At 46.0% G+C, this 144179-nt stretch overlaps 1 protein-coding gene and 1 long non-coding RNA gene across 3 annotated transcripts; one reads left to right on the forward strand and one right to left on the reverse strand.

The window, feature by feature from the left end:
• Positions 1-39497: 39497 nt before the first annotated feature.
• LBHD2 (LBH domain containing 2) lies at positions 39498-98933 on the reverse strand. 2 transcript variants are annotated; one of them, XM_081194891.1, is made up of 4 exons: positions 98656-98933; positions 51291-51378; positions 46652-46841; positions 39498-43353 (listed from the first exon to the last, which is right to left on the reverse strand). In XM_081194891.1, exons 2-4 carry the CDS (start codon positions 51375-51377, stop codon positions 43283-43285), a joined length of 348 nt encoding a protein of 115 aa, XP_081051017.1. In that variant the 5' UTR covers position 51378; positions 98656-98933; the 3' UTR covers positions 39498-43282. The 2 variants fall into 2 exon arrangements, with proteins under 2 accessions (XP_081051017.1, XP_081051016.1); XM_081194890.1 differs by lacking the exon at positions 98656-98933 and adding an exon at positions 52073-52185.
• LOC308587435 lies at positions 52280-53060 on the forward strand. Its single transcript, XR_014008378.1, has 2 exons — positions 52280-52475; positions 52593-53060. It is a non-coding gene; the product is annotated as an uncharacterized lncRNA (long non-coding RNA).
• Positions 98934-144179: the final 45246 nt, after the last annotated feature.

Below are 144179 nucleotides of genomic sequence, written 5' to 3' on the forward strand. Positions count from 1 at the left end.
TGGTCAGGGATGATGGGAGTTGTAGTCCAACAACATCAACATTTGAGAAACACTGTGCTAGACAGAGCCAGACAGAGGATGATGACAGGTGGGGGTCCTGCCCCACTAACCTCCCTAGGTGCCCAGCCAGATGGGTGTGGTATACAACAACAACAACAACAACAACAACAACAACAACAACAACAACAACAACAACAACAACATAAATCCTGGCAAAAACGAGTCACCGACTAACCAGCAAAATTCTGTGCTCTAATACCAAGTGCCAATAATAATAACAATAATAACAATAATTATTATTTATTATTTATACCCTGCCCATCTGGCTGGGTTTCCCCAGCCACTCTGGGTGGCTTCCAACAAAATATTAAAATACAACGGTCTGTTAAACATTAAAAGCTTCCCTAAACAGGGCTGCCATCAGATGTCTTCTAAAAATCTGGTAGTTCTTTTTCTCTTTGACATCTGGTGGGAGGGTGTTCCACAGGGCGGGTGTCACTACCGAGAAGGCCCTCTGCCTGGTTCCCTGTAACTTTGCTTCTTGCAGCGAGGGAACCGCCAGAAGGCCATTGGCGCTGGACCTCAGTGTCTGGGCAGAACGATGGAGGTGGAGATGCTCCTTCAGGTATACTGGACCGAGGCAGTTTAGGGCTTTTAAGGTCAGCACCAACACTTTGAATTGTGCTCAGAAACCTACTGGGATCCAATGTAGATCTTTCAAGACCGGTGTTATGTGGTCTCGGTGGCCACTCCCAGTCACCAGTCTAGCTGCCGCATTCTGGATTAATTGTAGTTTCCGGGTCACCTTCAAAGGTAGCCAAGGCTTTGTCTGCTTCCATTTCAGAAAACCACACCAATTAATAAAGATAACCAAGACCCAACAATCACCCCAAGGCAAAGCCAGCAAACCTGTTCCCAATCCCACCTTGCATCGTAACCAAAACCTCTCTTGCCCTTGGGAACCGCAGAACAGAACATGCTGTTCCATTTACATGCAGCTGCTAGAGACACCTTATAAATAAACAACAATGTTGACACCATCTACTGTCCAGCACGGAGGCACAAGCCACTTTGGTGGTATTCGGGCTTCACCGAGTGCCAAGAACTTCAGGATTGCTGCCAGAAAAGGGGCCATGCCAGCAGTTAATTGAATAGGCCTTCTATTTTGCAGTCTGCTAACAGCTACCTGTGCACACATAGGCAGGATTCAGGTTTTAAGCAGCGGGAAGTGTTATAGTGATTTGCCAAAATTCCCCAGGGACAAAACTCCACCACCTTATAGGTTATTTATAAGGAGTGAACAGTCCCTAGCTTCATCATGGAATAAACATTTTTGCTCTGCTGTGGTGGTATGTGGTAAGAGGTTGGAGCTCATCGTTCTGGGATGAAGGAGCTAAACAGAGAGCCGTTACCATGTAGAGCAGGGTCGTGAATGGGGCACCTGCAGAGGCCCTCTCTGACACCCACACGGCCCCCTTCTCCTGCTGAAATTAAATCGTGCCAATAGGATAGGTTATGCGCTTCATTTCTCTCTGTGTCTCTCTCTTTGTGTGTGTGTGTGTGTGTGAGACAGAGAGCGAGAGAGAGAGCTTCTCTCATTTGCAAATCATAGATTATATTTATCTCTACTCTTCATCCTTGACAAACTCTCAGAACTCTTGAATTAAGGAACTATGTGCCTGCATGTTGGGCGCTGAATAAAGGCAATGCTTGGAACTCCTTCGCTGTTTTTGCTTAATGAATACATGACAAAGGAATATTGTTTCCATTTCAGGTTTGTCTCGATATGCATTGCCCAGGTTTGCAGAGATGAAGGCAATCAGTAGTGATTTGCCCCTGCTAGAATATTAGCATTGGTCATAGAAGAGTTGGAAGGGACCCTGAGGGTCTTCTCGTCCAACCCCCTGCAATGCAGAAATATACAGCTATGGGGATCGAACCTGCAACCTTGGTGTTATCAACACCACACTCTAACCAATGGAGCTATCCACAGGCAGTGGCGTAGCGTGGGTTGTCAGCACCCGGGGCAAGGCAAGTAATTTGCGCCCCCTAACCCATGGATTTGCGCCCCCTAACCCTACCCCCCAGATGTTGCACCCGGTGCAGCCGGCCCCCCCTGCACCCCCCACGCTACGCCACTGGCGAGCGCCTCCTAAGCATGTGCAGAGCGCCTCCCTCCGCCCCCGCCACGCGGAGCTCAGCCTGCGCATGGGCAGGCCCTTTGCGTCACGCGCGCTTGGCAATCCCCAGCACCTCTCCTCTCCTCTCTCTCTCCCTGGAGAAATGAAGCAGTGACCCGACAAGGAGTAGCAAAGGATGGGCGTGTTTCGTCCCTGATCCGGATGAGATCAAGGCGCCGGCAACGGGAAGGAGGCGGGGGAGAAGCAGGAGCAGGCCAGCTGGGGCTGCTCCAGACCCCCCCATCTCTCCCATCGCCGCTGGAGGGTTCATGGAGGCACTGAGCCCGGGAGGCGGGTAGCCAGCCAGGGCGCACGTACCCAACCTCGCCGCGCCCAGGCGCGCTGCTCTCTCCAGCTTCCTCCCGGCCGGGCCAGCGGCTCCACCTCTTCCTTTGCCTCTTTGAGCCGCTTAATTCCCAGCAAGCGATTAGCAGGCTCGGATCGGATCCTGCGGCAGGCGGCGCCTCCACCTCCTCCTCCTCCCGGCTTTGCTGCTGCTGCTGCGCGGCTCTTTTCCCTCCACCGACGGCTCGCTGCGCCTTGGAGAGGTTCCCGCTTCCTTGAGGGGGGCTGGCCAAATGGAGACGACGACCCCCCACCGCAAACAAGCCTCGATTGCTTGTCCCTTCCCTCTGGACTCGCGTCCCCCCCAGTTGTTGCGCCCGGTGCGGCCGGCACCCCTGGCACCTCCCACGCTACGCCACTGTCCACAGGTGCACATAGGACCAAGTAAAGGTTGGCAATCCCTGGTGTAGTGGATAGTATGCTGGTCTTCAGGGTAAGGTTTAAAATGACTGTTTTGAAGCTCCAAACTTCCTCTCGTCCTGCTGCTTTCTACCAAGGGAAACCAGCAAAAAATGTCTTAGACACTCAACTTTCCCCAGCCAATGTGGCCAATGGCCAGGAATGATGGGAGCTGCAGCTCAGCAACATTTGGAGGGCTCCTGGTTTGAGGAAGGGCTACTGAATGCCGGAGTAAAGGTGAAATGCCAGCACCTGGCTAGCTTTCTAAAAGGGAGCAGGTGGCACTGTGGACTAAACCACCGAGCCTCTTGGGCTTGCCAATTGGAAGGTTGGCGGTTCAAATCCGCATGATGGGCTGAGCTCCCCGTTGCTCTGTCCCAGCTTCTGCCAACCTTGCAGTTTGAAAGCACAACAATGTGAGCAGATAAATAGGTACCGCTCTGGCGGGAAGGTAAACGGCATTTCCTTTTTTTTAAAAAAAAAGGTAAAGGGACCCTTGACCATTAGGTCCAGTCGCGGACTCTGGGGTTGCGGTCGCTTTATTGGCCGAGGGAGCCGGCGTACAGCTTCCGGGTCATGTGGCTAGCATGACTAAGCCGCTTCTGGGAAACCAGAGCAGCACACGGAAACACCATTTACCTTCCCTCCGGAGTGGTACCTATTTATCTACTTGCACTTTGACATAGAATCATAGAATCATAGAATCATAGAATCATAGAGTTGGAAGAGACCACAAGGGCCATCAAGTCCAACCCCCTGCCAAGCAAGAAACACCACCAGAGCACTCCTGAGCACATGCTTTAGAACTGCTAGGTTGGCAGGAGCAGGGACCAAGCAACAGGAGCTCACCCTGTCGCAGGGATTCGAACTGCTGACCTTCTGATCGGGAAGCCCTAGACTCTGTGGTTTAACCCACAGCACCACCCGTGTCCCGTAAATGGCATTTCCATGCACTCTGGTTTCCGTCACGGTGTTCCGTTGCGCCAGAAGCAGTTTAGTCATGCTGGCCGCATAACCTGGAAAGCTGTCTGTGGACAAACACCGACTCCCTTGGCCTGAAAGCGAGATGAGCTCTGCAACCACATAGTCAAATCTGGCTGGACCTAACCATCCAGGGGTCCTTTACCTTTTACCTTGGCTTCCTAAAAATGGAGCTTTTTGTCCCCTGTAGCTAATGAATAAAGAGGGAGGCGCATTTCAGGTGGCGCTGCTTTTTCCTATCGCCTTTCATAAGGTCTTGAGGGAATGTTGCCTACTCTTGTGTGTGTTCTTGTACACACACACACACAGTAGCCTGTGTGAGTTGGCATGGTAACTCCCTCTTGCTAAGTTACTAGCATGTACAGTTCAGGTCCTGATCAGCAATTACAATGTCAAAAGCCTCCAGGAATGTGTGTGGAAAGTGCTGCTCGTTAAGTGGCTTAATCTCTTTAGAGGAGGGGGTAGGAATGGGTCTCATATTCCAGGAGCACCAAACAGCCCTCCATTGAAGGAATCGCCTTTGTGAAGGACTCAGCAGGTAGGTGTGTGTTTGTGTGTGAAGTTATTAAGCCCCCATCAGGCCGCACATTCATCGCTGAGAGGCGCAGGGAAAATATATCGTGAACTGCATGGCTGCGTGGGTTGCGGAGAGGCGAGCATTGCATGTGTTTTCTGTGAACATTCACCACTGGATTCAGGCTCCTTGGGGCTTAGCCACTCTTCCTCTTGCCCAGAAGAACTGCAGGAGTCAGTGGTCCTCAACTGTGGGTCAGCAGCTTGCTTCTGCATGCAAACCAATGGATGGAAGAGTTTGACCTAACCACTCCATCCTACTAGGCTGTTCCTCCAATTCATACATAAGTATGGGAAAGGGTGGTGGGTGCTGCAGAGATGTACACAATCGAGTTTGTGTAGGCTTTGTCTCCTTGGAGAAAATGCTATAGAATTTTTTTTTTTTGTAAAAATAAAAAAAGCCCCGTTTATTTCCTTTCTCTCCCCCACCGGTTTTTGTTTTTGTTTTATTTTTTTGTACGAACCCCGTCTCGTAATGCAAGCTTAATTTCCCCCCGTGATTCATCTGATTAATGGTGCCTCCTCCTGCCAGTTCTGAATGGTGAGTATTTAATCCTATTTAACTCCCGGGACTTGGTGTGTCATTAGAAGACTAAAAGGCATGATGCGCCAACCAGATGGTGATTCAAAGCGATCATGTGGGAGGCAAACAAAGGCACGCTTGCCTTTCTCTTTGCTTAATGATTATTCCATTTCAAAGCACCGGGGCCTCGTCCGCGCAAAGAACACGGGGCAAGGCCACCCTCCCACTGCACCGCCGTGCAGAAGCGGCGCTGGATCAAGGACGGCATGGCGTGACTTAGGTGCGGCAAATGCAATTATCTGCTTTGCTGGCAAAGATGCTGGCCGCATCGCCAAAGGACGGAACAGCACAGAGGAGGAAATGAGGCAACAACGGCGTCCCTGTTACAATGTCCATCCGAGCACAGAAGTGGAGGAGGAAATCGAAAGATGAAACTCTTGCTTCTGGGCCTTTTGAATAAGAGTGTCCCAGAGCAGAAGGCTTCTGGGTTAAGAGCACTCCTAAACTCAGCCCTCCAACTGTTTTGGGACTACAAATCCCATCATGCCTGGTCCTGTTAGCTGGGGATGGTGGGAGTTGTAGTCACAAAACAGCTGGAGGGCCGAGTTTGGGGGCGCCTGGTGTAGGGATTCTCAGTGGCGTAGCAGCTCCTGCCAGTTCCCGGGGCAGACCAAAGTTGCTCAGCTCTTTGTAGGAAATAGAAGTTATTCAGCTTTTTTAAGGGGAGCAACAAAAGTTATTGAGCTTTTCTGGAATAAATCACCAAAACTTCAGTAGCGGGCAGTGGCTCCACCCCTCTGCAAGCTGGCCAAGCTAAGGCCATTAAAGAACAATACAGGGCTGATGAGGGCTATTGGCAATGCAAGAGAACAGCTCTCTCTCTCCCCCCCTCCAACTGCCCTGAGGTGTGAATAGAGAGGGGAGTGGTCTGGAAGGTTGCCAGCTAACTGGGTGTGAGGTGACACGAAAAGAGAGTCTTGAGCAAGGGTGACTGGGAAGAGGAAGGAAAGAATACCGGAATCCATCTTGGGCAGGTTGGCTGAAGGCTAACCGCACTGCTGTAGGGGACAAGCTCCTCTTGAAATGACCATGCTGAAAGATCTGGATTCCCTCCATGCAGACTGAAGGTGTAAATAGGTGAAGGAACCGTATTTCTTAAAGCTACGACAGTCTCTGCTGTCTGTCCATTCTCCAAAGGACCACAGACCCTGAGTGAGTGCCTGGGACCCCATGGGCTTTTGCCACTGCTCAGCTGAGAGAGGGAAAGGCACCCAACTTTTGTAACAAGACATAGGGTCATGTGGCCATGACTTCTCCCACCTCGTTTTCCCATGGCATGTTTGCCTGTCCTGAAGCATCCCACCTGTGGGAGGTATTCTTTTGCCCCCACAAGCCGTGAGAAGAGTAAGTGGAGGTAGACTAAGGCTCTGCACACATCCAGTGCGCTCCCACTGCTGGTTTTTGAAGCGGCACGCGCATGACTTCCGGCACAACCCATATGGATTCTGTCATTTCTTGAGAAATACTGCTTGATGTGTTTTTCCTCAAACCAGCTTCAACCTGACGAGAGAACAGAAGCCACACACTCGCTCTGAAGTTAAGCCAGGTGTGCACATTTGAGACAGTCGCTGCGCATGTGCAGATGACTGCTTCACTTCTGGGGTGCAGGGTGCTGCAGGGGCAGGGCAACCAAACAGGCAATGTGAGCTGGGGGGAGACACCCCCGTCTCCTCTCTGCAGCGTACATCAAGGCGGAAATATGACTTGAAACGCAGTGGCAGAAACCAAACAACCTCGCTGCATCTTAAGCCACTAATGTGTACATAGTCTAATGTGTACATCCATTGTAACTCTAGACCAGGCATCAGCAAACTCGGCCCTCCAATTCCCATCATCCCTGACCACTGGTCCTGCTAGCTAGGGATCATGGGAGTTGTAGTCCCAAAACATCTGGAAGGCCGAGTTTGCCTATGCCTGCTCTAGACAGTGGCAATGGTGCCCGTTGGGCCTTGTGGGGCAGAATGCAGGCGCCCAAGCCAACACACCGGTTCTCACTGCACTTTCAACAGGATAATTTGGTGGTGAAATTCCACAGCCAGTTTTGCTCAGTGACTGTTGTGATAGTAGGACCTTCTGTGAAGGTTTTCTTGCCTCTCATGTGCAGCAGAGGGGTTCCTTCCCCACCTGAGATATTGAGGGAAATGGAGAAATTACCAGACAGTTTGTTGTTTAGTCGTTTAGTCGTGTCCGACTCTTCGTGACCCCATGGACCAGAGCACGCCAGGCACTCCTGTCTTCCACTGCCTCTCGCAGTTTGGTCAAACTCATGTTGGTAGCTCCGAGAACACTATCCAACCATCTCGTCCTCTGCCGTCCCCTTCTCCTTGTGCCCTCCATCTTTCCCAACATCAGGGTCTTTTCTAGGGAGTCTTCTCTTCTCATGAAGTGGCCAAAGTATTGGAGCCTCAGCTTCACGATCTGTCCTTCCAGTGAGCACTCAGGGCTGATTTCCTTAAGAATGGATAGATTTGATCTTCTTGCAGTCCATGGGACTCTCAAGAGTCTCCTCCAGCACCGTAATTCAAAAGCATCAATTCTTCGGCGATCAGCCTTCTTTATGGTCCAGCTTTCACTTCCATGCATCACTACTGGGAAAACACAGTTAGCATTTGTTAAACCAAACCGTCCACACGGTCCACCTCTTCACCAACCGTCCTCTTCGGGCACAATCACCATGTCCTGCCTGCTCTTTTCGTGATCTCTGGTTGCCAAGGGAATATCGTGTTTCTGAGTCGAAATCTGAAGTTGTCTAGCGGCTTCAGAAATTCTCTGCTTGGAGCGATATCGCAATTTTTCAAATGAACGCCCTGCTGGTGATCTTTCCGGTGCCACATGTCTTGGATGGCATTAATTTGGCCAAAGGACAGAAAAATGAAAGCGCTTCTATTTGCACTCTGGGCGCCCGATACTTATCTATCACAATTTGACAGCCAGGCTTCTATTTAAGGATCGGTGCTGAAGAGAACAGCATCTCTGGGGAGACTTTCTAAATGGGTCATGCATGATCAAATATATATATATGAGTTGTCACTGCAGTTTGACAAAACCTGGACCTCGAGCAAGATTTTAGGTGTCCAGCCAGGTGGAATTTCAGGGGATCAATCCATGGCTCTTTCTCATTCTGGGAGGATTCCTGCCACATAGATGTCTCACGAGGGGCTTCACAGAGGCCTGTGAACATTCATCACCAGCATGTGCTAGTGCAGGATTTACCAATATGGCACCCTTCAGGTCTTCTGCTGGCACCTACAAAGCCTCTGAACACCCTCCACACTGCCCCCTTGGCAGGGGCGCCATCTCACCCTCAGGATTGTGGGTGCCAGTTTAATTCAGAAGGAGGAAGCTCCACAGAGGTCCATGGATTGCAGCCTGACTATATCTCACGTCGGGTGGATCATGTCCATGTTAGAATGTGATTTGATCATTAATAACAAAAGATTGGCAGTGGAAAAAGAACTGAGTGAGCTGGTTTGACCATGAATCCAATAATAATAATACAGTGGTACCCCGGGTTACGAACTTAATTCGTTCCGGAGCTCCGTTCTTAACCCGAAACCGTTCTTAATCTGAGGTACCACTTTAGCTAATGGGGCCTCCTGCTGCCACCGTGCCGCCGCGGCGCGATTTCCATTCTCATCCTGGGGCAAAGTTCTTAACCTGAGGTACTACTTCTGGGTTAGCGGAGTTTGTAACCCTAAGTGTTTGTAACCTGAAGCGTTTGTAAGCCGAGGTACCACTGAAGTAGTAGTAGTAGTAGTAGTAGTAGTAGTAGTAGTAGTAGTAGTAATAATAATAATAATAATAATAATAATAATAATAATAATAATAATAGTAATAATATATTTTATGCCCTGCCCATCTGGTTGGGTTTCCCTAGCCACTCTGGGCAGCTTACAAGATATCTAAAAACATAATAAAACATCAAACATTAAAAACTTCCCAATACAAGGCTGCCTTCAGATGTCTTCTAAAAGTCAGAAAGTTGCGTATTTCCTTGACATCTGATGGGAGGGCGTTCCACAGGGCGGCCGCCACTACCAAGAAGGCCCTCTGTCTGGTTCCCTGTAACTTCACTTCTCGCAATGAGGGAACTAGCAAAAGACCGTTGGAGGAGGACCTCAGTGTCCGGGCTGGGCGATGGGGGTGGAGACGCTCCTTCAGGTATACTGAGCTGAGGCTACTATGATGAATCTAGCTACTATGAAGAAACTGCTCAATTTCTCTCTTCTAGCTCACTCTTTTCTCCCTTACAATAACCTTTATTTGGTGCTTCTTTCCCCCCAACAGATGGCTGTTAATATATTTATATGCTACCCATCCCACCGGGTTGCCTCAGCCACTCAGGGAGGCTTCGAACAAATCATAAAACCACAGTAAAACACCAAACATTTCCCTATACAGGGCTGCCTTCAGGAATGTCACCAATGTTCAGGTATGATGGGAGTTATAGTATAGTCCCATATGGAGGGCTACTGGCTCCCCATTCCGCTTCATCCAAGAGTGTGCCATGTTCTCTCACCACCCCCTCATAACTCTCCCACAGAAAACCTAGCGCCTGAAAGTGAATGGTACCCTTTATATTTTCTTATGGCGCAATTCCAGTTGCCTTCCAGGAGAATTCAGTTCTTTTGAAGCTCACACAATATGTACCGCTCTGCCATTAGTGTTCCAGGAACATCTATCCGAGGTCAAGCACAGGGTGCAACATGAAGTCCTCCCCAAGGGGTATGTGTAGGATCAAACTGAAAAATCCCACTTTAGAAAACAAAACAGAAAGAGAATACAACGAAACTTGGTTCTTTTGAAATTGACATTTTAGTCATAAAGCCTGGGCAAGCATTCAGGGTTTTAGAATGGGGGCGAGAGTGTGCAGGGGGCGACTTACGCATCAGCTCTGATGTGGTTCAAGAAGAAATGAAAAGGGATAAAAAGAGTTTTCACACACACATCCAAAGCTTTTGTGCTGCTAGTGAGATGTTTCTAGAAGGAACTTGTGAATGGAGGGCATGCAAGCTGCAGATGTAACAGCAGCTTGCATTCTTCAGCATATTACGTCTTTGTATCTTTATTGGTATAATTTATTGTTAATTATGAGGTGTGTTAGAGGTATCGGTTTGTTGGTTGCTCGAGATCAATCAGGCAATATGCCTCCAAAGCGTGTTCTAAGGCTTTCTTATTACAGTGGTGCCCCGCAAGACGAATGCCTCACAAGACGGAAAACCCACTAGACGAAAGGGTTTTCCGTTTTGGAGGTGCTTCGCAAAACGAATTTCCTATGGGCTTGTTTTGCAAGACGAAAATGTCTTGCGAGTTCCTGCGGGGTTCCCCCCCCTTTTCCCAAGCCGCTAAGCCGCTTAACAGCTGATCCGCTAAGCCGCTTATCAGCTGATCCGCTAAACCCGCTAAGCCGCCAATAGTGCTAATCCGCTAATGGGCTTGCTTCGCAAGACGGAAAAAACCGCAAGACGAAGAGACTCGCGGAACGGATTCTTTTCGTCTTGCGAGGCACCACTGTAGTGATAAAATCTTTAGAATGCAGAGTGCCTGTATTCCATGTCTTGCTCATTCACTGGCAGAATCTGAGAGTGGGCGGTTCTTAAACCTTCCCCAGCAGAGTAGTTTCTTGACGCCCAATCTGCACCTCCCCTCTCTGCGCGGAAGTTTTCTGCGCAAGGAAGGCGTGGGTAACGGGGGACTTCCCTCATCCCTGCTTTGCTCCGGCAAGGTGTCCTGGCACCGCCTTGCCTCCTCTGCCCCCTGCCTCTCCTCTCCACTAGAAGCGTGGCTACCTTCCTCCGCTGAGGAAGTGCTGCTTCCCACGATCTTTGGGGGCTCTCTGTAATCCACCTGGCCTTTCCCCTCTCGCCCCTGAGCCGATGGCAGTTCCCTGACAAGGTGGTTTAATGTTATTGTATACTGATGCTTTCAATTATTTTTTGTGACTATTCAAATGTTGCCATTTTTTCATAATTAGATCACTCTCTTGATGTTGTAATGGTTTAACTGCGAGAAGGAAAACATAAAAATAAATTCTGATCACTGTTGGTGGAAGCGACACATCTACCATCCCCCCCACCCGAGTGTAGGAGTGGATTTTGACACTAGGAGAGGATATATTGTTTAGCTATTATCTTTCCTTGCTCACTTTAGTGAGATCAGCAGAGGACCATCCTTTGCAGCTCAAACTTTGAAGCTAAGTCGAGGTTGATTTAACCTTCTAGAAATAATAATCCAGGATGCTTTAAGGCAGACTGGATTTTCCTTGTATTAGCCCTTTCCGTCCCCCTTAAAAACAATTGCACACAAATGGTTTTGTGAAAAAATAAAAGTAGTATTTACTTACATAAACTAGGTCTTGAAGAAGCAATCACAGCAGCAAAATGAAGGCAGGTTTAAAACTATTATCTAAGTTACAAAAGTACAAAATGTAAATTCGAAAATGGTGCCTGAGCTGCAGAGCTCAGACCTGCACGTGTGGTCAGCTTGGAAGCATAACGAAGAAAAAGAAAGATGTCCAGGCAGTCAGGAAGTATGTAGGGCAGGCATAGACAAACTCAGCCCTCCAGCTGTTTTGGGACTACAACTCTCATGATCCCTAGCTAACAGGACCAGTGGTCAGGAATGATGGGACTTGTAGTCCCAAAACATCTGGAGGGCCGAGTTTGCCTATGCCTGATGTAATGTTACAGCCTCCTGCCAAGACAGGCAAGGGAAATGATCTTACAGAGTTCTCTCTAGCAAATTTTGCAGGAAAGCTCTGTGAGCCTCAGCATCTCCATGCGCCTATCTGACAAAACGTGATTTGTTAGTTTGACTGCAATAAATTGTCCCACACAATTTTTTAAAAATATTTTTTATTGATTTTCAGCATATCATTTTCAACAGTAATTAAACATATTTTAACATCTTATACTATTTTTTGAGTTCCATCAATCTCATCTGTAAATTTTCCAACCTAATCACTACACACTTCCCACTTCTTAAATATTAATGTTTTAATATTTTAATGTTGTATTTTAATCTTGTTTTTAAGTTGTATTCATTCAACTTGTTTTTATTATTGCTTGTTAGCCTCCCTGAGCCTGGCCTTGGCTGGGGAGGGCAGGGTATAAATAAAAATTATTATTATTATTCAATTATTTTAAACTCATAACTAATATCACTATTCTTTCTCTAATTTGCAATGCTTTATACATTTCTCCTTACACAGCTTCTTGTAGTCCTACTAGCGTAATTTGTTGATTACAGTTGCTCTTCAAATAATTCATATACTTCTTCCAATCTTCTGTAAATCTCTGGTCCCGCAGGTTTTGAATCCTTCCTGTCATTTTATCTAATTCTGCATAGTCCATTAATTTTGTTTGCCATTCTTCTTTCGTCGGAATCTCTTCTTGCTTCCATTTCTGGGCTAGCAATACTCTTGCCGCTGTTGTTAATGTCCCACACAATTTTCAACAGGTATTGAAGCAAACTTTCAAGATGGAAAAGTTAAGCTTGCATGGCAAGAGAGGGGGGTAAGATATCCTTAGCCAGTATGGCTAATGTTCAGGAATAATGGGAGTTGTAGTCCAACAGTACTTGAAAGGGCTGCATGCTCACTGCTCAACAAGGGACGCATTCACACCATAAAGTGCTATGATACCATTGTAAACAGACAAGGCAACCCCAAAGAAATCTGGGAGTGGTAGTTGAGAGTTATTAGAAGTTCCTCATCCCCCTCCCAGAGCTACAATTCCCAGAGTTCCCTGGAAAGAGGGATTGATTGTTAAACCACTCTGGGAATTGTAGCACTGGGAAGGGACTAGGAGTTTCTTAACAACTCTCAGCACCCTCAACAAACTACAGCTCCCAGAATTCTTTGGGGGAAGCCATGACTGTTTAAAGTGGTATAATATTACTTTCAAAGTGTTAATGCTGACCTTTAAAGCTCTGAATGGCCTCAGTACTGTATACGTGAAGGAGCGTCTCCACCCCCATCATCCAGCCCGGACACTGAGGTCCAGCACGAATGGCCCTCTGGCGGTTCCCTTGCTGCGAGAAGTGAGGTTACAGGGAACCAGGCAGTGGGCCTTCTAGGTAGTGGCACCCGCCCTGTGGAACACCCTCCCAGCAGATGTCAAGGCAATAAACAACTATTTTACTTTAAAAAGACAACTGAAGGCAGCCCTGTTTAGGGAAGTTTTTAATGTCTGACACTGTATTGTTTTTAGTATTCGGTTGGAAGCTGCCCAGAGTGGCTGGGGAAACCCAGCCAGGTGGGCAGGTTATAAATAAATAAATAAATAAATAAATAAATAAATAAATGGTGTGGATGTGACCAAAGACAGGATGAAAGAAATCTGCTTTAAACATTTCTCCTTGTCAAGCAGATAGAAATGTATTTTTCTGGTGAACTTCTGAATTATGAGCCAGAATCTCCTCTACAGTAGAAATAGTTCTTATTTTCTGGGGCCGTGTTGCCTACCTACCACAGAGCAAATGCTTGGTGTTTGCCGAGTGGCAGCCAGGAAAAGGTCTGTCCTTTTTCTGAGCATGCAGAATGTAAATGTAAATAATGTCCTTTGGCAAGGAATATCTATGCAGTTTCCATTCAACATCTGTGGAGGACAGTGGTGGCGACTACTGGAAAGCATGACTGAGTGAAACGAAAGGCCACAGGCACGGACAAAGGCTTACAAGGATCAGGCCCCGAGTAATTGGATGCATTAAAAAATAATGGTGTGCTCTGCTGAGCTGGCTTAATAGGGAGCTGATGAGGGTGACATTTAGCAAAGAGACAAAAATTGATATAAAGCCTTGGATCACACAGAATATGTCTCTGTTGGAGTCCTCACCTGCTCCCCGTTTCATTCCCTAAAGGCAGCTATGCATGTGGCTTCTGTGGCTTCTATACTGACAGGTTCATTTTAAGAATCATAGAATTGTAGAGTTGGAAGGGACTTTCGAGGGTCATTTAGTCCAACGAGGGATGGCCCAAGATATGGCACCTGAGGCGGACCCCAAAATGGTGACAAGGAAGAAGGGTGAGGAAAGATCTACCTCAGGAACAAGGTGGGAAGAACAGTTTGACATCAAGATCTGCTGCCCTGGTGGATCCTGCTCAGGAACAAGGTGGGAAGAACAGTTTGACATCAAGATCTGCTGCCCTGGTGGATCCTGCCACCTGAGGCAGTCTCCTCACCTTGCCTCATGGTTGGGCCGGCCCTGAGTCCAACGCCCGGCAATACAGGCAAGATGCAGTGTTGAATTCATGGAAGATACAGCACCATAGCCTGCCAACCAGGTACCGGCCAGATATTTTGGCCTGCAGTTTCAATCAGAGCCAGCCATCCTGTTCATGGTGCGAGCCAGTCATGCCCTTTCCCAAGCTGCACCATTTCATTCCCTTCCCCCTGTCAATAGCCAGGCATTGTTCTCTGTCCACTGAGCATGCACAGTCTTCATTGGTTGGTCTTTGGCCGTGTCAGATTTGGGGCAGTGTGAACAGTTCCCCACACAGGGTATCGAGCCGAGGGGGTGCAAAATTGAGAAGATCCATGATTGGGGCGCCAAACCTTGGCCTTGCCCAGGGCACAATACAGTGGTACCTCGGGTTACATATGCTTCAGGTTACAGACTCCGTTAACCAAGAAATAGTACCTCCAGTTAAGAACTTTGCTTCAGGACGAGAACAGAAATTGTGCTCCGGTGGTGCGGCGGCAGCTGGAGGCACTATTAGCTAAAGTGGTGCTTCAGGTTAAGAACAGTTTCAGGTTAAGAACAGACCTCCAGAACAAATTAAGTACTTAACCTGAGGTACCACTGTATTATGTGAAAGATTACAAAACTCTGTCCCTGTTATTTGGTCCCGTCCTAGGTTTCCTTCTGCTAACCTTGCTTCTCCCTCAAATGTGGCGATGCCTTTCTTTCTGGTTCATGGATGGTGCTAATTTGATGAATAAACGATCTTGCTATTCCTATACAGCAGAGAAGGGGAGCCTGGTCAAGTTGATGTGACTGAAGCAAAGATTCTGTTCTGAATCTGTGTATAGCACAGAGATGCATGTTATATGCTGTGCACACAACTAGATCTTTATAACACATTCCTTCCCTCAAAGAATTCTGGGTACTTACCCATTAGAGAGCTGCTGTTCCCAGAAAGGCTTAAAAAACTACGGTGCCAAGAATTCTTTGAGGGGCGGGAATATGCTTATTGAAAAGCTTATTGAAAGTTGCTTGGAGTTGCTGCATGGCAAAAAAGGCGACCAATAAATTTAAATAATATCCCCTATTGTAACTGAAGCCATGGCTGCTGCTGCTGCTGCTGCTGTTGGTAGCCTTGAGGGCATTCATAGTGCGTATATATTTGCAATTGAAATTACTGAACTGTACTTTTGCCCTTTTGTGCTGCAGGGTTACGTTCCTGATTACATAATCCATACATGTCAGGCAAACCCTTTCCCTGTTATCAGTGCTTCCATGTAGGCCTCCAGATGTCGTTCAGCTACAACTTCCCTGACCGCTGGGCCATACCGCTTGGAGCTGATCGGGTTACATATGCTTCAGGTTACATACGCTTCAGGTTACAGACTCCGCTAACCCAGAAATAGTACCTCGGGTTAAGAACTTTACTTCAGGATGAGAACAGAAATCGTGCTCCGGCGGTGGAGCGACAGCAGGAGGCCCCAGTAGCTAAACTGGTGCTTCAGATTAAGAACAGTTTCAGGTTAAGAACAGACCTCCCGAACGAATTAAGTACTTAACCCGAGGTACCACTGTATATAGGATAGCCAAATAGAAGCTTCATGTTCAGATGCAGTGTACCTTTATTTATTTACTTCGTACAATTTATATACCTCTTGATTGTGAAAACCAACCAACCAACCTACCTACCTCAAAGTGGTTTACCACAAGAATAAAACAGTAAAAACAATAGCTACTGAAAATATTCAAATTATAATTAAAATCGGCAATGAGCTAAAAAAAACATGAAAGCACATGTAAAAATTATGCATAGCTGAAAAGCAGACACTATGAGCAAGTAGCAGAGAAAGTCACTAGCTTCACTTGCGAACTCCCAGAAACTTCTGAGTTTCAATTTAGGAATTGGAATAGCATAGATGAGGCCTTGGACTTCTCCAGCGAGGCTGTTGTAACGTTCTTGACATTTCCACATTGAAATTGCTCTGTCCCAGACTCTCCCCAGTCACCTTTCGGCAAGGCAACTTCTGTCTCCCCTCCAGACATTTCCAGCACTGTAATATCCTGTTGTCACGTAGCATTGGGTAGGTGTTCAAGCCCTTTAAGTGTGGGTTTCACAGACAATTTCTCAGGGTTAACAGCAGACAGTGTGTTTATTTGAGAGAAAATGAAAACAAATTCACCGTAAACCAGAGCAGTGCATGGAACTCACAACCTCCAGATTCATCTCTGCCCAAGTAATCCCCTCGACTTGCATGCCTCTCTCACTCCCAATTATCAGCAGGCAAAATCCCACCAGAATGTCAAGGCTGCCTTCAGCTTCAACTCCCACGTTCATTTACTAAAACACACACACTCTGCTGCCTTGCGAGATATCTTCAAGGGTGGAAAAGGCTCAAGAGTAAACCTTACACAAATCCAGAGTTCCTCAGATGGTTGGATGGCGCCTTGTAACCTTCCAGCAACTTCTGCAACCAAGCTGGTGGCAACAACAACAACAACAACAACAACAATAATTTATTTATATCCCACCCTCCCTGGCCAAAGCCGGGCTCATAGCGGCTAACAACAAGTAAAAATAACACAGTGTACATAAAATCACACAGTCAATTAATTAAAATACGTTCTAAAATCAATTCAGAATCAAATTAATGGCAACCATTGGGCTAGAGTGAGGCATCTGATGAAGACCTGCATTTTTAAAATGAGCTTAAAAAATATATTTGTAAATGTTTCGTATCTCATGCCAGGCAGAAACCAGCTGGGTGCTTTGGCAGATGTTTATCTTCCTAAACAGGGCCCCACTGATCTATAAGCAGGAGACAAGCGCCTCAGGGTTGTAAAAGGAAATTACAGGTTCAGAGCAAAAGGTCACACTGACCATACAAATTACAGAATACAATCAAGCTGCAAAAACCCAAATTAAGAGTTGGTAAATAGTAAGTTTTATTGTTTAACAGAAGACTCAAGCCATATTTTCATAAGGTTAAAAGGGCAAGAGCTAATAGAAACAGCAGCTGGCTAAGGAAAGAGGCTTCTCTCTGAAGCTGCTTTGAAGCTTCAGAGAACTTAGAGAACTTAGCTTTTATTAAATTCCTTTTTACTTTGAAAAGGCCTTTCCTTTTCTTCTAAAAATCTATATATGTTATGTATGAAATATATTGGCTTAAATGTAATTATGCAAAGGATTTAGAAAGTAAGAAATGTTAGATTCTTATGTTAGATTCTTATTTCATTGATGGTGTGTGAGAAGGTGAACCCAAGATCTCTGTTTAAGATAAAATTAGAACAATTAGCCATCTGTTTTGGAGTGAATAGGGCAATAGGGCAATAGGGCAAAGATGATCTGATAATTAAGGTGCCTTGTTGAGGCAAATGTAAGATATATGGCTACTTGTTTGCCATTTATAGATAGAAGGAAATATAGCTCTTTGTCTCCCATAAAAGGTAATAGGAAATGGGTGTATCTTTTATGATTGGTTCTAGCGAACAGCCAATAGGAATTTCAACCAGGCTGATTGGACAGAGGCAGCCAAAGGAGGAGCAAGGGGGCTGGGCTGAGGGAATATAAGTGCTGGCCATCAGGGCTGGAAGGGCAGAGCTTTGGTATCCATATACCACTGTGTCTCTCATTTATTTGTCTGACAAATAAATTATTAATTTCTCTATTGCTGCGTTGAATATTTCATTCCAGCTAAATGTTAACCACAAGCAGGGTGCTACAAGAGTTCTGTGAGGATTGCCAGAGGAGGGGGTCAGGCTGTGCCCTGGCCAAAGGCCTGGTGGAACAGCTCTGTCTTGCAGGCCCTGCAGAAAGATGTCAAGTCCCACAGGGCCCTAGTCTCTTGTGACAGAGCGTTCCACCAGATTGGGGCTTTCCTTTGGACCACATCAGCCAGGCCAAGAGGGGAGTCTTGTCATCTGGGCAGCCCAGGACCTCTGCTTGCAGTCCAGGGAGGTCACTTTGGTGCTGCAAATGCAGCAGAAACAAGGGTGGGAAAGGGAAAAGTTCAGTATCCCATCCTGCATGCAGTTGTACTTATGGAAACCAGGCCCCTGTCCATTCTGCTAACCAAGGGGTGGGACGCTGCTGTAGTCTGGGGAAGAACTCTAGCTCATAGAGGCTTGGCCATTTGCTTAGCCTTCAGAAGGTTCAACCCCTTCCTGTTGAGAATTCCGTTCCACCTTAAAGAACAGACGTGTGGAATTGTTGCATGCCACATGTCTGTTTACATTCCAGCACAGCTTGCTGGGAATTTCAGTTTGTGTATAGCTTTTGCTTTAGCTGTTCTCTCTGAGACGACATGAGAGAGAGACAACATGTTTCTTTGTTCTGATTTATGTGTAATAAATCTGTAGCTGTAGCATGATTTATGCCTCACGCCTACTTCTGTGTGCGAACCACACTCTGCTAATTGCATGCCCTGGCTTTTGAAGTTCGGATCGCTGATTTACGTTGGAGCACGGGCCGATGGAAGGAGACGTCCGAGCTGAGCTTGCCAGTTGGCCTCCTGGCCCCTCTGCATGTTGACACTTCCTACCTTCAGGAAGAGATGGGAACATTCCTAGCCTAGAAATTCTGGAGAGCTGTTGCCAGTCTGTGTGGACAGTACTGAGATAGATGGAGCAAGGGTCAGACTCAGGGAAAGGCCACTTCCTGTGCTCCTAATGACATTCTTAGCACCCCACGCAGTTGGGAAATTTGTTGCAGCAGGGAATGAGGACAGCATCGTGAGGTCGCTGGGTCCCCCTGAAAACCCTCGCCTCTCTCCAGAGTCTTGCACCTCCTTAGCGCCCATCATGACTTATGAAAACGTTTACCATGGTGTTTTTATCTTCACATTTGCCCTTTACAAATAATTGATATTAATCCAGTACGCGCCTTTGCTGCTAGACTGCTGGCTCTGCCCAGGGATTTCTTTTCAAATTTAGCACCTGCGAGCGCCTCGGCAAGATGGGAAGAAAGTGGTGCTCTGGGGCGACCTGCCATCACCGCACCACGGAGGCGGGAGATGTTTCTGTTCCTTTGATGGGACCAGAACTTCCTGCACTAATTGCTCGGCGTTTATTTCAGATGCTTTGCTCTATTGTGCCCGTCTCCTATTTATACCCACCCTCTTCAATCCCTTCGTGAAGCACAATGAAAGGAGAGGTCGAGAGGACGCATTACATGAAAAGCTGTTTTCAATTGGCTTCCGCATCTCAGATGGATGAGGATAAAGGACTGCATTAAACGGGTGGGATAAATTCTGCAACTGTTATGGTGTAAGAACGTAAGAAGAAACACAGCTGGATCAAGTCAAGGCCCATCTGGTCCAGCATTCTGTTCTCACAGTGGTCAACTCCATCCATCCAACCATCCATCCATCCATCCATCCATCCACCCATCCATCCATCCATCCTTTTGTTGGTATGCTGCCTTTCCATAGTTCAAACCATGCTCAAGGCAGCTTGTTGTTGTTTAGTCGTTTAGTCGTGTCCGACTCTTCGTGACCCCATGGACCAGAGCACGCCAGGTACTCCTGTCTTCCACTGCCTCCCGCAGTTTGGTCAAACTCATGTTAATGTTGAATTATTTTAATAAATTATATATAAAAAAGATTTTTTAAAAAAAACAAAACAAAACTCCGCAAGCTGCGCATATTCCATCAGCTTACGTTGCCATTCTTCTTTAGTTGGGACCTCACTTGTTTTTCATTTGTAATTATGTTGTTGTTTTTTCTATGTTGTAAGCTGCCTCAGATATGCAGATGACACAACATTGATGGCAGAAAGTGAGGAGGAATTAAAGAACCTTTTAATGAGGGTGAAAGAGGAGAGCACAAAATATGGTTTGAAGCTCAACATCAAAAAAACGAAGATCATGGCCACTGGGCCCATCACCTCCTGGCAAATAGAAGGGGAAGAAATGGAGGCAGTGAGAGATTTTACTTTCTTGGGCTCCATGATCACTGCAGATGGTGACAGGAGTCACGAAATTAAAAGACGCCTGCTCCTTGGGAGAAAGGCGATGACAAACCTAGACAGCATCTTAAAAAGCAGAGACATCACCTTGCCAACAAAGGTCTGTATAGTTAAAGCTATGGTTTTTTTCCAGTAGCTGATCGCCGAAGAATTGATGCTTTTGAATTATGGTGCTAGAGGACACTCTTGAGAGTCCCATGGACTGCAAGAAGATCAAACCTATCCATTCTTAAGGAAATCGGCCTTGAGTGCTCACTGGAAGGACAGATCCTGAAGCTGAGACTCCAATACTTTGGCCACCTCATGAGAAGAGAAGACTCCCTGGAAAAGACCCTGATGTTGGGAAAGATGGAGGGTACAAGGAGAAGGGGACGACAGAGGATGAGATGGTTGGACAGTGTTCTCAAAGCTACCAGCATGAGTTTGACCAAACTGCGGGAGGCAGTGGAAGACAGGAGGGCCTGGCGTGCTCTGGTCCATAGGGCCACGGAGAGTCGGACACGACTAAACGACTAAACAACAACCACAGTGCCCTGAACCCCACGTTTTGAGCCACCCCACAAAGTGAGTAACTGACACAGCAAACCGGGGTCACAAGGTAATGCTCCCCACCCAACTTCGTACATTATTATGGTGCTAAAGTGTGATGAAGAGAAAACGTGAATCACTGATATCTCCTGTTGTATCACCGCCATGGTTTGTAACAGCTGGAGCTGTAACGGAAGAGGCAGGAAACCAGTGGCCATCCAGATGTTGTCAAACTTAACTCTCCCCAACCTCAGCCAGCATAGCCAGTGATTCTGGAATGATGTGAGTTGGAATCCAATAACACCCAGAGGGTCACAGACTCTCTGCCCCTGAGCTACAGATACTTGCAGGTAGCTGCTGTGCCACTTGAAATAATCTTGCTAGCCTGCTTGGAAATAAGACACCATATATGAGATATGGAATCCTTTTGACTTACTGAATACGCTCGCTGTGTGTTTTTCTTAGAAATCTCTGAGGGTTCGTATAAACCCAAGCCCCTTCTCAGAACTGCGAGGCAGAGATAAAATTGAAGGAAGTAGGATGGCAATGATATCTCTTGATTAAATGCTTGTTTGCACGACACACCCTCAGCATTTGATCCTGGTATTCATGAGAGGTTGTTGCCATGGTGACACAAACCTGTCAATCTCGATTCATCTCCTTAACATCTTCTGTTTAAATATCACCTGTTTCAACTGCAGTTTGCACAAGTGTCCCCCAAAGGCTCAGCTCATCAGCTTCCACAATCTCTATCTGAAATTATCTTGCTACTCAGAAAAGATTTGTAATAATAAAAAAAAGAGCTTAGATAGAAATATGCAACAGAGAGGCTGGATTCTAACTTGAAAAGGCTTTCACATATCTTTCAACAGTCATTTTAATCCTGCATTATCCTTTACAGTAATTTCAGTTTGCAGTGAATATATGACAACAACATAACAATAAAATTATCACTAAAAAAAAATTACAGTCAGAAAGTTAAAACCACAGCAGAAGACATGTTTGTAGCTATTCTCACAAATATATGTATTTTTGTACACACTTAGTCCAAGCAGAAACTGCATCACAAAATTTGGAGAAGTGTGAATTTCAAAGGATGGCTGTGTTCCAATTATTGTATTATTTTGAAAAACATGGATTAGGTAGATTCAGCTTCAAATGTTAACTGAATCAATTTCTATCCCATTCCTAACTGGGGGGCCTTATGATGCCCACCAGAGCATTAGAACAAACAACCAAGAACATTAATTGAAGAAAGCAGAAAGCTGGTGTTTTCTCATTTCAGTGAGCTAAACTACCTGGTAGGACATCGCAGGACACCTGAACTTCAGATCTCACAGCAAGAGAGGAAACTTGAGAGGTCAGAGATGGCTCATAAAGGTAAAGGGACCCCTGACCATTAGGTCCAGTCGTGACTGACTCTGGGGTTGCGGCGCTCATCTCGCTTTATTGGCCGAGGGAGCCAGCATACAGCTTCCAGGTCATTTGACCAGCATGACTAAGGCACTTCTGGCGAACCAGAGCAGCGCACGGAAACGCCATTTACCTTCCCGTCGGAGCGGTACCTATTTATCTACTTGCACCTTGACGTGCTTTTGAACTGCTAGGTTGGCAGGAGCAGGGACTGAACAACGGGAGCTCGCCCCATCGCGGGGATTTGAACCGCCGACCTTCTGATCGGCAAGTCCTAGGCTCTGTGGTTCAACCCACAGCACAATGATGAAAAAGCTTAGGATCTCTCTCTGGGAGCAGAGAGAGGAAAGTTTACTGAACTGCATAAATGAAAAAGCTGGGTATGTTTAGCCTGGGAAAGAGGAGACTGGGAGGAGATATGATTGCCACCTTCAAATATCTTAAGGGCTGCCACATGGAAGAGGGAGCAAGCTTGTTTTTTTCCTGCTCTGGAGGGTAGGAGTCGAACCAATGGTTTCAAGTTACAAGAAAGGAGAGTCCAACTAAACATACAGAAAAACTTTCTGACAGTAAGAGCTGTTCAGCAGTGGAACAGACTCCCACGAGAGGTGGTGGACTCTCCTTCCTTGGAGGTTTTTAAGCAGAGGTTGGATGGCCATCTGTCATGGATGCTTTAGCTGAGATTCCTGCATCACAGGGGGTTGGACTAGATGACCCTCAGGTCCCTTCCAACCCTACAGTTCTATGATTCTGTGACATAGGACTGAACTGCATTGCTTGTTTGCAGTGCGTTACTTTGTTGTTTTGTTCATATACAGTGGTACCTCAGGTTAAGTACTTAATTCGTTTCGGAGGTCCGTACTTATCCTGAAATTGTTCTTAACCTGAAGCACCACTTTAGCTAATGGGGCCTCCTGCTGCTGCTGCGCTGCCAGAGCCCGATTTCTGTTCTCATCCTCAGTGGCGTAGCGTGGGTTGTCAGCACCCGGGGCAAGCCAAGTAATTTGCGCCCCCTAACCCGTGGATCTGTGCCCCCTAACCCGTGGATTTGTGCCCCCTAACCCCCAGATGTTGCGCCCGGTGCGGCCGGCCCCCCCTACACCCCCCACGCTACGCCACTGCTCATCCTGAAGCAAAGTTCTTAACCTGAAGCACTATTTCTGAGTTAGCGGAGTCTGTAAGCTGAAGCGTACGTAACCTGAGGTACCACTGTAATGCTTATATGTGTGTGTTTTAAGATTATTCTGCACTAAAGCTTTGAAACTCATTATTGGGGTGGAAAGCTCATTTATTCCTACACAAGATCAGGTTCAGGGATTCTGCTGAACAAGTCTAGCAATGTTAACGACTCATAGGCCACCAGAAGGCACTGCTGCGGCTGCTGCGTTCCCTGCATAGCAGGGTCTCTCTGCTAATGATTTCCGCTTGGCCTGATTGAAAGGTCAGTGGCACCTCAGGCCACCTATCCTATAAGCTATCAATGGCTTCCCCCTTTTCCCTTCCGCTTATGTTTCACTCTCCTTTTCTGCAAACACCCCATTAGACACAAACAGCTATTTCTGTGCCATCAACACATCTCAGATGACTTTGCTCAGTGCAGTGTATAATTATCCAAACTGTGAAAAAGTAGGAAAAACTGATAATGGAACTCCTATGAATATGGCCGTGACAAAATGTGAGAAGGTATAAACGTCGCTTGAAAAAGCAGATTTTTTTTTTTTTAAGGTTTTGGCTGGAGAGGTGAGGGAAGAAAACAGGTTCACAAGAGAGCTACTTCTCACCTGAGCACTGGCTGACCTCGAAGAGCAGCTTTTATTGATTTGTTCACCCTTCTGGACACAAACTGATGGTGTGTTTCATGAAATACATTTGGAAAGTGAACATTCTGTGCTGGTTTCACCATGCTAGAACTGTCCTTATTTACCTGGGTTGCTCCAGATTGCCAGGATACAAACCTGCTTTTGCTGGTCTGAGGTTGTCTTGTGAACATTCTTAGCATGAGTTGCGAGAATGATCATCCTTCAGGGTTTACCTCCCTTCCCAGGATCTCTAGAGTGCATATATCAAAGGGGGATGTGGGTGCCTCTTGTGGGCAAACACAACATCTTGCTGCTGCGCCTGAAAGGGGACTGGCCTTTTCCAAATGTTGAAGTCACTTGCAAGGGCTGTGTTGTGTGTCAGGCTGTTAGGCAAGGCTTACCTTTCCCCCTTCTCTGTAGATACCAGCACAGAGCGAAAGTAGTCTTTTTCCAGCATCAGAAAGGTTTATTAAACACAGCACAAAATCCAGCATCCGTTCTTACTATGCAGGTGCTCCCAGTTGAGTTCCTCCCACTTCCCTCTAGCTACTTCCATCTTCCTGTCTCCTAGTCACGTGATCTCTCCACCAATAAGCCTTCTGAGAGGCCACCTAATCCAATCGTCTAGCTCTAGGACTGATAGGCTGTGCACTTTCTAGTGAGGGAGAGTTAACCAGCTCTCTCCCCTCCTGTTCTTCTTCCCCTTGTTGTTCTCCTTCCAGTTCGGCCCAACTATCAGTCTCCGAACTGTGTCCCTCCACAAACCATTGCTCTAGGTCAATACTATCCTCCTGCTCGTGTGGAGCTTCAGGATCCCAGCCTTGCTCCCACCATTCCTCCTCAGAGCCAGTGTGGTGTAGTGGTTGAGAGCGGTAGACTCGTAATCTGGGGAACCGGGTTTGTGTCTCCGCTCCTCCACATGCAGCTGCTGGGTGACCTTGGGCCAGTCACACTTCTCTAAAGTCTCTCAGCCCCACTCACCTCACAGAGTGTTTGTTGTGGGAGAGGAAGGGAAAGGAGAACATTAGCCGCTTTGAGACTCCTTCGGGTAGTGATAAAGTAGGATATCAAATCCAAACTCTTCTCTTCTTCTACCCCTCAGCCTGACCCCTGACAGTGTGTGTGTGTGCGTGTGTGCTTCATGTCTTGCAAAAGCATAGAGAGTGCTCAACAGTCCCGAAACTCACCTGGTGCAGAGCAAGGAAAGATCGCAGAGGTAGCCAGCACTCCCTGACCCCCGGCAGAGAAAATTCCCCCCAGGGATGGATTGCAGAATCTCTTCTACGAAGCTGCTCCTCTTTGCTTCATTTTCACCAGGAAGAAGGCCCAAGGCCTCCCAAGCGCTTTTTAGGTCAAATATTTAAAAATCTGTGGAAGGCACGCTATTGCAGAGCAAAATTACAATACACCGTAGAGATGCCAGCATTGTATAGTTGTGTGTACCGTGCTGGATTAAACCCAGTGGAGTATCCCAGGCAGGCGAAATCTCAGGGCTACTCTTGTGCAAGAGCTGTAGTGCAGGGGCCTGTTCACTCCATTGATATTCCTCCATGAACCGGATTGCACATGCGCAGACGTGATTTCTGGCACCATGGAAGCAAGTCCCCACACTGCACTGTGCCGGTTTAGTGCAGCATGCGGGGACTCGCCGAACGGGCAGCTCAGTTCAGGGGCGGCTCATGGGCCAGTTTTTTTTTTTTTTATAATCATATTTATTAAAATTTCCAGTAAAAACAGAATAGAAAAAATAGAGAAGATAAAGAAAAGAAAGAAAAAGAAAGACCAATTTTAAACCCTTATTTTCATAACCTTCTTTCTGGGACTCCCTCCTTCCCCTCCCGACTGTATTCCCCTTTCCCTAAGTTGATTCCACAAGTTCTCATTCCCAATTTAAACCTAATATGTTGTACCTATTAGCCAATTTAAATTACAATCTTAACAACACTCCTCATCTTTAACAAAATAGAACAAAGATTTTCCCCCCAAGATCAGCCCCGTTTCCTTCCATGAATTCCCCCTTTTTTTCCAAAACATGTTAAATAAAAATACCAAAGTTATATAGAAAGATAAAAGATAGAAGATAGAAGAAGATTCCAAAAGTTGGTTACATAGCCTTTGGATTCTAGAATTCCCCCTCCCTTCCCCGGTTTGGATTCCCCATGTCCATCAGTCTGTATGTTGTCGGCCTGGAGGTCTCAAGTCCACAGCCAAATTTTCCTCAATCCATCTTGCCGGTATTCTTTGAATTTGCTTGTTTTGATAATGTTTAATTTCAAAAATCCAGTCTAATAGAGGCCTTTAATTTCCCTTGGTCATTGTTGTTCCTCCCATTGTTCTTTCCGTGGCGTAGTTGGTCCTTTGCTCTTTTGTTTCTTACTTTCTCATGTTTCTGTCTTGTTCAGCTGCAAAACCATTCTTATTCTGAAATCTAGTATCTCTACAGAGGTTTGTTATTCAGGAACAAAAACTTACGTCCAGTTCCTACCTTACTTCAATAGAAAGATTCTATTGTGTTGTCACCTCTGTAGACAAAACAATATTTCAGTTTTGCTACTTTCCAGGAGCTAAGACCAGTACACATCCCAGAGTAGTTTTCCACATACGCCACTTGTAATGTCTCAAAGCCCCTCTAGGGGGGTTGCAGTAACTTTATGTCCTCTAATCCAAAAGTCAAGTTGTTGTTTCTTCCCCCCCCCCAACATCTTGTATCCATATTTATATCCAATTGTATCAAAATTAACCAGCAAAATGCTTGTAACAAAGTCCTCTTTGTATTCTCAAGATTTGACAGCTACTTTGACAGCTGTCAAACTCTCCATCTCTCTCCGCCAGGTTCTCCGAATCGCCCCGGTTCCCAGGGGGGGGGGTTGCCTTTTCCCTCTCACCCTCGACTTTTCTCCTCCAGCACAATTCTTGTAGTATCCCATCGTGGTATTGATATTTTTTGTCAGCAATAAACTTCTGAATCGATCTTGGTTTCTCAGTCCTTGTTTTAGCATGTTTACAATCAGGGAGGGGACTGACTTCCTTTTTAGATCCCCCCCCGCTCGTGCCGAATCCGAAAAAAATTCCTTTTTTTCTCCTTTTGTACCCGGTTACCCAATTACTCACGGGTTGTTGTTAAATGTCCAAATTTCCAATGGAAGAAGCCAGCGCTCTCCGACGAATGGCATGCGGCTGCGCTCGGCAGGGGAAGCAATAGACTCACAGTACCACGCCGCTCCCCGGCACCTGATCCGTAGCCTTTAAAAAGGCTCCTTCACGAGTCGGGAGGGCGCTGACGGTACCAGCCGAGTCCCCATGTCCACGGGCTCCGTGCCCGTGGTTTTTGAGGGTCCCCGCGTCAGGGGTGGCTCATGGGCCAGTTAAACAACCCCTGTGGGCCGCTTGTGGCCCATGGGCCTTAGGTTTCCGACCCCTGCTCTAGTGGAATAACATTGAACTAAGAAAGCTTAATTGCAGTTTTCTTTCAAGATGAAATCAATATTATTTTGATCCATTGTCATGGGGCCCATAAAAGGTGTGGGGCGCATAGGCCAGTGCCTACTCTGCCTTTTTGGTAATTTGGCACTATGTGTTTATGTGGAGGGTGGGGGGAAATGTTCAGGACAGTGATCTTTAGTATGACAGTTGGGATATTGTGAAGTCCGTCCTTATTTTTATCTGTGAGATGTTGGAGGGTGAGTATTAAGCCCTACCCAGGCCCAACTGCATGGAGGGACATGCTGGCTGGCCTACAGGGCCGGCCCTACCATTTAGCAAAGTGAATCAGGTGTTTCAGGCAGCGTGGGGAACGTAGCACAAGAACAAGATGGCGGGAGGACAGAGTTGTGTGTGCCACTGAAGATGTGACCTCCATCCCATAAGCTAGGCAGCTGGCCTTAGCGGTGGTGGAGGACTGTGTCCTGTTGCCTACATAGCCATGTGAAAGGAAGTATGTGGAATGGCCGGCAGGATGCCATCTTGTCCATCGCTTCAGGCAGCAAAATGTCTTGGGCTGGCTCATGCAGAATACATGCTCTGCCACTGAGTTAAGGGCCGCCCCTGCTGTTTAGGGGCAAGTTAAGCAATGAGGTTATGTGGCAAGCAATGGATGTCTTCTAGTAAACCTTAAAACGCTTCTCTGCCTACGACGGCAGCTTAGCTGGCAGAAAAACAACAATAAGTGATTATGTGTTTTTTGTTTCTTTGTTTTTAAATCAATATATGGGCTGCCTTTCAAGGTAATTGTTGTTTCTGTAAGTGTGGCTTAAAATCTAAAACCACAATGGACAACAAAAGAAACGCATAGCCATTATTGATCTTTCTGCTGCATTCAACTCTGTGAATCGAAATAGATGGCGGGAGAAATTTCAAATCGCCAATACCGACTGCAGACATTTACTATTGATCTGAGAAAAGAGGGTCAGAGTAAGTTTACTTGGTGGGATGACTGGTGCTTTTAAAATGTTGCAAGGAGTGAAGCAAAGTTGCATTCTGGCTCCCACTTTTTCTTTTTCTTTTATATTAATGTTTTTGGTGCCATATTTAGCCAACGAAAACTCCCCACCCCTCCAAGAATTAGGAACAGAAATATATGCAGATGATTTAGTGCCTTTCTCTCTTTCCCAATCGGGACTTCAAAACCTCTTGGAGGTGTATCAGCACATGTTGTAAACAGGAAAGCCTATCTATAAATTACTCTTAAGACCAAGATTATGATTTCTGGCAAACACAGTCCTAGGTATAAACAGTGTTTAGATCAGCAAGCATGCTCAATGGGCATAGAATGCTGGCTGACTGTTGGGGGAGAGTTGTAGTTGTTTAGTTGTTTAGTCGTGTCCGACTCTTCGTGACCCCATGGACCAGAGCACGCCAGGCACTCCTGTCTTCCACTGCCTCCCGCAGTTTGGTCAAACTCATGCTGGTAGCTTCGAGAACACTGTCCAACCATCTCGTCCTCTGTCGTCCCCTTCTCCTTGTGCCCTCCATCTTTCCCAACATCAGGGTCTTTTCCAGGGAGTCTTCTCTTCTCATGAGGTGGCCAAAGTATTGGAGTCTCAGCTTCACGATCTGTCCTTCCAGTGAGCACTCAGGGCTGATTTCCTTCAGAATGGAGAGGTTTGATCTTCTTGCAGTCCATGGGACTCTCCAGAGTCTCCTCCAGCACCATAATTCAAAAGCATCAATTCTTCGGCGATCAGCCTTCTTTATGGTCCATCTCTCACTTCCATACATCACTACTGGGAAAACCATGGCTTTAGCTATACGGACCTTTGTTGGCAAGGTGAGTAGGAACGGAAAATGGCAGGAAGGAATGGAGTTTCATATCGAAGGGCATGTCTGGCTGAATCCCTGAACAGAAGCACTGGCACACTACAACAGCTTAGTGTAACTGATGTGATTACAATTTCCCACTCAGCTTCTTGTGGACACTTTGTGTTTTTCAAGTCTATACCTTAAAAACCTCTTAACTGCACATCATTTTAAAAGTGGGGGAGGCGAAAGGAACATTGAATTTGCCCCAATTCTACTGGCGCTGACTGGAACAGAATATATTTGAAATACTGTATTTCTTTGCTATTCCCTCCCCCCCCACCCCTTTAAATGAATTTCATGTGAGCTCAGCAGTTATTTAAAAAAAATTCTACTAGCACCACCTCGTTTGAACATTTTGCCCTGAAAGTTTGCACAGTGATGGTGTGCTTTGGAAAGTATCATATATTCATATTAATCTGCCAGCTACCATTTATTCTTCAAACCTGCACTATTTTGCAGGAATTGCAGGCAATAAATTTCCCATGGTGAGCGTGTTCCTACACAGCCTCTAATGGCACTCCCTAATTTGCAAAGTGACAGTGCTCCATGTCATATTATCTAGTCATTACAAGGCTTACTCTGTAGTCTATTAATTTTAAACCCTCGTTCAGAATGTCAGGCACAGAAACCGCTGCTTCTTAATTTTGGGTTGGAAAAAAAAGGCACAGGAAAGGCATCTCAGTGAAGCAAAATACATTGACTTCTTGGATTCCTTACTGATAGGGGTGGCAACGAAATCTGATGCAGTTCATAGTTTATTTTTAACATATTTTATTAAATTTCTGCAAATTTCACATAGAATTCCAACACAGTGGTACCCTTGGTACTCAAACACCTTGGTTCTCAAACACAAAATCCCGGAAGTAAGTGTTCCGATTTTCGAACATTTTTCGGAAGCCGAACATCCAATGCTGCTGTCAGTTATTGTTTCCGGGGCACCTGCACCAATCAGAAGCTGCGCCTTGGTTTTCGAACATTTCGGAAGTCGAATGGACATCCGGAACGGATTAAGTTTGGCACTTTTGTTTTTGCTATTTATTTTGCGTTTTTGTTTTTGAAGCTTTTTTGGTTAATTTGTTTTTGTGACTGTGTGGAACCCAGTTTGGCTACTGATTGATTGATTGATTGAGTGAGTGAGTGAGTGAGTGAGTGACTGCGGAAATGGATAAAAGCCCCCCATCCAAACAATGCCGTGCAGGTAAGGGGAAAAAAATTAATACTGTCTGATTTATTTTATAGTACAGTGTATTGATTATTGCTTTCATTTTATGGATCAATGGTCTCGTTAGATAGTAAAATTAATGTTAAATTGCTGTTTTAGGTGTTATTTTTAAAAGGCAGGAACGGATTAATCCGTTTTGCATTACTTTCCACGGGAAAGCGTGCCTTGGTTTTGGAACACTTTGGTTTTGGAATAGACTTCGGAACGGATTAAGTTTGAGAACCAAGGTACCACTGTACATTTTTAAAAAATCTTTTGTTCTATCGATTTCCTGTTCCATTTTCTGTGGGTTTTTTGTTTTGCTTTTAAAGTCTCATGCTGCACCCTATCTTTGCCCTTTTCTATTGTAACCATAATACAATGATATAAAATTATTTCTATTGAGGGATACAAAGAAATTATTATTATTATTATTATTATTATTATTATTAATTGTTGTTGTTATTATTATTAACATTCCTGTTTGTCGTTTTCTTAGGTTTGTAATTGCTCTCTCGCTATATGTTAACTGCACTGCGGTCTTCTTCATCCCTGAATCCCAGATGCAGCTTCGCAGTCCCCACCATGAGAGAAAGAGGTCAAAACGGCAATCGCTCTGTCACCAGCCTTCATTCTTTGCTCGCCGGCTAATGAGGCTCCTCTGAAACATTTATGACCGTCTTCACACAGCCGGCAAAGTTCAGCCAGAATAAAGCTGGCAAGGAAGATGCCAAAGGAAGCTCTGCGCTCTCCGAGTCCCTCAGTCTGTTGGTGGGTGTTAATGAAAGCAGCTGCGCCACGCTGGGCAAGGTGCCTTTGGTGAAGGAGTCATTGCTTAGGACTCTCTTTGTGAAATTTTAATAAGTTTATCGTGGGCTTCGGTTGTGCTCGAAAGCAGGAACTTTTCCAGCAGCGCAAGGTGCAGCCAAGGCTGCTGATGAGTCACGGCCGCCTCTCCATTTGTAAGCCTCACTGTGCCCAAAGTGGCTAATAAGTGGCTAACAGGAAATCACATGAACACTTTAAGAAGTATTAGAATCAAGTAGAAATAATATCTATAAAAGGGACCCCTGACCGACTCTGGGGTTGCGGCGCTCATCTCGCTTTACTGGCCGAGGGAGCCGGCGTACAGCTTCTGGGTCATGTGGCCAGAATGACTAAGCCGCTTCTGGCGAATCAGAGCAGCGCACGGAAACGCTGTTTACCTTCCCTCTGGAGTGGTACCTATTTATCTACTTGCACCTTGGCGTGCTTTTGAACTGCTAGGTTGGCAGGAGCAGGGACCGAGCAACGGGAGCTCACCCCGTTGCAGGGATTTGAATGGCTGACCTTCTGATTGGCAAGTCCTAGGCTCTGTGGTTTAACCAACAGCGCCACCCGCGTACCTTCTAATAATATCTATAAGTGAATAAAAAAGAAACCCAATCCATGCAACATCGCATAAAACAATATAAATAGGTTAACCCAGTGTTTCTAAAGTTTTTAATCACATTCAGAGCAAAAATTTGCTCGTGCCACACAGATTTTTCACTCCTCTTTTCTGATCTTTCATATTTGTCAAAGTTAAAAATCCCTGTTCCACATCTAACCATATTCAGAAAATAAAGAATGTTATTTTGATACTGTGCAGGGCTGGATTTAGGTCTGATGAGGCCCTAAGCTACTGAAGGTAATGGGGCCCTTTATATGTCCAGCTGTCCTTTGTCAACAACAAATTGTCGATGTTTTTTGTGTTGAATATATGCTATATGCTAATTTATGGACCTAGTAGGTATCTATATTTTTTTTTAATAAAATTTTTATTGCATTTTTTCCAGATAGAGATAAACAGTCAAGTATACAAAGAGACAAAAACATCAAGAAAAAAAAAAAGATGGATCATTTCAAGGCTTATTTCAGTCTTCTATCGGACTTCCCCACATCTCCCACACAGTGCATTCTTAACAATAAAATTATCAACAAATTATTACCTTGTTTCATATGTTTCTTTTGTACTTTCCAATCATTGCATTTTGAGTTTAAAATACTTATTATCCATTTACTTTGAAAGCAAATATAATATCATTTTAAACATTTAAACATTTAATCCTTTCATTGGAGCTAACCTTTCCAAATCCTGCGAATTTTTATAATTCATATAACTTATAAAACTTTTGCAAATAGTCCTTAAATTTTTTCCATTCCTCCTCGATATGGACCTAGTAGGTATCTAAAGCCATTTGCACATGAAGAATGTAGGCACCCTATATATAGAAATGAGCAAACCAGTGATATTTTAGGGAGCAGGCTAGCAGGCGGGGCCCATTACTTACATCATAGGAGCCTACACAACACAAAATACTGTTGCTTTATGTAGGTTTTGTTTGTTTTTTATCTTATATTTTGGAAATGTACATCCAGTTTTTTCCCCTTTAAATTTTTTTGGGGGGGCCCAAGAGAGTGGAGCCCTAAGCTATAGCTTGTTTAGCTTAAACGTAAATCTGGCACTGATACTGTGCTATACTATGTTATTCTGAAATGTTTAGATGTTTCTTTGATTGCCCTTGAATCTTCCTGCCACATTTGTCATTCTGTTTTGCTACACCAGTGGGGCTCACTGCAGCCTTTGAGAACTACTAAGTCAACTTGTTTCTAAGACTCAGAAACCAACTCCTGAGGGGTAGCTATGTTCGTAGATCATGAGACTCTTAATCTCAGGGTTCAAACCCTCTGTTGTGCGAAAGATTCCTGCACTGCAGAGGATTGGACTAGATGATCCTCAGGATCTTAGAATCATGGAGTTGGAAGAGACCACAAGGGCCATCGAGTCCAACCCCCTGCCAAGCAGGAAACACCATCAGAGCACAAATGACATATGGTTGTCAAGCCTCCGCTTAAAGACCTCCAAAGTAGGAGACTCCACCACACTCCTTGGCAGCAAATTCCACTGTCAAACAGCTCTTACTGTCAGGAAGTTCTTCCTAATGCTTAGGTGGAATCTTCTTTTTGTAGTTTGGATCCATTGCTCCGTGTCCGCTTCTCTGGAGCAACAGAAAACAACCTTTCTCCCTCCTCTATGTGACATCCTTTTATATATTTGAACATGGCTATCATATCACCCCTTAACCTCCTCTTCTCCAGGCTAAACATGCCCAGCTCCCTTAGCCGTTCCTCATAAGGCATCGTTTCCAGGCCTTTGACCATTTTGGTTGCCCTCCTCTGGACACGTTCCAGTTTGTCAGTGTCCTTCTTGAACTGTGGTGCCCAGAACTGGACACAGTACTCCAGGTGAGGTCTGACCAGAGCAGAATACAGTGGCACTATTACTTCCCTTGATCTAGATGCTATACTCCTATTGATGCAGCCCAGAATTGCATTGGCTTTTTTAGCTGCCGCGTCACACTGTTGGCTCATGTCATCTCTTTCAACTCCATGGTTCAAACAGACAGCTAAAGACAGAGCCTTTTCTGTGGTGGCTCTCCATTTGCGGAACGCCTTCTCCGGAGTCTCTCACCTGGTATCCATGCTGTGGCTTTTTGGTGCCAGATAGAGACCTTTTTTGTTTGTTTGTTTGTTTCCAGGCTTTTTAGAAAAAAAATTCATGCCCCTTAGATCTTTCACTCTGCTGGTGTCCTGTATTGGCAATCTTATTAAAAACACAGTTTTTAATTCTGTTTTAGATTTTAGCTATTGTTTATGGTTTTAACCTTTTTTTCTAAACTGCCCAGAGAAGTTGGGTTCTTGGGCCTGTTGGGAAAGACAAGTATTGACAAATATAAAAGTGCTGTGTGAGTGAAATATCTAAACACCCTGATGGATAGAAAATGCAAAAACTGCCACGGCAAAAAGCTGGGCAACTGTTTTGTGGCAGCATCAAAGAGCTCTTCGTCCTTTAAATCCAGGTTCACCAAGCTGGGTCCCTGCAGATGTTTCGGAATACAGTTTGAGCTTGTCCCCAGTCGTTCCATCAGCCTTTCAACAACCTGTGGCCATCTGGATTTTTTTGACCAGCTCCCAATGACTATGCTGGCTGGGAGGCAGGGCGATGATGGGAGATGCAGGTGAAAACATCTAGAGGGCACCATATTGGCAAAGCCTGATTTGTATCGTCTCCCATCAGCACTCCCATGACAAAGTCAGTCAGTAAAGCAGGGAAAATGTGTCAGGAACCAGCAGATCTAAGGAACTTGTACCTATTTTTAGTCAGACTCCAAGTTAAATAAAGTGGCTTATTCATCGGTGAGATCCTAGATGAATTCCAAAGAGGACAAAGAGGCGTGTGTCTCAGCCCTTCCTCCCTCTCCGGCGCTGAACACACACACAGAGCTAATGTCTCCCTGCCTTGTTCCCAAAGTGATTCGGAAAGAAATCTAAAAAAGTGATTTGCTACATCAGCACAAGGAGCTGTTTGGCTGGTTTTCTGATTACTGCATTTTTCCTCATGAAAAGGACAGGAAATGATCAAAATAGCCTTGCCTGCAAGCCAAATGACTTCACTATATGCTTCCACATAGAAGAGTCAAAGTCGTGATCAGTTCCAGAGGATGAGAAAAAAAAATGTTGGTTGTGTGTTTAGGCAGAAATGCTCCCACTTACCTGAGAGAGTCAGAGAACTGTCGTGTCCATGGGCTGTTTCTGTTCCCCTGCAGTGAAAGGATCATTAGCATTGATGGGAATCTTGTGGGTTGGCTTGATGGGGCAAGAAAAAACACAAGAGAAAAAGCAAATTCACTCACTCTTTCTGACCCTGATATCTAATAGGTCCAGTAACGCTACTTTAAGGAGAGCAGGGAAGTAATATTTGGACTTTGTATTAGCTGAGCGCAAGTCAGTCCCCTGTCCCCTAGCAATATCTGCAGTTTATTTTAAGTTACAGATAGGTAGCCGTGTTGGTCTGGGTGTATCTGAAGAAGTGTGCATGCACACGAAAGCTCATACCAAGAACTAACTTAGTTGGTCTTTAAGGTGCTACTGGAAAGAAAAAAAAAGTTTATTTTAAGTTTAAGCATAAAAGGTAAAGGGACCCCTGACCATTAGGTCCAGTCGCGGACGACTCTGGGGTTGCGGCGCTCATCTCGCTTTATTGGCCGAGGGAGCCGGCGTACAGCTTCCGGGTCATGTGGCCAGCATGACTAAGCCACTTCTGGCGAACCAGAGCAGCGCACGGAAACGCCGTTTACCTTCCCGCCAAAGTGGTACCTATTTATCTACTTGCACTTTGACGTGCTAGGTGGGCAGGAGCTGGGACCGAGCAACAGGAGCTCACCCCGTCGCGGGGATTTGAACCACTGACCTTCTGATCAGCAAGTCCTAGGCTCTGTGGTTTAACCCACAGCGCCACCCGCGTCCCATAAGTTTAAGTATATTAGCACCCAAAAGTACTGCATATGTCTAATAATATGGAAGAAGCTGGTTGGTATTCTGTATGATTCATAAATTTAATTACCAGTTCATTCATTAAGGGGGGGGGGAGTCTAAACTGTTGTAATCCTTTTTTCCCCTCTTTTTTTTAAAGAGAAGGTTAAGATTTGCTCCTTTCATAGGCTGTCAGAATTAATAGACTTCCTAATATGCCGGCACAATCTCATGTAGTGTGCTGATTTTGAAAAGTTTAAAAATAGGCACATGTCCCTTATAATGGAAAGGACAAGCACTTTCTCAATGTGTCTGAAACACTGAGACAGATTAAGAATTTGCCTTGGCTTTTTTTTTTTTTTTTTAAAGAAGCACTGTGGGTTTCAGTCCCCAAATGTAGTTACCAGTGGCAGCACTAGGGAAAAATAATAATAAACTGGGGCGGCAGCAAAGAAGGGGTAAGGCAATTTCTAGGTGGGAGAGCTGTGCCCCACATGTTAAGATCTTTGAAAGAAAAATAACACTGTATGTCCAGGAGTCCAGCAATGCCAGTTTAGCATGTCCAGCATAGTGGGGGGGGGGCATGGAACAGTTGTCCCAGGTGCAAAATTGTTAGGGGGTACAAAATTTCAACATCCAGTGCTGCACACTTTCTGTCAGGAGTCCAGTCCCCGGCTTGATCACACAGTAAGCATAAAAGGATGATTTATTGTCAAAACAACAGACAGCTCCGTAAGGCTCTAACGCATCTCCCAGATCACGATGACCCTTCTGAAGATTCCTTCCAGTTACAGAAGATATTGAACTTTCTCACTTTGCGCCTCCTGCTTTGTTTCCAGTCTAACAGTCCTCCCCCTAGCCTACTCTTAGGAGGGATTGGTTCAGCTCCAATGTCTTCCCGTTCTGACAAACTGCTTCCTTCTCTGTTTGTGCCAGTTTGCACTTCTTGAGAGCATTGGCTGGGTTCTGCCTGCTTTCAGCCATTCCCTTGTCAACTGGCATTCCAAGGGGCGGGGGAATTGGCACTAGCCGATGCTCAGCCTGCCTAGCAGTTAACCCTCTCTGTTCCTGGCTGCTTTTTCCAGCTGGCTGCAAACCTTTCCTGGGAGCTGGCTCATTCATGACACTTCTGTTGCTGGGTTCTGTTGAAAACGGCTTCTCCATGGGAACCAGGAAGTGACCACTCCAGACAATGGAACAACTCTTCTTTTCTTATCTCTGCGGCTGTGATCTCCTGGGTGATGTGGATGCTGTTAGGCAGTTGAATGAGCATGCGTACTCTGTCTGTTTCTCTCCCTCCCACCCCACCTCTGTGTAGCCCTGTGTGCTGGCAACCCACGCTACACCACTGCAGCAATGTGGGGAGTGAGCTCCTTGTTTTGGGGTGTGTGTGCTCTGAGGAGAGGTTGGGAGGACTCCCAGAACAGCTTGTGGGGTGAGGAGAGTGGAAATAAATCTTTTTTAAAAAAAGAACAGTTTTTTTTTAAAAGAAATGTTTATTATACCAGCTCATCAAATCAGCTCCATTGTAGGCTTTTTAATTGACCAAATACGTCTACAGGCCACGCAATTGTTGAAGGTTATATACAGATGGCAAATTACAAAAAAATGAAAGAACTACAAAGGAGCAGGTTTCAACAATATATTATTCCATAAAATCTCCCCCCCCCCACCCTTCAAAAAAAACGCACTGCATGTAATATACTACAAAAATATGATCAAACATCTCAAGGGGGATTTTCTTCTCATTTTTAAGTTTCTACAAAGCATTTTTATCTAGAAGCAAAAATAATAATACAGGAACTACTATTAGGTTTATCAGACAAGACAACACCACTGATAAAACAATGTGATATATGCGATTTCAATAAAAGATTTGTTTTCCTAAACAGTTCCCCCTCTTTCTCTTCTCAATTCCTTGCACAGGATCTTGCACTGCTTCTCACTGAGAGGGAGGTAAAAAAAAAAAGTACTCAAGTGATAAAACATTTAAGTCCAGGATCAGTACATTAACTGTGTCCCCAGAGGGGTAAAATATGAGAAGGGTATTCTGTGCCACCCTGAACGCAGAAAACTGCAAAAAAAAAAAAAAAGATCCTATACTCATGCATTTTCTTCAAGAGAAGGGGGAAAATACATTAAGGTAAACCCATTCGAACTGAGCAGTGACTCAGGCCAATTCTGGCAAACTGGCCAAGCAATCTGAGCCTATGCATGTATGGATTGCAGGATGTGATTCCCCATTAAAAAGTCATACCCTGCCATCGACAACCAGGGTATGGTGGCTGGAGTTGGAGCAGGTGTGCTGGTGGGCGGGCAGGTAAGGTGTGCTCCACCTACCCACTCTAAGTCAGGGAGAAGAAGTGACAGTTCTGATGCAGTTCTACATCATTACCTACTGGTTTTAATGGGGATTAATCTATAAACCTATGTACACTTACTTGGGAGAAAGCCCTACTGAACACAGTTGGACGTCTCTCTGGGTAAATGTGTAGGTTTGCACTCTGAGTCACACCACTGGATGAGGGTCAGAAGCTATTAATTTGCTAAATGCATATAGCAGGGTTTTCTTTTAAGCGTTAGAGAGGAAATGAAGGCTATTTGGATTCACAAGCACTGGACTGTCCTCCTATAAAAAGGCAAAGGTAAAGGACCCCTGGAGGGTTAAGTCCAGTCAAAGGCATCTATGAGGTTGTGACACTCATCTCGCTTTCAGGCCGAGGGAGCCAGTGTTTGTCCACAGACAGCATTCCGGGTCATGTGGCCAGCATGACTAATAAACCGCTTCTGGTGCAACGAGACGTTAACGGAAACCAGAGTGCACAGAAATGCCGTTTACCTTCCCGCTGCAGCGTTACCTATTTATCTACTTGTACTGGTGTGCTTTTGAAACTGCTAGGTTGGCAGGAGCTGGGACAGAGCAACGGGAGCTCCGTTGCGGGGGTTTGAACTGCTGACCTTCCGATCGGCAAGCCCAAGAGGCTCAGTGGTTTAGACCACGGCACCACCCGCGTCCCTCTTACTCTGCTCATGTTGCTGATGGTAAGCTCTTAACTTACTCTGGAAGTGAACCTCACCTAAGAAACAGCTGAGTCCAGTGTCCCTCTCTTCTGAATCATGTCTCATTTGCTAAAGTGATGCCTCCTTGAACAAGCCAAGTATCGAAAGGGAAATGGGAATGGAGTACTGTGGAGCTTTGGAGACCCTGCTCTCAAGATTGCTAAGCAGCTCCAAGCCTCAATGCTTAAACACATCCATGGCTCCCAAGGCTGCGCTGAGATGCGTTCTTGTTGACAAGCACGGCTATATTCACTTCTTTAAGAACAACAACAGTGTAGCACGCAAATCCAGGAAAAGACCCATGCTTTGCAACTTCGCATGCCTGCAGGCGCTTCCCCACAAAGTCACGCAACCCCTTGAAATAATGGGGAGAAGACTTAGAGAAACTTAGAGGGAGCAAGATGCCTGAAGAAGCTATTGAAATGAATGCTTCCTATGGTGGTCGCACAAGGATGCTGGTCTTTCAAACCCCTGTACCTCCTTAAGCACAGGAAGATTGCAAATAACTTAGAGTAGGGATGGAGAACCTGTGGCCTGCCTGGCATTACTGAACTACAACTCCCACTGTGCCTAACTAATGGCCATGCTATGTTTTGGGCGGATGGGAGTTGGAGTCTGGGGGGCCATGGGCTTAGATCATTCTTGTTTCAAGCCACATGCAAGATTGCAGAGGTTGTGCACAGCTGCAGGCAGGTGGAAGGATGTCTTCCACGGGTCAATACTTTGGCCCCCCTGGGAATAATGTACAATGCTTTTCCCACAGGGCATACATGGACTACATTGGTAATTGGAGGGATATTCTGATATGTTGTATTTCCCCATTTATTTTTGGTCAGTGCAAAGTTATTCAGAGCAACTGGTGAAAGAAAGACAGGAGAGAACTGTCAGGTACCAAGGAGGCATCTGAGACACTCCTGAACGATTACACTATAAACTGGGGGTTCCAGATATTCTTTGGCAAAACACATTCAGCCCACAAGGTCATTTGGTGACAATAAAAATGCAAAATTCAACTGAATTTAACATAATGTTTTCCAGGACAACTACTTTATTTTTTAAAGGGGGGGCACACCAACCTTCAGTGCCCCCCAAAATAAACCACACCTTTACACACTAAGGTTGCTTTAATGGAGAAAATGTTTCTTTCCCCTCTATTACTAAAACGTCTACTGCACAGAAGTCTTTAAGTATATTAAAATCCAGCTACTAAGAATGTATAAAAAACTGTCTTATTAAAGCATTTGTTGGTCAAATATCTCAATTGGTTCCCCATACGCTGGGGAGAAAATGTCAAGTCCGTAAGACATCTTGGAAAGGAGCCAGGAGCAATATTAGTCTGTATCACTTACCAGTAGAAAAAATCTAGAATTTGGTAACTCCAAAGTTCGGAGACTAGAAAACCCTGGTTCTGTGAGTTTGTTCAACTGGCCTGCTTTATTCTGTTGCACAATATATAACAGAGTTTGAGCACTGTATATTCATTATAGGATGAACAGAGAAGGAGCAGCATTTTAAGAGCAGTCACACCAGGGTGAAGCCTAACTCTGTAAACGGAGTTATCCCTTAAAAAATGAAAAAGCAGCAGATGCACATTTGTGCACATGTCTATGGACATATGTGTTAATTCTTCATCTTACTTTAAAAAAACCACAACCCCACTTAAAAGCCACTATTGGGAGAGTTGGTGATGTTACAGGAACTAGCCAATAGGTACCCTTCCATGCTAGCCTTCATCAATTCCAGCTAAAGCACTCTAAAAAAACCCTTCATATGTGGGTTTTCAAGAGAGGTGGGAGAAAAAAAACTTCATACAGAGGATTGTTATTAAACCGCCTCTGGTGGGAGGAAATAGCTGTTTACACAGAGGGTTGGAGATGTTATTAAATCGCCTGCTACACTTACAATGTCAGATATTTCTTCAGCCTTATTTTTCAGGGCCTGTCATTGAAAGGGGGGAGGCAGGGAAGCAAGTGATGCAGAAATGGGGGGAAGCATGAAAGGTTGACTGAGGAAAAGACTTTGGGTTGTGTGCAATGTTAGTCATACATAGATCTATTGAAAGGAATAGACATGACTTACTTAGGCCCATCATTTGCGGAAGATTACATTTTCTTTAGAGTTTGATTCTCCTGTACCCAAGCACATAAAGAGTGAACTTTGGTTTCCACCATGTCCTGGAGAACTTTGGTCATCAAAGGTTTTCAAAATATTAGATCAACAGTACATTGAGAATGAAAGGTCCTTCACGCTGAAAGAGATTGTGGGGAGGGTCATCGCCTTGCGACATCAAAATGAGGGCAAGAATGAGGTGCAACCAGGCTCCTCTGTCAAAGCACACACCATACAAACCTCTATTAGCTTCACCCCAGTCAAACTGTCATGGCTTCCCTCCCAAAGAATCCTGGGAACTGTGGCTTGATGAGAGGGCTGACAATTAGGAGATTACTAGGCGTCACTCATGAAACTACACAGAACTCTTGTGCCACCTTAAGCTTACAGTGCAGATAAGGCTGCTTGTATCAGTGGCTCTGTTCACGGCACCTGCCAATTTAGGGAACCTTTTTCAACCCAATGGCTGCATATCCTCACAGGGAACATTCAAATGGCAGTGATGGATGGTACCAGAGACAAAAATCCAGTGGATATGTGACTCTTACTTTCAAACAGCAGGCAACATGAGAACGGGCCTTTTCTGTGGTGGCTCCGATTGTGGAATGCTCTCCCCAGAGAGGCCTGGCTGGCACCATCATCACATGTCTTTAGGCGCTAGGAAGAACATTCCTTTTTACCCACTGAATCTATGGGCTGTTAAAGCTGTGGGGTAGGGGGGCTGTTATTATGACTGTTTTAGTATTATTTTGTCCGTTGTTATGCTTTTTATTATGTTTTCGTTATTGTGCTCTGTAAAATGTCTTCTTAAGGTTGTACACCGCCCTGGGATCTTTGGCAGTGTAAAAATTGAATAAATAATGATAATAATAATACATTCCAGCCACACGAAAAAGCCAGAGGTTCCTGCAGCCACAGCTCTCTGTCTTCCATGCAGGCAAGCAAGAGGCATTGTCACAGTTCGAGCCAGGCAAAAGCACTTGAGGAGGCCACGGATCAAGGCCTGTGAGGGGTGTGGCCTGTGAGTTAGGGGCGTGGCCTATTGACAGTCCCGAGGGCAGCAGGGACAGGGAGTCCTGAAGAGACACATTCAACCCCCGGGGCCTGAGGTTTTCCGCCCCCTGTACTCAAGCCTCAGACCTGGCCGCACACACGCACAAAACCCTCAGCAGACTAAATAGTCAAAATAAGACATTATGGTGTGAGGGACAGTACTAATTAGGCAAAAGATGCACCCCTTACCTGTTCCAGCCAGTCTTGAGACCCCAAAAATGTATGTAAAAAAGTCAGCAGGGTGTATATATCTATAACTATATATATGTGTGTGTGTGTAGATATATATATTTGTATATTTAGAATGTCATAAAAATAGCAACAATATTTCCTATCAACATCCTGGAGTAAATTCGACCTTGATGTAAATAGCAGCAATTGTTCCCCTGGTTTGGCAGGGGGCGCTCGGTTACACCACGGCAGAATTTGGACCACGAGAGCATCGTTTGCACAAGTTGTAAGCAAAGCCCAGCCAACCAAACTAACACAGAACTGATTCGATTCACAAGCACTGGTGAACACCTAGTAAATGCACACTGATAAAGAACTCCTTAAACTTTTGTTTCGTTGTCTTTAAAATACACTTCGTCAGTAAAAGGCTGGTTCATTTTGATTTGCACACAAAAAGAGAGTTTGGGCAATGGGATTAGGTATATTTCCCTTGTTCTGCGCCACTTAAAAGGCAGTCCTAAATATTCTATATAGCCCAGATTCAAAAGTTAAGCTCGTGTCTCTATACAAAAAAAAAAAAAAAAAAAAGGTACAAAGTCAAATGGTGCCATTATATTACATCAATTATCCATAATATCACAGTGCTAGTTTTTAAATGGCTAAGAGAAGAGAGGCTTAATAGATTTAAAGAGTTCTGTAGCCATGCAAACCCTTTTCGCATTGCCACGGATTGCTGATCGTAGCCTTACTCGAACAAGGCAATTTCATTTAAAAGTGCTAACTGCAACAAATTCAGCTTGCTCATGTTTAGTTTACATGTTTCGTGTTTACTTTAATAATCACTGGAATGTATTTCCGCAATGCGATCTGCTTCCTCCCAAAGGAGATTTAAATGATATGAACGCCAGCCTGAAAAGGTAAACTTTTTGAAAGGAACAGTTCTAAAGCCTACAAATTCCTGGTCACATACTAACTTAATTTTTTTTTTTTTAGGAAAAAAAACCCTTTTGCAATTTTTAAATAGATCACTCTGACACGTCTTCAGAATATGCTAGCTTTCTGATTAAGTTCACACCAAATCTCCGACTTCTGGCCCACTGAATGAAGTTCCTCAGTCATCGCCCTCAGTTCTGGTTTCACCGGATTCTGTACTGTCTCCCATGTCCTGATGTGGCGAAGCACCTGGAGGAGAAAACATTTACTGGCTGTTTAGTTTCAGATGAACGTTCACTCGTCTGCAACATTCAGCCGCCTGAAGCAGTCCCCATTTCATGCTAAGATCAACACTCTTGCAGCACTGTCAAGATACCAGTCCTTGACTTTATCTACCCCTTTCTCTTTTTTAAATGAATCAATTTGTTTTTTAAAAGTGCCAATAGAACAAAAGGGAGGGGGTATCAAAAATATAAAGTGTCACCCCCGGGAAGGACAAAAATACGAAGATACGGCTCCAAAGGGATAATAATACTCATGTCATCTACCCCTTTTTCAGCCTCTTCATAGGAACACAGAAAGCTGTCTTATATGGAGACCTCATCTGCACACTTAAATCAACATCATAATACAGTCATACCTCAGGTTATAGACGCTTTAGGTTGCATTTTTTGGGGTTACGGGTGCGCTAAAACCCGGAAGTACCGGAACGGGTTACTTCCGGGTTTCGGCGGTTGTGCATGTGCAGAAGTGCTAAATCACGCTTTGCACATGTGCAGAAGCACCAAATCACAACCCACACATGTGCAGACGCACCGCTGCGGGTTGCAAACGCTGTGGGTTGCGAACGTGCATCCCGTATGGATCACGTTCACAACCCGAGCGTCCACTGTACATTGGTACCTCTGGTTGCAAACGGGATCCATTCCGGACGTCCAGTGGGATCCCGAGGTTTCTGCAACCTGAGGATCACTGTTCTGCGCATGTGCGCAGCGGCAGACCGCTTCTGCACATGCGCATGCTGTGAAACCCAGTCCAATACTTCCGGGTTTGACGCTTTTGTAACATGAAGTTTACGTAACCAGAGGGTTACGTAAGCTGAGGTGCTGCTGTACCCTAAAACAGTCATGGCTTCCCCTAAGGAATCCTGGGAAGTGTCGTTTGTCAGCAGCACTGAGCGTTGTTAGGAGACTGCCCTAATCCCCTTGCAGAATTGCAGTTCCCAAAGTGGTTCAATGTGTCAGAGGGGTGCATAAGCGCATCCTTGCAGAGAGAAAAGTCAAGAAATGGTTAAATGAGCATTCTTGTCTTCCACCTGCAGCTCAAGGTCACGAGCTCAATGAACTTGTGAGGTGTGTCAGAGGCAAATAACTGCTCTAAGGAGAGTATAAGTGGTCTTGTGTTATCAACAATCTGTGGGATGGAACCTAACCTTCCTGTGTTGGGTCGCTGCTGTGAGGGTGCTTTGCTGGAAACACTTCATTGCTCTATTCTGCAAGCTGCCAGTCTGTAATGAGAGGTAGACCGAGGTATGACCCCTTTCTACTACAGTCCTGAATGCGTTTAACTACACAAGCGATTGAAACCTCTGAGGACCCTAGGAATGCTAGAGAACTGTTCTTCTGCTAAAGGTAAAGGGACCCCTGAACATTAGGTCCAGTCGTGACTGACTCTGGGGTTGCAGCACTCATCTCGCTTTACTGGCCGAGGGAGCCGGCGTACAGCTTCCAGGTCATGTGGCCAGCATGACTAAGCCGCTTCTGGCGAACCAGAGCAGCGCACGGAAACGCCGTTTACCTTCCCACCGGAGTGGTACCTATTTATCTACTTGCACTTTGACATGCTTTCAAACTGCTAGGTTGGCAGGAGCAGGGACCGAGCAACGGGAGCTCACCCCATCTCGGGGATTTGAACCGCTGACCTTCTGATCGGCAAGTCCTAGGCTCTGTGGTTTAACCCACAGCACCACCTGCGTCCCTTGAGTTCTTCTACTACCTGTCAGTAAAAATATACTGTTGCTGACCGTACTCAACTATCTGGCATATTTTCTTCTACAAGCAACGTCCTGTGTTCAATGCATAGCTGTCAACCTTTCCCTTTTCTTGTGAGGAATCCTATTTGGAATAAGGGAATTTCCCTTAAAAAGGGGGGAACGTTGACAGCTATGGTTCAATGACAAAATTTGATGTGGAGATGTCTGCGCTCTGCTCATGCCGTAACACAACAATGAATTCCTCTTCTCAGGAAAATTCTGGGAACTTTAGCTCTGTGGGAAGCCATGGCTGTTTAAAGTGGCATGACACAGCCTTATAGCAATATAGAGTGCAGATGGGGCCTTCATCAGAGCACCAGTTAATCTACCTCAGCAAGGTTGCCAGAAGTCAACAAAGCCTTCTAGGAAAGCACTCTGGCGATTGTCAAAGGGACGCACCAGGGTAGAGATGCTTCATCCTGCTGTATCCCTTTCAGAGGGGGGCAGGCCTCTCCTTGGAAATATTGGGGGGCCTGCCCCCCCAGATGGTGCCCCTGCAAGGAGGGCCTCTAAAAGAAGGTAGTGAAACTTGGAGAAGACCACTTCTGCATTCCCATGGTCTTCAGATAAGCAGCTTGGAGGGTGACACAGAAAGGAAGACAAAGATCTGGGAAGGGATGTCAGGAAATCGGCAGATTATGCCCACAGTCCCTGTGGCTTCAGAGGCAAAGGGGCATGTGGGATTCTGAGAGGAGCCAGGAGGGTTGCTCTTTTTCCTCCCCAATGAAGAGCAGGACCTCTTGCGCCCGAGGAAAGAGCGAGAATGAATTCCAGTCGCCCTCTGAGGGCGAAGTAAAAGAGGTTCCGTAACATTTCGTGACTCACGAGGTGCAAAGCAAGTTCCATGGCACTTCGTGTCTCTGAGGGGCAAAGAAAGAACCAGTCCTATGAGAGCAGGATAGCTCAGTCAGGAAGAGCATGGCACTCTTAATCTCAGGGTTGTGGGTTTGAGCCTCACGTTGGTCAAAATATTCCTACACTCTTGTGATCCTTTCCGACTCTATGATTATGTTACTTTATTACTTCAGTACAGTGGTACCTTGGGTTAAGTACTTAATTCATTCCGGAGGTCTGTTCTTAACCTGAAACTGTTATTAACCTGAAGCCCCACTTTAGCTAATGGGGCCTCCTGCTGCTGCCGCACCGCCGCTGTGCGATTTCTGTACTCATCCTGAAGCAAAGTTCTTAACCCGAGGTACTATTTCTGGGTTAGCAGAGTCTGCAACCTGAAGCGTCTGCGACCTGAGGTACCACTGTAGTCTGAAGGGTGAAGAAAGAAGCTTTGCCCTATAAAAGGTGACCTATGAATACAGTCAACCAACCAACTAATCAATGCAGCAACTAGGGGCAATATTTAGGGACAGTCAATGAAGAGGCACCTCATATTCTTTTCCTAGAGATGTTGCACAACAGTGAGCTGGCATATAGGCATGGTCTACCCTTCCGCCATTTTGAAAGTGTCGTTTCAGGCTCCCCTCCCACCCCCTGGTAGAGGTTAAATTAAATGACCCATACTTTCAAGATCCATTTTCTGCTGTTGAGCCCTCTGCGCAGCGAGAGCCTTCTTGTCCTCCATGGATTTCAGGTCGTCCGGTGGCCAACGAAGCTCTCCGCTTTCAACATCCCCCGTCTCGGATGGCTCCACCACAATGGAGGGTAATCTTTTCGACAGCTTGGGGTACTTTTCGTGTGCCTCTGGAAAAGCCTAAGGTGATATTTCATTTCATTTTTTACATTATTTATTATTTTTTGACATTTCTCAACAGAGAGCAAGGGGCAGACGAGTCTGGCTCTCAGGCACATCAACCCACTGGGGAATTCATCAGGACATGAGGCCCTCCGAAAATGAGCGTGAACTACACAAAAGCAAGGGGGTTTGTTCTTGTGCAGATCCTGTTCAGCTCAAGGAGGCGCATGGAGGAGAATTTTCTGTGGATCATGCTCCATATTAATGAGTGGAAGTTGAGAACCATTTGCATTTTCTGCTTCACACACCAAAAGGACTTTGAATGGCGGAAGACAAAAGCAAAGATTCATTAACAAGCTGATTTTCCAAATTTCAAAAAAGAAGAAAGGTCTTAACATCATCTAAAGGCAAAGGAAAAGGACTCCTGACAGTTAAGTCCAGCCGTGAACAACTCTGGGGTTGTGGCGTTCATCTTGCTTTACTGGCCGAGGGAGCTGATGTTTGTCCACAGTTTTTCCGGGTCATGTGGCCAGCATGACTAAGCTGCTTCTGGCGAAACCAGAGCAGTGCATGGAAACGCAGTTTAACTTCCCGCCGGAGCGGTAGCTATTTATCTACTTGCACTTTGACGTGCTTTCGAACTGCTAGGTTGGCAGGAGCAGGGACCGAGCAACGGGAGCTCACCCTGTTGCGGGGATTTGAACCACCGACCTTCCGATCGGCAAGCCCTAACAACACCTACCTTTAAAATAAATAAATACCTATCATGTTTGTGGAAGGGGCAGCTTCTTCATGACCAGTAGCTTTGAATGCAGTGTCTTCCTGTGGCTGTATGCCTTGTTGAGAAAGTTATTTTACTAGAGAGTAATCCGGAAGAGAGGGGACGTGGGTGGCACTGTGGGTTAAACCACAGAGCCTAGGACTTGCTGATCAGAAGTTGGGTGGTTCGAATCCCCGCAACGGGGTGAGCTCCTGTTGTTCGGTCCCTGCTCCTGCCAACCTAGCAGTTCGAAAGCACGTCAAGTGCAAGTAGATAAATAGGTACTGCTCTGGCGGGAAGGTAAACGGCGTTTTCGTGCACTGCTCTGGTTTGCCAGAAGCAGCTTAGTCATGCTGGCCACAAGACCCAGAAGCTGTCTGTGGACAAACGCCGGCTCCCTTGGCCAATAAAGCGAGATGAGCGCTGCAACCCCAGAGTCGATCACGATTGGACCTAATGGTCAGGGGTCCTTTTACTTTACCTTTAATCTGGAGGAGAGTGGATTTAACTGATAAAGGTTTATTTTCTAAATTTGAATGCGGAGTCCTTTTCACTCAAGGATGAACACGTCAGCTTGAAACATGCCAGAACATTGAGAAAATGAGTTTTAAAGAAAACCTTCCTTGCACCCATGTGGTTGCCTCTCTACAAATTAATGATTTGAAGCTGTTCTCATTGGAACGAGAGCCAGGGGTCCCTCCACCCACAACCTCCACGTTGCCTGCTGGCTAAAGTAGTTGCCGACCAGACATGGTTGCCATGGAGGCAATTGAAAAGGAAAAACGGTTTAACATTCACACTCGGTCTCTGGTAACAAAAGGAAACGTTTGCACTACTAAATCAAGACCTTCATCTTCAACCCTTTGTGCTTTACTAGCGGTGCTGCGTTATGAGTTATTCATGGTTTCTTGGGGCAACAGTCGTTTGCTGTGATGCGTTGCTATCGACGCCTCATCATTCTGGAGAAGAATATGGCACAATGCAAACAACAACAACAACTGGTGTTTAATAACCCGCTGTGAAAATGCGTGACAATCCCCAACCCAAAGCACGGTGTATGCTCAATTAACAAATATATTTTGGTAGGTGCAGAGAGGATTGCCAGTGAGCCAAATAAATAAATAGCTGGAAATAGAAGAGCCTGCCAGAACATCAGTTCCAGCTCCCTGTTCTGACAGTGGCCAACTAGAAGACTCTTGTAAGCTAGCATTCCGACAGTGGAGGTAGCAAATACTTGAAATGGATCCATCAGTATCAATAGGGATGGTTGAATCCATTGATTCAAGTTGATGACTAATGTAAGTCCACAGATCTCAATGAGGGGTCTACCCCAAGTAGGACTTATTTAGATACGACACTCTGTTCCAGGCCACCACCATTATATGCTTTCTCATTCATCTCGGTGCTGTCAATGCCACTTGTCGGATCATATTATTCAGGAGAATGAATGTAGCTCTGCAAGGGAAAAGATGCCTCATTCATTCGAGCACATTTCTGGCCTCAGCCCTGAATAAATATGTGTCGTCTGCCTGACCACCTGTTGAGTGGCAATGGTAGCTATTCTCAATCTCAGAGCTGCCTATGCAGTTAGAAAGAATCCTGTTTTGTTTTTTTTAAGTGTAACACTCAAAATGATAAAAGCTCGTTCTGTTGTGAAGGACTACATGAGTCCTCTATACCCAAGTACCACTGAAGGAGAGAACTGTAAGAAGAAGAAAAACACTTAGTAAGTTAATATGTCTGTGTGGGTGTACATGTTCTGTTGCACTAAGTTCCAGAAACTTGGTGGATCGTGACATTTACTTGTAGTTCTTGAGTTTCTTCCGAGGTCTGGGGGAACTGGTCAGAAATATTTGAAGGTCTATCAGTAAATTTCAAGTCCTCCTGACAGCTCTCAGCAAAATGTCATCTTCATTCTCATCACTTGCTGGCAGAAGAAATTTGCCACGCACCATGGGCGTATAAATGTTAAACCTCAATACATTCATGACAATTCCCAGTAGGCTGCCTAAACTCTTAAGAATTACCAGTAAATATAAACCACAGTCCAAGTTCTGACATTTACTGTAACTAACACATATTGAGAAGAATTCACACAGTAGGCACAGGAATTGTTACCAGTAATATCAGAGGCGTGAAGAAACATGTGATATTCTAGCATCAGACATAATTCCCCAAAAGATGCCATCCAGATCTGTGGCAACATCTGGGTAAGAAGTGCTCATACCTTTCATACCTTGTTCCAAACCCCAAATTAATTAAAAACTTAAATCTCTAAGAACTGCAATGCTCTACACTCAGTTGGGCTTAAATTCTGAGTAGACATGCTTAGCCTGGTAACAGTGCAATTCTACATTCATTTAATTTGGTGTAAGTTCCACTGTGTATAATAGGATTTACACTGGGGACAAGGATGAGTTCCAAACGAGGATCCTTATTTATTCATTTGTTTATTGAACATGCACTGGCTGTGGCTGATGTAGTTCAAAACATCTAGAGAACACCAGGTTGATGAAGGCTGCCATAAAGGTGCAAATTATTATAAAGAAGTGTATGTTGCTTTAATGGAGGTAGGCAACCTAAGGACCAGGGGCCGGATCCGGCCCAATCGCCTTCTCAATCCAGCCCACGGACGGTCCAGGAATGAACTTGTCTTTACATGAGTAGAATGTGTCCTTTTATTTAAAATGCATCTCTGGGTTATTTGTGGGGCATAGGAATTCGTTCATCCCCCCCAAATATAGTCCGGCCCTCCACATGGTCTGAGGGACGGTGGACTGGCCCACGGCTGAAAACGGCTGCTGACCCCTGCTTTAAAGACATTAAGACTGCAATCCTATCCACACTTGCCTAAAGCTTACCCTTGAGTAGGATTAGACTTAACCGTGAATGCTTTTAAACCAAGCTGCAAAAGTTTATTGAATTACTACTGTTGGGTCCTGGGGGAAAACTGAGGTCTCGACTCAGGTAAAAGCCTGGCCTACTAAACCTCTGTAGTTATTAACTCAGTCTGAAAAAAGTTCATTTGGGGAACACCTTGGGATGCCTATGGATTGCTTTGACGGCATCATTCTCACCTTATTATTTTGCATGTTGATCCCCTGTAAATGGACGCCAGCCAGGACAGAGAGCAGCTCTCCAGTCTCTAAAGCAGAGGTCCAAAAACAGCTGTCCAAAATCGCTGCAGCCAGAACGGGGTACCCATTCCAAATGTTGACCATTCCAATGCATAAATCAGGACTGGGTAACCTGCGGCCCTCCAGATGTTCTGGACTATGATTCCCATCATCCCTGACCATTGAAAGAGGCTGATGGGAGTTGGAGTCCAACATCTGAAAGGCCACATGTTCCCTATCCCTGCTGTAGATCCTGGGTATACCTTTTCGGTTTTATGCACTTAACTGATGACACGCCCAAGTGGCTGCACACCTGACTGCTCTGCCTGGGCTATGATGAAACATTGTTAGCTGCCATTGAAGCCGACATGAATTTCGCCCCAGGCTTCAAAGGAACAGCAAAAGAAGGAAAGAAGAAAGCCAGGCTCCTACTCCTTATAAAACGTTTTAAAAAAGAATTCTATTTATATATATACGGTGTACCTGTAGCATGCCCTTCTCAGTGGCTCCAGGAAGCTAAATACTTTTGACAAACATTAAATAGATAAAATGAGTTGGCTGTAGCATGGTGTGTAATTTGCCTACATTTACCTGGCTGGAGGTGCCTCCTTCTTCCTCAGGCTGGCTCAAGGTAAATTCCTCCATAACAGGTTCGCGTGTGTTCATCACCTCCGTCATGCTGCAATTAGGAGAGGTTTGGATGAATTCCATACACAATTTAAAAATCTACATCGAGGGATGGCCAAATGTGTCAACGCTGGTTTCTTTCCGCCTCTCATTTTCCCAGTCTTAAGTTCAGCTTGCCACATTTCTACATCATTTCCCATGATATAAAAAAACCCAAAAACTCACAAAAATAATTGCTTTTGCACATTTTGTTATGTAGCTCTCCCCAGTTTACACATAGTTGCAAGTACTTGCACCTAATGCATCGTAACGCTGTATGCAAAATTTCCCCACGTATATACATTTTTGTAAACATTTTTTTAACAAAATTTGGAGAGGTGAATATTTCAGGAACTGTGAAACTGATAGGTTCACATTAAAGTAAGAACTGAGCTGAATTTCCTACCCCGATATACATATACATTATAAAACTGTGCCCCTTTAGAATTTATATTTACACTATACAAGTGAAGTAACCTTTGACACTTGAGGTGCATATTTTTAGATGCTACTCTATTCTTGAAGCTATAATTTGTTTTGAACTGTTAGTAATGTTGTGCGTTCAACGGTTGTGTCCCACCCTTAGATCTCAGGGTGAAGAGTGAGCAATCAATCAATCAATCAATCAATCATCACCAGCAGCATAATAATAACTGTAGATCCATTAAATGGAACTGTGGGGGAACTGTTCAGCACAGAATAAATACCTTGCAGCCATGCAATTGAACCGCACTGCTCACAGCTCTGCCAGATGGTTGCTCCTCTGTCTGGGTTCTGTTATGCAAAGCTCTTTCAGAATCCTACCCTTATGAGGTATGCTTGGAATTCATAGGCACGCTGATGCTATTCTAGGGTGTTTTGAGGTTCTGCCCAACAGAACAGCCTGGAGCAATTGTTTCATGAAACAGGTGAACTGTCAGTTCTCCCCCCCCCCCCCGGCCTCATTCACTTCATTACAAGGGAACACATTCGGGGTTAAGTTTGCCAACACCTGTCTCCTTCCCCACCTGCTCTGGCGCCCTTCCAGAAAGCGGCAATGACCTCAGCGAGACGTGAATTCTGGGCTAAGGACAATTGTACACAGTCGACGTGGACTTAATCTGAGTCAAGGTCAAGTCTGTAAAAAATTTTTAGTAGTGTTGGTGATAGGCAATGTTCTGCCTTACCACACCAAACATATTGTTATCTTCACCCACATTATTAGGGTCTCTTTTTTGTCCATGCCAGCCTTTTTCAACTGCTCCACCGACATTTGACTTCAGCCCTATCCACCACCAATACGTGGCCCCAACAGATGACCCCCAAGGGAATGCAGCTGTCAACTCTTACACTAGGAAAGAGATTGAAGTTACATGGACAATGCTTCTTTGAAACATATGCTTTTACTCTGTCCCACACTTACTAAGTTTCGGGAGAAAGTGCTGGACACTTGTAAGATTTTCAGAGGTGAATATGCTCTTGAACTATATACCCATTGTACGGAAATGGACAACGGGACAGAGAAAATGGATTCTACACACCCTAACGGGGTGGCATGACAACATTGGCAACAAATGAGCAGACACCTTATAGGCACAGACTTTCTTTGGATAAACACAATGCTATTTGGAATGAGTTGACACAGAATATATTAGGTTATCGAAAAGTATATGTGCATTAGGATAATAAGAACATACATATCTGTATATTAACGTATGGTAATGTAGCACTATTGTTTCTTTTTTCATTCTAACTCACTTTCTTCTTTTTCTCACTCTGTCTTCTCATAAATGAAATTCTCTTAGCAAAATATTAATAAAAATATTGAAATAAAAATAAATAAATCAAAAGTTCCCTTGCTGTGGCTGAACATCGGGAGCAGAGGACAACCAGATGGCAGGATGACCATTCCCCCTACACCAGAGGTGGAGAACCTCTGCCTTGTGGGCTCTCCATTTGGCCTGCCAGGCCACTTCGCCCAAGTCACACCCACCTGCCCTACACCATAAGAACATAAGAGCAGCTCACTGGATCAGGCCAATGGCCCACCCAGCATCCTGTTCTCACAGTGGCCTACCAGATGCCTGTGGGAAACCCATTAGCAGGAATTGAGCACAAGAGCATTCTCCCTCCTTGTGGTTTCCAGCAGCGGTGTACCTTGGTAATATGGCACCCTGTGCGAGGCCAAAATTTGGCACCCCCTAAGCCCCCTCTCTGTGGGACATGGGTGGCGCTGTGGGTTAAATCACAGAGCCTAGGACTTGCCAATCAGAAGGTCAGCGGTTCGAATCCCCGCAACAGGGTGAGCTCCCGTTGTTCGGTCCCTGCTCCTGCCAACCTAGCAGTTCAAAAGCACGTCAAAGTGCAAGTAGATAAATAGGTACCACTCCAGCGGGAAGGTAAACGGTGTTTCTGTGCGCTCCTCTGGTTCGCCAGAAGCGGCTTAGTCATGCTGGCCACATGACCCGGAAGCTGTACGCTGGCTCTCTTGGCCAATAAAGCGAGATGAGCGCTGTAACCCCAGAGTCGGCCACGACTGGACCTAATAGTCAGGGGGCCCTTTACCTTTAAGCCCCCTCTGTTGCTTCCCAAAGCCGGGTAAGCAAGGTGCCAGGCTTTGGGAAGGAGGCACGAGGCTCTGGGTGGGTCCAAGAGCCCTCTAGTCTTCTTTCCAAAGCTAAGCACGCAGTCAGGACCCCGCCAGAGCCCTCGCAACTCCTTCCCGAAGCAAGCACTTAGTAGGCCTTGGGAAGCAGGCAGGAAGGTGCCCTCTCAGCTCAGCGCCCTGTGCACTGCCCCAAATCCGCCTCTTGTTTCCGACAACTGGTATTCAGAAGCATAACGCCTCTGACAGCAGAGGTAGAAGATAGCCATTGTGGCCAGGAGCTGCTGCTGCACGGCCTCCAATGTAGGGTAGGTAAAACTCTGACTCAGCTGAAAGGCGTTTTGCTGGCACTGGTGAACAGCTGATTGCCGGTGCCTGCAAAGGCCTATGCAAAATGCTGGGCAAGATAAGAGCTTTGAAAGGGCCTTCTGAAGACACGTGTGGGCAAAGAATAAAAATTAAAATAAATCACACTGTGACAGGTGTCTGGCTCCCCTCGCCTGTCAAATGCGGCCCACAAGGTGTGTGGGGGAGATAGCTACCTGGCCCTTTGGCCAGATTCATTCCTCCTCCTGCCCTGCCCCACCCAAAACCCCAAGTTGTCCCTCATTCAGCACCAAAACAGCAGGCGTTCATGTGTATCCGTAATCATAAGAGTTACCTAGCCCCACAATTTTTACTCCCACCCTCCACTCACTCTCCTGAGCAATACTCTGCACTGGTGAGATTCTAGTGTAGAAAAAAATCATTTTGATTCCGAAGGCAAATGTTTTCAGGACAAATAATAATTACTGTCAAGCCTCGCGGGCTGCTCACCATGTTGATATGCATCCAGTTCATTGCCACGGACTCTGTGAAGCATATCATTAGGAGACTTAGGGCAAGGTGTCAGCAGGATGCTAATGATACCCAGCTCTACTTCTCTGTAACATCTGAATCAAGAGAGGCTGTGTGCATGTCCTAAGCTGGTGCCTGGATGCAATCACAGGTCTGATATGGGCTAATAAACTGGGCCTGAATCCTGATCATACGAAAGACCCTATGGATCAGGCATAGCCAAACTCGGCCCTCCAGATATTTTGGGACTACAACTCTCATCACCCCTAGCTAACAGGACCGGTGGTCAGGGATGATGGGAATTGTAGTCCCAAAACATCTGGAGGGCTGAGTTTGCCTATGCCTGCTATGGATAGTCAATTCCCAGGTATGGAAACTGGATTGTACACTAGTTCTGGATGGGCATGAGCTGCCTGTAAAGGAGCTGGTGTATCACTGGGTCTGAGAACCTTAACTGTCATTACAAGCCCAGGTGACCTCACAGCACCAACTGCCAACTTCCACCAACTACAATGATTTCTGGGCAGGGAGAGGGCTATGGACTATAGAACCATCTAGTACAACCCCCTTGCACTGCAGGAATCTCAGCTCAGGCATCCATGACAGATGGCCATCCATTGGTAATTAAGACAACTAAGACTACTGCAATGTACACGGACAAGAGGGCTTTTCCATATCTTCTAACTCAGCTCTTTTAGTTGAAGATGCACGAGGCTGAATCTGAACCTGGGGCCTTCTACACCCAAAGCAAGTGTCCTGCCACTGAGCAATGGTTGTACCCCCAGTTGGAGTACATGCGGCGCCCCACCGACACCGTTGGAGAGGGTGTCCGTGCACATAAGTGAAATCAAATAAAGTGAGGAGCACCCTCTAAACCAATGTTTCTTAACCTTTTTCTGATTGTTGCCCCCTTCCAACCTTGTTTCCTTCCTGTGCCCCCCCATCCTACCAGTAGAAAGGTAGCTATTTAAATGTTTTGTTTGTAAATAGAACATGATTTATTCAATTTTTTATAATTTATACAAAATACAATTACATAAAAATTTATACTTTAGGTATTTCTCAATCAATGTGACCCTTGGGCTTGATGACCAGAAACAAACTTTTTAGTATCTGGTTCTGTTGTTGTGAGGGATAACTGGAGATCACCTCTGTTCATTATGTTAAGGCGATTCCGTGTTAGGTTGAATAAATCAATTCACACGACTGAAACCTCATTCTCCCAAATACAAAATGCCATGAATGTTTTCTTTTCTTGGTCACTTCTCTCTTTTCTTCACTTCTCACTTTCCTCTAGTCTGTGGCTCCCTAATCTTGTGCCATGGGCCCCCGTTTGCACAATTCTCACCTGGTCCCCCCTTAAAATATCCTGGGGGGGCTCCCAGGGAGCCATATGGCTCCTGGTTGAGAAACTAAAGACCCTCCCTGCAACATGCTCTCCAATCCAGACCAAAAATACTGTATCCAAAAATATCCACAACTAGAATTAAAGCTCTGGGACTGGGAGGATGGAGGACAGGCAGGAAAGAAGCTGCTGCTGCTGCACTACCACGCACGTCAGCTGTTAGGCGGGGAGGCTGAGCAGCTGAAACAAGACTTGCTGCACCTCCGGTCTCTTTGGGGCTTACTCCAGCCTCATTGATGTCCTCTTCCAGCCCTTAGGATGGTCTCCTTGCAAGCCACGAGGACCGTCCAGCTCTCTCCCACCATTTCCGGGTTTAATTGTTTCCCATTGCCGTGCACATGTGCTACGTCGTGTGAGTCTAGCAAGCGTAAGTGGAGAATCGCCTGTACCATGTTTAACACAGGCCTAAAAACATCCGCGAACCTCTAAGCCAGATGCAGACTATCTGCAATGTATGGTGGATCTCCAGTGTTTCAAAAAGTCTCCTGTGTTGCCAAGTATCAAGAGACTGCAGAAATAAAAGGGCCCACCCCCCAAAAGAAAGAAGAAGAGGAGGAGGAGAAGAGGAGGAGGAGGAAGAGGGCAGAAATTGAGATGCAATACATCGCTGGCGAACTGCGTTCAGTTGTCTGGGACACTGCGCCAAGGGGCAATGCCACTGGGAGTAAGTTAGTACTGCTTTAAGGAGGAGGCACTAACTTTCCAAGGGCGAAAAACCTCATGAGCAGACTAGATCGGGGCCTGTAATGAGATGCTACTGGCATCCCAGCTGCTTGCCACGGGACCTATCCCTCAAGAAACAGCTGCTGCAGACATGCCCAGAATTAGGAAACACAAATGGCTCCGTCTGGGAGGGGGAAAGCGGAGAATGTTGCATGCCACAGCCACAACAGATGCCTGAATGAATCAGCTTCTGTGCTGATTAAATTAGACCATTCTCCTCTCTCTTCCCTGCTTCCGTTGCACGTAAAGGGGGGGTTTTGTGGCGCAAGATGGCAGGACGGGTTATACTTTATGCCGTTCCAGAAAAAAAAAAGAACAGAAAACCAGATACATGGCAGAGGATCAGGTTTGAGCTAGGAGGAATTAAAACGGCTCACGAACTCCACACAGAAGTGCTTGCCCGAGGGAAGAGGCGAGGTGGGCAAGGAGCGCGGGAGGAGATAATGCCGCCTGCAAGAGCAGCGAGGCTTAAATATCGAGGTATCTCCTGAAAAATACTCCGCAGAAATACGGCTAATGGGGAGGAATTGCACTTGCCCATCCATGCAGTTGCAAGATAACAAATGGGCTCCATGCTAAGAATTCTTTATAGCTGACTGTCAGTCACCAGGAGGTTCAAAATCCCTGAGGATGGGTAGGCATGCAGGGACTGAAGCCACTGTCCTAGACTGAGGTCAAACCATAAGATGCCTCCCTTATAGTCCACAAGGGAGATGGGAAGCAGTGGGGGGAGAGCTCTCGGACAACTGGCAGAATAAAAAATGATGTGCACAGGATGATTGGGAGCTGGCGGTTTCTGGCTAGTGTGGTCTCCAGGAAATCCAGATTGTTGCAACTTGGCACTGCGGCTTGGTGGGAAACATTGGCAAGGAGAATTTAATTGCTTCGGGAGCAGAGAAATGTGGTGTGCATAGCAGCGTGTAGTAATGTGAGGGCTGAATTTTCAAAACCAAAGATTTTAAAATAAATAAATGATTTAAATATGTAAGGTGCTGGTCTTCCTGACCACTGATGTCAGGGGTAAAGGTAAGGTAAGGTGAAGGACCCGTGGGCCGGTTAAGTCCAGTCAAAGGCGACTATGGGGTTGCGGTGCTCATCTTGCTTTCGGGCCGAGGGAGCCGGCGTTTGTCCACAGACAGCTTTCTGGGTCATGTGGCCAACATGACTAAACCACTTCTGGTGCAACGGAACACCGTGACGGAAACCAGAGCACATGGAAATGCTGTTTACCTTCCTGCCACAGCGATACCTATTTATCAACTTGCACTAGCGTGCTTTCAAATTGCTAGGTTGACAGGAGCTGGGACAGAGCAACGGGAGCTCACCCTGTCGCGCGGATTCAAACCACTAACCTTCCGATCGGCAAGCCCAAGAGGTTCAGTGGTTTAGACCACAGCGCCATCCAATGTCAGGGGTGGATCTGTAGCGACTCCACAGTGACAAATGCCACTCTGCAGATGTGCAACGGACAGCTTTCCTTTGTCGTCTTTTTAACATGTTGCAAGGATGGCTTTCAAAATCAGGGCCCAGGATTGAATTCCGGCAAACAAGAGCCCCAGCTGCACATGGAAAGCAAAGGTTTAAAATACGATGGCATTTCTGGAAGCTACTTTGGAAGGGCTGTGGCTCAGTGGTAGAGGATATGCTTTGCCTGCGCAAGGTCACAGGGTCAGCCTTGAAGAGCCACTCTCTCAGTGGTTTGGTTCGCACAGCAGACTAAGCCAAACATCAGCTTAGCAAGACTGTACAAGCTCCTCAGTGGTCTTCTTTTGCTGCCATGCCACACTAAACCAAGGTTTGTTTTAGTGTGCCATCCCAACTGAGGCTTGTGGTGAAGCTCTCTCCTCATCGACCATGAGTTGTAACAAACCTGACTGGTTCTATTTTTCTCTCCGCAATTGCTGCAGCAGGCATCAGAAGAAGAAGAAGAAGAGTTTGGATTTGATATCCTGCCTTTCACTCCCTTTAAGGAGTCTCAAAGCGGCTAACGTTCTCCTTTCCCTTCCTCCCCCACAACAAACACTCTGTGAGGTGAGTGGGGCTGAGAGACTTCAAGGAAGTGTGACAGGCCCAAGGTCACCCAGCAGCTGCATGTGGAGGAGCGGGGACGCGAACCCGGTTCCCCAGATTACGAGACTACCGCTCCTAACCACTACACCACACTGGCTCTCAAAAACGTATGCTGAATACCACCGATATAAAATTTACGGCATGTAATGCCTTAAGAGAGAATATTATGAAAATGATTTATAGGTGGTACATGACCCCAGTCAAGCTTGCAAAGATCTACCATTTGCCCGATAATAAATGCTGGAAATGTAAAGAAACTGAAGGTACTTTTTACCACCTTTGGTGGACGTGCCCGAAGATTAAGGCTTTCTGGGAAATGATATATAATGAAATGAAAAAGGTACTTAACTGTACTTTCCCCAAGAAACCAGAAGCTTTCCTCTTGGGCATTGTCGGCCAACTGGTGTTAAAGAAAGATAGTATTGGAAGACACAGGATCTACCCACTCTGGAAGAATGGCAGACGAAGGTGATAGACTATATGGGACTGGCTGAAATGACTGGCAGAATCCGAGACCAAGGGAGAGAGACGGTGGAAGAAGATTGGAAGAAATTCAAAATTTATCTTAAGAAATATTGCAAAATCAATGAGTGCTAAAATGTTGAGGGTATAGAAAAAAGGGGATTACAGCTGTAAAAGGTTAAGTAAAAGAAAAAAACAAGGGAAAATTAGATAAACTTAAGGGGGAGGATTTGCTGAAACTAATTTGGAAATTGGGATGCAGAAAGGGGAGGTATGGGGAAGTCGGTGAAGTAAGGTTTAAGAAATAAGGATTCGAAATTATACATGTTTGTTTATGTGTTTGTTTGTTTGTATTGTGTATTGTTTGTGTTTATATAAATTGTGGAAAACCAATATTTTTTTTTTAAAAAAAACAAAAACGTGTGCTGAATAGTCTGCCTTTGGGGGGGACTACAGAGAAAATCATGAATGTATACAGACTACCCCTATTTTGTGCCCATTCAAAGAATGTGCAGCCATGCACAAGTAGGCTGTGGGCCATTTTCGGACCTGGAAGAGGGAGGAATGGGGGTGGAAAAGGGGCAGGGTATGGGCACAGTGGGGCAGACTTAAGCATGCTCTGCTGACATGCACAATGACCCAGAATGCAACCCCCATGCAAACCAGAGGTTGCCTGTATGCAGTGCTTTTTTCCTGGGGGTACGCAGGGGTACGCATACCCCTAAACATTTTGTGAATCTTTGTGCTTTTGTCCATTTGCTATATTTATTTTTCCCGATTTGAACTATAAAATGGTGATTTTCTTGAGTTAAAATGAGAGTACCCCTAAACATTTTTTAAGAAAAAAAGCACTGCCTCTGTGTGTGTGTGTACATGCACAGAGGGATGCTGGTAGCCCTGTGGTCTAAACCACCAAGCCTCTTGAGCTTGCTGATCATCAGGTTGGTAGTTCGAATCCGCACAACGAGGTGAGCTCCCGTTGCTCTGTCCCAGCTCCTGCCAACCTAGAAGTTCAAAAGCATACCAGCACAAGTAGATAAATAGGTACCACTGTGGCAGGAAGGTAAACAGCTCTGCTATCTGTCACGGTGTTCCATGCGCCAGAAGTGGTTTAGTCATACTGGCCACATGACCCAGAAAAGTTGTCTGCAGACAAACGCCGGCTCCCTCGGCCTGAAAGTGGAGATGAGTGCTGCACTCCATCGTCAAATTCGATTGGACTTATCCGTCCAGGGCTCCTTTACCTCTACCTTATCTTTACACTCACACACACAAATAATGATAATAATTAAACAGCCCACAGTGCCTTTATAGGAAAAAAACCTGGTTCGTCATATAGAAGCTGGCAACATAATGTTGACCATGCCTCTTTCAGGCATATGTCCTGCTGTGTCCTATAGTGCCTTCTTTCAGGTCAATAATTACTCTTCTTGTAAACTTTGGTTTAGAAGAAATCCTTGATCTTTGCGGATGTTCCCACACTTTTAAATTATATTCCTGCGATGTGAGGACTAACAGATGGGCAACAGAAGTGACTCCTGAGAGCCCTTATGGCTTCAAAGAGACTTATATACTTCAAGGCTGGAAGGATAAACACTCACCATCCATTTCTCAGTAGACTGAAAATCTCACTGCCCTTTCTGCATCTTGTAATAGCCAATATCTGGATTTCAATTTGGATGTATGGACCGCTTATACGAAGTCAGGAATGACAGATTATTTATATTGTTAATGTCAGCTGATGATATTTTCATTTTTTGATATTTCATATTAATAATAATAATAATAATAATAATAATAATAATAATAATAATAAATGCACATGCTAGCACCATTTGATCCATCATGGTTTGAAGGTTGATGGCATTATGCAGAAATAGCCCATGTTCCTGTCCTTTCTAGGGTTGCCATATTTTAAAAAGTGAAAATCCAGACACAAAAGTCATTGAGCATTTTTTCTACAAAATCTCCCCCATTCCCAAATATAGTTTTTACCAATTTCACCCAAAAAATATATCAAAAAATCAACACTTCCGATATGGGTCTGGTTCTCCCATACATTTTTGCCACTTTTCGAAAATTCCGCCCAGATGCCATTTTCGACAGACGAATCCCATCTATATCCAGGAAATCCCAGATGTGTGGCAGCCCTAGTCCTTTCTGGACTGTACCACTTCAGGACGGGAAGTGAAGGGCTCAGCTCCCCACAATAAAACAGTGCATGTGAAAAGGTTGCATATTGGCAGGGCAGTTAGAAGACAATTCGGAGGGGGGCAGATTTCAGGGTTCATGTTATTTTTTATTCTCACAACAAATTGCCTAAGGCGGGTTAAGCTGAGGAAGAGGCTGTGTTCGGACTGTGTGCCAAACCATAGTTTCTAAAAACAAACAATCGGCTCACACTATGAAAGGGAGTAGTGAGGCCTACCTCAGTCAAGGGCCTACCTCAGTCAAGGGTTCCAGGATCCAGGGAAGCCTGCAAAGGACAAAGGAAATGTGCCACCTCAGACAGTCACGCCAATTCATGGATGGCAGAGGAAGAGCTGAGGGGTCAACCATAGGACCAAGGCAAAAAGCACAGCCCCACAGGCCTCTTCTGCTTACCTTGCCTATTTGCATGAGAAGAGAGTGATTTTGTGGTTTTGTGTATGCCTTATCCAAACTTAATTAATGTTTCTGGTCTAAGGCACGTTGAAATGGAAGTCAGTTTTGGTTCTGAAATCTCTTTATTAAGCTTCCTGTAACTGGCAATATCACTGAAGAATTGATGCTTTTGAATTATGGTGCTGGAGGAGACTCTTGAGAGTCCCATGGACTGCAAGAAGATCAAACCTATCCACTCTGAAGGAAATCAGCCCTGAGTGCTCACTGGAAGGACAGATCGTGAAGCTGAGACTCCAATACTTTGGCCACCTCATGAGAAGAGAAGACTCCCTGGAAAAGACCCTGATGTTGGGAAAGATGGAGGGCACAAGGAGAAGGGGACGACAGAGGACGAGATGGCTGGACAATGTTCTCGAAGCTACCAGAATGAGTTTGACCAAGCTGCGGGAGGCAGTGGAAGACAGGAGTGTCTAGCGTGCTCTGGTCCATGGGGTCACGAAGAGTCGGACACATCTAAATGACTATACAACAACAACAACAAACTGGCAACAAAGAGACAGAAACCTACGAATTAGAGGAAATTTAAAAAGATATTCTGAAATCATCATTAAGTGCTGTCAGAAGGCCACCAAACTTCATCCATAATGAACTCAGTCAATATGAGATGATTCGCTAGACGTAAAATTAATCTTTCACCCAGGCCCCATTTCACTGTCCAATGTTGTGCAAATTTCTTCCAGTCTTTGTCTAAAATTTAAAACACTAATTGCTCATGCACAATAAAACATTTCCCATTTTAATGGCACTTTTTACCATCTCTCACATTACTAGTAAATGCTAAAATTGCCAGTAATAAATAGTAGCCATAGCAATGGAAATGAAAACAATAAATAGTGCCTAATGAAGCAAAGGACTTAGTTCTCCTTCAACGGATGAGCTGCTCATATGCAGCCTTTATTGTCTTCTAGCAGGGAACTTTTGGGACATTTTTACTTACCTGAGCCTAGTTAAACTGGAATGCAAAAATATTTTTTATAACTGATTTTTTTTTCTTTTGGTGGGGGTGGGGTCACTTTGGAAGAGGAGCTTTGGAGAGGTCAGCAGTGGGCCTGGCGAGGTTTCTGCACTCCTTAGCCATGTGTAGCTTCAGATGTTAAAACAGGACACCTCCCTCCATGGCACAGACCTGGATTTAAACCCATGGATCTGCTGCTATTGCGCCTTGTCTGGAAAGGAAAAATGGTTGCTATGCTATTCAGTGAAAGCAAGTATCTTCAAAGTCTTCTAGCACGGACCTGTGGTCTTTGTTCAGAATATGTGCTTGGTATACAGCCCTCACTTGGGAAGGGAAACTATCACATATAGTTACATAAGAACATAATGTAAGAACATAAGAACAGCCTGCAGGGTCAGGCCAATAGCCCATGAAGTCCAGCATCCTGGTCTCACAGTGGTCAACCAGGAAACAAGCGAGCAGAACTTGAGCACGAGAGCAACACTCTCTCCTCCTGTCATTTCCAGCAACCAATATTCAGAAGCATTGGTGCCTCCAGCAGTGGAGGTAGAGTAAAAGGTAAGAAAGGTAAAGGTAAAGGACCCCTGGACGGTTAAGTCCAGTCAAAGGCGACTATGAGGTTTGTGGCGCTCATCCCACTCTCAGGCCGAGGGAGCCGGCGTTTGTCCACAGACAGCTTTTCCGGGTCATGTGGCCAGCAGGACTAAATCACTTCTGGCGCACAGAGGACCATGACGAGTGCCAGGTGCACGGAAACGCCGTTTACCTTCCCGCCGCAGCGGTACCTATTTATCTACTTGCACTGGTGTGCTTTCGAACTGCTAGGTTGGCAGGAGCTGGGACAGAGCAAAGGGAGCTCACTCCGTTGCGGGGTTTCGAACCGCTGACCTTCCGATCAGCAAACCCAAGAGGCTCAGTGGTTTAGACCACAGCGTCATAGGTAGAATTTGGTCATCTTGGCTAGTAGCCATCCATAGCCCTTTCCTCCATGAATTTGTCTAATCCTTGGTAGTTTGTTGAAGCTACCAAGTGTTTGCACAATAACATAGATAGATGCAGCTTTCTTGTTCTGCCAATGAACCATCTATGGCCATCCATGGTCTTCTGTCATGGATGCTTTAGCTGAGATTCCTGCATTGCAGGACGTTGGACTAGATGAACCTTGGCGATGCCTTCCAACTCTACGATTCTATGATTCTGTGACCCCACAAAGGCATTATTTCTTTTCTATGAGAAGGAGCTGGGTGGCGCTGTGGGTTAAACCAGAGAGCCTAGGACTTGCCGATCAGAAGGTCGGCGGTTCAAATCCCCGTGACGGGGTGAGCTCCCATTGCTCGGTCCCTGCTCCTGCCAACCTAGCAGTTTGAAAGCATTTCAAAGTGCAAGTAGATAAATAGGTACCACTCCGGCGGGAAGGTAAACGGCGTTTCCGTGCGCTGCTCTGGTTCGCCAGGAGCGGCTTGGTCATGCTGGCCACATGACCCGGAAGCTGTATGCCGGCTCCCACGGCCAATAAAGTGAGATGAGCGCCGCAACCCCAGAGTCGGTCACGACTGGACCTAATGGTCAGGGGTCCCTTTCCCTTTTATGAAAAGGGGCTAAGTTTGCAACTGGGTACAAATGCTCTCAAGAGTGCAGTCTGCCAGGAGGACACGTGATCTAATTTTGAGAGTTTAAACCACACATGAAGCAGTTTTGGGGGGGTTTTGTTTTTTAAAAAATTAATATTATTTTTTGACAAAAACAGGAAGAGGAGGTTGAGCACATGCTAACAGCCACAGCATCTGAGCAGAAATATCACATTTACCTTCCAAGCACATGAATGGATGCTGTCTCCAGAAAAACCTATGCCTGCTGCCAATGTTCGCTTTGGGGAGGAAGTGTTTGTGCAAATTGCGTCAAACACTCGACGTATCTGAAAATGACAACCTTGGAGTGAATCAGAGGATGTAGCGAAAGTGAGGAAGCTTGGAGAAATGGCAAGGAAGGATGAGTGTGACGAACGTGACGGACAAGGAGAGAAGAAAGTCCTGCGTTGGAAGTTTCATACAATTCCAAAGCCAAGAAGAAAACCAAATGCCAGTTCCGGTGTATAAATTTGCTGGGACCAACCGACTCTCCTTTCATGAGTAGAAATGATATTGTCACCTTATCTTTGTGAAGGTTTACCTGGCAAAGCTATTTTGGGTGATGTTGAGTAGTCTGCAATACCTGGGGTGTCTCCACCCAAAAGCTGATTCATCATAGGGAGGTGAGGAGCTGCCTATGGTGAAAAAGTGGCCTCGGCCCAATATACCTGAAGGAGCATCTCCACCCCCATTGTTCAGCCCAGACACTGAGGTCCAGCACCAAGGGTCTTCTAGCGGTTCCCTCACTGCGAGAAGTGAGGTTGCAGGGAACCAGGCAGAGGGCCTTCTCAGTGGTGGCATCTGCCCAGTGAAACGCCCTCCCATCAGATATCAAGGAAACAAACAACTATCTGACTTTTAGAAGACATCTGAAGGCAGCCCTGTTTAGGGAAGCTTTTAATATTTGATGTTTTATTGTATTTTTAATATTTTGTTGGAAGCTGCCGAAAGTGGCTAGGGAAACCCAGCCAGATGGGTGGGGTATTATTATTATTAATAATAATAATAATAATAATAATAATAATAATAATAGTAGTAGTAGTAGTAGTAGTAATAATAATAATAATTTTGGTCCATCCAACTCAGTATTGTCTAGACTGACTATACTGGGTCTAAGATGGGAGTCTCTCATCTCACTGCTAAAATGAAGTGAGTTTCGGGTAACAAGGAATAAGGTGCTGGTTGGTGTATGTACAAGTGGTTCAAGACTCCACTCAATTCTGTTAATCCATTTCCTGGGCTCAGAACTTTTAAGTTCTTAAGTGTATGGCTTTTGCAACAGACTCGAGCTGGCGGATTTGGAGATTCTGGTTGAAAGAAAATGGAGTCCATCTCACAAGGCCTAAACAATTCCCACCCCTGATCTAAACAATTATTAAAACGGACAAGGATAGCCCCCCTGCCAAAAGCACATACTAAATTGGAACAAAATGAAATAACACCAGCAGCTAGGAAACTGAACCAATAAGACAAAGCAAGCAAAGAACAGAATGTTTTTTTTAAAAACAACAACAGACAATGCAGTAAATCAAATTAATTCCACCCCCCAAAAAACAACTTTGAGTAAGCAAGACAGACTTTGCCTGGAGCAAAATAAAAAAATTCCTTCCAGTAGCACCTTAAAGACCAACTAAGTTACCGTATTTTTCGCTCCATAGGACGCTCCTGACCAAAAGACGCACCAAGTTTTTAGAGCAGGAAAACAAGAAAAAAAATCTGACTCAAATTTTGTACTAAACTATTTAAAACAGCAAAGTGTGTGGCTCCTGTCCACTTTGCTGCTTTAAAGCGAGCCATGGTATATAATGATGAGAATGGAAAAAGGACACATTCCATTATAATGTAGCTGTTTTCATTATCACTGGGAAGTCAGTATTGGCAGCAGTCACAAAAACTAAAATTTGAGCATTTTACTGTTATTAATCAAGAATATTAATAGTCAGGGAGAGAAACCAGGGCTGTGCAAATGAGAAGTGCTTGGAGTATGGAGGAACAGCAAAAAGATGATGCTGATGATGATGATGATGATGATGATGATGATAATAATAATAATAATAATAATAATAATAATAATAATAATATTTATACCCCGCCCATCTGGGCGGCTTCCAAAAGAATATTAAAATACTGTGAAGCTAAAGATCAAATGATTGTGCTCCAGTTCCTAAATCTCTGAAGTTTTCTCAAAACAGGCATGGTTGTTTTGAAAGGAAGATTCAAAATGGAGTGACTGAGCAAAGAACAGAGGAGGAAAAGAGGGCAGATAAATAGCTTCCATTCAATACCAAGAGAACACAATGTTTTTGGTTTAGTATAGGTGGACTGTACTTGTAAGAATTTGTATAATGAATTATAGAGTTGGAGTGGAATATCAGAGCCTCTTTTCAGCAGTAAAGATTAGCTACTAGGAACATGGTCCACACACACAGGATGTCTGGTTATAGCTGTGCAGTTTAAACTGTTCCTGAGCCAGATACCTGCTCAGTTTTAGCTGAAATTACTATTACTGGTTTGTAGAGATGCTTTGCATATATTTATGACTATTTTCCCAAAACTGCTACTTGAAGAAATCCCCAAACTTACTATTTTTAAACTTCAAATGGAGCTCAGAATCCAGTTAGGCAATCCTTTGCAGTTGAATTAGGAAGCACTGAGAGACAGCAATTTGCTGCTCCCCACCCCCACCCTCCACCCCAGGAGCACACAGCCTTCCCTCTGCTTGCAAACCTTGCAAACCTTGTCGGGACTTCAGGGGAAAGCAACGGCTGTAGGCAGAGCAGTGTGGCTCCTCCCCCCACCCCCAAAGAGCAGCCCAGGAGCACAGGACAACAGCGATTTGGCTCCAGGGAACACACATTCGCTCCATAAGACGCACAGACTTTTCCCCTTACTTTTTAGGAGGGAAAAAGTGCGTCCTATGGAGCGAAAAATACGGTAGTTCTTGGTATGAGCTTTCGTGTGCAAGCACACTTCTTCAGATTCAGTGTATCTGAAGAAGTGTGCTTGCACACGAAAGCTCATACCAAGAACTAACTTAGTTGGTCTTTAAGGTGCTACTGGAAGGATTTTTTTTATTTTGACTATGGCAGACCAATACGGTTACCTATCTGTAACTTTGCCTGGAGCGTAAAAGATAAGAAAGAAGGTGTGAGATAACCCTTTCAGTGGGTGGGTAGTTCTCAAGGATTAAACATTGCTTACTTGGTAGATACTCCTACTTTACTTTTTCAATATTCCACATCGATCTCCCAGCCCGTGGATATAAATATGGTTCTCTAACCCCAGCAGGCTGAGAGTTACAGATGGAAGTGGACGGCAGGTGACAACGGGTTTGGCATCCCTCCTCCCACCGGCTGTGTCTCCCCTCCAAATCACCCCTGGTGCTGCTTCCCCTCATAGCCTTTCCAGCCCAGGTTCCCTCACACAACGGCCACAGAACAGCTTATCGCTGCCACATGGGTTTTATTTCCCCCTGGTAGAATTACAGCAGGGCCTTGCTTCTTCGAAGTTCCCGCATTCTGAAAAGTACGTGAAAAGCCGCAGTCATGAAAGCTGCTCAGCACACACGCTTTGCTGCTCCCCACCCCCAAGGAATCCTTTGCCAAAAGTATTTTTATGCCAGCCACAGCTATTTCCTCAGACGCAGAAAAGGCGTTTTCGCCAAAGTGAATAGCAGCAGTTTGCGCGCTGCGTGTCCTCCGGTGACTTGGATCCCAGCCCAAGCGATTAAACAAACCTTCTTGTTTAGGAACCCCTTCTTTTGCCAGGATTCATAATAGCAGATTAACGACACACTGAATTTCATTCAAAGAGGGTGATTAGGCAAAATTGTCCCTTGTCTTTAATGCCTATTCCTTGACCAAGCCCCGGGCCCATTAGAATGAGAGAGAGAGAGCACACACAGGCAGCATTCGGGTTGTGCGAGTGCACAGCAATTACCTCCGTGTTTACAAGCTAATATTAATAATCCTGTTCCTCCTAACACAACGCACCCCCACCCCCCGCCACCGCCCCCAACTCCCTTCCAGAATTCGGCTGAAAGCTCCAGGCAATTTCACCCAATTATCAAATCAAAGACGATGACATCTTTCCTCCTTGTGAAATTCATCACCCGGTTCAAGTTGCTAACATCTGTTTTGAAAATGAGACCAGGGACAGTAGCCCTGGGAGAAAGCTTTCTGCTCATGATATCAGCACCCGCCAAAATTCTTCCTGGTCCAGTTGACCTCATGTTGCTCTGTGAAAAGGCAAGCAGTTTCAAAAGCTGCTATTGTGCATGGAACAATCTATCTGGATGAGAATACGTAAGAACATAGGAACCTTCTCCATGAAGCCAGTAGTCCATGCAGTCCAACTTCCTGTTTTCACAGTGGTCAACAAGAGGTCTATGGGAATTCCACAAGCAGGACCTGATTTGTGCTTCCCAGAGACTGGCATTCAGCCATGGTAGAACATTGTCATTGTGACTAGTGGCCTCTGATATCATTATCCCCCATTAATCATCTTTTAAAAGGATGATACCTGAAGGAGTGTCTCCACCCCCATCGTTCAGCCCGGACACTGAGGTCCAGCACCGAGGGCCTTCTGGCGGTTCCCTTACCGTGAGAAGTGAGGAAACATGGAACCAGCCTTCTTGGTAGTATCACCCCATGGAACACTCTCCCATCAGATAAAAAACGATATGACTTTTAGAAGGCAGCCCTATATAGGGAAGTTTTTGATGCTTGATCTTTTGCTGTGTTTGATGTTTTCATTTGTTGGAAGCTGCCCAGAGTGGTTGGGGCAACCAAGTCAGATGGGTGGCATAAAATTATGGGTGGCATAAAATTATTATTATTATTATTATTGCCATCCAAGTTGGTGATTACCACTACCTTTTGTGGGAGTGAATTCCATAAACCAGGCATTTTGGTGTTCAACATGCTGGTGTTGACCTTTAAAGCCCTAAACAGCCTTGGCCCAGTATACCCCCATCGTTCAGCCACTGAGGTCCAGCTCTGAGGGCCTTTTGGCGGTTCCCTCCCTGCGAGAAGTGAGGTTACAGGGAGCCAGGCAGAGGGCCTTCTCAGTAGTGGCGCCCACCCTTTGGAACGCCCTCCCATCTGATGTCAAGGAAATAAACAACTATCTGCCAAGTCTTAATTGTCCTTTTTCGCAGGCATTCAGCCCATCTGTTTCCCACCCTACTGTCAAGGATCTGAAAGCAGCATTCATGTGTTACCTCATTTCACCCTTACGCCAGTTTTGTATGGTAGGAAAGGCTGAATAGCCAAAGGTCTCCCCATCAGTTTCATAGCCGAGTGTGGATACGAATTCAGGCCTCTCTAATCCCCACAGAGGCTCTTGCAGTACGAGTGCTGAATTAGTCTGTTTTCTGGCTCACTCTGATCCTTATCTGCTGTGTGCTGAGTGCTTCTCTGTGGTTACTCTCTCAGGAGGGATTGGTGGGCAGATATGAACATTTAGCACTTTGGAAGGTTCCTGAAACCAACGGTGGCAATGATATAAAATGTGTAAAATTATTCTCCGAACACGACCCAGCAGAGATAAATTCTCCCTCGTGTGGGGGATCCTGTTTAAAACCTCCCACTCCTTTTTGGATTCAAATCTCTTCTCTCTTCCTCCCTTCTCTCTCCTAAGCAACTGGGGAAAGCGAGGAATGTCAGGGACTACAAATTAGAGAGTTGTTTTCTATTCTCTGTTTCCAGAAGCTGCTCTTGTCTCCTCCCACCCACGCTGTGCTTGAGTTCCCCCTGGTTTCTATACGGCCGGAGATACGGTACCTTCCTCCACACAGATGTGTAGATTAGCTCTAATGATGTTGGTTTTATCTCCAAGAGCCAAGGAGATAAAGCAACTTATTGATGTGAAGATTCAGACATCTCCAAATGGAGCACACGGCATGTTCTAGAGAGCGAAAGGGAGTGGGAGGCTGCTCTTTCTGGATAATATAGTGGGGGGGGGGGGATCCTACAAATCTTCTGGGGGTTGGAAAATGCCTTTAATAGGCAAAGCCATCTCTTTCCGCAGTAGAGAAAACAGAAGAGGCTTTCGGCAGCAAACTTTGTAAATACAAATATAAATGCCGCATGTATTTCTAAGGGCATGTACACACTGGGTGATGCGCATTCAAGTGCTGGATGCAAGGCACCTTTTTGGGGTGCTGTACATCTCCATGCCTCCCCTGTCCCAAACTATTTGTTGATCTGAAGTGAATTCTGCTGGAAGGGTTACAAAATCTATCCCTGGGATATCTCAGTTGGCAGAGCATGAGACTCTTAATCTCAAGGTTGTGGGTTGTGGTTTGAATCCCCGCAACGGAGTGAGCTCCCGTTGCTCTGTCCCAGCTCCTGCCAACCTAGCAGTTCAAAAGCACGCTGGTGCAAGTAGATAAATAGATACTGCTGCGGCGGGAAGGTAAATGGTGTTTCTGTGTGTTTTGGTTTCTGTCACGGTGTTCCGTTGTGCCAGAAGCAGTTTAGTCATGCTGGCCACATGACCCGGAAAACTGTCTACGGACAAACACCGGTTCCCTCGGCCTGAAAGCGAGCTGAGCGCCACAACCCCGTAGTAGCCTTTGACTGGACTTGACCGTGCAGGGGTCCTTTACCTTTACCTGCGCTTGCTGGATACCTGTATATGCAGAGGGTACTCTTTCGGGTCACCTCTTTTGGGGCCAGGCCTACCAACACTGCAGGGCTAACCATGCTTAACTTGCCTATGAATGAAATGGGCACAATATAAAGCAGTTCAGCAACTTAGCCTCCTCTGTATACCAGTAGATACCCTCTGTTTATCAGTATATCGACACACCAATTCATTGAACAACTTGCCACGGGTGGATGGGTCCTTCATTGGTTACGATTGTCGCTATCTTGCGTTGGGGGTGCTCAGATTCTCCAAGTCCATAAGGACAAACTAGAAGCAGAATTTTTGAGGTCGATTCTCATGAAGACGTTCTCGCCAGCCAACTCAAAGCGTTTCCCCCTCGATTTAGTTTATTGAAGAGGGATCCATATTTTCAATAGCTCTTACTTTTGTTTGCTTCAGAAAAAGCCTTTACTGCCCCTGATTTCCAAGCAATGCCTTTATCTTCTTTGGAGGGAAAGAATGGAAGTATTCTCCAATATGCAGCAGATACATGTTTGGGGTACTGGGAAGGTGGAAGATACAGTAGAAGATACCTTTTGCATTGTACCTTGTATAGAGATCTCAGAGCTTGCCTTTTGGGATACTTTTTGAGATCTACAGAAGGTTGGAGCCTGTCTGATATTACTTGTGACCTACTGGATGTTGGGAAATTTCCATTCCACCTTAAGGAGCAGACATGGAACTGTTACGTGTCACATGTCTGTTTACATTCCAGCACTGTTTTGCTGGCATTAGCGGAACTTCCGCTGTGTTATTGCTTTTGCTTTTGACTCTCTCACCGAGAAGACAAAGAGAGAGACATGTTTCTTTGTCCTGATTTATGATTAATAAATCCATAGTTGTAGTATGCTTCCACAAGCCTCACACCTATTCTGTGTGCGCAGTTTGCTCTGCTGATATAGTGTGCCCTGTCTTTGAAGCCCAGGTCGCTGATTTACGTCGGAGCAGAGGCCAATGGGTCTTCGCAGCAGGACGGCTGGAAGGAGAGGACCCAGCTGGGGCTAGCCAGCTGACCTCGCGACCCTCTGCATGCTGACAGGTAGGCCACAATAATGATAACAATAATTTTATTCTTTGTACCTCACTCATCTGACTGGGTTGCCCCAGCCACTCTGAGAGGCCTCCAACAAATTAAAACACAGTAAGACATCAAATGTTAAGAGCTTCCCTATACAGGGCTTTGATGCTGTTGAATTATGGTGCTGGAGGAGACTCTTGAGAGTCCCATGGACTGCAAGAAGATCAAACCTATCCATTCTGAAGGAAATCAGCCCTGAGTGCTCACTGGAAGGACAGGTCCTGAAGCTGAGGCTCCAATACTTTGGCCACCTCATGAGAAGAGAATCCCTGGAAAAGACCCTGATGCTGGGAAAGATTGAGGGCACAAGGAGAAGGGGACGACAGAAGACGAAATGATTGGACAGTGATCTCGAAGCTACCAACATGAGTTTGACCAATCTGCAGGAGGCGGTGGAAGACAGGAGTGCCTGGCGTGCTCTGGTCCATGGGGTCACGAAGAGTCGGACACGACTAAACAACAACATACAGGGCTGCCCTCACATATCTTCTAAAAGTCAGATAGTTGTTTATTTCCTTGACATCTGATGGGAGGGCGCCACTACCAAGAAGGACCTCTGCCTGGTTCCCTGTAACCTCAGTTCTCCCAGTGAAGGAACTGCCAGGAGGCCCTTAGAGCTGGACCTCAGTGTCTGGGCTGAACGATGGGGGTGGAGATGCTCCTTCAGGCTACAATACAAAGAAAGTGGCCAGATTCACAATAGCAGCTTAAGAAAATTGCCACAATTTTCTAAACATGTATGCCGTGGATTGCAAGGAGGACCATTCACAATAGCATTTTGTTCCAAATGTTTGGTGCGTGTTCGGCCTATATAAACAGAACACTCTGAGACAATTCTAACTAGACCTCCAAAAAATGAAAAACCACTCATCCATCATTCATGCTTATCTCCATTCATGCTGCAAAAACCTGGGTGTAGCACTCTTAACTTCTAGACTTTAAAATGCAGAGCTACATAAGAACTTAAGTGAAGAGGTTTTTATCTCATCGTCATTATTCTGAGACAACAAGCGATAAGTGGGATAAAAGAATTTGGGGGCATTTCAGGATTGCAGGCAAATCCTAGCCTGCAGGAGCCACAATGGAAAGCTGCATATACCGTATTTTTCGCTCTATAACACGCACCAGACCATAACACGCACGTAGTTTTTAGAGGAGGAAAACAAGGGGAAAAAATTCTAAACGAAATAGTGGATATATGATTTTTGTGGTTCATGCTGTGGCCACAGACATGTGATCTGACAGTGAGTTTGGAGTAGCCCAATGCAAAAATCCTGAGGATCCATGTGGATCCATGCTTTGAAACCACGGAGGAGGGAAGGAAGGGGAACCATGGATCCTCTGCTCACGACTGCAGCAGATCCCCCCGCCACCCGTAGGCATTCGCTCCATAACACGCACATACATTTCCCCTTACTTTCTAGGAGGAAAAAAGTGAGTGTTATGGTGCAAAAAAATACGGTATTTGTGAGGTAAAACTAGGTCACCACAAAAATAATGCTGAAATTATTTCTGTGTGTGTGTGTGTCAGATTAGTGCACAAGTGCGACTTCCAGGGTCTACTAGAACCTCAAGGTCTACCTCAACTGGAGCTCAGGAGGAAAGACACATCCCTAGAATTTTAGCTGGTAATTATTTTATTATTTAGACAGCTTAAGAGGGGGTTGGTTAGGTGCTCTGTGCATTTTCCTAAATATAAATAAATAAATGAGGTGCTTTTGAACATGTGGCTCAAACATGTGGCCCAAATCTGTTAACAGTTTCTGAAAAATGAACTCCTGACTTTCTGCTCCTCCTCACAAACTTTCTTCAATTCAGTAGCCTAGTTTGCAGGGGTCACTGGAGCGAAACAACTTGCAGATATACCACAAATTGCCCAGGGATCTAACAGTGGATACCAACCAACTGCCTGCCCACAACTGGGCTGGCATACTTACTGAAAGTTGCAATGAATGTCCACTTTGATGCGGAATCGGCTTTTTTCATCGTTGATTGCTATTGGAAATGGCTGAAAAGTAGCTACCCCTTGACAGTGCAATGGGTTGTGGTCAATGTTGGCCATACAGAGGCCCTGTTGGTGGTGGCTCCACTGGGGGTTGTCTGGTTGGCTGTGAGCTATGAAACTGTCTTCTTGGTGGTGTCCCCCACATTGGTGGAATGCCTTCCCTAGTGAGGTGCCTCAGTCTCCCAGCATGGGACCATGGAAACCCTGAAATTATTAGCTTGAGAGCAAGTCATTAATTTTAGGTTTAAACTGTTTAAATAGTGGTTTTAATTGTATTGATATGGTTTCCACCCTGGGCTCCTTTGTAGGAAAGTGTGAAGTATAAAGCAATTACATACTAATACTAATAATACTCATGGTATAGATATTAATGGGCACAAATAACTTAGGTCATCTAATTTCAGTGAGTCTACTCTGAGTAACACTTAGCTGAATACAACCCATAATCTCCATATTTGGGGGCAAGTACCTCCTTTTCTTTCTAAATTAGTTTTTCAAACGTTTAAACATGTCAGCAAGGCAATCTGTCTCTCCTTCTTATCGGTACAACAACAATTAGAAAAACCCAACATGTTGGAAACTAATCTTGTAATTTTCCTTTGCTGCATCAGCCTTAACTGCTGTTTATGTTAACTGCCACTGTCATAATCTTCTCGCCCACAGTCTCATCCGGCTCAAGACTTTGTCTGAGCACAAGACACTTTGGCGCAAGGACCCTTCGTGTCCTTAAAAAGCTGGCTCGTGCCCATAAACAGATGAACAAGGAACTTGAAGGCATCCCATAGACATTGGGTTGGCCACTGTGAGAACAGGATACTAGATGAGACAGACCTTTGGTCTGATCCAGCAGGGCTCTTCTGATGTTATTGTGCGCACTCCAAATTAAGAGCATAATGCTAAGTCAGACTATGGCTTCGTGTGAATGAACACAGGGTGTGTTGCAAGTGTTGGAATGCAACTCAGTTTGTACTGGAGGCTGTTGAGTCTGCATGGGGAGAAAGCAGATAGAGAGACGAACCTCTAAGCTGCCTAGGCTGTCCTTTCGCCCATACCCTCCAACACTTTGAAGCCAAATTCCAGGACGCCACTTTCCCAGATGCCATCTTCCCCTTTTTTATCGCATGAGGACTGCGGCCACTTTGACTGCACACTGCAGCTCACCCCCCATAAACAAAAAAACACATTTCAAGGGTGCAGTGGCCAGAAACATGCAATTTGGGGTGCCACACAAGGGAATTCATGCAAGATCACAGAGAACACGGCAGAGGGCCTTCTCAGTAGTGGCCCCCTCCCTATGGAACACCCTCACTTCAGATGTCAAGGAAATAAACAACTACCTGACTTTTAGAAGACATCTGAAGGCGGTCCATTTTAGGGAAGTTTTTAAGGAATGATGTTTTTATTATATTTCTAGATATGTTGTAAGCTACCCAGAGTGGCTGGGGAAACCCAGCCAGATGGGCAGGGTACCTTTGGAGAGGAAGCATCTGAGAACAAAGACAAGGCACAGTTCTTTGTATTGTCACCTTAGTTAGCTAGAACTAGGATATTTCTTATCAAGCATGTATTTTCGTTAACACAGTTAACTTTTTATTTTCCCAAACTTAAGAGTTCCAATGTGGACATAACCAAGGGTGAAGCATGCTCCTGCCACCAGGGTCAGAGTGATTGGTTCAGCTTTCAGGCTGCGTGTTTACCCTGCGCGCATATTCCAAGAGGCTCCTTGAGGTCACAGTGGCGTTGCTCCTACCCCAATTAATAATAATAATAATAATAATAATAATAATAATAATAATAATAATAATATTTTTTTGTATACCCTGCCCTTCCCAGTTCAAAAGCCGGGCTCAGGGTGGCTAACAACAAATTTAAAACAATTATAAAAGCAGCATAAAATACACTATAAAAAGAAGAAGAAGAAGAGGAGTTTGGATTTGATATCCCGCTTTATCACTACCCAAAGGAGTCTCAAAGCAGCTAACAATCTCCTTTCCCTTCCTCCCCCACAACAAACACTCTGTGAGGTGAGTGGGGCTGAGAGACTTCAGAGAAGTGTAACTGGCCCAAGGTCACCCAGCAGCCGCATGTGGAGGAGCGGAGACGCGAACCCGGTTCCCCAGATTACGAGTCTACCGCTCTTAACCACTACACCACACTGGCTCATGAATAACAATAAAATTCAAAATTCAGAAATCAATTTAATTCTGCTGCTGGTGCACTTGCTGCAAGCTAAGTTGCAGCTTGACTTAGAGCTCGCAGCCAAGTGCATCGCCAAAACCTGGGCTCGCGATTTCCTTGCTCCAGATGAACCATGAGCTGCAGCCAAGGTTTGTTCTGGGATTTACAGTTCACCCTTTTTGTCTGGAGGAGATAAACCATGAGTCCAGGTTCAAACATGCTACATCAAACTGTGGCCTAGCTCGCTACAGCACAGGATCGGGGGGGGGGGAGAGTGCAGCAACTGCGATCTCCCCTTTAGGAAGCATAGCATTCGCGCTGAGCCATAGTTTGCCTTACTGTGCCACCTGAACCAAGGCAATGTCTTGCACTCAAAACAAAACAATGGACCGGATGCAATTTCAAGCTGCCTGATCAACAAAAGGGCTAATAATGTATTGGCAATATTTATGAAACACTATCAATTGTTTCTTAACTCATAAACGAAAGCCATATAATACGTGAAAGAAGCCACAAATGCTTAGAATGTGTGTGACCACAAAGAAACAATTGAAGTTGCTGGGATAATGAACTATAGTACACTTTTGAGTGAGAGCTGATCCAGAATCACGCTATGTACCTTTGGGGACTATTAACTTGCTGATGAAGAAATATCGTTGACGCAGTTCATTATCCCGGAAGAACTGTTGTGTTTGCTGTTTGTTGCTGCTGTGCTTACAGCTCCACCCGGCTCCAGTTCATTCTCAACCAAACTTTGATATAGATAGGAAGCTCGCAAAGGCTTTCTGCCTCAACTTCAGCGCTTCTTTGTGGTTACTCACCATTCTATGCATTCCTGTTGATGGAATATTTATTTGACAACTATTAGTTCGTGACTTCTTGCATGTATTATATGGCTTTTGTTTATGAATTAAGAAACGATAGTGTTTCATAAATATTGCCAAAGTGGTACCTCTGGTTGCAAATGGGATCTGTTCCGGAGGCCCGTTCGCAACCTGAAAAGAACGCAACCCGTATCTGTGTGTCTGTGTGTGTGCGGGTCGCGCTTCGCTGCTTCTGCGCATGCGTGTGGCGTCATTTTGCATGCCTGTGCATGCGTGAGCAGCGAAACCCAGAAATAACCCGTTCCGTTACTTGCGGGACGCAAGCTGAAAATGCACAAACTGAAGCAAACGTAACATGAGGTATGACTGTACATTATTAGCCCACGTGTTGCCTTTTGTTGATTAGATTGTTTCGTATTGTAACACAGGGGATTTTCTTTGTCTGTAATAAGGGCAGCAGGGGACGCAGGTTAAACCACAGAGCCTAGGACTTGCCAATCAGAAGGTTGGCGGTTTGAATCCCTGCGACGGGGTGAGCTCCTGTTGCTCGGTCCCTGCTCCTGCCAACCTAGCAGTTCGAAAGCACGTCAAAGTGCAAGTAGATAAATAGGTACCGCTCTGGCAGGAAGGTAAACGGCATTTCCGTGTGCTGCTCTGGTTCGCCAGAAGCGGCTTAGTCATGCTGGCCACATGACCGGGAAGCTGTACGCCGGCTCCCTCGGCCAATAAAGTGAGATGAGCACCGCAACCCCAGAGTCAGTCACGACTGGACCTAATGGTCAGGGGTCCCTTTACCTTTACCTTTAATAATGGCAGCCTGACAACAGGGGATGAAAAACCCCATGCTCCATTGAGCTGAGCATGGCAACTTCTGGGATGTTCTTTCGTATGCTAACCAGAGCGTTGTCCCAAAAACTTATCTCTTCTGCAATTATTTTATACCGTATTTTGCTCCCCATAGGACGCTCCGGCCCATAGGACGCACCTAGTTTTTTTAGGGGGAAATAAAGAAAAAAAATTATTCCCCCCCCCCAGGTGCGGGGCTGGAAGAACCAGGTTGGGGAACAGTGGGAAGGCACGCTCTGCCTCCCCGCTGTCCCCCGAGCTTGCGGGGCTGGCGATGGGGAGAAGTGCGCTGATCCCGGGACTGCAGGCAGCTCTGCGCAACCCTCGGAGCCGGTCTCCCGAGGGTGGCGCAGAGCTTCCTGAAGCCTGGAGAGCGAGAGGGGTCGGTGCGCACCGACCCCTCTCGCTCTCCAGGCTTCAGTGAAAGCCTGCATTCGCACCATAAGACGCAGGCACATTTCCCCTTCATTTTTGGAGGGGGAAAAGTGTGTCCTATGGGGCGAAAAATACGGTAGTTTGCATGCATCTTTCGCTGCCACTACTGGACTAAGTTATATCTCGATTAACTTAGGATTTCCCTCTACATTCAAGGGTGAAGAAACATTTTAAGTGCAGAAGGAGAGGTGGTTCTACAAGGCCCCCCCCCCTTTTGCACTGGAACATAAAAAGGTAAAGGACCCCTAACTCATACATATATTTTATTTCCTGGTTCCCAAGTTTCTAGAATGCCATGGAAGAAGAATCATCAACATCATTTTCTCCTTCACTGGAGATTTTTTAACAGAAGTTGGATGGCCATCTGCCAGAGATTCTTTAGCTGTGATTCCTGCATTGCAAAGGTTTGGGCTAGATAGCCATTGGGTTCATTTCCAACGCTACAATTTTATTATTCTATGGCTGCACTGCATTTTTCAGTACCTACAGGGAGCTGGTGGCAGACATGATCCTAGTTCCTCCACCACCATCTCCTCTTCCTTTCATTTTAATTTTGGACAGGGTTTTAGAAATGCGAATGTTCCCAATCCGTCAGACAGAGACGCATGCTGCTCACTGTTCTTTACTGAGCTTGAAGTGCAACGACCAAATGTCTGTACATGGCTTCCCCCGAGCAGAAGGCTGTGTGGGCAAGTCTTTCGGAACATAAGCAAGGACCAGACAATTGTCAAGACAGTGGAGGGAAATAAAATGTGGGGAGGGGGGAGAAAAAGAAGCACAAGAGACTCCAAAATGTCTGATTCCCTCTCTCTCTTCTCCTGTCCCTGACCCCTGACCAGCAAATAATGTTCCAGTTTGTTCATTCCACACAGTCAAGCTACAGAGGCAAATTATTTACGGCAAGAAAAGAGCAAATTACTGTATTTTTCTGTTTATAAGACGATTTTTTTGCTTAAAAAATTAGGCAAAAGTTGGGTGTTATCTTATACATGGATAGTGGATGCAGAGGGGAGATGTGCAATTAATGGCAGCAGCAAGCAGGAGATTGGCAGCGGCGATTGGGCGGGTGATTGGTGGCTGCGGCAAGGCCTGCTGGTGATTGGCTGCAGTTGCGGTAATTGGGCAGGCGATTGGCGGCTGTGGCAAGTGGGCGGGTGACTGGGCTGTTGGTGGCAGTGAGTGGACAGACGATTGGTGGCTGCAGCGAGGTGTGCGATCGGCAGTGGCTGCGGCAAGCGATCGGCAGTGGTGGGCAGGCAGGTGAGTGACTGGTGGAAGTGACCTCCCCCTCCCCCAAAAAGCTAAATAACTTAATTTCTTAATTTTGGGTTTTAAAAAATAGGGATCGTCTTATACATGGGAACGTCTTATGCACGGAAAAAATACGGTATGTTCACTGGTGATACATACTACTAAAAGCTTGGGGCACAAACTGGACGAAGTTCAGTACAGTGGTACCTTGGGTAAAGAACTTAATTCATTCCAGAGGTCCATTCTTAACCTGAAACTGTTCTTAACCTGAGGTACCACATTAGCTAATGGGGCCTCCCGCTGCTGCCACGCTGCTGCCACGCGATTTCTGTTCTCATCTTGAAGCAAAGTTCTTAACCTGAGGTACTATTTCTGGGTTAGCGGAGTCTGTAACCTGAAGCGTCTGTAACCTGAGGTACCACTGTACTTCCATCCCCCACTGAAGTCCTGAAATCTTTGACTGGGTTGTGTCCTTGGTATCTACAACAATGGGCAATGAAATATAATCAGACTTCTAAGTGGTTTAAGAAGTAAAAAGGCCAAATACACAAATACATAAACATCCATATCCAAAATACCATATTTACTTAAATCTAATGCTTACCTTTTGGGGCCAAATCACGCTGCGAAAATTAAGGTGTGCATTAGATTTGATGGCGTGTTTGACTCAAGTAAATATAGCTAACAATAAAACAATTAAGACAATACAGCAAGTAGAACAAGAGACTTGGGTTGAGAGACCAGTGGAATCCCTGCATAAATAGGTGTGTCTTCAAAAGCCGGCGGAATGCCAATAGAGATGACGCCTCATATTTCCAGAATACTGGTGTCACTAGCAAAAAGACTGCTTCCGTATCACACGTGTAGGATTGCACTGTAAGGCTGTAATCCTATGTGCACAATTCCTTTAGAATAAGTCTCATGCAATCCAATGAAACAGAGGAGATGGAGGGGAGGGATGGTGCTGCATACATGGCCACCTGTCCGCCTACCGTTAACTGGGATGTCAGGGGGTGGGGTGGTAGCAAGGTTAGGACTGTTTGGTCACAAAGATTGGCTCTGCTGGCGCAACTGAGCCACCATGACCTCTCTGCCTTCTGCCCCACCATCCAGATATGAAGGAGCAACACCACTGCTGGGAGGAGATGTCCACAGCAGCACCCCTCTCCACCAGCCATTCCTCCTACCCAGGAAACATGCATACAGTGGTTGTTCGAATTCCTGCTCCATGATTGCAGTCATGGGATTGTTGTCTATCCCATGACGGTGTATGTTTTGACTCCACAGAGTGGGAAGTGGCGGAGACAGGATGTTTGTGTTACTGTGTTCCGTGAAGTAGGACTATTTTCCTTTGTTCTTTTTCTCTTTGCTGTCTGATGCTTGAGAGAGGGGGAGCCATGGTGCAGTGCTCCATGTGTGTTTATATGTAAATAAAGTAGATTAGCCAAAATGTTAAGTTGCTGAGGTCTGTCACGCAAGGTGCGAAGACTCTGCGGATCCCTAAGTGTGCCGGTGTCAGTTAGCATCGGTCGCTGAGATGTTCGGGCTGAAGAAAGATTTGAAGCTCCCAAACGAAAGACCAGGAGGGAGGGAACATGCCAGTCGTGCATGTGTCTCTGCCAAGGTCCTACTTGAGTGTAGGCTGAACTCCTGACAGTGGTACCTCCGGTTGCGGATGGGATTCGTTCCGGAGCTCCAGTCGGATCCTGAGGTTTTCACAACTGGAGGTGCCTGTTCTGCGCATGCGCCTGGTGCGGTAGAGTGCTTCTGCACATGCGCGCATGGCGAAACCCAGAAAAATACTTCTGGGTTTGCCGCGTGCGTATCCCGAAGGATACATAACCAGAGGTGCTCGTAAGTAGAGGTACCACTGTATTACGCTTACATTTTGCTTGGATCGACCACAACCTGGCCTTATATGCACGCAATGCTCATTCCCCATGCTCAACCTGAAAGCCGCAGAGCAGGTCACTCCATCAACTGGGGCACAGGATCCCCTGACTCCATTCACTTCCACCTGCACAGACTGTAAGAAGCACCATAGAGTTGCACGAAAATGCAGAACTTTATTAAGTCAAGACAGCATACAGCATGCCGCACCGACAACGGTGGGTGCCGTCGCATCGTTGTTGACCGTGTGCAATTCAGAACGCAGACCAACTTGGACAAATATTGTGAGTCACCTAATAAACAAATGCCAAAAGCAAAGAGGATTTTATGGCAGCGACAAAAATAATATTGAATATGGGTAGGCAATATTCACTCAACTCTAGCAGGAACACAGGGAAAGAGACAGATGGGTTAGAGTGCAATTCACTAAAATTTAATGGGACATCTGTCAATCATTGCAATTAACTACAGACTGAACCCACAGATTACAGTTATAATAGGTACTCTCTGTTCTATGGGAGTTTATTTCGAATAATGTATGTATGGTTAGGTTTGTACCATTATAAGGAATTGGGGGGTGTCTTCTTGTGATTTCTTTTCTTCTTCTTCTTCCTCTTTTTTTTTTTTTTTTTTTTTTACAAAAAGCTAAAATCAATTTAAACTCAGTTTCCAATGAAATAAGGATTGCCACAGAGCAATGTAATGTAGTGTCTTGGAAGTTAGTTCAGTTGCACAGAAAAGGCTGCACTCGACCACGGGGTGAAAAAGAAAGGAAATGTTGTTAGTGAACAAAAAAAAAAAAACCCCAGCCCTGTGGATTCCAAAGCAAGAAACTGTAGCCGATGTGCTGAAGGTAAATGTAAAAGCAAGAGAATGAACTGAAAATCTGGCAGAAATGACTGGCAGAATCCGAGACCTGGGAGAAGAGACAGTGGAAGAGGACTGGAAAAAATTTAAGAACTATTTGCAAAAGCATTGTAAAATGTATGAATGTTAGAATGATGCAGGATATAAAGACAACATGGCATTAGTAACCCAGTTGAAAGAAATATGAAAATAACTGAATTATAAGAACAAAGATGAAATTTGAATAATATTATGTCAAGCTTAAATATCTAAATATTTGATAACAAAGGGTAAAATTGGAGACATAATAGCTGAAATGTTTAATTTAAAACAAATTCTGAGAGAAGGTGAAGCATTGCTGAACATGATTTGGTAAATGGGAACACAGGAAAGGGAGATGCGAGGGGGTCAAGAAAGAGGGTTATGGAAGTTTGGTTTAACTATGCTGTATGTTTTATGTTTGTATTTTTGTATCGTATTGTTTTTTGTTTTGTGTGATTTTGTATTTTTTCTTGTCTTTTATTGTGAAAATTCAATAAAATATCTTTTAAAAAAAGAGAGAGAATGAACTGAAAATGACAGGCCTGCCACCATTAGATTATTGCAACTTGATGTGTGGTTTTAAGGCCATGATCCTGCGCTCCCATTTGGCACTGGGAGTCCTATGGAAATGGTTTTTGCATTTGCTTTTTCGTGTAGCTTTATCATGAAACAAGGACCCATACCTTATTCCCCCCCAGCGCTTTCTTTGATAGAATTCTTTTTTAAAGTTTCAAAAGTAGTTACAGAATGCCTTCAAGAAAGCACTGCCCTGGAAGAATCAGGAAGCTGATTTCTACCAGACCACACTATAAGCAGTATATAAATACTTTCATAAACAAATAAATGCGAAATAGGAATTCGTTTGATTAATTTGGTTGGGCTTACGCACACCCCCATGCCAGAGAGACAGGTGGAGAGACCGAGAAGCGCCTCTGAGCATGAACAGATTGCCCTTCCTCACCAGCCAACCCCATCTCATTCTCAAGCTTTCCTCCTAAGAAAAGTGCCTTTCCATTGCAGACGTTCTGTTTACAGGCTGTGGGCAAAGACAGATGCTGACAAGTAGAGGCACAACTTTTCCAAATTCAAACCAGTCCATGAGCACATGTGAAATACGACAAAGCACACCAGGCTTGATTTGCTTAATGGCCTGCCAGAAGTACGAGGCCTACTGAGCAGCGCAGAACTTGGATGCCCTATGCAAAGGAGGCTCAGCGGTTGCTATGGTAACAGGACAAAGTACTGCCACACAGGAGACTGGCACTTGGGCTCCTATCTTCCCCTTGAAAATTATCAGGAGTTATTTGTTTGCTTATCTTTATCCTTATTTATTGGGAGAATTTATATATTGACCTGCGCAGGTTCATAAGCAAACAGCAAAAGCACTAAAAGTGCCTATGCATACAACAAAGTAACATCATCATCGCACAATAAAACCATCTGTGTTTAAGAAGTACGTGAAAAATGATTCCAAAGTCTGGGAGGCTAAGAAGGGTTTTTGCCTAGAGGATATCCCATTGCAAGTCCGGCTTGTGGGTTTCTCATATGTATTCAGTTGGTTGCTGTGAGAACAGGATGCCGGACAACTTGGGCCTTTCGCCTGAACCAGCCAGGCTCAACAGCTGAAAAGGCCCTTACTCTGGTCCCCACTTGCTTTATCTCTAAGGTAAAGGGACCCCTGACCATTAGGTCCAGTTGTGGCCGACTCTGGGGTTGCGGCGCTCATCTCGCTTTATTGGCCAAGGGAGCCGGCGTACAGTTTCTGGGTCATGTGGCCAGCAGGACTAAGCCGCTTCTGGCAATCCAGAGCAGCGCATGGAAACGGCGTTTACCTTCCCACTGGAGCGGTACCTATTTATCTACTTGCACTTTGACGTGCTTTTGAACTGCTAGGTTGGCAGAAGCTGGGACCGAACAATGGAGCTCACCCCGTCGCGGGGATTCGAATCGCTGACCTTCTGATTGGCAAGTCCTAGGCTTTGTGGTTTAACCTACAGCACCATCTGCGTCCTGCTTTATGTCTAGCCTTCTTCTAATCCAGGAGAGGATCATTGGAGAGGATCTCAGCAACGAGCATGCCAGCTTGGTCCCCTCTCCCTTCCATTGCCATTGCTGTCCATGAGCTGAAGGCCACCTGTTGGAAGCACGGACTTGTAGATGTTCTCTGTGCAATGGAGAACTCTGGGAAATAAGAGTTCTGCATAGCGCAGGGATCCTCCACGAGTAAAAGCTGACTCCCTGCAACTCACAGAAGTGATGGGGACCAGGGATTCCTGAATTTCGAGAACACCCGAAGCAGGTTTCGGATGACAGGGGCACCAGAGAAGGACCTCTACAGAAGATCTAAATAGCCAGGGTGTTGGACGTTCTTCAAGTTACCTGAATCCCTAGCCATGCTAAGGCTTTAAACATCAGAAAGGAGACTAGAAATCATCCTCAACAAAGAGTGTTTGAAGAACCAGACACCACTGATTTGCCACCTGGCTTGTTTTGTACTTATTCTGACAGCTCCCCTCCCTGCCCCTACATCTCCGCACAACAGTTTCTTTTAAGTCGGTTTCCTTGCATAAATGAATTAGCACATGCAAATGAGCATGCATGCCTGAAGAGGGGGTTGCGGAGGCGTCCCCACCCCACCCCACTGCCCATTTCCTCTAGGAAGGATGGCAACTTATATCCACAAGTCAGCTTGGCATGCCCAGAATTGGACCTATGATTCTTGAATCCCAGGCAAAGTTTGAAAAAAACAAACTGTGCCAGCTCTCAGTGGAAAGGAGCTAAAGGTGAGAGAGACAGATAGCGCATGATTAGACAAAATTGGCAGGATCGCTTATTTTCTGATTCCTCCAATCTAGGCATTGTTCGGTGCCAGTTTCCTGTAGGGCTTAAGCTGGGAATAATGAGCATAAGGTAAGATAGTAAATCCAAACCCTCTTCAGGAATTCAACTCCAACCCACAACAAAAGTTTGAAATGTTGGGTGGGAGGAAACACTGGCAGCCATGTATTAAAAAACGAAAAAGATTTATATTCTGCCCTTCATAATAAGATCTCAGAGCAGTTCACAGAATCCATAGCCTTCCACGTATTGGGACCTGAGCTTGTTCAATTTCAAGATGGGCAGTGAGAACACACAGCCCCATCGTTCTGCCCTGACATTGAGGTCCAGCGCTGAGCGCCTTCTGGCAGTTCCCTCACTGCGAGAAGCCAAGTTACAGGGAACCAGGCAGAGGGCCTTCTCAGTAGTGGCACCCGCCCTGTGGAACGCCCTCCCACCAGATGCCAAAGAGAACAACTACCAGACTTTTAGAAGACATCTGAAGGCAGCCCTGCTTAGGGAAGCTTTCAATGTTCGGTGCATTACTGTATTTTAATATTTTGTTGGAAGCCGTCCAGAGTGGCTGGGGAAGCCCAGCCAGATGGGTGGGGTATAAATATATTATTATTATTATTATTATTATTATTATTATTATTATTATTATTATTATTATTATTATTATGTCCTGTGATTGGCGCCTTGGTTTTGGAGATTGCATCTAACCAACTATCTGTCCCAGCTAAAAAGGCGATGGGTCCACCAGCTCAGAGGCAGAGCAAACAAACTCCGAGATCTTCAGCAAAATTCCCAGCATGCCCAATTAAAATATCCCCATTAGCAGAGCTTAAGAGAGTCGTTGCATGTCCAAGGAGGCCACGCTGAGCTGGAGAGTTATCAAGGTCTATCTAATCTGCTTCCAGCGTGGCCTGACTCATACATTTATGTAAGGCACCGTCATACATCCATGTAGAAAAACTAAAAGTGGGCTCATCAGTTGCACATGTTAATTCATTTGAATCTGTGTTAAATAGTTTAGCTGCATGGTGGGGGTGTGCATGCAAAACGACTGTTGCTTAACAGAACCCACAGGCAGCGTCCTCTGTACCCATAATATTGACTCCAAAATCAGCCGTCTAGGCTCTGTTTTGCTTTCGGAGGTGTGTGCCGGGGGCAGGAATCGCTTCTCAAAAGGCTGTGCTGTGTGACATTTTTTTCCCTTTCTTCCCACCAAGCACTGAATGTCTTGCTCGCCCAGCTCGGGGACATAAAATGCTGCCTTTGTCCAGGTTACGTGTAGGCGGGCAACGCACAAGTTTCCTTGCTCCCTTCCTCCACCTCTGCTTCAAGGCACTTCAGTCGAGAAAACTGTTCTTTCAATCCCTGGCTTCTGTCAAGCAACTTATCACTCAATGGTGGCAAATTAAGGGATGGCTTTATAGTGCAGGTAAATAGGGACTTAAGAGTAGGGGCCCTCCACACCCCAGGTGTGGCAGCTGCTAAGTTGCAAGGATGGAGACAGAAGCCAACAAGACAATAAGAGCCCGTGCACTGCATAAAGGAGGTCCCGGATTTATCCCCAACATCTTCAGGTCAGGCTGGGGAAGACTCTGGTCAGACAATACTGAGCTAGATGCACCAGTGGTCTGAATCAGTGGCTGTGTTCATCTCCGCCAAGCTAAGCAGTTGGCTCCTTACCTCTCTCGCCCTGACCTAGCCACTGTGATCCACGCGACGGTCACCTCCAGACTGGATTATTGTAACTCGCTCCACGTGGGGCTGCCCTTGAGACTGACCCAGAAACTCCAGCGGGTGCAGAATGCCACAGCGAGACTCCTCACTGTGGAATCACATTTGCCCAGTGCTATACCAGCTGCACTGGCTCCCGGTGGAGTACAGGATCAGGTTTAAGGTGCTGGTTTTAACCTTTAAAGCCATATACGGCCTAGGATCCTCGTACCTCTCCTGGTATGCCCCACAGAGGACCTTACGGTCTTCAAACAAAAACACCTTGGAGGTCCCGGGCCACAGAGAGGTTAGGCTGGCCTCAACCAGAGCCAGGGCTTTTTCAGCCATGGCCCCGATCTGGTGGAACGCTCTGTCACAAGAGACTACGGCCCTGTGGGACTTGACATCTTTCCGCAGGGCCTGCAAGACAGAGCTGTTCCACCGGGCCTTTGGCCAAGGCACAACCTGACCCCCTCCTTTGGCAATCCTCACAGAACTCTAGCCCAATGGTTGCCATTAATCTGATTTGAACTGATTTTATAATGAACTGATTTTAGAATGTTGTATCATTTTACTCTTGTTAGCCGCTCTGAGCCTGGCTTCGGCTGGGGAGGGCGGGATATAAATGAAATATTATTATTATTGTTGTTATTATTATTATTATGCTCAGTCGTGGCACGTGGTTTGTTTAAACCAGGGGCAGCCAATGTGGTACCTTCCAGACTATATATATTTTTATTTATTTAGGAATTTATTTGCTGCTTGCATTTTAAGGGAGGGGAGAATCCCTAAGCAGCCTACAACATATCTTAACACATCATAAATAAAGACCAGTACAACAAAATCCCACATTGTAAAACACCTTACAAATTAGGGCATCGTCTTAAGCCTCAGGACAAGCACTGCACATGGAAAACAGCTACAAAGATACAATTAAAATCCCACGTTTTGAAGCATCATTACCAGCTAGACAAAATATCTACTTGCTAAACATCGAAATAAAGGGTTACAGATGAGAATCAACAAAACAGAAATCTTTTGTGGGGCTCCAACTCCAGTCATCCCTGACCATTGGGAATAGCTCAGTTGGTAGAGAATGGGGCTCTGAATCTTAAGGTTGTGGGTTTCATGTTGGGTGAAAGGTTCCAGGAGGCTGGACTCAATGACCCTCATGGTCCCTTCTAACTATGAGTCTATGATTCATTGGCCATGCTGATGAGACCTGGAGTCCAGCAACACCTGGAGAGTTGCACATTGACTAACACTGGTTTAAACCAGGGTTCAAAATTCGCCAGGGCACAAGGCACATTTCACACCAAGTGAAGATGCCCGGGCGCCAGGATGGCGTCTGACGTCGTCACCATCTGGAGGTGCGTGCCTGGGGTTCCTTGGATCCTGACTGTTTTCACACACTAGCAACACATCCTGTAGAATTCTATCCATTATATTTTAGCTGCACAATCAAAACGAAATTCAGGAATCAAAAGTATTGAAGTTGTATTGACTTTTGAGCCCTCTGGCTGAAAAACGGCAACTAGGCATTCCATTTTGGCGACTGTAACCCTGGTTTAAGGAGCCGTTCGGCGCCTAGCTTATATATCTGAATTTCTAACAATGGTTTAAACCATGATGTTGCATGATTGAGCTCTGGAGGGCTCCCATTCCACTTTTCCCTTAGCCCATCCAGGAGTAAGTCCGGGCTTAACATGACGCCCAAACAAACATTCATGGTTTGTTACTCTCCAAGCCACAATGTGAAGCCAAGGTTTGTTCTTGGCTTCCCACTGGTTGTGGCTTTCCGAGAGAAGCAAAGCACCAATGCTGGTTCAGACATCAGACAGCCGGTGGGTTGTTTGTTTGTTTGTTTCCAGCTGGAGGAAGAGAGTCGTGCAAAGAGAAGCGCTTGAGCTGCATGCACCAACATGCAACACTTGCACATTGTGGTTTAAGAAAACCACCCACCTTGGCTCAGCGTTACAGGCAAACGCAGCCAGTGTAAGGTGTCTTCCTATGTCCTAACAGTGGTTGTGTGGTACCAACCACAACTGTCTCATCTCAAGAACAGCGGCATCAGCGATCTAATTTTGTTCACAAAGTTGTGCATGTTTTGGTGCTGTTACTAAACTCCGCAAAACAACAATAACAGTGGGGGGGAGGAGAAGAAAAGTGTGTGCTCATCACAGCCAGCAATAGCTCAATCACACTCCCTTAATGGCATGAAAATAACAATTCCTAAAACCACTCCAAAATATAGAAAATGGGTTCTCACTCCTTATGTCCAACAGAATCTTTAGGGGCAGCCATTGCTGTTTAAACTACAGTGGTACCTCGGGTTACATACGCTTCAGGTTACATACACTTCAGGTTACAGACTCCACTAATCCAGAAATAGTGCTTCAGGTCAAGAACTTTGCTTCAGGATGAGAACAGAAATCGTGCTCCGGTGGCGCAGCAGCAGCAGGAGGCCCCATTAGCTAAAGTGGTGCTTCAGGTTAAGAACAGTTTCCGGAACAAATTAAGTACTTAACCTGAGGTACCACTGTATTGCAATTTAAGGGATTGGGTTTTAATCCTCCACCCACCCAACTCCCCTAAGCCTGTTAGCATACAGGGGAAATGCTAGCTTTTCCCCTAACATGAGGAGGTGAGAATGAAAGCAGGTATCTGTGCAAATTAACGGGAACATTCTTACAGTGCTTTTTCTGCCTGGCAGTCGGTCTCCGGGATTCATAGAATCATGGCCAGCCAACCTCTGCTTAAAAACCTCCAAGGAAGGATATTCTACCACCTCTCGTGGGAGTCTGTTCCACTGCTAAACAGCTCTTACTGCCAGAAAGTTCTTCTGAATGTTTAGTTGGAATCTCCTTTCTTGCAACTTGCAGCCATTGGTTCAAGTCCTACCCTCCAGAGCAGGAAAAAATAAGCATGCTCCCTCCTCCATATGAGAGCCCTTAAGGTATTTGAAGATGGCTATCATATCTCCTCTCAGTCCTCTTTTTTCCAGGTGAAACAAACCCAGCTCCTTCCAGTGCTCCTCATAAGGCTTAGTTTCCAGACCCTTGATCTTCTTGGTTGCCCTCCGCTGCACATGTTCCAGCTTGTCAACATCCTTCTTAAGTTGTGGGGCCCAGAATTGGACACAGTATTCCAAGTGTAGTACTATTACTTCCCTTGATCTGGATACTATACTTCTGTTGATGCAGCCTAGAATAGCATTAGCTTTTCTTGCTGCTGCATCACACTGTTGCCTCAGGTTCAGCTTGTGGTCTACTAAGACCCCTAGATCCTTTTCACCTGTACTGCTAGTAAGCCAGGTGTCCCCCATCCTATATTTGTGCATATGGTTCTTCCTGCCTAAGTGCAGAACCTTACATTTGTCCCTACTGCAATTCATTTTGTTAGCTTGTGCCCAGATCTCCAATCTGTTAAGGTCATTTTGAATTCTGGTTCTGTCTTCTGCAGCATTAGCTACCCCACCCAGTTTGGTGTCATCTGCAAATTTGATGAGCATCCCCTCAATTCCTTCATCCAAGTCATTTATAAAGACATTGGACAACAAGGGGCCCAGGAAAGAACCCTGCGGGACCCCAATTACCACTTTTTTCCAGGATGACGAGGAACCATTAATGAGTACCCTTCGGCTTCGGTCAGTCAACCAGCTACAAATCAACCTAACAGTTACCTCGCTCAACCCACATCTTACCAGCTTCCTCGCGAGAATATCACGGGGGGACTTTGTCAAAACAGGGAGAGAGTTCATACCTTCAACCAGAAATGAACGTTGCTGCCAGTTTTACAGGGCATAGTGGATTCATTATTTCTATAAATGTAATTGTAGGTGTGAAATTTGCCAACCTGATGGGAAAATGTCAGAAGGCGGGGGTGAGGCTTGCTTTTTTTCACACCACCAGGTTAACTGCAAGGGAGAAAGAGAGCACTGCTGGGCTGACTAAATTTGGAGCCTTTGGAGTTTCTGAAGAATTGGGAAAAGGTGGAACAAATGAACGCTAAACATAGATGCCGTGGTAATTTGCCAGGTTCCATTTGTGACATAGTTGTGGTGGTGGTGCCCCTGGTGCGGTAAAAAAAAAAATCCCCAAACCTTCCTTGCACCCAGTTCTACCCAGTTTACTTTCAGTTGTGGGAAGGATCAGCAGTTAAGATGCCTAAACTCCTGTACGCAGTGCTTTTTCCTGGGGGGATGCAGGGGTACACATACCCTAAACATTTTGTGAATCTAAGCTTGGCCTCATTGAGGGGCAGTATTTCAATATGAGGAGGAAAATGAAGGTAAAGGTAAAGGGACCCCTGACCGTTAGGTCCAGTCGCGGACGACTCTGGGATTGCGGCGCTCATCTCGCTTTACTGGCCGAGGGAGCCGGCGTACAGCTTCCGGGTCATGTGGCCAGCATGACTAAGCCACTTCTGGCGAACCAGAGCAGCCCACGGAAACGCCGTTTACCTTCCCGCCGGAGAGGTACCTATTTATCTACTTGCACTGCATGCTTTTGAACTGCTGGGTTGGCAGGAGCAGGGACAGAGCAACAGGAGCTCACCCCATCACGGGGATTCGAACCACCGACCTTCTGATTGGCAAGCCCTAGACTCTGTGGTGTAACCCACAGCACCACCCGCGTACCTATTTATCTACTTGCACTGCATGCTTTCGAACTGCTAGGTTGGCAGGAGCTGGGACCAAGCAATGGGAGCTCACCCCATCGCGGGGATTTGGACCGCCAACCTTCTGATCAGCAAAGCCCTGGGCTCAGTGGTTTAGACCACAGCGCCACCCGCGTCCCTAAACATTTTTTTAAGAAAGAAAAAAGCACTGCCTGTACATACCAAGTGGAGAAGAGTGGGAGAGAAAAGAGGCAGGATGTACACACAAGTGCATGCATTTAAACCCAGGTGCATCTCTGCACGGCACGGCTTTCAACGGGATGCACACAGAAGCTAGTGCACTCCTGTAATGCATGTCAGTTTGTGCAGCTGCTGCTTTTCAGAAGGAGGGAAGCCAAGAATAGTGCTGGGTCTGGGAGGGTGAGAGCGGGCACATTGCTAGGGGGGCATGCTGGGGGGTGGCAAGATTACTGGCTTGTTGCGGAAGTGCTGCCCTGTTCCCCACCTGGAAGTGCGCAGCTGAAGCAGCCTCTTCCTTCTGGGGTGGCATTTCTTAGCGCCACTAAAATGGATTCTCAGTTTGGCTCTCCCCCCGCCCCACCCCAAACCACAGCAGGTAGACTAAAGAAGAATGCACAGCCTTTCTGGCAAGGACTAACACCAGATTGCATGGGAGCAGTGCAACTCCACTGCTTATCAATATTGATTATGGCAAACAGCCAGCATGTTGCCCTGCTTCTTTATCCCCCGGCACCTCTCTGCGGAAGCCCCGGTGCAACTGGTGGGGCTCAACTCTGAGCGCCTGACTCCTAGACCGTGCAAACTGCCCCCATCCAGCAACAGAGTTCCACTTTGGCAGCTAGGGGCGAGGCCATTCTCAGCTTGGCTGTGTGGCCACAGCAGGCAGTGCACTGGGCTCGAGGCTGGGGAAAGCAAGGCGCAGTCGGTTTCAAGCACTGCGTGTCTTCACAGATGGGCAGGACCCATCAGTGCCAGCGCTCAAGGTGGCACCTGGCGGGAGCTTCACAGGGGAGGAGAGGAGTGAACAGAGCTCCCTGCCAGCAGCAGCAGCAGCAACAGCAGTGTCAGGCAGTGCCTGGCTGGGCCACTGAGACCAGCTAGAGAGGCTGAGAGCGGGCGCTACAAACTCGCAGGTTGCACTGGCGATGCTGGGGGGCACTATCGCTGCTCCATCACTTCCTCCTCCTGGCAGGCTCCTGCCATCGCCGCTGCTTCCTTAGCAGCCCACTAGAGGGCCCTGGAGCACAGCCTGGTGAGCCTTGGCAAAGCAGGGACCAAATGGGAAGCCGGGCAAAAAACACACACGTTCCCTTCATCCGTCCGTCCACCACCCCCCCCCCCGGGCTCTTGAGCAAAACTGGGGTGGGGGCTTTTGAAAGAGTGAACTGAGATGGAATGTGGGGGGATCAAGAGAGAGAGAGATTTCTAGTATAATAATAATAATAATAATAATAATAATAATAATAATAATAATAATAATAATACAGTAATAATATTTTGGTAGCTTCTAGTTTAGGAGCCACTTCTGCACCATGCAAATGCATCAATCAGCATTATATACATATACATATACATATACATATACATATACATATACATATACATATACATATACATATACATATACATACATACTGCATGTTGCAGGTGGCAATTTAGTGCCACAGCCACAAACGAGGAGCGCCCCCCGCCCCGTGAGTTCACAATGGGGGTAGAGGGATGGGGGCGGCAATGCTGCTTTTACCACCTGCGGCAAGATTTACAGCTCTGCCCCTGGCCAAGTACCCCTGCAAACTCAGAGGTTGTTCAGAGAAGCAGAAACATCAGAGTCACGGTGTGGAATTTCCAAAGACATGAACTGAGAACACAGAGCGAGCCAAAGCAAGAAACTCAAGAGAAGTAAAAGCTTCAGGTTTCTCACATTCCTAACATCCAAAGATCCATCTTTTAAACACTGCTGTCATTCATCAAGGATGTTTGGGCAGCACATTTTCTCGATGCAACAACAGAGACTTTTTTCCAGAGCAACCACCATTATTGCCAAACATTTTGCTTAATATTCTCTCCCACTGCCACCACCCCCCTCCCAAAAAAAAAATCACTCCTTGCACATCATTTCTTGCTGGCAGTACATTCTAACAAATGCAATGCACGCACCCCTCCTCATTTTGTGGAATGGCGGTGGCGAACATACTTGTCATGCACTTGCAGGCACTTTGGTACAGGTGGGAAAGATGAGCTCTGAAACCCTAGAGAATGGCTGCCAGCCAGAGTGGACACTACTGGCCTGGAACAGGGATAGGAAAACTCAGCCCTCCTGATGTTTTGGGACTACAGCTCCCATCATCTCTAACAGGTCAGGGCTGATGGGAATTGTAGTCTCAAAACATCTGGAGGGCCGCGTTTGCATATGCCTGGCCTAGCTGGACCGAACGCTCTGGCTTGGTGTAAGGGAGTTTTATGTGCTTGTATTTGTTCTTTCAGATATTATGTGCTCAAGGTACACAAGCACTTACAGGAAGGAGCACAATGCCTTTTCCAAGCAGCCGTAATACAATGCACAGGAATCTGCGCCCACTCATTTTCTGCTTTCACAAGGCTAAGGAAGAGGCGGGTGTGCAATTTGCAAAGTACCAATGCTAAACAATGGCTCAAAAAAGATGCGGCTGGAAGGATGCTACTAGCAGCATCCCTAACTTTTACACCAGCCTTCGCCAGCCAGGTGTTCTCCACGTTTGTTTTTTAGGCTACGCTGTGGCTGTGCTGGTTGGGACTGAAAGATTTATACAGCCTGGAGTTGAAGCCAAATGCCCTACAGGGTTGCTGAAAGCTGTTTTACATGTTCCCCTGTCACCATCCTTGGCCTTAAACCTGAAAGACGTGGTACCAGGATCTGCCACATCGCACTGTGAACTATTTCACCCACATACATTTTTAGGTGCTTGCACTGAAACCGAATGTGCCTGAGAGCAAAACACTACACTTGCGTACAAACCCATAAATCACACAAATACAGAGAATCAGAATTGGAATTGAGGGTCGCTTTTGGGTATGTTCAGCAGCCAGCCTGGCTTTGCAACTGCAGAACGCGTTCCAATAGTTCTGTAGGCAAATCCTTCGCTTTGAGACTTGGTTCGCCTTCTGAGGGCTCCTGGGCTTGGACATGCAAGACAAGCTGATAATTATAGTTGCAACTTCTCTGTGCTCAGTTTGCAAGTACTATGCAAACTATCAATAATGGCAAATTGGAGACATGCAATTATTTCACTGATGTTCACGCAGACAGCAGTTGCTTGCTCCGACACTTACAGAAGCCAGTTTGCTATTACCGTCATTTTTGTTCCCTTTTGGGTTGTCTGTTGCAAATCTTTACCATTTCTCTCTTTCCGCTTCATGCAACACACAGGATGTTTCGTGACTGAGGGCGAAAAGCTGCAGGTTGTAGATTAGACTACGATTCCATATACCCATCTTATTTCTACAAATAAAAGGTTGCACTCAAAAACTGGAGCTAGGAGTCACAAGTGGTTTCATTTTTCCTCTCTCCTCTGTGCTGCAGGCTGCAATCCTAAACATACTTTTCTGGGACTAAGCCCTGTTGAGCTAAATTCTATTTGCTTCTGAATAGGCATGTATTGGACAGCACTGCCAGTTCCCGGCTGGCGATGCCGCGTGCCAATGAATTCTTCTTAGCAAACTGACGCTGAAATCTTAACTTTCTCCTTTCACCACTGCTGTACATAAGACACAAACCCCTATGATAGACCAGAGGAAAGCATCGCCCTGGTTTAACTTCTGGGAAAGTAAGCGCTAGGAGAAGGGAAATTACCAGATCCTCCGATTTAACTCCCCAAAGAAAATCCTCGACCACAAAAATGATCCTAACTCACAGGTTTAACAGCTACTGTTGTTCTGATTCCATCATGCATGTGTGGTGCTAGTTCTGCTGTTGATACTTAACCTTGGTTCTTTACCAATTTCCTTCATATCCTCTCCACTTATTCCTCTCCCCCCCCCCCCACCCTGGCTCAGTCTTGGCATTCTGCACTCTCGGGCTGCACCTCTTCCTTCTGCCAACGATCTGTGCTTGCCAAAACGGTAAGTGTTTGACTTCCCTGGGCATAGCTCAGTTGGTTAGAGTGCGGTGCCGATAACGCCAAGGTTGCAGGTTTGATCCCCATGTGGGACAACTGCATATTCCTGCATTGTGGGGGGCTGGACTAAATGATCCTTGGGATCCCTTCCAATTCTATGACTTTTTGGATCTACTCCCCCCCCCCTTTATTCTTACATTCACCAACTTGAGCCGGGTGCAAAAGATATATAGGTTAGCGTACAAACCCCGTTTATTCTGCATCCATGGATCTCCCAGTGCTGTTTGGGAAGCATAGCTCAGTCATTATGAGCATGAGACACATAATCTCAGGGTTCTGGGTTCGAATGTCAGGCAAAAGATTCCTGCATTGCAGGGGGTTGGACAAAATGACCCTTGGGGGTCCCTTCTAGTGTTTTGACACACTCCCCACCCTACCCTTTAAACCAGCTTCAATCCAAATTAAGAAAATGTCCCAACTGCCTCTGAACACCTTCCGGAGCTCAGGAACAAGTTTTGGGAACCAGAACTAAAGAGGGCTCACTCGTCCTTTTGCACAAAAGTCACAATCCCGCTCCCGTTTGCTCCTCTGAGCACTTCCGGACGAAGGGTGGCTATTTAAGGAGCATTCCTTCTGATTTGTTTGTGCAGAGGTAAGAGGACCCATGGCGTCAAAGTTCCCTCCCGCGTGCCAGTAAATGTTCCCATCACTTTCCTTATCGCAAGAAGCCTGATCTGTTCAGGAAAGCAGATCTGTTGCACAAGACTTCCTAATCAACACCCATGGTGAGACCTGGATTTGCCAGTATATGGCTGAATCCCACCCAAAAATAGCAGCCAGTCCAGAAGAGCTCTTTGTTTCTTTAAAGGGGAAAAGGGCACCTTCTTTTTCCTGCTGTTGCTGATGTTAATCAGTCGAAACTCAGCAGCCCTTGACAATCTACTGCAAAACACGCAGAGATCTCCCAGTACAGCCCAATCTACCTTCTGCCCAGCCCTGGAGTAGGGACAGCTGGAAGGGTGGGGGCTTGCTTGGGTTTAAAGGCATTTGCTGAGAAAGCTCCAGGTTAGCTCTCCTGAACCTATGCACAGTTCTCTACACAGTTCCTTCAAATTTCTGCACACTTTCCTTACATCAGCCCAGACTCAGCACTCTCCCTTGTGCTCCCCAGTCACCTGCCCCTGTGCTTGCTCTGAAACAGAGGTTTGGATGCCCACCCCCCGCCTCCATCCTGAATGCTGTAGTTGAGATTCCTGCACTGCAGGGGGTTGGACTAGATGTCCTTCAGAGGTCCCTTCCAACTCTACAATTCTCTGATTCTTCTGCTTCTACCTCATCCTTTCCACTGCCTCACCTCTGTTCCTTCCACCCCTCAAGCCGCCATCCAAAGCATGCTTTCTTGGAAGACAGTCCCGGTAAAATCGACAGGGCTTACTTTGGAGTAAATGTGGCTTACAGCCTACTCTTTTTGCTCCCCATCTCTGCTTTTTCCTTCTGCACTGTGACACTTCCACACGCCCCTGCTCCAAAGGCCACTGCCAGAGAGAGCCAACAGCGCAGGGTTGTTGTTGCTGCTGCTGCTGCTGTTTTTAAAGGGCCAGACAATCACCTGCAGGTAACATTATCAGAGACAGGTGAACCAGAATACCCATATCTAGACAAAGGATAGCTCTGGCTACAGCTCTTGCCCCTGTGTCCTGCCTATGAGCTTCCCAGGAGCAAATGTTGGGAGACCCCCGACACTGGATCAGGCAGGGGGATCATTATATCATACCCGCCTTACAGCGAGTCACATCTAGCTAAGTATCACCTACACTGGCTGGCAGCAGCTCTCCGGGGTCTCAGGCAGGCTTCTCTCCAAGCCCCCCCCCCCCCTGGAGATGCTGAGGAATGAATCTGGGACCTTCTGCATGCCAAGCACCAGAGGAACTCACAGGAACTCAGTGCCGGCACCTCTCAGGTGGGTACCACCGCCATTCTAAGAGAACAAGGGTGATTGCATTCATGGTGAGTTTTAGAGAAAAATAGCACTGGTAGGCACAGCTACCGCTTTGCCCTCCAGCTATGTCTGCATAGCTCAGTTGGTTAGAGCATGGGGCTGATAATGCCAAGGTTGCAGGTTCGATCCCCATATGGGACAACTGCATATTCTTGCACTGCAGTGGGTTGGTCTAGATGACCCTCAGGGTCCCTTCCAACTCTATGAATTCTATGAATGCCTCTTTTCCTGCCTCCTTTCCAGCCCCTCAACTGTAACCCGCTTCTTCCTGCCCCGCTCGTCGTGCCTCCGGATCCGCAGCTGTCAACTTTTCCCTTTTCTTGCGAGGAATCCTATTAGGAATAAGGGAATTTCCCTTTAAAAAAGGGAGACGTTGGCAGCTATGCGGATCCCTCCCTGCCTCCTGCCTCCCCCTGCCTCGGGTCCCAGCACCCTTTCCCTCCCGGCCCCCCTTGTCCCCCTCCCTTGCCCCTCCCCACCGCTCCCCCTTCTCCCTGTGCCCCCGGGAGCCGGGACGGCATCCTTCCTTCGAACCGGCCACCCCGATCCCCTTTTCCTGGGGCGGGGAGAGACGCGGGAAACCAGCACGTCTCCGCTGTCCTGGCAAGTCCGGCGCAATCCACGCGGCTCTTGCGCTTACCTGTCCGCGGCGCAAAGATCCGAGGCGCTGCCGCTGCCGCTGCCGCCGCCGCCGTCGCAGCTGCGGCTTCTCCTCCTCCGCGCGCGCGCAGCCGAGGCGGAAAGAATCGGCCAGGCAGCTTTAGGAGGCGCGGGGCGGCGATCCAAGCGCGGGGCGCGCAGCCTTCCGGAGCAGCGAAGCCAGCGGGAGACGACGACTCAGCACGCGCAGCACCGGGCACCGCGCAAAGCTGGCAGCCGCTGCGCCTCGATCGTGGCACGCGAAGCAGCGCGGAGACTTCCAGGAAAGGGGGCGGAGTGGAGAGCTGGGGCGGAGGAGAGACGAGCAAACCCCACCCTCGGGCTGGGGTGGGGGGAGAGCTGTGCGCGGCGGCGAGCCCTCGGGCGAGCGGCAGCCCCACGTCGGGGTTGGGTTCCTCCCTTGGCGATCCCGGCGCGCCCTCTTCCTCTCCACCCGACGCCGTCTCTTGCCGGGCGCTTCGTAGCGAGTGCGGACGAGGCTGCTGGGGTTGGCGAAGTTCCCCGACGCTGGAGACTGGAAGAAGGCATCCACGCCCCTCTCTCTCCGGGAGCACAGCGCTCTGGCGGCCTTACCTTTCCCGCCCCGACCTGGCCACTGTGATCCATGCGACGGTCACCTCCAAGCTTGACTACTGTAATTCGCTCTACCTGGGGCTGCCCTTGAAGCTGGCCCAGAAACTCCAGCGGGTGCAGAATGCTGCAGCGAGGCTCCTCTGCCATGGGAGCATATTCACCCAGTGCTTTTCAAACTGCACTGGCTCCCGGTAGAGTACAGGGTCAGATTTAAGGTGCTGCTTTTGACCTTTAAAGCCCTTCACGGCCTAGGACCCTCGTACCTACAGGACCGCCTCTCCCAGTATGCCCCACGAAGGACCTTAAGGTCCATAAATAGCAACACCCTAGTGGTCCCGGACCCTAAGGAACTTAGATTGGCTTCAACCAGAACCAGGGCTTTTTCAACACTGGCTCCGGCCTGGTGGAACGCTCTGTCTCATGAGACCAGGGCCCTGCAGGATCTGATTTCTTTCCGCAGGGCCTGTAAGACAGAGTTGTTCCGCCTGGCCTTTGGCTTGGAGCCAGATTGATTCCCTCCCCCTTTTTCTTTTCTCCTCCTGTGACGAGGCTGCATTTCAATATTTTAATCTTGTTTTTAAGTTGTATTCATTCAACTTGTTTTTATTGCTTGTTAGCCACCCTGAGCCCGGCCTTGGCTGGGGAGGGCGGGGTATAAATAAAAATTATTACTGCCCTGAGACCTCCAGGTATAAGGCGGTATATAAACCCAATCAATAATTATAATTATAATACTGCTAGCCCCGATGGCTCGGCTCTGCCTCCGCAATTGGAGGCAGCAAGAGCCGCTTCACCGTGGAGAGGAGCCGTGGGCTCTTCCTTTGAGGTTTCCAAGCAGGGGTTGGGTGGCCATCTGCCATGGACGACCTAGTTCAAGTGCCTGTAGTGTGGGGTCAACTAGATGACTCTGGGTGCCCCTTCCAACTGTTCCTTTCTGTGATCATAGCCGATTCCTAGGGGCCGAGGTCCCTTCGCCCAACCCCCTCAAGGTTGATGGGCATTGGCATTCAGATGGGGTGTGTGTGCCGTGATGGATTATGTGGGGCGGGTCTTCCTTGGACCACCCCCCAATATTTTATTCAAGTTGGCATCCCTGTCCGTGTTTCTATGAATACCAGTGGCTGGCCTCCACTATGGCAATATAGTTGTACCTCAGGTTACAGACTCCGCTAATCAAGAAATAGTACCTTGGGTTAAGAATTTTGCTTCAGAACAGAGAACAGAAATTGTGCAGCGGTGGCGCAGCAGCAGGAGGCCCCATTAGCTAATGTGGTACCTCAGGTTAAGAACAATTTCAGGTTAAGAAGGGACCTCCAGAATGAATTAAGTTCTTAACCCGAGGTACCACTGTATGTTGGGACGTGGGTGGCGCTGTGGGTTAAACCACAGAGCCTAGGGCTTGCCAATCAGAAGGTCGGCGGTTCGAATCCCCGTAACGGGGTTGTTGGCTATTTGCAGTTTAGTAGCGCTGCAGAGAGCTTGCTGGGGAGACCATGCATTAAAAAGGGACTCAAAAATAACTGAAACAAGGTTTTAATTACAAAAACAAAAACTCCTTATACACTAAATACATCAACAACAAACCAGACCCAACCACCAACCCATCCCCCAGGGTAATGGGAGAGCTAGGTGCTGCTCCTTATATACTACACCCAATTGCTGACACAGCTTAATCAATACAACTCAGCAGCACCTGCTATGTTTCACAGCTGTAAAGCTGGGTCTCGTTATTTTGCTCTGGCCCTTGCTCTTGCCCCTTAAAGACATACACATGGAGTGGAACAATGATGAACCTTTACATTTAAAGAAACCATTCAACAGGGGTGAGCTCCCATTGCTTGGTCCCTGCTCCTGCCAACCTAGCAGTTCGAAAGCACGTCAAAGTGCAAGTAGATGAATAGGTACCGCTCTGGCGGGAAGGTAAACGGCGTTTCCATGCACTGCTCTGGTTTGCCAGAAGCGGCTTAGTCATGCTGGCCACGTGACCCGGAAGCTGTATGCCGGCTCCCTCGGCCAATAAAGCGAGATGAGCGCCGCAACCCCAGAGTCGGCCACGACTGGACCTAATGGTCAGGGGTCCCTTTACCTTTACTTTACCTCCCTACTGAGGTGTGTTTGTCACCATCATTTTATAGTTTTAAGACACAACTTTATCAGCAAGTGTTTGGAGCAGGATAGACCTGCTGCTGTTAGTAATTTTTCTTTCGTGATTTGATATGTATTTTTAAGGGTTGTGTTATTTGGTGCATTTTAAAAAATCTGTCTTGCAAAACATGCACACACACACATGCGTGCGGCTTGTGCAAAGTGTGGTGTAACATTTAAAGTAAGCAAAATAAAATATTAGAAAACAAGTCAAATCCTAAGCAGTTGAATCCTACCAGGAAGGAGCTGGCCTTTCCTCCTCCCTCTCCAAAAGGCCAGAAAAGAGAGGGATCGGTCTGGATCTTCTCAGTGGGATCCATTCCACGTTCTCGAGGCAATTGCCGTGAGCGCCGCCGTGCTCCCCTTCCAGAAGCATTTGTTCAGAGTCTATATTAAGGACCTCTTTTCACAGAGCTGTTTTGATTAGGGAGAGAGTTAATCTGAAAGCACTTTGCGACACACTAAGCAGAGAAATTAGTAATATTAATAATGACTGGGCTAAAGTGGACTAGAAAATTGAAGTCAGGGCAGGTGCCAGGATCCTTGCAGTATTCCAGGACAAGCAGCACACTACTAAGCACTCAGTGCTTGTAAGTTTTTTCACACAGTTTGGCATTTTTGTTATCGTCGTTTAACCATTCATCGGTGCAGTGCATGTAACTCTTTGTCCCATCATGACCCCAGTAAGAATCCGCCCCATTTATGTCAGTGGGAACTTCCCTCCCGTTGCAAATTGGCGGTGTGCAAAAGGCTGTGTGCAAACAGGACAATGGGGGGGGCAAAGAGTTAAAGCAGGGGTCAGCAAAGTTTTTTAGCAGCGGGCCGGGCCACTGTCCCTCAGACCTTGTGGGGGGGCAGCCTGTTTGGGGGTGGGTGGGGCGGGAATGAACAAATTCCTATGCCCCACAAATAACTCAGAGGTGCATTTTAAATAAAAGGACACATTCTACTCATGTAAAAACACACTGATTCCTGGACCGTCCGTGGGCCAGATTGAGAAGATGATTGGGCCGAATCCGGCCCCTGGGCCTTAGTTTGCCTACCCATGACTTAGTGGGTACTGAAGTCAGAATCTTAAATTATCAGCTTATTCCAGGTAGAGATGCACCATTTTGGTTTTTCTCAGTATTCCAATCTAGTTCACCCAATTTCCACATCCGTTTGCAAACTTTAAGGGGGGAAATAATGAAAATAATGAAAATTTATAAACATTTCTCTTAATACACGCATTCCTCCTAATGTGAACATTTTTTGCAAGCCTAATGTAATGCATTTATGTACATCATATGGGTGTGGCTGTGCACACTTCCCCCTAATACAGGGGTCAGCATACTTTTCAGCAGGGGGCCGGTCCACCGTCCCTCAGACCTTGTGGGGGGCCGGACTATTTTTTTTGGGGGGGGGGAATGACCGAATTCCTATACCCCACAAATAACCCAGAGATGCATTTTAAATAAAAGGGCACATTCTACTCATGTAAAAACACCATCTGTGGGCCGGATTTAGAAGGCAATTGGGCTGGATCTGGACCCCGGGCCTTAGTTTGCCTACCCATGACTTAAAGCAACCCTCCCTCCTATATGCATTTTTGTGTGTTTTTCTATAATTCTTATTAAATTTTCTGATTTACATTTTAGAATATTCATTTAAACAACCTCAAAATATCAATGACTCCCCTTCTTCTCTTTGCATGGTTCATTTTGCATAACATAAATCTCTGCATATTTTATACATACTAAACCATTCAGTGGGGACACGAGTGGCACTGTGGGTTAAACCACAGAGCCTAGGACTTGCATATCAGAAGGTCGGTGGTTCGAATCCCCGTGACAGGGTGAGCTCCCATTGCTCGGTCCCTGCTCCTGCCAACCTAGCAGTTTGAAAGCACATCAAAGTGCAAATAGATAAATAGGTAGCGCTCCGGCGGGAAGGTAAATGGCATTTCCATGCGCTGCTCTGGTTTGCCAGAAGCGGCTTAGTCATGCTGGCCACATGACCTGGAAGCTGTATGCTGGCTCCCTCGGTCAGTAAAGCAAGATGAGCACCACAACCCCAGAGTCGGCCATGACTGGACCTAATGGTCAGGAGTCCCTTTACCTTTAAACCATTCAGTATTCCATTATTACACCCATCAAAACTTATTTACACTGTTTAATTTATCTTAATGCTGCCCATGTTTTCAAATGTACACAATTTTCCCCATATATTCAGTGAACATTTTCCAATCTTCTTTAAATGTACCTCCTATATGCATTTGGATCTGCAGGTCTAGAGTTCCGATCCTGTGATCCCGGCAGAACAAAAAAGACCAGCTGAATGCCCCAATAGAAATGGACGAGATAAAGGAGGCTATAAAAGAATTGAAGAGAGGAAAGGCCCCGGGACCAGATGGATTTACATCAGGTTATTACAAAGAAATGAGAGATGTATTGTCGACACCATTGAAAGAAGTTATGAATAATATTTTAAAAGAAAGAGAGATCCAAGATACATGGAAAGAAGCATTTATCACTTTGATTCCAAAACAAGATTCGGATTTAACACAAGTAAAAAATTATAGGCCTATTTCATTATTGAATACGGATTACAAAATATTTGCAGGAATTTTAGCGAAGAGAATGAAAAAGATACTGTTGAAAACCATCCATAAAGATCAAGCAGGTTTCCTTCCAGGCAGACAAATGAAAGATAATATCAGGAATATAATTAATATTTTGGAATATCTGACTGCCAGGAATGAGAAACAAGCGATATTAATGTTTGTGGATGCAGAAAAGGCCTTTGATAATATAGTATGGGATTTTATGCTGAAAAATTTAGAGTGTATGGATGTGGGGAAAGAGTTCTTCAATGGAATTAAGGCAATATACACAGAACAGAGAGCTAAACTGCTAGTCAATAACGTAATTACAGAGGATATAAAAATATCAAAAGGAACAAGACAGGGTTGTCCGCTCTCGCCATTATTATTTATAACGGTCCTAGAGGTCTTTTTAAGTGCGATTAGACAAAATAAATCAATTAAAGAGGTAACAGTGGGGCAGAATGAATATAAAGTGAAAGCCTTTGCCGATGATCTGGTTATAACAATTGAAGAACCACTGGAAAGTGTAAAAGAAGTCTTGGAGGAAATAGAACAATTTGGAAAAATGGCAGGATTTAGATTGAATAAGAAAAAGACCAAAATAATTGCTAAAAATATGGAACAAAATAAGATAGAAACAATGCAACAACAGACAGAGATAGAGGTTGTGAAAAAAGTAAAATATTTGGGGATTTGGTTAACACCTAAAAATACTGACCTGTTCCAGAATAATTATGTACTGGTTTGGAAGGAAATAAAGAAAGATCTAGAGGTGTGGGGCAGAATGAAACTGTCCTTTTGGGGCAGAATTTCCACGATAAAGATGAGTGTGCTTCCAAAGATGTTATTTTTATTTCAGACTATCCCCATTATAAAGGGGATAGGGATTTTCAAAGAGTGGCAAAAAGTGATTTCAAGGTATATCTGGCAGGGCAAGAAGCCAAGAATAAAATATAAGTTATTAACAGATGTAAAAGAAAGAGGAGGCTTCGCCCTGCCAGATATGAAACTATATTATGAAGCAGTATGTCTTTGCTGGTTAAAAGAATGGATAAAATTAGACAATAAGGAATTATTAAACCTTGAAGGTTTTGATAACAGATTTGGGTGGCATGCATACCTATGGTGTGATAAGAAGAAAATTCATAAAGGTTTGGGGAACCACATCTTTAGGAATTCGTTGATAGAGGTATGGGGCAGGTACAAAAATTTACTGGAACCAAAAGTTCCACACTGGCTATCTCCGTTAGAAGTTATGAGTGTAAAGAAAATTAATATGAGAGGCAATTGGATTACATATGGTGAAATGGTGATTAAAGAGGAGGGAAAATGGAAGTTAAAGCTATATGAACAAAGTAAAGAACATGTATATGATTGGTTGCATTATCTACAGGTTAATGAAATGTTTAAAAAAAACATGAATGTGGATATGGAGAAAAAGATTCAAAGTTTCAAGTAGATATAATAAATAATGAATGTAAAATTCTGTCAAAAATGTATAAAATACTGTTGGAATGGAACATGAAAGATGAAGAGGTTAAATCGGTAATGATACAATGGGTCAAAGACTTTGGTTATAATATACAATTTGATGATTGGGAAAAATTGTGGAAAGAAAATCTGAAATTTACTGCGTGTACTGCCTTGAAGGAAACTGTTATGAAAATGTTTTACAGATGGTATATCACACCGGTAAAATTAGCAAAAATGCATAAGACATGTAATAAGTGTTGGAAATGTAAAGAAAAAGAAGGAACATTTTACCATATGTGGTGGGAATGTAAGAAGGTGAAAGGTTTCTGGGATGCGATTTATAATGAATTGAAAAAGATGTTAAAATTTACTTTTGTGAAGAAACCAGAAGCCTTTCTTTTAGGAATTACAGGGAAAGATATAAGAAGAAAAGACTGTAAACTCTTTCAGTATGCAGTTACAGCGGCAAGGATTTTATTGGCTCAAAAATGGAAACAAGAGGAATTACCGACAATAGAAGAATGGAGATTGAAAATGACAGACTATGCAGAACTGGACAAATTAACTGGGAAAATCAGATATGCCCGAGACCAAAGGTTCATCAAAGACTGGGGAAAGTTTGTAGAGTATCTGAAAAATGTATGCAATATACAAACAACGCTAGTGGGGTTTTGAGAGGCGCTGTAAAAACTGAGAGATATTGTCAAAAAAGAAATAGAAGGGAGAGGGAAGACAAATGGCAATATGTGTTAAGGGAATGCGTAATTAAGTATAAACATGGATGATTGCCAGGGAAGCTGAAGGAAGTCCAAAAGAGATGTTTTGTTACAATTTGGTTAAAAATGTATAAATGTATTGGAAAATTAATAAAAATTTATATCTATATATATATCTATATCTATCTATCTATATCTATCTATCTATCTATCTATATATATATATAGAGAGAGAGAGAGAGAGAGAGTTCCGATCCTGTGTACATTTACTTCGGAGTAAGCCACCCATCAACCCAGCAAAGCTTGCTTCTGAGTAAACAACATCCCACAGCACAGGACCCAGGTTCGAAGAACTCTGGTCTTGAAAACTTCCCAGGCTCCTCTGCAGGATGTGGCAGTTCTATTGCAGAGGTACTTGTCAGATAATTAGATGTGGGAATGGTTTCCTGAGCTGAAGCCAGAAAGTTTGAAAACAACTTCTTTAGATTTAAACCTCCAGTATTAGAAATAATCGAGATGTCATTTGAAAAAGAAACCTCTGAGGACAAAACTCAACCTGAGTAAGGATTCTAACAGACTAGACGGATTTTGGAGACATTTTGCTAGAATACCATGACATTTCCACCACATCTGGTGGACTGCCTTCCTATTTATTCAAGTCTTAAGATATTTGCATATTTTTCTCTTTTTTAAAAAAACAAATAAATAAATCTAGCCACCACCATCACACAGAGGATGACGTTACTTCAAGATATCCAAACAAGCCCATTATTACAAATCAAGTCTGCTGCCTTTATGCAAGAAGGATAAGTCAGCTTCAGAACTGACAGTCAACGTTCAGTTTGTAGGTACAGGAAAGGCCTAGTAAAATATTGTCTTTTCATGCAATAAAATCCCACGTTCAGTTCCTGACACGTCCAGGAAGGACTGGGAATGTTCCTTGCCTGAAATCCTAGAGAGCCATGGTTTGGAGGGGATCCAAAAATGTCAATATTACACATTAATGAAGCTCAAATTCAGGGCCACAAAACAGTGCAGGCATGTGTTGCTCCCCCACCACAACAATGGGGGAAAGGCACCTATATCGGCCTGTACTGTACTTGCTCACACAGAGAAGATCTTTGTGCCTCTTCTTTGTTCAGAACAAATGGGAAGGTGGGTGTCAAATTGTGGCATTCAATGAAATGTGGCATGTTTAAAGGAGAGAGGCTAAGCCACATGCGCAGCTTGGGAGTCATTTTGGACTCACAGCTGTCTATGGAGGCGCAGGTCAATTTTGTGCCCAGGGTAGCTGTTTACCAGCTCCAACTGGTACGCAGGCTGAGACCCTATCTGCCCACGGACTGTCTCGCCAGAGTGGTGCATGCTCTGGTTATCTCCCGCTTGGACTACTGCAATGCGCTCTATGTGGGGCTACCTTTGAAGGTGACCCGGAAACTACAACTAATCCAGAATGCGGCAGCTAGACTGGTGACTGGGAGTGGCCGCCGAGACCACATAAAGATCTTCATTGGCTCCCAGTCCGTTTCTGAGCACAATTCAAAGTGTTGGTGCTGACCTTTAAAGCCCTAAACGGCCTCGGCCCAATATACCTGAAGGAGCGTCTCCACCCCCATTGTTCTGCCCAGACACTGAGATGGGCGGAGTATAAATAATAAAGTATTATTATTATTATTATTATTATTATTATTATTATTATTATTATTATTACCAATGCAAACAGGAAGTGAGCAGGAAAAGCAATAAGTCTCCTGTGCATTATGGATATTTGGGGCAACATTTACTGAGACTGTTCACAGGTGCCATTGGAGGTACTGGCAGGTTGCTGAGCTGGCAATCCCTGCTGTAAAGATAGCTGCCCAACTGAAATATACTCAGAGTTGAGAATGGATTTCATGCTCTTTATTCAGCTCATAGTGGTGAGGAGGAATAGAAGTTCCCCCAGAATGTCTGCTTTATACACATTATTTACACAATGGGCCCCACGTGATTGGCTATTTCTGGGATTCTCCTGTAGGCCAATCAGGTTGCGGATTCACTTCCACCTGGAGCTGGATTGGATGGCTCCTGTGGACCAATCAGACTGCTGCATTCTGGATCCTATTGTTCTAGGACCAATCAGACTGCTGCATTCTGAATCCTATTGTTCTAGGACCAATCAGACTGCTGCATGTTGGATCCTATTCAACCCAGTGCATAACACCAACCGTATGTTGAAATGGGCATTCTGGCTCCTCTTTGGGAACAGCCAATGTGGCAGAGTGGAGAATGTGGGACTGGGGGGGGGGGGTTGCAGGTTTAAATCTGCTGAGCCATTAAACTCCCTGGATGACTTCTCTTCAGCTGTGTGTCAGCTGAACCTGTTTCACAAGGGGGTTGCTAAGCTGTAAGGGATTATCCCATTGTAAATATAGATTCTGCGCTTTCCGAGGTTGCTCTGTTTTCCAGGCAATGGTCTGGGTGCTGAGCATATGTTTGGAGACACTGGCTGATCTCTTTGGATTTGCTCAGGATGTTGATGTCCATCTACTATGAAGGGCTTAAATTATGGAGCATCCAGTCATAACCAGTGTTATTTTTCTAGAATAAAAGGTGCCGGAACTCATCATGAAGACCTCCCTCATTCTCGTCTAATGGCAATGGTGCCTACCTGAGAGGTGCTGGAACTGAGCTTTGGCGAGTTCCAGCTGGGGGAAAAAAAGCCCTGGATATAACACTGTGGACTCCATCTCTTGCAACTTTTAATGAGTTTACCCAGCCACCCCTTTTCCATGCATTTGAAACTGATTAAAATAGTAAAGTGGCCCCTTACCCATTATCAAAAAAGAGGGTCACAGGTTTCCATTTAAAAATGTACGTGGTAATTTATATGTCCAGATGCAGATGAAAAATAACTGCTATAGTGTGATTAGAAAGTGGGGAAGACCGTGACCCCGGGACATTTCCATACAATCTGAGTATTGAGCGTTCATCATCATTTGCTCGCAGGAAGATTAGGTGATGTTGGCTGTTTAATGAAGATTCATCATCCTGATTTGTTTGTGGAGAGGTTAGATGATGCTGTCTCAAAGCAAGTGTTACTCCATCCTTTTTGGTGCATTTCCCCCTCAATCACTTTTTGCAAAGCAAACACAAAACCCGATCTGTTGGAGAAATGAGTTTGTTGTGCAAGACTTCTCAGTCAACTATAACTATGCAACCTGAATTTGCCAGAATGTGACTGAATCCCACCCCAGTCTGCTGTCCATCTGTCGACAGTTGATGTGATTTCAAGACCCACTTGATCTCCCATTTTCGGATTATTGATCTTTAAACCAGACCCAGACTGTCAATAGAGAACTTCTCAAAATTTAGGCCAGTCCTCTGTAACATAGGACACATGGCCACATTAGTCCATAGGGGTCAGATTAAGAGATTTGGAAGAGAGAGCCTACTCTTCAGTAGCAGAGTTAAGCACAATGATGATTGACTGAAGCACGTTAAAACTTTGTTAGATTTATATCTACCTTTAAACAAATGTCTGCCATGAAAATACTTAGGCTAGAATAAATCACAGACACTTAGCCTTGCATATGTGGATGTTTTACTCACCAAGTTTTCAGCAAACAAATTACAGCAAACAAATTTCCATCCTCTGGCAGAAAAATAAAGAAGAATACAGTTCCAAACAACTTTTAAAAGAAAATAACTTGTTTTCCTTACAAAAAGGATAATACAATCTTTGGGTTAGCAAAGATACAGGCTTTAAAATCTTTTAAAGAGAGATTCAGTTCACTTTCCAGGGAACCATGGCTGCATAGCTCCTTCCTTGCTTGTTCCAGGAAGCACAAAGAGAGAGAGAAAGGGGGTGGCAGCAGAGGCTGCTGAGAACCTGCTAAGCCACACCCACATTGGCAACTTGAGTGCAGGGCTCAGGTTAACCCTTTCATGCACACAAGTGTGAGTCAGTAACTGTACGTTACAACAGTTATCCCTAGAGTGTGTCTGCCTGTGAAATCTTCTTTGTGATTTTGTGCTGCTCTGCAATGCCACCCCAGACCCTTTGGCGGGGAAGGGTAGGACGTACATTTAACAATAAATACAAAAATAGCTTTAAGCACCAGATCATGGGTTAATGTGCTGCTGGTCTACACACCTTAAACATTTTATTGCTCATTTTATGTGAGTGACATTAAAAAAAGAAAAAACCATACACCTCGAGAGAATAACAAAAAGGTAACTTGATAAATTTTAAATATAAACATGACAAATAATAATTCCATTTTCCTGGAAGCTGGCCCATCATTGGAGCGCAATAAATGTTGAGTAGTGGAGGCCTGAAGCTACAAACAGGAAATCCAGTAGGCAAATGAGCCACCGTATAAAAGCATCACTTTCTAGAAGTGCAAATGTTGTGGGCCAAAGTAAATGGAAGTTGAAAAGCCTGGAAACCACCTAAGAATGAGCCTGTAGCAGGAATGGTGCTGTTTGTGCACCTGGAAGACAACGTATGACCTTAGACTTGAGAGTGCCTCCTAGGACATCTTTGTATGTTACAAATCCACATCTGGATTCCAACCAGGGCTGCTTCTTTTTTCCAGCCAGAGCACACCTGAGCGCAGTTCGGACACCTCTCAGGTGGGTAGCATTGCAGGCTGGCACTCCCCTCAGCTGCTTCTTGCCATTATGGGCTAGTTATCTCCCGCTTGGACTACTGCAATGTGCTCTACGTGGGGCTACCTTTGAAGGTGACTCGGAAACTGCAATTAATCCAGAATGCAGCAGCTAGACTGGTGACTGGGAGCGGCCGGCAAGACCACATAACATCGGTCTTGAAAGACCTACACTGGCTCCCAGCATGTTTCCAAGCACAATTCAAAATGTTGGTGCTGACCTTTAAAGCCCTAAACAGCCTCGGTCCTGTATACCTGAAGGAGCATCTCCACCCCCATCGTTCAGCCCGGATACTGAGATCCAGCGCTGAGGGTCTTCTGTTGGTTCCCTTGCTGCAAGAAGTGAGGTTACAGGGATCCAGGCAGAGGGCCTTCTTGGTAGTGGCACCTGCCCTGTGGAACACCCTCCCAGCAGATGTCAAGGCAATAAACAACTATTTTACTTCTAAAAGACACCTGAAGGCAGGCCTGTTTAGGGAAGTTTTTAATGTCTGATGCTGTATTGTTTTTAATATTCGGTTGGAAGCCGCCCAGAGTGGCTTGGGAAACCCAGCCAGATGGGTGGGGTATAAATTCTTATTCTTATTCTTATTCTGAGTAGCCCAAGATTAACATTTCAAGTCAGAACAGAAGCTGCCCATATGTCCCAGGACTCAGAAAGGTCAGCGAACCCTGGTGTAATCAATATAGTGGTACCTTGGGTTAAGCACTTAATTCGTTCCGGAGGTCCGTTCTTAACCTGAAACTGTTCTTAACCTGAAGCACCACTTTAGCTAATGGGGCCTCCTGCTGCCGCTGCGCCGCCGGAGCACGATTTCTGTTCTCATCCTGAAGCAAAGTTCTTAACCCGAGGTATTGTTTCTGGGTTAGCAGAGTCTGTAACCTGAAGCGTGTGTAACCTGAAGCGTATGTAACCCGAGGTACCACTGTACTGAGTTGGATAGATCAATGGTTTAACTTGTGCTATGTCCACACCACATCTTTAAAGCACTCCAGACTCCTGGCAACTGTAGTTTGTTAAGGGTGCCGGGAATCGTAGCTCTGCGAGGGGCAAACTACAGTTCCCAAGATTTTTTCGGGAGGCAGATGAGATTTAAAGGAATGACACATCTGCAACCTCTCTATTCTATGTCGTTTGAGCTGGTCTTGTTTGCAAGTTTCCCCACGTACTCCTTTTCCTCCCTGGAGCAAAACGGTGTTGTTTGCTTCAGCTCCGAGGACGCTTTAAGATTTGGCCCCTCTCCGGGTTGAGCCTTCAATGAAGCTGCATCTGGGGTTGTTGTGCAAGGGAGAAGTGGGGAAAGAAGGGGGCAGGGCTGCATTGTTTTGGCCTTCCGGCCCACAAACTGAGCTTACACTGGCAACGGATGTGGGTGTCACCTCGTAGCTCGCAGCAAATCGATGTGACTTTTAGAGCTGCATGGCTCTGTAAGCAATCTGTACCGCTCTCGCTGCCAGCCTGTTTCCTTGTAGGTGGTGGTGGTGGAAAGCTGGGAATAATGTGCTTGCTTTCACACCGTATCCCAACAGCTTGTAATTCAATGCTGGCAAATACACAGGAGCCCGTTGACCTTTTCTTCTAGCATGCAAATACTAGGGGGGCAGGAGGGGGGCACACACCCAGAATACACACACACACACAGAGATCAGCAGTTCCCAAACTTTGCCCCCCATGGATCACTTGGAAATTGCTGGAGGTTTTTGCGGACCACTTAATTATTATTTCCCCCCTGCTCGTTAATCGCAGTTGCAATGCACTGTGCTAAATGTTGCTGGGCCATCTTCAATTATATTTGCATTGCTTCTTTATATTTATATTATATTTGCATTCTTATCATGCAATCTATTGTATTGCTATTTGAATTCCATAGAATCTAGATTATAAGTACTTCTTATATAAGACACATCGTGGACCACATGAATAGAAGCTTGCGGACCACTGGTGATCAGAAGGCAACCCTTGCCATTGACTGCAAGGACCAGTTCATATAGTTGGCAGGATCAAGAAGTGAAGCTTTTCCTGAGTAATAGGATGCAGGGAAGGACTGCGTCTTTGCACTCCTGTGGGGAAAGAACTCTTCGCCTCATGTGCAGAACGTTAGCATGGCAGGGAGAAGAGAGAAGCTGATTCCTGTTTCTTGAAATGCCAGAATTTATATGCAGTAGTTTGTTTGCTTGCTTGCTTTAAACCTGGGAGCATTCTAACATGCACCGTAATGCCTGCAGCCCGAAATAATAGAACCGTGGAATTGTAGATTTGGAAGGGACCACAAAGGTCATCTAGTCCAACCCGCTGCAGTGCAGGAATCTTTTGCCCAGTGTGGGGTTTGGACCCACGACCCTGAGATTAGGGGTCTTGCGCTCTACCAACTGATGGTGGTAGTTAAGAAAAAGCTTTTGAATGTGAAGACTGGGCTTATCTGGTTTATTGTGGCAATGGTCTTGCCTTTTTTCAGCTAATCCTAGGTTTATGCAGTAACTCCTGGAAAAATTAGAAGCAACCTCATTAAACCATCCAGTTCTCTCCCATGTACTCATATGCACTTTTTGCAGGCATGTGTATAGCCAGGGATGCCAAATTTTGACAAATCTAGATGGCATCTGATGTTATTAACAAGCCCTGTTCTTGTTGCTGCTGCAGCTATTCTTGTCTGTTCTTTCACAAAACACTCTGGATTCAGAGGGTTCTCTCTCTCTCTCTCTCTCTCTCTCTCCTGTGTGTTTAAAAAATCTGGGCCACTTTGCTTGACTGAAACTGTTAATACATAGCTGTCAACGTTTCCCTTTTTTAAAGGGAAATTCCCTTATTCCGAATAGGATTCCTCGCAAGAAAAGGGAACAGTTGACAGCTATGTGTTACTGACTTAGGGTGAAATCAGGTGTGATACAGAAAATGCACGTTGCTGTAGTTCGGTGAAAAGGCAACTGCCTTGCATGCAGAACGTTCTAGGTTCAGTTCTTGGCATCTTCCGGTAGAGCTGGGATTGTCCCCAGCCTGAAACCTGCACAACTGCTGCCTGTCCTGGTCTATATTACTAGGCTGGCTGGGACAGTGATCCAATTAGGTGCAAGGCAGCTCACAGGTGTCAAGTTGCACCCAACATTTGGGGGGGGGGCTGACCAGGCCTCCTCCCAATGCGACATTCATGTGCGAAGCCATTCTGGTCCACACAACTTCTCCTGATGCTGCACAGTACACGTCGACATGCCGCCAGGCCTCCTCAAGGTTGGGGGAAGAGGTTAAGCCCCGTCCCAGCGGACATTGTGGGGCTGTAGAGGCCTCAGCCCCAAAGAGTTGGCACACCTGAGTTGGCAGATTCCTCTCTCTCTCTCTCTCTCTCTCTCTCTCTCTCTCTCTCTCTCTCTGTGTGTGTGTGTGTGTGTGTTTTAAATACAGGTAATATCAGAAGACACCAATGATGAGGAAGTCAGAGCTGTGGTGTCCGGGAAAAGAGGACATCCCCTGCTACTTTCACAATTGTCTCAATTCCTTCTTGGCTGCTGCCACCAGAGGAGAAAGTAGCCACCCTGGCTATAGTTGAGAAAACTGTGACACTGTACTCAGCAGCCAATGAGACAGGGCCTCAAAAACGGGGGGGGGGGGGAGAGAAGGGAAAGGGCCAGAATTCATTTGCATGCAGAAGGTCCCAGTTTCAGTCTGCAGTTTCTCTAGGTGACACTGCGGAAAGGCTGCTGCCTGAAACTCTGGAAAGCTTCTGCCAGTCAGTGTAGACAACACTGAGCTAGATAGGCCAGCGGTCTGATTCATTATAAAGCAGCTTTCTACCTTCCTAAAGGTCCTTAGTTTTCTTTTAAAGCTGTCACTGAATTACTATTAAGGTAGATGCGGATTCAGGGCTGTGTAACTGGTTCTACTGCACCGGGCGCCAACCCAAGAGGGCACTGCCGGGCATTTCAGCTATAGCATAGTTACTGAATTGAGCAGAACAGAAGGCGAGGGGCCATAGGGCTGTCCAATTTTGGCCCTGCACAGGGCGTCGCTGAAATCTGAAAGACCAAAGACCTCGGTACCTGAAGGAGCGTCTCCACCCCCATCATTCTGCCCAGACACTGAGGTCCAGTGCCGAGGGCCTTCTGGCGGTTCCCTCACTGTGAGAAGCTAAGCTACAGGGAACCAGGCAGAGGGCCTTCTCGGTAGTGACACCCGCCCCGTGGAACGCCCTCCCATCAGATGTCAAAGAGATAAACAACTACCTGACATTTAGAAGACATCTGAAGGCAGCCCTGCTCAGGGAAGTTTTTAATGGGTGACATTTTAATGTATTTTTAATCTTTGTTAGAAGCCGCCCAGTGTGGGCGGGGAACAAATAATAAATTACTATTACCCGGTTAAGGAACGGGTTTTGTTTTATTTTGCTCCACAACTCATCTCGGACTGCTCTCTAGCTGCTCATTGTTAATTGGGGGGGGGGTCCTCCTTTTTACAAAACAAAATGAAACTATTTAGCAGCTTAGCATCTAATGCAGGGCAATAATTACCCAACAAACCATGAACTCTGCCAATCACTGGAGGAGGCAGGGCGATTTACAGCTTACCAAAGAACAGATGCAAGCGTTGCCTTTTCGTCTTGCTGCTTAATGCCTCTCTAATAAGCCCCCTTGAAATCCATGTTGTTTTCAAACTGTTCCCCCCTCCTCACCCTCTTAAATGGAGTTTTAAGTCGTCTCTCCAAATGCACTGCATACAAAGGGAGATTCAAATGACTCTGGAAAGCTGGAGGTGGAGCTGTTTGAGATAATAGTTTTAGGTACCACAGGGCGGGACAGATTCTGATTTTCTTTCAAACAAATGTATTGTTAGGAGTTGCGGGGGTCAGTCTGGATGATGCCCTGGGTAGCCCTTTGTTGTTGTTGTTTAGTCATTTAGTTGCATCCGACTCTTCGTGACCCCAAGGACCAGAGCACGCCAGGCACTCCTGTCTTCCACTGCCTCCCACAGTTTGGTCAAACTCATGTTAATAGCTTTGAGAACACTGTCCAACCATCTCGTCCTCTGTCATCCCCTTCTCTTTGTGCCCTCAATCTTTCCCAACATCAGGGTATTTTCCAGGGAGTCTTCTCTTCTCATGAGGTGGCCAAAGTATTGGAGCCTCAGCTTCAGGATCTGTCCTTCCAGTGAGCACTCAGGGCTGATTTCCTTCAGAATGGATAGGTTTGATCTTCTTGCAGTCCATGGGACTCTCAAGAGTCTCCTCCAGCACCATAATTCAAAAGCATCAATTCTTCAGAGATCAGCCTTTTTTATGGTCCAGCTCTCACTTCCATACATCACTACTGGAAAAGCCACAGCTATAACTATACCTATACAGACCTTTGTTGGAAAGATGATGTCTCTGCTTTTTAAGATGCTGTCTAGGTTTGTCATTGCTATTCTCCCAAGACGAAGGTATATTTTAATTTTGTGACTGCTGTCACCCTTACAAACTGTCAAATTGTACCTGTGAAGGTAGCATGTATATTGGGGAAAGCCTGCCAACTAGTCCCTTTGTCAAGGTAATGGCTTTAGGTGGCCAGTTATGTGCTCATCAGCATCTCAAAGAATGAGCCAAGTTATGATGTCCCCAGGAAAAGGGGTAGGCATTTTCCTGAACTCTCCTGGGAAGAGGGCTGCCTTTAGATGTCTTCTAAAAGTTAGACAGGGCTGCCTTTAGATGTCTTCTAAAAGTTTGGTAGTTATTTTTCTCTTTGACATCTGGTGGGAGGGCGTTCCACAGAAGTACTGAGTTGAACAGGATCCAAAATGCAGCAGTCTGATTGGTTCTAGAACAATAGGATTCAGAGTGCAGCAGTCTGATTGGTCCACAGGAGCCACCCAATCCAGCTCCAGGTGGAAGTGAATCCACAACCTGATTGGCCTACAGGAGAATCCCGGAATTAGCCAATCACGTGGGGCCCATTGTGTAAATAATGTATATAAAGCAGACATTCTGGGGGAACTTTCATTCCTCCTCACCACTATGAGCTGAATAAAGAGCATGAAATCCACTCTTGACTCCGAGTATATTTCACAGAGAAAGAGACATGTCTTGCCCTGTGCTGGGCTTTGGGACTTTCCTGGAAATCTGAAGGAAAAACAAGATCTTGGGGAGTGTTAATGCAGCGAGACCCTGCATTCTAAGCTCAGGTTTCTATTGCGCTGCTGTTCATCTTTGGGCAAAACCAAAGTGATGTGTCTTGCTGTGAAGAAACCATGCAATTTACCTACGTAAGGTTGTCATTGCCCTCCTTGCTGAATTTCGGGCACATGATGAAGATTTCCTTGTTCCAGCGGGCATTTTAAGGTAGTGTTCTGGTTTTGTGATAATTGTTTATTGTTTTGTTGTCCTGTTTTCTGTGGATTGTTTCCTCATTTGAATAATGAAGCAGCATAGAAATGTCTTGAATGAATGAATGAATGAATGAATGGGGGCAGGAGTAATTACATTATTCCACCCCATTCATTTCAGTGCAAAGGAGCAAAGGACCCATTATTGGTCCTGTTATATGAATTCTAAAGTGATAGATAGATAGATAGATAGATAGATAGATAGATAGATAATGTTCATAACTGTATATATAAACCACATGTCTGAAACCCCATAGACAAGGTCCTGAACAAATTGACCTCAAATATTTCCTCAAGGTCAAAGTGAGAAACCTCCCCATTGTCTTTCCTCACAAATCCTGTCCTCACAAATCTTGTCTTAAGGGCACATTCAAGATATGAACAGGGTGAGCATGTGACCTGTGACCTAGATTCAGGAATTAAGTAGTTATAACAAAAGAGTGGCCCAAACCCAGATAATGCAATCAGGTAACTTGCCAGACAGGAGATAAACAATGCACTCAGATTTCTGTTGTTGACCGCCTTTTCTGTGATGTAGGTATGATGTATCTGGGGGGTGGTCTTGGGCTACACCCCTTCTGTGATGTAGGGCATGATGTTTCTGTGGGTGGTCTGGAGTTTGAGGGCAGGCAATTCCAAAAGTCTATACAGTGGTACCTGTTACGGAAAAGGAGCAATGCGGCAGCGAGCTGCAGCTGGCTGGAAAGCAAAACATGATAGGAATGTTTGGGACTGTACCGTGAGAACAAAGGGGCAGTCTATGCACTGTGCTGAGCATCGGATGTTAGCTCAGAGTGTCATTTGACCTGTACAGGAAGTACAGGAGGTGGAGTTTGTCTCTCTGCTGTTGGTGTTTGAAGAGAGCAGACGCGTATCTCTGTAATGCTGCAAAGACAGAAATAAAGGCATGTAAATACATTTCTGTCTATCTCTTTCCCCTCCCTGGGGGAAGCAGGGAGCAGGGAAGAGTGGTGTGTTCTTCTCATGCTTGAGGAGGATCGCCGATCGTGACCTAGCCTGTATTCTGCCGGGAAACGCAGACAGGGAGGTCAACAAGGAGATCAAGCCGGGTGCCTGGAGAGTGGCCAGTTCCTCTGATAAGGCTTGAAATCCGACAGTACCTTGGGTTACATACGCTTCAGGTTACAGACTCCGCTAACCCAGAAATAATACCTCGGGTTAAGAACTTTGCTTCAGGATGAGAACAGAAATCGCGTGGCTGCAGCGCGGCAGCAGCGGGAGGCCCCATTAGCTAAAGTGGTGCTTCAGGTTAAGAAGTTTCAGGTTAAGAACGGACCTCCGGAATGAATTAAGTACTTAACCCAAGGTACCACTGTATAAGGGTGGGCACACCTTTGTTCTGGGTCCTCCTCCTCTCTCCTGCGTGTGAGGGGAGCACCCTGTTGCAACAGTTAATAAAGATCAGGCTTACTAGCTGCTTTGCTTCTCAATATTCTCTGGCTGGCCTCTGTTATTTTCTCCTACTGATAGACAACCTAAAAAAGGACTCTATACAGGCTCTTGGGTACCTCATAAGGGAAAAGGAGCAGTTTTTATTCTTTTAAAATCCACCCAAGCCTGTCTTCGCATGCAGGGGAAGTCCTTAACCCACCAAAGGTTCGAGACCCAACAGCTACCATCACCTTCTTTACAGCCTCCATTATTACGCACAATAAATGTGCACAAGCTCCACGTCAGCTTTAATTGTGAATTTGCTGGCATGGGATTGAATCCTGCCACCAAATAGCAAGGGTCTAGAAGCGCCAGCAGTTGAAGTCTTCCACACCCACTCCACTGCTCCCTTGAACTGGGACTTGAAAGAGGCCAAACCAGGCAAAGGGACACATCTGAACTCTCTGTCAGTTAGCAGATATTTCTTGATAGCTTTCTTTTTCTCTGAGCTCCGGAGCAGGAATGTTGCCTGGATACCTGCGGCACTTTTTTAACAGGCTGCAGAAGGGATGCTTGCCTTCAGCTCCCCGAAGCAGATCAAAGCCTGCTGAAAGCGGGAGAGATTTCTCTATGCCTGTTCCCACCATGGCTCAGGTGAATCACTAAAACATATTATTAATTCCCTTTGCTCCTTGAATTAACCTTGGAATACCCCTGGAGGCATGTGTCACTTCACACCAGGGAGGAAGAGACAGAGCGATGGGGTCATCAGAGCTGTGTTTGCTAAAGAGCAGAACAGCTTAATTAGTATTAGCACCTTGCCAGCCAAGAATGATGCCTACCCATCGCTAATAGAGAGGCTACAGGTTCACATAGAATGTGCATATACTAATTTATATGTGTAGATGCAGATTTAGAAAGAATTACTGTAATTTAAATGGAAATACAGGGGAGAATAAACGTAATGGAAAATAAATAAACGGAGCACAGAGAGAGGAAGCGCCATGGTGCATCTGCCCCAGAGAAACCGGACACCTTCATCTGCCCCAGATGCAACAAAACATGTCTCTCCTGTATCGGCCTCTGCAGCCACAGCAGGCTTTACCTCTTCCAATGGTTTGACTTCACCCACAAAGGCACATTCTTCCATCGTCTCCCAAGGCAGTCGGATGCCAACACAACACAATACACACCTTGCCATCATTGGAAAGACTGAACCCTGGCACCTTCTGATTTTTGACTGCGGCAGCAAAAAGAGAAAAATTAAAGTAAGCAGACTGATGGGATGTAACTTTTGTTCTGCTTTTAACTTGTTTAAGGGTAATCCTTGGAATAGATCACAACAATCCTGTGAGGTAGGTTAGGCTGAAGGACTGCAAATGGCCCAAAATCACCCAGGGAGCTTCATAGCTGAGTAGAGATTCAACCCCTGTTTTTCCAGGTCCTAGTCTGACACTCTAACTACTAAAAAAAATTAACTTTTGCAGGAAACACTATTGGCACTTCAAAATTCACTTGCTTGCAAGTCACCCAAGAGTTCCCTGTTCCGTTGAAATTTGGCAGAGGGCCGGATGACACACACGGTCACGGAAAATATGTTGTACCAATTAAATAGGTACACTTTGCCAGTTAAATGGGCAAGCCGTTCCTATTTGCACTATTGAATAGGAGAATATTTACAGTGTTGAATGCTGTTGAATAGGGATAGGGGACATTATGTTAATCTTGTGGGAGAATGGTTTATATTCCCCTACCCCATCCCATGCACATGTATTCAGAAGCATGTTTGACCCAGCTTTGCTCCTGCACCCTTCACTGGCAAGATTCGGTGATGTTAAAGGCTACACCAAGGACGGTGTAGATTGGGTGGCATTCATGCCGCACAATTACAAAAGTGCACTCGGCACAGACTTTGGAATCATTAAAAAACAACCCAGCTCTTCTGCTTAAGTCCTAAGGTTCAGTTAATAAATAGCAGAAGCTAAGAAAATCTCACTGATTTCAGTTGAGGTTACTCCCATCAAGACAATGTGCATAGGGATTGCAGTGCGTGATCACCATTAAGGGCCAACAATGCAAAGAATAAACATGTAGAAGAACAGGAGCAGGAGAACGCAATGGTGAACAGAATATGTCTTTTTAAAATCCACCAATCCATTTTAAGACTTAGGCTGTGTGCAAATGAACCCATTTGTAGCGCGAAAATATACCGTAGTTTCTCTCAATCCAGAATCACTCGTGCTCATCCTCAGCATGCTACTTTCTGTTGGACAGTGTTCTCGAAGCTACCAGATGTTAAGATATAGTTCCATTCCACCTTAAAAGGGTACAGGCATGACTGTTGAGTGTCACATACCTGTTTACTTCCAGCATAGATCTGCTGGGAATTTCCGTTTGTATATTGCTTTTGCTTACTGCTGTTTTGCTGGAGATGAAGGGAAGCAGACATGTTTTCCTCTGTTCCTGAACTGTGCTGAATAAAATGCTGTGCATTATGCTTACACATTATTCTGCTGTGAGAAGATTTACACACTCTGGTGATAGAGCGTGCACAGGTCTCTAAACGTATCTGAGGCTCGTGTCACTGAGTGATGCTGTTCCAAGGGAGACCGGCTGCCGGCTGGTGGCTGGAGCCAACTGGGGGCCTGCCTGATGCCTGCCTGATGCCCCCGTCTTCCCGGCAGTATCCCAACACCAACATGAGTTTGACCAAACTGTGGGAGGCAGTGGAAGACAGGAGTGCCTGGCGTGCTCTGGTCCATGCGGTCACGAAGAGTCGGACATGACTAAACAACTAAACAACAACAAGAAGAAGATCCTGGCGTCCAAAAGAATGGGTGTGGTTACTTGTTATGCATTTGCAAACCTTCCCTTTGGTTAGATTATCTGTTTCATTTCCTTCTCCGCACATGGCCCAGGTGAATGAAGATGGAAGTGGCAATTGTGAGGTTGGTGTGCACCCACCCACAATGTCATTGGGCAGAGGCATACCCTCCAACACATTCAGCCTCAAAATTAGGACGTGTGTCTTCCTGTCTGTGGTCCCGCATGAGTCACGTGGCCTGCACAATATCATGGAGCCCCAAGGGCGCTTTTCTCGGGGTGAGACTGCAGCGCAAAATCGCGCAAAATCACGGCGACCAAAATAGCCGCCATGATCTCACAGGAGGGGAGAAAAATGGGATGTCCCAGTTTTTCCAGGAAGCTTGCAGGGTGTTCAGGTGCGGATAAGCATACACATAGCTGCAACCACCTACATTTGTTCTCAGATGAACACACTGCAGGCCTGCAGAATCCTTCTGCGATGAGCTTTTATTTTTGGAATGAACTAGTTTCTCAAGAAGCACTTTCCAGGGGCAAAAAAAAAAAAAAAAAGCTTGCCATAGACCTAGGCTATATGAGGGCTATGTAGGAGGAAAAAACAAGTTCTCAAAGTCCATTGATTCTAAAATAAAATGTTGCAGGTGCACAGCCTTACAAAACTGCAAGCTAGAACTTCCTTCTTTCCCCATCTTTTCCACCAGCATTCTTTGCCCCGCTTCTCTACATGCTTAAAACACAGCCAGATTAAAACTTTTAATTAATGAACTCATAATGTTGCTTCTCTTTGGGTGACCTTTAAGTTTGTTCCAATAAAGGCATTTAGATAGGAACTACCTCACTGCCAGGGACCTGTGCGCTCCTATCCATGCTAGAGCTGAATCACTGCTGGCTTGTACATTTTCATGCAGAGAACAGCCACGCATCTCTGCTGTCATATCTTTGGTGCAACCAGAGGGATTTATTCTGCCTTTCTTTCTTTCTGCACGCCCTGATCTAATGATGGTGGCCCACATGCTAGACCTCTGTAGGGCCAGTTAGGCATTGCTTCTCCATAATTAGTTGGAGGTGGGATTATAATGGAGGTTCCTCACAGCCGTTCCCCGTGGTTGAGATCCTTCTATAAGGTTTTCCCGCTATGGACAGAACGATCCTAAATGCGTATGTGAGATCCACCGCAGAGCCAACATCACCTTCAAAGCTGTGATAGCTTGCCCCAGCCAGTGCCAAGGGCACTTCCCCACCAAGAAATGCACAGGACCGAGAGTTAGCTCTTTATTGTCAAAGCTGACATTTAAAGTCGCTTCTACAGCTCTGAAGACCTACACACACCAATCTCGCATCTAGGCAGCTATTCCCTGGTCACTGCTCTATGGTATGGTTAAAGGTAAAGGTAAAGGGACCCCTGACCATTAGGTCCAGTCATGACCGACTCTGGGGTTGCAACGCTCATCTCACTTTATTGGCCGAGGGAGCCGGCGTACAGCTTCTGGGTCATGTAGCCAGCATGACTAAGCCGCTTCTGGCGAACCAGAACAGCGCACGGAAACGCCGTTTACCTTCCTGCCAGAGCAGTACCTATTTATCTACTTGCACTTTGACATGCTTTTGAACTGCTAGGTTGGCAGGAGCAGGGACCGAGCAACGGGAGCTCACCCCGTCGCAGGGATTCAAACCACCGACCTTCTGATCGGCAAGTCCTAGGCTCTGTGGTTTAACCCACAGCGCCATCCACGTCCCATGGTATGGTTACCAGATGTTTTTCAATGAATCCGGGGACACTTTTTTTTTTTTTTTGAAGCTGAGTAGCAACAGGAGTCAGTAGTGGGGATGGTGAGGCAAAAGACCCTGGGCCCAAGCACACATGCATATTGTATAAAGGTGCAAAGCCCTTCTTTTTCACCCTGTGAAAGATAAATGTGCAAAGTTTTTAAAAAACTGGGCAATGGCCACCAGCCCACGACTCCCGAGCCCCCCCCATCTCCTTCCCCCTTCCCCTTTTGTTTTGAGTGATGGGGGAGGCTCGGGAGTCGTAGGGTGGCCATTGCCCAGTTTTTTGAAAATTCTGCGCATTTATGTTTCACAGGGTGCAAAATAAGGGCTTTGCACCTTACCCGGCAGAGAAACCGCGCGCCTTGCACCCCTCCTGGGCAACGGCCGCCCACCTGCGACTCCCAAGCCTTCTCTGATCTGTCAAAACAAAGGGGGGAGGGAGCAGGAGATCTGTACCGCCGGATGTCCCTGGTTCCCCTTTGGCAGTGGCGGCGGCAGCAAGCAGCTCTTGAAGCCAGCCAGAGCCAATGGCACTACCAGGCTGGCTCTGGGCTGCTGAGACTGCTGCTGCCACATTTCCCGGGGACAGATTTGCAAATCCAGGGACTGTCCCCAGGAACTGGGGACGTCTGGTAACCCTACTCTATGGAGCATTTGCAGCTACTGGGGACCACTCCCCCTCCACTAGTTTATGTACCTTCCCATAATGGGCTGCGTGCATGCAGACAGAGATTGTGCCTGCGTGGAAGCTTCCTCTGCTCTTCCCTTTTCAGTTCGCTCCTGGTTCTGGGAGACTGTGGTGCAAGAGAGGTTGGGGGAGCACCTGGCCCTTCGCTTGCTTGGCCTACCTCTTCTTCCTCTTCTTCCAACCCATCCTGTGCTCCACCCTCCAGCTCTGAACCTCCCCCTGCCTCCAACTCTTGCTTCCTGGCTGGTACAGTTCCCCACAGACTACTGCCCCCCTCTCCTGAGTCAGACTCTTGTGTCCCCCCCCCAGTGCACACCCCAGTCCCTGAAAGTGTGTGTGGTGTGGGTGTGGGTGTGGGTGTGGGTGGTGTTGCTTGTTTCCCCACTGTGCTATTTTTTCATTTATTTTTCTGTTTCCCCCCTCTCACTGGCACCAGGGAAACAAGGGGTTTTTGAATCTGGTGGCCCCAAGGCCGCTCCAAAATATCAGATTTTTCTCCTCCACCTCCAGCAGAAACACTGGAAACGATAGATCTGTGACTACAGAGTTTTCAGTGGGTATTCCAAGGGCCTCTAGAATAGATTTGCTGCACCACCTAGCAAAACTCTTTTCCACCATCAGAGGGGGGCTTCAAGGAGAGGTGAGGATTGCTCTTTAAGTCTCATTCCACAAAGTTCCTTTCCAGTGTTCGTTAAAAGGTTCCTGTGTACATCTCCTGTCCGTTTTATTACTTCTTGTTGAACATGGCTGGGGTGATTAATGAGGAATATGCCCTCTGAACTATTCCTTGAATAGCCTCCCTTAATTGCCTCAGCACCAGTTTCTGCAAGAGGAAAAGCTTTATTTCACTTTTCACTTTTATAGCAAGAGCAACATGGCTACATTAAATCTGAATAGGAAACCAATAACAAAAGTCTACCTCCTTGCCCCTCACCAGGGAACAGAAACTACAACTGGGACAATTAAGAGAAGCGATCCAAGGGGTTATTAAGAGTTTATTCAAAATCACCGAGTTCCTCAGCCAAGTTCAACAGGAAGCAATAAAACAGGTGGGATCTGCAAACAGGAAACTTAATTAAAGGCACTAGAGTCCTGAACAGACTTAATAATATTTTGAAGGACAGGATACACCGTGGACAGGATGGTGCTGTAATTCTATTCTACGGCAAAACAAAAACTTGAGATCTCAAGACAAAGTAACAGGAGAACACACTGAACTGCAACAAGAACTGATGATCACATCTCTTGAAATATCTGTAAAAATTGTGAAAATAAAGAATGACAATTCTAGAAAAAAAGTGTCAGCATAGGAGCAATATTTTTTAGTGTGACACCACTGCCATTTCTCTTAATACTTGTGGACTGTAGGGCCAGTGCCGGATTTATGTATAAGCTAAACAAGCTATAGCTTAGGGCCCCACTCTCTTGGGGGGCACCCAAAAAATCAAAGGGGAAGACAACTGGATGTACATTTCCAAAACATAAGATAAAAAAAACAAATAAAATAAAACCTATGTATGTGTGCTGGTCCCGGGGGGGGAAGGTACTAATACCGTAGCCGAAGTTCAGTCCAGAGTCACTAGCAGGGTAGACGATCACTAGATGAGACGCGAGGTCCGAAACAGGGAGCCGGGCGGGGGAGCAGGAACGCTGGTAGGGCAGCAGCAGGGAGCCAGGCGGGTAACAGGAACACTGGTGGAGCAGAAGCAGGGAGCCAGGCGGGGAACAGGAACACTGGTGGGTCAGCAGCGGGCAGCCGGGCGTGGAACAGGCACACTGGGAGTGCAGATCCAGGTCTGGGTAAAGCAGGTACTCCACAACGACGTTGCTCCCGCAACCTGGGACCGGGCTGCCTGACCTTTATCTTCTTCTAAGGCCAGGGGCGGTCCCGGCCCCCAGGAGCCCCGCCTCTCCTGGCCTTAAGGCGAGCACTCCTCCTGGGAGAAACCAGTTCCCTTCGCCTCTCTGCCCTAAGCCTCTGCAGTTCAGGAGAGGCCGAAGGGTTACTGGGCCCCGGGGGAGGCTCACCTGTAGCCACTGAGTCCTCCAGCACCTCTGGGGCCAGAATGGTCTCACCTGGTGCCTGCCCCTGAGGATCTGGCACAGGTGCAGGCTCCTCAGCATCTAGGCCTTGCCCCAGTTCAGCCGGCCCTGGAGGCGGGGACTCCTGTGCCGGCTGGGATTCCTCCGGTTCACTCTCAGACTCGGAATCCCAGGCCATCACAGTATGGCAACAGTGTTTTGTGTTTTGTAAGCTCCTATGAGGTAAGTAATGGGCCTCGCCTGCTAGCCTGCTCCCTAAAATATCACTGTTTTTCTCATTTCTGTATCAATTACTTTGATAAAATACATATTTTGTTATGTGCAAATGGCTTTAGATACCTATTAGGTCCATAAATGACCCTATAGCATATATTCAACACAAAAAACAGCGGCAATTTGTTGTTGACAAAGGACAGCTGGGCATACAAAGGGCCCCATTACCTTCAGTAGCTTAGGGCCACCTCAGACCTAAATCTGGCCCTGTGTAAAGCACAGCCTTTTCTCTCTTCTAGCCCAGGCATATCCCTTCCTCCTCTGCCCTGGCTAGTTGTTTTTTTTGCTTAACTTTCAGGCTGTCGTAGGCTTGGTTCATGCAACACGGTAGGCCAAACCGTAGTTCACTGTGACTGTGCAACCGTGCAATGCTCCTCATCTTTTTTACTGCTCTGTTGCCCATATCATCGGAACCAGGACTTGTAATTAAGCACTCTCCTCACTAACCACAAGCTGTCCCAAGCCCAACATTCCCAGCATGTTCGCATTCCTGTCTCAGTGACATCTAAGCTGGCTTGGTCAGATCCACAGCATGAAGATGGCAGGATGCCAAGGATGTGCTCTGTGGGGAGCTGGCTTCAGGCACCAGGCCCGCCGGCAGACCAACTCTGTGTCACAAAGATATCCCTTGCCAACATGAAGGCTGGCAACCTCAACCCTGCTAGGTAGCAATCCCTTGCAGATGACCACAGGGCCTGGAGACAGACAGACAGGTTGTGTATCCACAGCAGTGACCAAAGGAGGAATGAGCACTGGGAGGAGCCCAGAGAGAAGAAACACCATGTTGCACCTGCAGCAATACAACCAGACGCCTTCATCTGCCTGCCCCAGCTGCAACAAAACATGTCTCTCCCACATCAGTCTCTACAGCCATTGTAATCTTCCAACGGTTTGACTTCATCCCCCAAAGGTGCACTCCTCCATTGTCTCTTGAGATAGATGGATGCCAGCCAGATCATTAACCATAAGCCAGGGGTCAGCAAACTTTTTCAGCAGGGGGCCGGTCCACTGTCCCTCAGACCTTGTGGAGGGCCGGGCTATATTTTTTGGGGGAAATGAACAAATTCCTATGCCCCACAAATAACCCAAAGATGCATTTTAAATAAAAGGACACATTCTACTCGTGTAAAAACACGCTGATTCCCAGACCGTCCGCGAGCCGGATTTAGAAAGCGATTGGGCTGGATCCGGCCCCCGGGCCTTAGTTTGCCTACCCATGCCATAAGCTGTAGCCAAGAAGAAAATTACAGCTAAGAATGGGCAAATCTGTCAATTTCAGTTTCTCTCAGTTTCTCGTTTTCCCCCACCATAAGTTCAGTCCTCCACATTTCCACCTCAATTTGCATATTTATTTTAAGAAGCAAGTCCTCATGAAAATTCAGCAGCAGCTCAGTGCAAATTGCTTCCAAAATACACGTCTTTGGATAGAATCTTGCCTAATACACGTTCTTTGCAAAGCAAAGATTTCTTTGCAAAGGAGTTTCCCCATATATGATGCCTTTGTATATGCTGTTTTCACTAATATGTACGTTTTTGTGCACATTAGTTGGAGGGAGAACTGTGTTGCAAAATTCAGAAAAGTGTGAATTTTGAGGGATGGCTGCATTTTACTTTGCATTGTTTCGGAAAAGGCAAATTAGGTAGATTTGCCTATAAATGTGGACTGAATTGAATTTCAACCCCCTCCCTCCCCCCCAGCTACAGCTCATATTTCAGGGATGAGAGGGCTTAACCAGGAACCCAGGTTCTAATAACATGCCAAGTCAAATGTTGGCTTAGCTCAGTGCAGTGTGGCAATAAAATGGACCAGGGAGAAGCAAAGTGACTCTCCTGGAGCCTGAAAGCTATAGTTTGGCTCACTGCAGGGGCTGGCAACCATTTTGAATTTTGAAACAGTGCTGTGGGTGCCCAACACAAAATGGCTGCCCATGGGGTTGCAGCACAGAGCTTTCTAAACTGTGTGCTGCAACACATTAGTGTGTCAGTTGCAGTGTGTAGGTGTGTCGCGCAAGCACTCCCTGTGTTCCTCCCAGGGCTGGAAAGGAGTTAGTTTAACCTCTGGTTTGCTAGTAAATCTGAATTACTGTGTTGCGAAAGGATGCATGTCTAAAAAGTATGTCGTCAACGTGAAAAAGCTCTGCTGTGGCATATCACACAAAATGGCTGCCATGGGGCGGTGGCATAACACAAAATGGCTGCCATGGGGATCAAGGCATAGCAGACTAGAGAGAGTTCAGTCACGGCGAAGCTTTCCCCCCATATTATTAGTATTATTTATTAAATTTCTATACCACCTTTACCCAAGGATAACAGGGCGGTTTACAAATATAAAAACACAAAGGTGCATAATGCCAACCAAAAAACAGTAATCCCCACCCACAGTTTAAAAGATCATAGATTATTTAATTAGCCAAAGGCCTGTGAGAAGAGAAATGTTTTTGCCTGGTGCCTAAAGATATGTAATGAAGGCACCAGGCAAGTCTCTCTGGGGAGAGCATTCCACAAGTAGGTTTCTATAATCATATTTCCATACAAGAAGAGGCTTAGCCTGCTGAATTTATGCCTAGAAAATAAGACAGAAGCAGGAAAAGGGTGTTAAAGGGGAGGGAGAAACAGCAGCAATTTAGGATCCCAGGGATTCCTATTGCTTTGTGTCTAAACAACTTGCCTGATAGCATCTCCATCTTGACTGATAACACTGACAGACGTGAGCAGCCAGGTAACTCATTTCACAGCAATCGCTTAGAAGGGTATATGCATATTTTGCTTCATAAGTTTATTTCGGGGGGGGGCAGAGACGTACTTTATAAGAAAGAAGAAGCTCCGAGTCGGGGGGCACCAATGAAGTCATTAGACTGGTAACTCCTAGCCAGGGGCAGATTTTGCTAATATGGCATCATGAGTGAGGGCAAAATTTGGCGCTCCCCCCCTAAATATTTCTTATCTTTGCAATATTCCTTTTTGTTAAGTAGTGGGTGGACATAGCAGACGACACAAGAGATTTCTCCAAGTAGTTCTTTATAAGTAAGCTGGAACTGAACTGAAGTGAACTGAACAGCTCAGATAGCCTGCTTTTGTAGGCAACTGGCTGTCAGCATTGTAACAACAAATGAACAACAAATTAACTTAACACCTGTCAGGGGTTCAGAGACAGAGGCACAGGTGAGGGAGGAGACGGAGAGCGACGAGGAAGAATCCCAGGACAGTGAGGAAGAGGATGACAATGACTTGAGATCTTCCATGAGTCTCTCAAGTGAATCGGAGGATTCTCAGGAGGGGGCGCCCCTAGTCAGGACAAGGGGGGTCACAGGGGGGACCTGCCAGGAGCAGGGAAGCAGCAGGGAAACCCCGAGCGGGAGTGGGAGATCGGGGCCGGCTTCCCAGCAGGAACGAAGGGAAGAGAGGGGGGTTCCCAGTGTGACACACGGAGCGGAGCAGGAAAGAGACAGGGGAAGGAGATCTGGGGAGAACGTCCTGGCGGAAGAGGCGGAGAGTAGTACAGGGAGTAGTGTAAGTGTCAAAAGGAAGGTCAGGGGTAGCGAGCGCGCGCCAAGTTCAAATGTGGAGGCGCGCGGAAATGGAGAAAGCCCGGAGGAGGAGCCCAGCCCCAAAGCACGAAGGAGGGGGGAACAGGCATCTCAGGAATCCGCTTCAGGAGAGAGCAGGAGGGAAGGAACCCAGGGGGGCAGAAAGACCCTGCGGAAAAGGAAAGACAGGAAGAGGTGGTCTAGCACAAGCCTCTTAAGTTGGTGCAGGGGCGGGACCGATTCAGAGGGGACTTCAAATGTCTAACGTTAGAGACTCGGGGCTGCGCGCCTCGGTTGTGGAATCAATAATGAACTGCAATAAACATCCTTGTATATAAGAAGAGCTTGGCGTTGGTCTTTTGTGAGCTGAGACCTGAGGCAGCCTCTGACAACACCTAAATTAACTTACATGGACCTGAGTGAAAACTATATACACAAAACCCCTGGTGGCCAGGGTGAGAACTTCAATACATAACACCTTTGGTACTTTGAATAGGTACCTGCATAAATATAGCTTGTTCTTTTGTGCCCCCTCAGCTTGACGCCCGGCCGGGGGAACGACTGCCCATACCACCCTAAATCTGGTGTGTCCCTGTGATCCAAGTCATAAAGTTTTAACTGATTCAAACTAACTTCATTGTTACATATTACTATTAGCCTACAGTTAGCTTTGGATTGTGCCCCCACTCCCACCTTACTGTGGGTCCATCATGGCTACCTGTGGTTTTCTCAATGAGATGTTGTTGTTGTTGTTGTTGTTTTTAACATGTAGGATTTCTTGTCGGTATCGGGCTTGCAACAGCACCTCAGAGGAGAAAGAAACCATCTCTTTATGTCAAACCATTTTCAAATTGGTGTGTGCAGGAGAGGAGAGGAATGAGCTTCCTTACCCCTGCTGTGATCATCTCTCTCTCTCTCTCTCTCTCTCATTCTCTCTCTCATTCCGTGATTAGATCACCTTCCCCATTCAATACTGTGCAACGGCTCCTTAGTAACGGAACGAGAATTCAGCTCCTTCATCCTGGTGTTACATGTCAGCCACAGAACAAGCATTTAACTGAAGATGCTGTTTCTTCCGCAGGCCTTCACCTTGCTTCTCATGGTCATTGTTCTCAGCGTGAGATATAAGTGATGGCAAGCGATTACCATGAAAGGGATCGGTCACTGTTTCTACACTGAACCAGAATCATCTTCTTTTTAAAAGCTGTGTCTCCTGGACCCACAGATTAATTCAAGGGCGGCTTGGCATCCATTTCAGCCTTTAATCCCAAGATGCCCTTTGACAGAGAGGGATATGTGTGTGTGTGTGTGGTGTGTGTATTGTACAAACATGTTCAATAGAACACCAGTTTCTTCTCAGATTGTACCACTACCTCTCCCCCCCCCCCGGCCGCCTTTTTGCCCTTGGGACCTGAAAACATTTATTACTGTTTTATTATCTTCCTGTTTAACTTTGATGGCTTTAAAAGAGGATTGGGCAGATTTGTGGAGGAGAAGGCTATCAATAAGTACTTGCCATGATGCCTACGCTCTGCCTTCATAGTTGGAGGCAGGAAATGATTACTGAATATGAGTTGCGGGAAACCACAGGAAGGGAGAGCACCCTTGCACTCGGGTCCCATTTGGGGGTTCCCCACAGGCATCTGATTGGCCACTGTGAGAACAGGATGCTGGACTAAATGGGCCCTTGGCTGTCAACTTACAGATTTGAAAATAAGGGACCAGCAGCCAAAATAAGGGATTTTAGTCAACCAGCTCCTTTCCTTTCCCCCAAACCAGTCAATCAAAGGAGCCTCCAAAACAAATCCAAAGGCCCCCCCCCACGAGATCGTCGCCCGCCATTGTACTCAGCCAGCTCCTTTCCTTTTCCCCCACCATGTGCCCCCGCTCCAGACAGACCTTTTCCCCAGCAAGGGTGAGTGGGCCGTCGATGTCATATCCATCCGATTCTAAGCACAGGTATGTTCAACTTCTGAGCCCCTCCGAGCCAAAGGCAGAAAGCCCAGCCAGCAGCCAAACGAAGCCTCAAGCGGTGGTTCCCACAGAACAGCAACCCGGCAAAGGGGATGCAGCAAGGAAGACCACCGTCACCTCTCCGCTGGGAAGCGCTGAGCAAAGGCAACGGGGCGGGCACAAGGCATGCAAGCTCCACCCCCCAGCCATTCTTAGACTCCTTATTGGGTGAGCAACACAGCCAAGCAACACAATTGGAGCCTCCTTCCTCTGGCAGGGAGGAAGGGAGAGGAGCTGCTTCCTTTGAAACCCGGGAAATTTAAGGGACATCATCAATCCGGGACAGCAGTGGGAAACGGCGCTGAGATAAGGCAGTTTCCTGCCAAATAAGGGACGGTTGACAGCTATGTGCCTGAGTCAGTAGACTCTTCCTAGGTTCAAGGCATACAAGGCCTTCTGCCTCCCACTTTTTACCCCGCAAAACTGTTGGGATGCTTCCAAGGAATCGGGGGCAATTAGCAAGCCCCAGCTGGCTTCAGCCCACCCGCCCGTAGCCAGGCGATCTCCGGTCTTTGGCTCAGCATGAAACAGTGACCCACAGCTTCAGAAGCCTTCAGAAACTGGAGCATGCGCTAATTAGCAAATAACTCTTCGCAAGAGAAGGGCAGATAGAGCGTATTTACAGGCATTTTATTCAGCATCAGGACAAGGGGAAAAACATGACTTCTCCCCTTCGTGTCCAAGCAAACAGCATAAGCAAAAGCTATACACACAACGGAAGTTACCAGTAAGCTGTGCTGGAATGTAACAGACATGTGACATACAACAACTCCATACATCTGTTAAGGTGGAACCGAATATCAGGACAAAAACAACCTTGTAAGATAGGTTAGGCAATGGGATTGTGACTGGCCCAAGGTCACTCGGTGAGCATCGATGCTCAGTGGGGTTATGAGCCTACAGCACCCGAATCTTAATCTGACCCTCTAACCCAGAAGTAGCTAGTGTGGTACCCTTCAGATGTTGCTGGACTACAGCTCCCATCAGCCCCAGCGAGCCTAGTCAATGTTCAGGGGTGATGGGAATTGTGGTCCAACAGCAACCACATTGGCTACTCCTGCTCTAACCACTACACGGCATCACCCTGGTTTTGGATTACAAGCAATGCTGCTTTTCATTTCTGTGACATTATATTGTATGGCTCCTAGCACTTGGATTGAGCTGTAAGGCCACATTTTGCCCATGTTATTTCAGTTTGCAAGCTCTTTTAACATTGGCCCAGATAAGGTAAAGTAGTAACATGGTAATCTTTAGCCATTCCTTTGGAGGGGACTGTACAGAAAGAGAAGAGAAAGACATGCAGTCTTGCTAGTCAAATTGGCAAGGGGTCCTACTAACTTTTTTCAAATGGTAACTCTCATCAGTATAAGGACTGAGCTGGGGGGGGGGTCAGACAAGAGGGCAGGGCACAGAAACGTGTTGTCACAGACTGGTTGGACACAGAGGAACGGTGGGAGGAACCAAGTGGGAAACCACCAAGGGAAGAAGGCTCAAAGCCCAAGGGGTAGTGGTGGGATGGTGATGAGTGGTCAGAGGAAGAAGACTGAGAGAAGGAGGCGTTGGAAGATGAAGAGGTAATAGGACTCAGTGAGCTGGTAGAGTCTGAGACAGAGAGAAGTCCAGAATCAGAGACAGAAGCTGAAGCAGTAGAGTGGGAGGAGGGAGGCGAAGAGGCAGAGAGAGAGGAGTTAGGCTGGGGAAGGGTTACAGGTGTCTCCCCCTCCTGCTGCAAAAAGCTCTCATCCCCTCTGGTCTCCCAGAACCAGAAGAGGCATGAAAAGAGCAGAGCAGCAACAGGCGCAGTCTCCAATTGCTTGGGAAAACCCTGGAGAAGAGGGGACATAGATGGCTGTGAAGATGCAGGGGACTTTCAGTCTCGGCAAGTGATTTTCATGGAGTAAGCTGGTTTTCATGGGAAGGAGCTGCTCTGCTCATTAGGCGTGACACTCAAACAAATCTGCGGAGAGGGCCACCTTTGAACTGTGTGATTACTGACTGGCTCCTTTGACACGTGTGCAGGAGCAGGACAATGTATTTTTCTGCCCTAGGTAAAATGCAAGGCTGCATCCTCCCCGTTCCGCATACAAAAGTGATGGCAGCTGGCTAGCTCAGTGTGGCACATACAGCCCTGCCTTCCAACACCTTGTGGCCACCCTCCCCTCAGCATCTCTTGCCTAAGGGAGTTGCCTCACTCTGTCTAATGGTTGGGCTGGCCCTGGAAACACACAAGAGCCAGAAAGACCACTGCTGCTCAGGCAAAGTGTCAGTCCAAACATCCCTTGCATAACCAGGCTGAATGCATAACCAGGCTGAATGCAGCCATCACTTCCATCTGAGAGGTAGGGTGGTGCAGTGGTTAGAGAGCCTGACCGGACAAGTGTAGATTCAGGTTCAACACTAGGACCCATGTCCTCTTTCTTTTTTTGCAATGTGCGAGTGGGCCACCCTGCTTCTTGCTTAAGCCCTGTGCACGCTTCCTTGGTTCTGCCAAACTCTGTTGGGTTTACTTCTGAGTAAAATTGCATAAAATCAGTTGCGTTGGTCCAGAGCTCTGGACCAACAGAGTTTGAAGGCCTACACGGTTGTGAGTCATCCTTGCTCCATTATAAAATGAGGAGGGGGAAATTAACTCTATGGTACGGCTAGCTCAACGACGCCGGATCCCTGCCTCCTTTCAAATTGGATCCCACAAAGACAGCAAGCCCACATCTTTTGCTCTGAGCTCCGCTCCTTCTCGGTGGAACATGGGACCCCAGCAGCACCGAGTGGGTGTCAGCAGAGAAGCTAATTCTGAAGTCCCGAAAGGGTCGGTCTCTATGCTATAATCAGCTTGGCAAAGCTTTCATGGCAGTGTAAACAGGTGCTATAGCAGAACTAGTGCTGCCATCTCCACTTAAACTACACATCACTATTGTGCTTAAATGCACCATTTCGCACTGCGTTCATGGGCTTGCATTGTGCGCATGCTGTGTGGGCTGTGTGAATGGAAGACTCTATTGTCTGATTTTGTGCCCTGTTGCCTGATCCTTATGCAAGCGAGAGGCGGTGGCACAGAGTAGATTCATCAAATTATATCCTATAACTCAGCTAATTGAGGCTAATCCTACAACCCTTATCCAAAAGGAGCGGGGGGGGGGAATTCTCCTAGTCCTAATTTTTTTTTTTTTTAATAGGGACAACAATTGTAGGATCATGCCCACAGTGCTTTGGGGAAAGAAGAAGAAGAAGAAGAAGAAGAAGAAGAAGAAGAAGAAGAAGAAGAAGAAGAAGAAGAAGAAGAAGAAGAAGAAGAAGGAATAATCAGTATGTGCAGAAAATCTGTAGCTCGCAACTCAAAAGAACACTTGAAATCTGCTTAGCAATTTGTAACGCCCACAGAAACACAGTGTGGGAATGTTTCAGTGTGATACAAATCCACTTATCCCTTAACTACAGCTCCAGGATTTTTCAGAAGCCAACTCACAACCAGAAAAGGCAGAAATGGTGAGGAGGAGGGGGAGAGCTTACATGAAGCCTGTTTTGAGTAAGGGGGAGGTGGCGTGTTTCTTTTTCTTCTGTCTTCTTCTTACGCTGTTTTATGCCATTACTGTTATTTTTATTTTTTTAGAACCCACTGCAATTATTACCAGCGCACGCCTTAACCCCAATCATCGCTTTGCTGTATTTGCTGACAGTTTGGAATCCAAATGTCTTCCTGCCCTGACAATGTTCCCTCAACAGATTCATCAATGCCTGAAAAGGCCACTGCAAATTTCACAAGAGAGTCTTGGTTTTTGTTTGGGGTTTTTTTTGTGTGCGTCGTGTTATTGTTCCTGAGTTTTTAAAAATCTCCACACATTTTTGACAAGCTGCTGTCTCGTTTCTCAGCAGGCTTTTAGCATCACATTAGTCACGTATTGCTTAACTGGAATGGCTTTGGGCAGCACGATGGCCCGGCAAGACTCCGTGATTTGTGGTTAACAAATCCATCACTTCCATCTGAGAGGCAGGGTGGTGCAGTGGTTAGAGAGCCTGACCGGACAAGTGTAGATTCAGGTTCAACACTAGGACCCATTTCTCAACTGTAAAGTTCTCAGCTGGGTGAAAGTCTCTGGCCTGGTTCATACATCACAGTAAGCCAAAGTATAATACAGTGGTACCTCAGGTTACATACGCTTCAGGTTACATACGCTTCCCGTTATAGACTCCGCTAACCCAGAAATAGTGCTTCAGGTTAAGAACTTTGCTTCAGGATGAGAACAGAAATTGGGCTCCCGTGGCGCGGCAGCAGCGGGAGGCCCCATTAGCTAAAGTGGTGCTTCAGGTTAAGAACAGTTTCAGGTTAATTATGGACCTCCGGAACGAATTAAGTACTTAACCTGAGGTACCACTGTATTATTATTATTATTATTATTATTATTATTATTATTATTAATACCCTGCCCATCTGGCTGGGTTTCCCCAGCCACTCTGGGCGGCTTCCAACAAAGTATTAAAATACAGTAGTCTGTTAAACTTTAAAAACTTCCCTAAACAGGGCTGCCTTCAGATGTCTTCTAAAAGTCTGGTAGTTGTTCTTCTCTTTGACATCTGGTGGGAGGGTGTTCCACAGGGCGGGTGCCACTACCGAGAAGGCCCACTGCCTGGTTCCCTGTAACTTGGCTTCTCGCAGTGAGGGAACCACCAGAAGGCCCTCGGTGCTAAACCTCAGTGTCTGGGCAGAACGCTATGGGGGGTGGAGGCGCTCCTTCAGGTATACTGGGCCAAGGCCGTTTAGGGCTTTAAAGGTCAACACTAACAGTTTGAATTGTGCTCAGAAACGAACTGGGAGCCAGTGTAGGTCTTTCAAGACTGGTGTTATGTGGTCTCGGCGGCCACTCCCAGTCACCAGTCTAGCTGCCGCATTCTGGATTAGTTGTAGTTTCTGGGTCACCTTCAAAGGTAACCCCATTTAGAGTGCATTGCAGTAGTCCAAGCAGGAGATAACAAGCATGCACCAGTCTGGCAAGACAGTCCGCGGGCAGGTAGGGTCTCATCCTGCGTACCAGATGGAGTATGGCTTAGAGGTGGGGGGAGGCTGGTCCATTGGAGCAGACAGAGCACTGCTTCATCAACCTCAGCCTGCCCTCAGTCATCCTTCAATTGCCTTGTTGGCATCTATCTGTCTCTAGAGACAATGGAGTGTGCCTCCAGGGGTGAAGTCAAATCACTGTGTTAGCAACACCGAAGTGACTTCTTTGGGGCAAGCCTGGTCCAAAAGAAAGCAGAGCAATATGTTTGGTACCAGCTTGGCTGCAGGAGTTGCTGGAAGGAGGTGTACAAAGCACCATCCAACTGTCTTAGGGATTCCACTCCAGATTTGTGTAGGTTCTACTCCTTAGCCTTTTCTTCTCTCACAGATGTCCTGCAAAGTGTTATGTACTGAAGTTCTCACCCTGGGCCAGCAGGGGGATACTGTAGATAGTTATGCAAATAAGGGATCGAAAGTGACGTTCAGTGATTGGATAGTTTTAGAAAATTGTTACAGTTACGTTGTACTGGAGCTCTATATAAGCAGGCTGACTGAACCCTTCAGTTCAGTTCTGTTCTGGCCTGTGAATAAACAAGAGCTGTTTGAAGAATCGCTGTGTCGTCTGATATGTTCACCCACAACTTAACACAGAGCAGCAGATTTTTAGAATCAGAGTCTCATATCGGGTCCTTCACCAGCCATCCATCATCTTCCTGTGTGTACAGTCCCCTCAGTAACCCAGAGTAGATGGGACACACACTCAGCAAAGCAAGGAAAGAAGAAGAAATGAAAAAGAAAAGAAAGCAAAAGAGAGAGAGAGATAAAAAGGGCATCCGATTTTCCGTCTGTCAGTTATAGGTACAAATATTTTTCAAAATATTCACTCCAAGGTTTTAGCCAGCTGTTCCTCCTTCTGCTAGGTGATGTTTCCCCAGTCTTCAGAGTCAGGCACCTCCAGTTCATTCATTTCCCCTTCCACATAACAAGTCTAAAGGAGGTTCTCCCATTATTATCATTGATAAATGTCCACAGTAGTCTTTCTCCAGTCTGACGTAACAACAACTTTACCTCCAAAAACTTCAACAACCATTCCCCCATGTTGAGATCATGGTTAAAAATGTCCCGCTTTTCCATGGGCTGTCCCTATTTTCATCGGAGAAATGTTGGAGGGTATAGAGTTCTGTGACCCCCCCCCCCCAGGCCAAGGGGATACCTAACTATACAATCTTCAGAAGACACCTGCATAGGGGAGTGTGTTTTTTTTAAAGTTTCATGTTTTTTTATGTTTTTATATATGTTGGAAGCTGCCCAGAGTGGCAGTCAGATGGGCAAGGTGTAAAAAACAAAATTATTATTATTAATTGCAAGAGCTGTAGAACTCTATCTCCTACCTGCATTGCATATTTAATCTGCAATTGCAAGAACCCTAAGTAAAAGTTATATGTCCTTGCATAGTTTTTATAGGAGGGAAAAAAGAACTAATTAAAGGGTTAGACGACCCTGGGCTGACTTCTGCAAATGGGAACTAGAGTCTAATTCCCACACCTTTCCCAATGAAAACCTGATTTTTGGTGTTAAATCGGAGCAAATATCAAGTCACAGAAAAACCAGTTTGTCCGAAAACCTAGATTGTCCTTCACTCCTACTGAGCACTACAGTGCTGTTTTCCCTGAGGAGCAGGGGGAGCAGCAGGACAAGAGGAAGTTTGGATCAGCCCTCGGCAAGTGGCTTATTTCTATACATCGTACAGAAGTAAGAAGCTGTTTTAACTCCTCTGCATGTTGAAAGGGCAGTAACAAGTGTTTCATTTACTTTTAGCTCCCTCTTGTGGTTATTACGAAGAGGCTTTGTTAGGAACGTAGCATTTTTCTCCTGTTACAAAGCCAGTGCTTTTTTTCCCTAAAAAAATGTTTAGGGGTACAGTGGTACCTTGGTTCTCAAACTTAATCCATCCCAGAAGTCTGTTCTAAAACCAAAGCGTTCCAAAACCAAGGCACGCTTTCCCATAGAAAGTAATGCAAAACAGATTAATCTGTTCCAGACTTTTAAAAACAACCCCTAAAACAGCAATTCAACATGAATTTTACTATCTAATAAAATTTCCATAAAATGAAAGCAATAAGCAATGCACTGTACTATAAAATAAATAAAACAGTATTGTAGGTGATAAAAAAATATTTTTTTCTTACTTGCACTGATTATAGTCATTGTTTGGATGGGGGACTTTTATCCATTTCTGCAGTCACACAATCAATCAATCAATCAGTAGCTAAACTGGGATCCACACAGTCGCAAAAACAAATTAACTGAAAAAGCCTCAAAACAAAAAAATGCAAAATAAATAGCAAAAACAAAAGCACCAAATATAATCTCCAAATATCACATCAGAACACTGCAATTGGAAATGGAAGTCTTGAATTACGATGGGGGGACGCAAATAAGCAGCGCAACAGGAAACACAGGGGGACTCAAAACGGAGCACTTTCGGCTTCTGAAAAATGGTTTGAAAACTGGAATACCTACCTCCGGTTTTGCAGCGTTCGGGTTCCAAGTTGTTCAGGAACTAAGCTGTTCAAAAACCGAGGTACCACTGTACTCTCATTTTGACTCAAGAAAATCACCATTTTATAGTTAAAATTGGGGAAAATAAATACAGCAAATGGACAAAAGTACAAGGATTCACAAAATGTTTAGGGATATGCGTACCCCTGCGTACCCCCCAGAAAAAAGCACTGTACAAAGCTATATTATATTGGCTCCCTCAAGAAGAAAACTACACATGCTGATATTGTGTTTGAACATATATTGTTGTTGATAATAGTCATTGAAAAACTTATGGATGTTGTGGTACTAATATTACTTGTTTACCTCATATCTTGGACATCTTTGGGCATGGGCATGTAGCCAGGATTTATGCTGGGGGGCAGGCTTCTTGTTGAAGGGACAGAACCTCAGTTAGTTAAGTATTTTTATTGATTTACTTGATCTAAGGGGGGCCAACTGTGCCCATGTCTTTGAGGAAGGGCTGTCACTCAGCAACAGAACATCTGCATGCATGCAGAAAACCCCAGTTGGATTCTGCAATTCTATAGCCCCTCTCTATCCTTCTCCATCCACACAAGCAAAATGCATCATCAGTGTTCAATAACACATTTTAGTCAGCAAAAAAAAACCCCACGTAAAGCAGGGACAGCAAGGGGATGTGGCTGTGGAGGCATGAGGTAAAGGTGAAAGTAAAGGTAAAGGACCCCTGGACGGTTAAGTCCAGTCAAAGGCGACTACGGGGTTGCGGCACTCATCTCGCTTTCCAGGCCAAGGGAGCTGGCGTTTGTCAAGAGACAGCTTTCCAGGTCATGTGGCCAGCAGGACTAAACCACTTCTGGCGCAATGGAACACCGTGATGGAAAACAGAGCGCACGGAAACGCCGTTTACTTTCCCGCCACAGCGGTACCTATTTATCTACTTGCACCAGTGTGCTTTAAATCTGCTATGTTGGCAGTGTCGATATGCATCTGGGCCATCTCCTTCCAGCCGTACCACTGTGAAGACCCACCGGCCTCTGCTCCGACGTAAATCAGCGACCTGGGCTTCAAAGCCAGGGCACACTATCAGCAGATCGAACTGTGCACACAGAATAGGCGTGAGGCTTGTGGAAGCATACTACAACTACAGATTTATTAATCATATATCAGGACAAAGAAACATGTCGTCTCTCTCTTTGTCTTCTTGGTGAGAGAGTCAAAAGCAAAAGCAATACACACAACGGAAGTTCCCAGCAAGCTGTGCTGGAATGTAAACAGACATGTGACACACGTCTGCTCCTTAAGGTGGAATGGAAATTCTCAACAGGCAGGAGCTGGGACAGAACAATGGGAGCTCACCCTGTCACAGGGATTCGAACCGCTGACCTTCTGATCGGCAAGCCTAAGAGGCTCACTGGTTTAGACCACAGTGACACCCGTATCCCAGTTGTGTATGAGAGATGCAGACAGTGCTGTTTTTCTAGAAAAAGATGCCAGGATTACCATGCTAAGAGAACGAGGGAGGCGTTCATGGTGATGAACGCCTCCCTCGTTCTCTTAGCATGGTAATGGTGCCTGCCTGAGAGAACTGAGTTCTGGTGAGTTCAGGTTGGAAAGAAACCTTGGATGTGGGGAGACTCCTGAGGGCCAGATGGAGATACTCAGAAGGCCCCAGACCTTTCCCAGAAAACGCCACCCAGCCTCTCTTGCATTTCTGAGTGTCGTGTTGGCAAAGCCTCTGCATGTTGTCTCTGAGGGCAGTGACCTCCGCTTGACAGAGAGCAAGAGTTTCTTCAAGCTGAAGGAGATTTGGGTGCCAGCAGGAGCGACATTCTTGCCAGCAGGAAGGCGAAGAGAATGCCGTAAAACAGAGAGCGCTGTAATTAAGGAGATCGGTTGTGACCTGTCTGTTAAGTGCGCAGGCCGAAAACAGGGCTGTCACTGGAGCTGTCGTGATGGGCTACCGGAGAAAAACACCTGAACCGCAACAGCTAGAAATCTGTTTGTGTGCCAAGTAAAGGAAAGTGTTTATTTAATCTCCTCTGTACCCTGACAACACCGGTCTCTTTGACGCTACAGGGAAGTGACAGCACCAAAAATATAGCCTGAAAAATATAGCAGGAGGGGAAGATGTTGCAGAAGAGATGTAGTTAGTGCATAGAGCTTCAGATGAAACTGCTTTATACAGTGGTACCTGAGTAAATGGTTTTGCTGTTGAAAATAAAGAGAAAACCACAAATTAAAGTCTATGTAATATTCCAACCTTGCAAGTAATCCCACAAAGGTTACTGGAATGCCATCTCACCTATACAGGTACAATGGTACTTGGGTTAAGTACTTAATTTGTTCCGGAGGTCTGTATTTAACCTGAAACAGTTCTTAACCTGAAGCACCACTTTAATAATAATAATAATATATATTTTTTATTTATTATTTATACCCCGCCCAACTGGCTGAGTTTCCCCAGCCACTCTTTAGCTAATGGGGCCTCCTGCTGCTGCCGCGCCGCAGGAGCACAATTTCTGATCTTATCCTGAAGCAAAGTTCTTAACCTGAGGCACTATTTCTGGGTTAGCGGAGTCTGTAACCTGAAGCGTATGTAACCTGAGGTACCACTGTACTGAGAATATTGGACAAATTCACTAGTGGCTACTAGCCACGATACTGTTGTTATAAGAATGTAAGGTCTCAAATATATAAATTAAATGTTCATAAATTTACAAAGCAAACTCATACATACGTATGTAAACCACGTGTCTGAAATAGTACAGGAGAACAATCCTGAAACCATTTTGACTCTCCCAAATTGACCTCAAATGTTTCTCAGCAAGGAGGAAGGAAATGGAAAAGCCTCTCCATTGTGTTTTGCTTACCTGTCTTTAGGGCATCTTTGTATGAATAAGGTGAGCCCGTGACCTGGATTCAGGAATTAAAGTAGCGTATTTTCCCGTCTGTAAGACGCCCCCATGTATAAGGTGCCCCCTATTTTTGGAGACTCCGATTTAAGAAAATGGGGAGAGATGTATCCGTGTATAAGACGCCCCCAATTTTTTGACATTATTTTTTAGGAAAAACCCTAGTCTTATACATGGAAAAATACGGTATTTACCATCACAAAAGAATGACCAGGCTGCCCAAGTAAGCAGTCACTGGCCATTGTCGGGTATCCTGGCAGACAGGATTTCTGTTGTAGACTGCCTCCTTCTGTAATGTATGTATGCATGATGTTTTTGGGGGTGGTCTTGAGCTACAGGGTGGACAGTTTCAAAAGTCTATATAAGGGCTTGCACACCATGGTTCTTGGTTCCTCCTCTCTCCTGTGTGTGGGGGAGCACCCTGTTGCAACAGTTTAATAAAGATCAGGCTTACTAGCTGCTTTGCTTCTCAATATTCTCTGGTTGGCCTCTGTTATTTTCTCCTACCAATGGGGAACCCACATAAGGAAAAAGGAGCAGATTTTGTTTACATCATTGTTATATAGGGTTGCTAAGTTTTGAGCTATTTTTAATGGAATTCGCCACAATCTACACTTTCCCAGACATTTAAGCAATTTCTGCCCGGACACTGTTTACTAGGGCCGAATCACAGCCATGTCTGTGTGCCATATTTTGTGGGTGCCATATGTCCTAGATTTAATAAATGGTAGAATTTAATCAATACTTGGAGTGTTGGTTGGAGTATTAAGAGAAGGTGTCAGATGTCGAATTTAGCAGTGTAAAAAAACAACACAAAAAACAGGCTAAACTTGTTTTTCCTGACCAGGGAATCACCTGGAGAGAAGCCATTAAGAAACAAAGACAGAGTCATGACCCATCAAGATTGGCAATCAGCAAAGCAAAGTCTGTGCCAGTCACAAAGGGGATAGTTAATAAGACAAAAGACCAGTAGTTTTGGTTTAGGATTGCAGTTTGTGAACAGGAAAAAAAGTGTCCATTTTGCAAGCTGGAGAGAGGGGGCCAGCAAGGAAGGCCCGCTATCTGTCTTATGCTGCAGAGAAGGTCAGAGCACCATGTGGGCTGACTGTGACTGCTTGTAACAAAGCAGCAGAGAGCATGGCTGATTTCTGTGTTTTGGACCCAAATGCCTTTGGGAGAAGCTATAGACCTTTACTACAGCAGAGGCCTGCTTCTTGGGAGAAAAGCAGTGACAAACCTAGACAGCATCTTAAAAAGCAGAGACATCACCTTGCCAACAAAGGTCCGTATAGTTCAAGCTATGGTTTTCCCAAAAGTGATGTATGGAAGTGAGAGCTGGACCATAAAGAAGGCTGATCACCGAAGAATTGATGCTTTTGAATTATGGTGCTGGAGGAGACTCTTGAGAGTCCCATGGACTGCAAGAAGATCAGACCTATCCATTCTTAAGGAAATCAGCCCTGAGTACTCACTGGAAGGACAGATCTTGAAGCTGAGACTCCAGTACTCTGGCCACATGAGAAGAGAAGACTCCCTGGAAAAGACCCTGATGTTGGGAAAGATTGAGGGCACAAAGAGAAGGGGATGACGAGGATGAGATGGTTGGACAGTGTTCTCAAAGCTACCAGCACGAGTTTGACTAAACTGCGGGAGGCAGTGGAAGATAGGAGTGCCTGGCATGCTCTGGTCCAAGGGGTCACGAAGAGTCGGACACGACTAAACAACTAAACAACAACAACAGCAGAGGTAAAGAAGTTCATTGACGAGCCCATGCAAGTTCCACAGTCATGCTCAGTCTGTCGAGAGGTGTGTGAAACAAGTCATAGAGGCAGCAGGCAGGCTGTACACACATGAGAAATGTGAGGGCTACATCAGAGGCCAAGAAGCAAGTCAGCCACTGATGTCCAAGAACAAATCAAAGCAAGACTTGGAATAATAGAACTGTAGAGTTGGAAGGGAACCTGGGGATCATCTAGTCTTGTTATGTACTAGCTTAGATCCTAGAACAATAGGCAGGTAGGATCCTAGAATGCAACAATCTGATTGGCCTGCAGACCA

This window comes from Podarcis bocagei (genome assembly GCF_964188305.1).
Source record: "Podarcis bocagei genome assembly, chromosome: 1".
NCBI classification, from domain to species: Eukaryota; Metazoa; Chordata; class Lepidosauria; order Squamata; family Lacertidae; genus Podarcis; species Podarcis bocagei.

Excerpts from the sequence above, each read along its gene's own strand:
- LBHD2 (XM_081194890.1), bottom strand. Across the intron at positions 46,842-51,290 it reads AAGGAGGCACCTCCAGCCAG|GCTTTTCCAGAGGCACACGA; the intron begins GTAAATGTAGGC and ends ATATCACCTTAG. Across the intron at positions 43,354-46,651 it reads GCAGAAAATGGATCTTGAAA|GTGCTTCGCCACATCAGGAC; the intron begins GTATGGGTCATT and ends TTTCTCCTCCAG.